The sequence below is a fragment of the Dromaius novaehollandiae genome, chromosome 2 (assembly GCF_036370855.1).
Source record: "Dromaius novaehollandiae isolate bDroNov1 chromosome 2, bDroNov1.hap1, whole genome shotgun sequence".
NCBI lineage: Eukaryota > Metazoa > Chordata > Aves > Casuariiformes > Dromaiidae > Dromaius > Dromaius novaehollandiae.
Window position 1 is genome coordinate 3,806,262 of NC_088099.1, and position 127,935 is coordinate 3,934,196.

The 127,935-nt window shown below is 46.5% G+C and overlaps 6 protein-coding genes and 1 long non-coding RNA gene across 9 annotated transcripts; 4 read left to right on the plus strand and 3 right to left on the minus strand.

The window, feature by feature from the left end:
- The first annotated feature begins 3,424 nt into the window (after window positions 1–3,424).
- Window positions 3,425–33,901, plus strand: LOC135327416 (obscurin-like). Its single transcript, XM_064505656.1, has 26 exons — window positions 3,425–3,592; window positions 5,607–5,730; window positions 6,035–6,168; window positions 6,516–6,628; window positions 8,771–8,939; window positions 9,436–9,517; window positions 10,334–10,534; window positions 11,126–11,186; window positions 12,251–12,328; window positions 12,472–12,644; window positions 13,456–13,482; window positions 13,997–14,149; window positions 14,905–14,950; window positions 15,548–15,625; window positions 17,509–21,193; window positions 21,885–22,007; window positions 23,321–23,431; window positions 23,569–23,736; window positions 24,471–24,593; window positions 26,563–26,733; window positions 27,628–27,748; window positions 28,495–28,734; window positions 29,179–29,402; window positions 30,233–30,308; window positions 30,773–30,922; window positions 31,059–33,901. Exons 1-26 carry the CDS (start codon window positions 3,505–3,507, stop codon window positions 31,234–31,236), a joined length of 6,897 nt encoding a protein of 2,298 aa, XP_064361726.1. The 5' UTR covers window positions 3,425–3,504; the 3' UTR covers window positions 31,237–33,901.
- Window positions 33,902–36,359: 2,458 nt separating this feature from the next.
- LOC112980758 (5-beta-cholestane-3-alpha,7-alpha-diol 12-alpha-hydroxylase) lies at window positions 36,360–38,043 on the minus strand. The gene has a single exon (XM_026095887.2). The coding sequence runs from the start codon at window positions 38,025–38,027 to the stop codon at window positions 36,495–36,497; it is 1,533 nt and encodes a 510-aa protein (XP_025951672.2). The 5' UTR covers window positions 38,028–38,043; the 3' UTR covers window positions 36,360–36,494.
- Window positions 38,044–42,921: 4,878 nt separating this feature from the next.
- Window positions 42,922–47,516, minus strand: ACKR2 (atypical chemokine receptor 2). The gene is made up of 3 exons (XM_026095935.2): window positions 47,099–47,516; window positions 46,493–46,550; window positions 42,922–44,089 (listed from the first exon to the last, which is right to left on the minus strand). Exons 1-3 carry the CDS (start codon window positions 47,129–47,131, stop codon window positions 42,963–42,965), a joined length of 1,218 nt encoding a protein of 405 aa, XP_025951720.2. The 5' UTR covers window positions 47,132–47,516; the 3' UTR covers window positions 42,922–42,962.
- A 5,230-nt stretch (window positions 47,517–52,746) lies between these two features.
- LOC135327417 (uncharacterized) lies at window positions 52,747–58,339 on the minus strand. 2 transcript variants are annotated; one of them, XR_010387523.1, is made up of 4 exons: window positions 58,069–58,339; window positions 56,764–57,107; window positions 56,083–56,133; window positions 52,747–55,549 (listed from the first exon to the last, which is right to left on the minus strand). It is a non-coding gene; the product is annotated as an uncharacterized LOC135327417 (long non-coding RNA). The 2 variants fall into 2 exon arrangements; XR_010387522.1 differs by having other exon boundaries at window positions 57,221–58,339.
- A 509-nt stretch (window positions 58,340–58,848) lies between these two features.
- On the plus strand, window positions 58,849–64,743 carry HIGD1A (HIG1 hypoxia inducible domain family member 1A). The gene is made up of 4 exons (XM_026097140.2): window positions 58,849–59,032; window positions 60,792–60,902; window positions 62,511–62,645; window positions 63,748–64,743. The coding sequence occupies exons 1-4, from the start codon at window positions 58,861–58,863 to the stop codon at window positions 63,795–63,797; spliced, it is 468 nt and encodes a 155-aa protein (XP_025952925.2). The 5' UTR covers window positions 58,849–58,860; the 3' UTR covers window positions 63,798–64,743.
- Window positions 64,744–65,389: 646 nt separating this feature from the next.
- On the plus strand, window positions 65,390–99,682 carry CCDC13 (coiled-coil domain containing 13). 2 transcript variants are annotated; one of them, XM_064505658.1, is made up of 16 exons: window positions 65,390–65,460; window positions 66,022–66,245; window positions 71,219–71,367; window positions 73,906–74,048; window positions 77,335–77,424; window positions 78,443–78,559; window positions 79,823–79,927; window positions 81,435–81,599; window positions 83,178–83,354; window positions 84,998–85,204; window positions 86,600–86,736; window positions 89,494–89,577; window positions 90,407–90,535; window positions 93,010–93,164; window positions 96,535–96,646; window positions 97,152–99,682. In XM_064505658.1, exons 2-16 carry the CDS (start codon window positions 66,025–66,027, stop codon window positions 97,309–97,311), a joined length of 2,151 nt encoding a protein of 716 aa, XP_064361728.1. In that variant the 5' UTR covers window positions 65,390–65,460; window positions 66,022–66,024; the 3' UTR covers window positions 97,312–99,682. The 2 variants fall into 2 exon arrangements, with proteins under 2 accessions (XP_064361728.1, XP_064361729.1); XM_064505659.1 differs by lacking the exons at window positions 96,535–96,646; window positions 97,152–99,682 and having other exon boundaries at window positions 92,834–93,114.
- A 5,367-nt stretch (window positions 99,683–105,049) lies between these two features.
- On the plus strand, window positions 105,050–120,914 carry HHATL (hedgehog acyltransferase like). Its single transcript, XM_064505660.1, has 12 exons — window positions 105,050–105,425; window positions 106,507–106,658; window positions 107,131–107,198; window positions 107,651–107,764; window positions 108,392–108,586; window positions 109,573–109,782; window positions 114,122–114,293; window positions 115,671–115,815; window positions 116,212–116,247; window positions 117,006–117,207; window positions 118,956–119,097; window positions 120,490–120,914. The coding sequence occupies exons 2-12, from the start codon at window positions 106,553–106,555 to the stop codon at window positions 120,609–120,611; spliced, it is 1,512 nt and encodes a 503-aa protein (XP_064361730.1). The 5' UTR covers window positions 105,050–105,425; window positions 106,507–106,552; the 3' UTR covers window positions 120,612–120,914.
- The last annotated feature ends 7,021 nt before the right edge of the window (window positions 120,915–127,935 follow it).

Here is a 127,935-nt window from a genome sequence, read left to right on the forward strand (position 1 = left end):
ATGTAAGACTGTTCAAAAACTGAAAGGTTTATGAAAAGTCTGTTACACTGATTTTCAGAATATTTTCCTAGAGGTTAATAATTATGCTTGTAAGTGATTAAACTGTATAGATAACTAATGAGATGTGTGGGGATTTATTCTGTGTAGATGAAAACATACAGTTGTATGAAAAATTTTAATACAAAGAATGTTTTACTATAATTCCTGCAGGTAAATTAAAGAAGTGGAAACCTGAGTTGGCTTGAGATGCAAAACAACAGGACAAAAAAGCCTGAATGAGAGATATATATTAGATGCTGAATTAATATCAATAAATCTCTTGCATCAGCTGTCAGTGAACTCACTGGGTTTCTGTGTTTTTGTTTATTTACGGCACTCAGTGCTCCACCAGCTAATCCACTTCTCTCATTGACTTCAGCAGGGGCTGGGTTACAGCCCAAGAATGTTCCTCTAGTTGGGCTCTAGCTGCAGTTTTTAGGGGCAGTTTCAGAAGTGTTGAAGCAAAAGAACCTATTTTTAGGGATACTTCCAACTCAGATTTCAGACTGGATAATTTTGAGCAATGCCCGTCCCCTCGCATGCTTCTTCAAGGTTGAACTGGAACTTCAAAATCTGTGTTGGTGTTGTGTTCCTGGCTTTTGGCCTGAGAGAGACAGGGGGCCAAAAGGTTCCCATATAACATTTTGGAACTGGGAAAATACCTGTCTGCCACAGCTGTGTCCTCATTGCAGCGTTAGTTTGACTTACCTCAGATAAAATTCAAGCTCCTCATTTTGGTAGCTTGATTCTGTGTACCACCGCTAAACAGGGAGGAAGGGGGTTGGATCAGCAGCACGGGGGAGCTCTGAATCCCCTGGTGGCTCGTAGGCCAGAAATGTTGGAAAACCTCTGCCTCAGCAGTCCTCTTAACCTGAGCTTAAAGCACCACTGGTTCGACCTGGAGGTGCACGCGTGTGACACACGTTGACTCTGAACGAAGCTGTGCTAGCCCCGCAGCCACCACACGTTAACAGCTGTCAGGGACATCCTGCAGGCTCACATGTATTTCATGTAAAACATCACTGCTCAGTTCTGATCGTGTTATACCTATTTGCTCAGGGGACGAAAGGGGAGTATCTTCATTTACAAAAATAGTGTTGCAAAAACAATGCCGACACTTATTGGCAGCTGCCCAGCTCATAGGACAGCTGGTGGTAATCGCAGCAGGACCATCAAGGAATCACAGGTTTTATCTAGAGAAATATGTAAGCATCTTCCATCTGGATCAGTGCTGGTGGACAATGATGGGTTGGTGGGACATGGAGCGAGCAAAACTTGCTTTTTCCATCAACAAACCTAGAACTGAAATCTTGCTCATGGGAAGGATATTGAAAACAAAAATCCAATGAGATGCCTTCAAAGGGGGCTGATGCAAATACAGGCTTCAACTTTTGCTTGCTGAGGTCTGTCATGAGAGTTTATTTTCTCAAGGATGGGAAAGGAGCAGAACCAAAACAGCTGCAGGACTTTCCTCTGTGTGAATGACATCAAACAAGTCAGGGCCAAACCTAAAATCAGGTGAAGGCTGAGGGAGTCAAGCCCATTTTTGAGGCAGGATTTCTTTAATTTTTCCATGTTGAGCTTTCCTTTGCTCTGGCAAATCCTGTCAAGGAAGACCATCTGATTTTTCGTCTTTTTTAAAAAATCTCAACTTCAGGGAAGATGACCAAGCTTCTCACAGGGTAAGCATGGGCAAACTTAGGAAAAGAAGAAAGCAAGGGGAAGCACATGTTTTCTGGGGTAGTTCTGTATATGTTTGGATTTGCAGTATAGTCATCATGGCTTATTTGCCACTAGTTACAACAGCTAGAACAGCTACAAACTCACTTTATGGGCATTTCAGAGGACATCTGCAAAGTGGGATTCATGTTTCCTCATTTGTATGCAAGTGCTCTTATTTTTTCTCTCAGCATGATCCTGATAGCTCTCCTTGCATATTGGCTCAAAAGGTTGCAGAGCTGGACCTTTGGCACATGCACAACCCTGGGGCAGGGTATTTTATAGACTGCCAAAAAAAACAGTCAGAATGCTTTTTCTGCTGCCCACAGGAAGTATTTTTGTCTTATTCCTATGGGAAACATTTTAAAAGTACTGAAGGTTTAGGCATCCAAACAGGGTGTTTTAAAATGGAGCTTTTTAGCCAGTTTTGTCGTGGCCCAAATTATGGTTTGAGCTGGCACTCTTCCGTTGCAAGCAACATCAGGGACATGATGATAAGTCTTAATCTGACACAGATTTAGTGCATCTTAGTGTGTAACTGAGGATACTGCTAGATATTGTCTGTCTCTTTGTTGTACCTCATGAAGGTTAGTGGAAGCAGTCTTGGGCAGGAGATGGGACTAGATTACCTCTTGAGGTCCCTTCCAACCTGAATTATCCTATGCTATCCTATCCTATCCATCTTCTTTTGCCAGCACTGACTGGGAATAAAACCATGGTATTTGTCTATGGGGTAGCTGTCCTGCAAAGACGTGAGCTGGAGATGCCATTTATATGTGTGAAAAGCTTTTGTCTTCTCTCTGCCCTCAAGACTCCGAGTTTCTTGAGGTCAGTGTTGCATCTTCCTCTGTGTAATGCTTCTCTGTGTTTCATCCGTACCCACTGGCTGACCTAGCATCTACCGTGCCTTGCAATGGCACAGTCCTGTACAAATATTTAAATTTCAGCTAGTTTCCAGTGCAGGACCCAGGAAATCTAATACTGCAAAGTAGGACAAATAGATTATTCTGCAAGCAGTAGCTTGACGGTCTCTTCTGCCATCCTCTCAGGTTTATAAGCTCATCGTCAGCTCTGTCATCTTTCCTCTCCCCTTCTCCAGAGCTGCTGGTCAGTCTGGTACCTGCTCACTCCTTCCCCTTCTCTGCAAGAGTTACGTCATCCTTGCACATAGGGCTCCATATCAGTGTAAGAGGGCACGGCTAGGTTCATCCCGCTGGTCTTAATAGTGGTACTTTTGTCAGATCAGCCCACGTAGGGTTGAGTTTGGAGCTGGCCTGCTTCGTTTGTTGTTACCACCCATGTTCTGCAGGTCGTCTGATGGGAGGCTGAGTGTGTGCAGTGCGGTGCAGTGACTGCGGCGTGGCGAGAAACATCTGCCAGCAGTTCGGTGTGCTGAGCTCCTTGCTGCGAGTCCTAGCTAGGGTCCCTCCTCTCCTGCTGGATTTCGGCATCAGCTCCCAGCTGTAGGGGTGGGGAGGACACAACTGCAAGTGTTCCCTCTGGTTGCGATGGATGGGGTGATACTGATACGTTCCTTTTACCTTGAAGAGAGAAAAGCTATTCTTCTTGTCTGTAGGAGAGACTTCCCCACAGTCAGAGACGGAGACTTCAGTCCAGGCCTCACTCGAACGCGCTGATAAGGAGATCAAGACGGCTCTAAGGAAACTTGTGGATTCAGCATCGCTGCTTGTGACTCTTCCGGCAGGCGCGAGAGGAGGAGCGGGTGGTCTCGGCCTTCTCGAGTCCATGCCTTCTGACTGCTCAGAAACAGGAACTGGGCCTCCTCTGATAGTTCACGAAGCCAGTACCCAAACCCAAATTACTGCAGGGCATGGTAGGTCTGGAATTAAGCGGGAAAATGTCCTATGGAAGTCAAGAGAGACAAAAATGCTGAACTCACCAATAGTGAATTTTCTTGATTTTTTTTTTGTTTGTTTCTTTGTATTCTGAACAGTTGCAGGTTAAGAGAGAACATTCAGAAACCGCAACACTTGGGGTGTGGACTGGGGTTAGGCTGGACACAAGCTTTGCTTCGTATCTAAGCAGAGTTTTTGGTCTGCCACCTGTCCAAAGTGGAGGGGTAGAGGATTTTTCCAATTCTGGGCTTTTTAACCTGGACTTGTTTCAATGTTTTGAGGGTATTTTTTTCCCATTGCATTTTCAGAAGTTATTTGGTTTGGGATTTGCTGAGGTTGGGGAAGGAAGGTTGCTTTTTTTTTTTTTTTCCTTTTCTCTCTTTTTTCTCCTCTCTTTCTTTCCTTTTTTTTTAACTGTTTGCCATGAGCAAGCTGGAAATTTGTTTAAAGCCCCCTTATCAGCTGCCATGGATTTTCTAGGCTCTTGGGCATGACAACTTCACTTGCATTTCCCTGGCACTAGAGATTTAATAGATTACCCAGCAGTTGGCTTGTGATTAAAACCAATGCTGTGCGTGATTATGTCTTACTGGGAGAATCTGTCTTTCATGTCTATGTTGTTTTTAAAAAATGTGAACGAGTTGCAGTCCTTCCGCTCTTCCTTGTGCTTGCTGCCATAACAACTTGCCTGAACGGTCACTGTTTGTGTCAAATCAGAATAACTCTCCTTAAACTAGTGGTACCTAGAAAGGACAATGTCAAGTAGCCTTCAGCCCACAGACTCCAGATGCTGTTTAAAAAATGGGATGTTTTTGTCTAAAACTTAACAGCTAGAGATGGATTTCATGGAGTCAGACCCAAAAATCGCACATGAAAAATGAATGGGCTTTAAAGTCTCTCTTCCTTTTTAATGGAAAGTTATCCATGAAAATAACTTTCTAGTTAAAGCAGGATGACTCAAAAATCACCAGAAGCAGCATGTCAATTAGGACAGATTGTTTACTTAGCTGTAACTAAAGAAACAACGGAGCAGTGACTAGCGAATGGAATAGTTTTTCGGTCCTTTCGCTTTAAGTCCTTTCACTTGAAGACGTTATTAACATGGGGAATTATTTTAATAAACCGGAGACTTGACAACTGTCCCTTTGATCACGTGTTTTGAATAAAAAGGAGGCAAATATTTTGACAGCGCTGGCTATAGAAAAGCGCAAGTACATTTCCCGTCCACCTGTGCTCTCTGATCCTGCAAGTAACGCTGTGAATAACCATGTTTTCCATCCTGGTGGAGCTGTCCTATGAGGTCTCCGGAAGCTGCTACTTTTCTGCAAAACCAGCCAGCATCACATTCCCAGAGTGCTCCACCAAAGGCCTTTCCTGCTGGGAAGATGGTGTCTCTCGATTTGACATTTTCTCCTCAGATGAAAAAGAGGATGATGCCCTTTATCCTAGGAAGGAGCTCAAATGGTCAATATCAAAGGACAATCGGTTGCTTTTGGAGTAGAAGATCAAACCAATTTTTGAGGATGCATCTGGTAAAATAATTAGTAATGAAAGAATAAGAGTATCTAAACTGCCATTGAGCACTGGGCGTTTCATCGTATCCACATGGTGGAAGTCAAACACACTTAAATTATCTAGTAAAATGGATGCATTGAATTGACATTTTTCTTTCAGTCATCTTGTTTCTTATTGTGTCCCTATTGGCTGCCTTTTCTGTTTGTGCCTGTGTGTGTTTCCTCAAAAACAAGTTAGTTTTGCCCAGTCAGTGGTGTTTCACCATTCAGTCTCCCAGATGTTATTCAATCCCTTTGCTGCATGTTGTCTTCTCAAAAGGGCCAAATCCTACTCTTAGCTTCAATGATTGCACTCGGCTGAGGTCGGATGGACTCTTTCAGACAGAAGGCAGAGTGGAGATGGTCTCCAAAGATTTGCTCTGGTTTCAGGTGTGCCTTCGTTGGTGACATGTCTAACTTGCCTTGTTTCTGCTGCCAGACAAAGCACAAAGCCAAATTCCAGCTGAAGAACCAAGCGCAACAAAACCCAGGCCTGGTGCTTCCCACAAAGAGACGGCTGCTGGAGCGGAAAGCGCTCAGGAACGCACAGTTCCCATCACCAGGTAAATGCAGATCCTGCACACAGATTTCTGAACATGGCAGACTTTGTTGTAAGAGAAACAAGTTCTAGCTAAGGAAGTAGGTGTGACTCAGTGTGATTCTTGTGGGTTTAGTAGAATCCTTAGAGTCCTATTAACTTGTGTGTTGTGCAAGAAGGGTGAAAAAGATTGGGGAGAAATTAATTCCCCAAACAAAATCTTCTTATATTAAGTTTAAGTAAATAATGATAAATTTGAGAGTCTAATGCTGTATTTCTGTAGTTGTGTGTGACTGTGTAATGATATTTACTCTTGGTCTTCATGAAAGAACATCACCAGCCGCAGGGGCAGGAGACTGGTATAGAAGAGAAGGAGATGTGGTCTGGGATGTGCACAGTGAAGTTTATATTGAGACCACGGAAAGAACTTGTGTGTATAAGACTGAGGAGAAGACCCCAACAAGTAAGGAACAACCTTGTTTCCCTCTCCCCGATCCCATGATTGTCCTGTTGTCTTCTCTTTTGGTGATACCTCTTGGTGTCTGTTTTCCGAAGTACTTGTATTTCTTGAGCAATTACTGTTTATTAAACAAAAAATAACACATAAGCCAGAAAACAGGAGGGCTAAAGGTAAGGCCAGTGAAAATAAACCCAAATATGATGCTGTGATATCTCTTCTTTGACATTAAACCGAAGTCACATCCTAAATGACCAGTCCTGGGAATCCCACATGAGTAACTCGGCTTTCATCAGCAGACCATGAACAAAGTTACGGTATTGTGATGGCCACAAACCCTTGTGTCTCACCAGGTGCACCCTACATGCAAGTGACAATAGAAGATGTGCAGGTGAATTCTGGGGAGTGTGCCAAATTTCAGGCAGTGATTGAAGGAAACCCTCAGCCTACTGTTTTGTGGTTTAAGGTAAGTGAAGATGTTTCCCTGACAGGGAATAAGGACCACAGAAAGGATTATAGAGCAGAATTCTTGTGGGGAATTTCTTTTATTCTTTTATCCTATGCCTCTTACACTGACTCGAGATTGTGTCTATAGACTGTGATACAGAGATTGTCAAATCAGCTGCAGTTATCTCTGGAACCAGCAAATGCCTGTTGAGTGTTGGAGATATTTTTTCTAGCTTCTGTTTCATGTTATCGCAGAATAGTTGAGGTTGGAAGGAACCTCTCGAGATTGTCTAGTCCAGCCCCACTGCTCAAGAGCTAGAGTGGGTTGCCCAGGACTCTATCCACTTGGGTTTTGAATCCATCCTCTTGAAGGCTGGAGAATCCAGAACTTCTCTGGATAATCTGTTCCAGTGTTCAACCACCCCCACAGTAAAAAAGTGGGTTTTTCTTGTGTTCAGACAGAATTTTCTGTGTTTCAGTTTGTGCCCGCAAGTGCCCTTTCATGAGAGGACAATGTAGGGAACAGCTGTACTGGTTCATCACAACCATGCATCTTCACCTGTGTTGTCTCCAATGTCACTGTAGCCCCTTCAGCAGGAAGGGACAACCAAGATGGTTTTGGAGACCGAGATGGGCAGGAAGTGGGAAAAGTGCCTGTCTGAGAGCCACCAAGATGTGTGCTGTAGTTTTGGGGTCAGAGACGGGCTCAAGAATGGTTTGTCAACATGACTTCCACACTTTGTGTCTTTTCTATAGCAAATTAGTAAAAGAACAGTGACTAATGACCTTGAATATCCCATGGGAAGGAAGGAGAAATCATTTGTTATTCCTCAGAATATTGATGTGCCCCTGAAGTAAGTCAGCACTTTTCAGTAATGATTACCTGTAACACTTCTGTCCAACAAACTGTTCTTGTACACATAAGTTTTATTCCATTTTTTTTCTGTCTTCTGTCTGGAAAGTGGAAGGATGAGCTACTCAGAGAAGTAAATAAAATACAAATAGCCTTAAAAAACAAACAACAAGCAAAGAACCTCCCACCACGCACACCCCCACACCTGGACAGCTAGGAGAGAATAGCAGAAGGCAAGAATATATGCTACAGCCTCTTAATAGTCTTCCAGTCTCTGACAATATCAGCTCAGAGATATGCTGAACTACCTGAATTTTAGCTATTTACTGACCCACAATGAAGCTCCCTTCCACATGTTTATTTAGACTCCACTTGGACCCATGTAAGCTTCTTGGCCCTTAGTTCTTCCACCAGAAGCAGTTAATCCCTGCGCACTCTCTCCAGGCTATTAATGAATTTGTAGAGCTCTATAATATTGTGTCAGATTGTAGAGCTCCCTTCCAGGCTGAAGAGTCCCACCTTGCTCCATCAATCCTCATATGGAAGCAATTACAGAAAGTGCATTGCCGCATCAAGACCTGTGGCAAACCAAGGATTTACAAGATGATGTTTTCAATCTTATTCTTCATTTCTTCCCTAATAATTCGTAACCTGAGGTATATTTTTGACTATCCCAGGCACTGAGCTGGTGTTGCCGTGGAGCTACTGTAACCCAAAGTTTTGCTCCACTGTGATAAGGATCAGCTCGGAGCTCAACATTTCATATGGGAAGATAACAGTGCTTTACATCTATCTGTATTAAATTTCATCAGGAATTTTATTGCCCAGTCAGGCAGTCTAATAGGATCCTTCTGCAAATCATCATAATCTACTCTGTGTAAATTGTTTTACTCCCCCCCCCACCCAACCCTCCTTTCAGATCACATATGACTATATTAAGCAGCACAAGTGTCAGCACAAGCTGGAGACCAGGCAGGAGTTAAGTAGATGTTCTTTGTGCTCCCCTGGGCCTCTTGCATGGTGCTCTGGGAGAACTGAAGGGTAAACCAGGTAGCCCTGGTGATCTCTCCCAAGCCTTTTTCCCTATGAATGGGATGTTAAACAAAAATGTTAATGAATAACCTTGAAGCTGAAAAACATTTAGCCGTGGGAGACTTCTTCAGCCAGCATTTTATTAGTGAGATTTGCTAGCCTAAATTCTTAAAAGGTTTGTGTTTTAGCCCTGCTGGTGTATCTCATTCTGTGAAGAGAAGGAACATCTATTTCTGTCTTGATTTTCTGTGCCAAAATGCCATTTCTTTCTTTCAGGGCACTTCCTTGTTGACAGACAGCCACAGGCTCCATCAAGTGAAGGAAGGAACAACATATTTCTTAGTCCTGGACAATGTTGTCTCAGAAGACGGTGGTGTTTATACCTGTGTTGCCAAAAATGCCGGAGGGGAGGTTTTGTGCAAAGCAGAGCTTGTTGTACATGAAGGTAACTTAATTCTTTCAGCTCCATGAGTTGCTTTCAGCGCCATTGCAAAATACATTCTGTTGCATCTTTTTCTGGTACCCATATGGTATCTACCCTGTATTCCTGCTTGGCATTTACATGCTACCAACATGGTAGGATCCAGTGAGGGTAAATGGTCTAATGAACTACATCTGTGAAGAAATAAGCTGGGTTTTTTTTTGAGACTAGATGATGAACTGATACAATGGACAACAGAAGTAAGTGGGGCCTTACGTCTGATGATGTTCTGCTCTTTAGCCTGGCTCTTCTGATTTATGTCAGATGAAGGAAGATACAGCCCCAGAGTCCATGTTGGCATGCTCTCTCATCAAACAGCTACACCTAATTGTGTGCAGAAGCTTAGAGAAGGACCCTGATAATTTTCCCTGCCTTAAGTTGTCCTGGGATAGTTTTGCCCATTATTTGCGAGACATTGTAATTTGAATATTAATCCTTACATTTTCTTTCCTTGCCAAAGCTAAGAAAGACCAAGCAGCAAAGAAAGTGGCCACCCGGAGAAAGCTCCATTCCCTCTACGAGGTTAAGCAGGAGATCGGAAGGTAAATTAATTTTCTGACTTTATAGCATCCTTGCAGGGGAATATCTAACTGCCTGTCTGAGCTGCTGCTTCGATACAAAGCAGGTTGCTGTCTAAAGAGTCTGAAAGTGAGGAGCACCCATCTCAGCTTTCCGAGCAGCTTGTGAAACAGTGCTGATGCTATCTAGGCAAAGTGATACCCAAAGGTACCCGGGGAAGGGTGCCCGAGACGTGGACCTTAAGCACTCCCACTGGGAAACCCAGCAGTCTCCTTGGAGTACCTGCATTTGCCTGGTGGGACAGCAGCACCCATCCCCCACCATGATACCTGGTGGCCTGCACAGATGGGGCCAGCATCTGACTCCTCCTCTAATTTCCAGCCTCAACTGGAAAAAACAGCAGCCAGAGCCTGGCAAGATACTCCTGTACTCGAGGACAGCCCTGTGACGAGCAGGCTGCCTCATCCTCTGGCACCAGACATGTGTTTCAGTGGGGCTGCGGGTTGTGGTGGACACACAGCTGCACCTTCAGGTGACAGTAGCATCACAGCCCCATTGCAATGTACATACCAGCCCCACGTCCATCCAAAGGATTCAGCAGCAAGCCTGCATCACCTGAAACAGCTTTTTGCTCCTTACAGGCTGGTTGTTTAGTTTTGGAGGCAGCCAGGAGAGGGCAATATCACCTCGCACACAGGAAAATCAGCTTGTCATGTTGGAGAGTTTAAGACCTGAGCAGTAGGGAGCCGTCAAAGGCTGGGACCTGGAAAGGTGTGCAGCTGCTGTGCAGAGGGCTTTGAACCAAGTCTGAGCAGGGCTTATCCTTTGATTTTACACAGGGGCTGCTTCAGCTTTGTGAAACGAGTTGTGCATAAAGGGAACAGAGTGTCCTGTGCTGCCAAGTTCATACCTCTGCGGAGCAAAACGAAGGCTCGAGCACATCAGGAGAGGGATATTCTTGCCCCTCTGTCCCATGATAGAATTACCAGGCTGCTGGATCAGTTTGAAACACGGAAAACCCTGATTTTGATCCTGGAGTTGTATCCTTTTCTGTGCTTCTTTTCTGAGGAGGCTGGGAAGTACGAGGCAGACCTCACTGATGGATAGCTGAACAAATATTTAGTTTTTACCCGAGCTGAAAAAGCACGCAGTCTTCCTGCACACCGCGGTATAGCATAGCTCTGTGAGCTCCTCAGACGTTATGGCCGCAGCAGTCACTGAAGTATCAGCAAAAGTCCTGGGCACTTGTGTGCACAGTGTGAGGGAGTTGTTAAGCTCCCAAGCTCTTTTCTGAAATGTCCAGGAGTGAAGGGCTCTGTCCCAGTAAGATCCAGTCTGGGCGAGCACTGGGGAAAAGCCCATAATCAACAGGTATGTTGTAGCACGTGTCTCATTCGTACCATGTCCTTCTCGTAGGGAGCACCAGGTTAGAGCAGGCCAATGCCATTATACTTGTGCGAGGACACTTCTGCAGTAGAGGCCTTCATGCATCACGTGCGTATCACACTGCCTGAGATACGTTGTGAATTCTGCCCACTCTTACTTAAAACTGTCTCGGTTGGGTGGAGATGGATACAAAACGGAAATGAGAATTTAACTGTAGTTGCATTTTCCCTTAACGCCCTTGCGAGATGCTCCAACGAAGAGCTCCTCGACCGTTTGTTCAAGAGGAGTGTTGTCACTGAAGCAGAGGTAATCTTTCTCTCTCATTTCAAAGTCCAAAATCAGTGGGTACCACCTTGCTTCTCCTTCAGCAAAGAGTAGCTTCCCGCTGCATTTTCAATATCAGGAATATTGTTATGAACCAGTGATAATCTGTCAAAACAGGGTCAATATTTAAAATGTGTCCCCAGCAGCTTTCATTACTAAGTAGAGTTTCTTCAGGGAGTGACTAGAAAGAGCCAGAGGTTTTGAACATAAGCACTGCATCCAGCCTAACATAGACTGTACTTGTGCTATTAACATTACCACTTCCTCGCCCTCTGTCAGCTGGAGCTCCTGTGTCTTGGCTTTTCTGTAATAATGCTCTGACCCTTTGTGACTTTACTTGTGCCTGGTCCCTTACAGTCTCCAAACCAAGGGCTGAGATGATCATTTCTAAAGTTTGTGAAGATCCTGTGTGCTCAAAGAGCAAAAGGCTTCACATCTCCCTAGGTCTGGTAGCCAGCTCTGCCATAGTTACTGCCAAAATTGATTTTTCTCAGAAATACTCTGAGAGAATGTCGGCTAACACTATAAAATGTCAAAGCTAGAGGAATGACAGAGTGGAAGCAAGCTCTGAATCCTCTCACCTTGTTCAGTTTTAGTCATATTTGATCTACATATGGTCAAGAAAAATGGGTTTACAACACAGTTTTAAAATTTATTTTCTTTTTAAATGTGTTTGCCTGATTCATATCAAGCCAGAGATGAGTCTGAGATCTAAAGATAAGGTTCATCAAAGCTGGGAATTTCTATATCTCTTTTTAGCATGTTTCTATTTCTTTAAGCAAGGACTTTCTCAAATATAAACGGCTGTGGCAGGATAATGTGATTGCATTCTAGGCACAGTTTCATTCAGCATGGTAATATTTAGTTCACATCTTATTTCACCTACAAGGGCTAATGCAAGAAGTTCGTTCCAATTCTAAAAATATTTCTAGTTTACCCTCTGCTTCCTCACACATATGAAGGATGTCCGGAATCAGGAACCTTCTTTAATTTTAATTATTTAATTATTTAATGATTAATTGTTGAATAATTGATTTATTTTTTAGGTTAAATTGTATATCAAGCAAATTTTGGAAGGAATCAAGTATCTTCATGACAACAACATCCTTCATTTGGACATTAAGGTAATGTGCAATGGCAGGTCTAGCTTATAGCAGCCACTCGTTGGTCAGGGAGCAAGTGTTCTTTATTTGAATTATTCTTATTTACAACATAAAATATTGCCCTCTTTCAAGAAAAAAAGTCTCCTTTTTGTTTTATTTAATAGCCTCTGAATATCCTCATGGTTTATCCTGAAAGGGAAGACCTCAAGATCTGTGACTTTGGATTTGCTCAGAAGATCACTCCATATGAGCCTCAGTTCAGCAAATATGGGTCTCCAGAGTTTGTTGCCCCAGAAATCGTCTCTCAGTCACCAGTCTCAAAAGCGACTGATATCTGGTAGCTGGCATCTTTTAAAATAAATTTTGCACTAAATAGCATGAATTTGGAGCCTCCAGGTTAAAAGAGATGTTTCCTTAGGAATATGTCATTGCATTGCATTGCATGTACCTTCATCCTTAGGGTAATTTACTGCAGTGTGGTACAGAGAGTCCGTTGTGCAGAAATATTTCTATTGATCATATCTGTAATGTTTGCAATACACCACATTCTTACAGGTATAAAAATGGCGTTAATGATTGAATTGTGCTCTGGGTTGATAAAGCTGGTGCAATTAATAAAGTAGTCTCCATTTATCATTTCATAGATAAATGGAATAGTGATAATAACAACAGGAAACTGAAAGTGAACATTGGGAATCCAAGACCCATCAGGGCTTTTTAAAACTTCCTCTGTCTGTGTTGGCCAGCCGTTATTGAACTCTGACAGCTGATTAATGCCAAGGAGCATCTTAGAGAAGGTGATCTTTGTTACAGAGGCGCCAGCTAGGGAGGATGTTCCTAAGAGGGTTTTTAAAAAAAATGCCAAACTCCAAAAATACATTTCAAGTCTCCTATGTATACTTTGAAAGCAGAGGCATACTCGAGACCAGTTTTTAAAAATGCTGTTCTGATCACAATGAAATGTTTAATGCTAGATAGCTGTGATTTCAGATAAAGGGAAAAAGACAAAGTCAGGGTTAAATCAATAGCTTTTGGGATTTTTTTTTCCTTTGAAAGTTGGGCAAGTAGCAGGAAAAGGGGGCTGTGTGTTTGCGAAGGAGGGAGAAGCTGTGACTGACATCTGATATTAGTGTTCCCTTTCTCCTCAGGGCTGTTGGAGTCATCACATACTTAAGGTAAATAAACCTGCTTGGAGAGACTCTTTTGACATCCCTTAGTCCCGCATCAGTCAGAGCCTCTGGCACCTTCAAGTGAGGGATTGGAGTGAGTGACGCGTGGAGTCCTTCCAGGACGAGGGCAATTTCTCCTGTCGTTTTCTCCTTTATTCTTTCCAGTTTGGCAAGGACTTCGGTGGTTGTCTCTGCTCAGAGACTTCACAGCCACTCTCATGGGTCAGCTTCAGTCTTCTCCTTGGCCATTCAAGCAACCATCCTCCTGTAGCTGTGCAAAATCAAGTCCTTAATTCCTTACGTGAGAAACAGGAGTAAATAATTTGGTCAAGAGTCTTGTAATGCTGGGCTGAAAGATGCTGGGGAGGTGAACGTGCTGTTCACCAGTATTGCGTGTCCCATGTGTGGAGTCCCTCAGGCACCTCAAAGCTCTGTATAAGCATTTGTGTTTCATTCAGTTCAACAGCAAATAAGAGTCTAAAGTCCATCTCTTTTTATTTTATGGTGTTCAATAAATAAGCCTAACGTGCAAGTCTCCGTTTGCTGGGGAGAACGACAGAGGAACCCTTCTAAATATCCAGAACGGTGAAATTTCGTGGACCCTTCCTGATTTCCTTCACTTGAGCGAAGACGCAAAGGATTTTATAAAACGGATCCTACAGCAGCGCCCCGAGTGAGTGCCTTTTTGTGTTTCCTATGGACAGGGTGCAAAGAAGGTGCTTGGCAGCCAGGACTGAGCTCAGCAGAGCTTTGATGATTTTAAAAATTGAAAAGTTGAGTGAGATGAGCTGCTTTATGCCCTGATTCCAACTCTTCTTTATTCGTTACTCAAAAAACAGTTGCCTGCAGTTTGCAGTACAAGTCTGCTTCTAGTATGGTGATCGCCTTACTCCCAAGGCCCTCCAGGCAGATGACTTTCTGAAATGATTTGGAAAAGTGGGGAGAGCATTAGCAAGTACCTGAGGTCAAGGGAGTTATGTAGGAATTAAATAATATGAGCCACATTCGTTAAGTGCTTTAAGTGCAGCAGGAGGCTTGAAGGCATGAATGCAGGCGCTTGCCATTTAATTTCATTTATATCCTTTTTGCCTGGTGCCAAAGCTCTTTTTGCTCTGGTCACCTGGGGAGTCAAACTCACTCCTAGGGCTGCTCTTGACTCCCTTAAACAGCCATGGGACCTTCCAGCGCAAGAAACCTTTCCAAGACTGAAAAAGAAGGGTTGTTCTACCTCATGGAAAGAAAACGCTGGATTGAAAGACTCTGGCTGGCTGTCTTCTCAGCTGCAAAACAGCAGCAAAAAGTCATACCCAGATGCGTGCGCATGTGTGTGTGTGCGTGCATCCACGCAATGCAGGCACTCTCTGGAGAATCTTGCCAAGGTGCTTTAAAGTGACTTGCTCCTAAAAGGGTCATCTTTTCTCTTACCAGAGCCAGGCCTAGCGCATTGGACTGTCTGTCGCACAAGTGGTTCATGGTAAGTTTGTCCTAGTTCTTTATTAGAATCATCAAATAATTGGGGTTGGAGGAGACCTCTGGAGGGGCAGCTCCCAAGACCATGCACCCTGGTTGTTAACCCTTTACTGTTTTTTCTCTTGATCTCCTACCTCTGTCCTACACAGAAGCTCAGGCCTGGCTCTCCAGAAGTAAAGGACACCTTGATGTTTTCTTGTTAGGGTGTCTTTGCTTTCAAAAGATAAAGATTCCTACTGATGTGAGCAGATATAACACATCTTGTGTTGAGAGGAAACTGTGGCCTTGCAGAGAAAATTTATAGTTTATGTTCAAATGCCTGGAATCTCTAATGAAGGGAAGGAGTTTGAAAAAGATGAACTGTATTCACATATGCATTTGACAAGGGCTTGCTTTTATCTCTGAAAAGCTGTTTGATGTTGTCTGCAGTTTAGCTATGAGGGCATTGTGGGATTGGTCTATTAGAATGAAACAACTGCGTACTTCCCTAAATTTAACAATTCCAGAGTGAGGGAATCCTAAAAACTTCTCAGGATATGAAGTCAGGATTTTTTAATCAGTGTTTCCTCACTCATTCTACTTTTGATTTCATTTTTGACAGCATAATCTCCCCCTCGAAGCAGCTCATTTCATTAACACCAAGCAGCTCAAATTCATTGTGGCTCGGAGCAAGTGGCAGGTGAGTAGGCCTAAACCTGTGTTGTTTGGTCCTTCTCATTGTATTTTTTTAATTACATTTACATCTTTTACAGCCTATTGGGCTAGGACAGGGAGTGCAGCAGAGATCTTCTCAGGTTGGCTCTGAAGGGGGAATAAGTCCAGAGCAAAGTGGTCAATGGATGTGGCAGAAGGAGATTATCCAGGCTCTCGCTAAAGTCATGAGTTGTGTACTGAGGTCTTCCAGCAGGTGCTGAAAGAGGACTAAGACACCGACATTTAGATGTGTACATGTAAGCTAGGTGTGTAAAGTCCTGCTGACATCAGTGAGACCAGTGTAGTCAGCAGAGCCTTGGAAGGGTTCAGCTCACCCAAAAGCAGATGCCTCCTGCCAAGGAGCTCAGTGCCTGTATTGACCACCTCTCCACTGACTATCCTGGAGGCTGCCTCACCTGTAGACAAGTCTGTGTAGACACAAACAAGTGCCTTCATGAGCAAGCTGGATCTCATGCCATGTTCAGCTGACTCACGATAACCATTTGGATGTCCCTTGGCTTAGCCCTCTTCCCCTGAATGGACTAGGAGTCCTCACTCTCCATTAGCAGCACACACCTGGACCCAGCGTGGCTGTGTCCCAGCTGACATGCACTAGCTTGTAAAGTCATGGTAATCTGATGGTGTGTCACAACTCTCAGTCCATGGGGCACAGGATCCTGTGCCAGTGATTTGAATCTTGGCATTTTAAAGTTTCTGTAAGTTTGGTGTGAGAGTAAGGCTGGAACTTGCAAATCCGTGCATGCAAATTCTTTCTCTCAGTCAGTATCTCATTATCTGAGTGCTTGACTCTCCTCAGTTATCAGATGTCCTCAGATAACACTAGTCCCTTTGTCTACTGTGGATAACTCTGGCAAGATCATTAGCTAGTGTTTATAAAAGTCCTCTTACATGGTAAGTGCTACCAGGATACTTGTTATTTATAGAAAGCACCCGTAAACTTGTCATTAAATTTTGGCTTTTCCTCTGTTTTTCATTAATTTTATGACATTCATGGATTGTGCCACTTATCTTTAAGCATTTTGTTTCCTTTATAATTCCTATTATAAGTACTCATATGAGAGCAGAGGGATTTCACAGAAATATGCCAGTATGGTATAAAGCAGGATTTTGAAATTAAAACGACTGAAGAACATACATGGAAGAAATCATCTGTCCTAATGGAAGTGCCTATAGGATACATAGTTGTGTCTGTGTTAGCTACCCTAGTCTGTCTTTGTAATCAGTAATGAATTATAGACAGGTCCTGAGAAGATTCCTCTTTTCCTGAAAGTTGTCTAAAATAACCAGGTTTATTGCCTTCTGAAGATGCTTGTTTCTCCCTGTTGGCTGTGAAGGAAGACCAGCTGCTCAATTTCAGCTGAGATGTCTCATACATCAGAAGTTAGAGCAGATGAATCCTACCTCCTACAGTGTGCCAGGTCTTCTGTTGGCCTAAGTCATTGTAGGTCATGCTGCAGTCAATGGAACTAAGGCCATTTACTCCAGCTAGGCTCTCATCTGATGTGTACAATTAAAACTCAGATAGTTATATCTCATCTTTTTCCATCTGCTTTGAATGGCTACATTTTCTCTGAAATTCTCAGGCAGGGTCCTGATTCTCCATTCACAACAGGAAGTATGTCTCCTAAAGATAATATGATATGTCCCCTTAAAGATAATACAGTTTCATCTTTGTGAATGAGAGAAGAGGTAGATTCAGAGAGCAAATAAGGTCTAAACCTACTATATGTGTTATTAAACTAGTGTGTGTGGTCTTTAAGAATGCAGAAGATAATTTTTGTGTTTGCTTTTACTATAGTCACACCATGCTTCTATCTGATTGTGCTGTATTTTGTTTTGCTTTTTCAGCGGTCTCTGATGTGCTATAAATCCATCCTGGTAATGCGATCCATTCCAGAAATCCTAGAAAGGACTCATGACAACACCTCCCTGGCCATCTCCCGACATCTTATTGAAGAAAGCACTTCCTCCAGTACGAGCGGTTCCTCTTCAGACAATGAGAACTCACACTTCCCCAAGAAGAGACACTTCGGCTCTACCCCTGAACTGCACTTGTCCATTTTTGATGCACCAAGCAGTCAGGAACCTCCAAAGCATGCAAGTGAAGAGAAGCACTCCAAAATCTCGATCCCTCCAGTAAAACCCACGAGGAGGAAATATGCTTCAGTGAAGAGTGAGGTGGGAGACAAATCACCTACAGAAAGCAAAGAGCTCATGGCAACTACCTTAGGGCAGAAAGAGGAGGAACTCCATCCCAAACTTCGAGATGAAAGAGCAGAGCAGTCCCAAAAAAGTGATGCAGCTGAACCTTCATCAAGGAAGATTTCCGTAGATGACACATCGGGTCTACATCAGAAAGAAAAAACAGACACACTTCAAACTGATAAGGACAAAATTGAAAAGGCTGGGGATGGGACAGAAAAACCACCTCTGTGTGTTCCTAGACAGAGTGTCATTAAAAGCACTTTCTACAGCCAAGCAGCTGAGCTTCCTGCAAGGGCCTCTTCCTCTCCAGGCAGAGAGCTGAGAAGGCACTTGGACAGAGCCAGAAGGACTTACCGGAAAGCTGGATATTCAAAGGTGCCCCTCAGTGGTCTCCGTGAACCCCTTCTAGAACAGTTTGAGCTAGAAGAAGAAGAAGAAAGAAAGTCTGATGATGGAGATGATGGAGGGCACAGGGAAGGTCTGCTTGGTCCCTTGACCAAATCAGCTTCATTTGATACTGCAAGGAAACCACCACATCCTGCCATTGCTGGTTCTAGCCGAAGCCGTTCACTGGATGATTACAGGCTGAGGGCCTCAAGATCAGTGAGGGAACAAGATATTTTGGAAGAAGACTATGATATAATGTCACAGGAAAGTTGTCCTGAAGGCAGTCGCCACTGCGACATTTCAGCTGAGCCGGGCAAGGAATGTTCTGTAGATACTTCGAAGCAGGAGGATGCTAGCAGAACCAGAAAGGATTGCTCAGAAGAACAGCTCTCTCCATCCACGAGGTGTGAGGGTAATGGATGCCCAGCTGTTACTGTGCAAAGGTTAGAGAGACTTCCAGTGTCACCTCACAGGAGTGAGAATAGGAAGCATTTACTTAAGAAGTCAAAAGCTACTCACATGGAGGAGGAAGCTGATGATTTAGAAGGCAAAAGCCCCATTCTGACTGCTCAGCAACCAGATATAACTGCACCATCAGTTCAAAAGCATGAAGGCATTCAGGCTAAATCTCTGTCTGGCAGTGCTTCCAAGACAGCTCTGCAGGAGGGCAGGCAGTCCATTTCAGCTCTTCCACAGTCAGACACCACCCCCAAGTCAGCCCCTACAAGTAAGAGAGGAGTGTATCTGCACCAGGAGTCAAAGCCCTCTGCTGACAGCACTGACAGCCGTCCTGAGCTAAAAGGTGAAAGCTTCCGTAGTAAAAGGACTGCTTCCATTCCACCCTGTAAAGACAAAAGCCAGGAGCATTCACTTCAGAAGCCCTCTGCTCACAGTGACACTAAGTCTGATCTCGTGGAGCACGACAGGCCTGCTGTTTTAACAAGCCCACAAACAGAAACAGATTCACCTCCAGTACATAAGGACAAAAGTCAGGAACTTTTTGATCAAGGCATTCCAGCGACTACTATCCTGGAGGTCAAAGAGCCAGGTTCCCAAACAGCTCTGCAAACAGCTGACGAAGATACTCACCAGAAGCTGAAGATCTATAAGGAGGTGAGATCTGCTGTCTTGGAGGACGAAGGACCAGGTATTGCAGGGGTTGCTCCAGTATCAGATGAAAATGGTGAAAGCCAAGTGCACAAGAGGCCCTCTGTTCATGCAGGCACAGCATCAGCAGCTCTGAAGGGAAAGAGTCCCGTGGCCCTGAAAGTCCCACCACCAAAACCAGTGCCAACTTCCATCTCCGACAGAGCACACCAAGCAGAAAGGGAACAGCCACCTTATAGCAAGGAGAGGCTTGCTGCTCTGAAGGATGAAGGTTCAGCCCTTGCAGAGACTGTTCCCATTTTGGTCCAGGAGGCTGAAATCGAGGGAGCTGAACACCGGAAGGCTTCTCAGTGCAGTGGCAGGGTGCCTGCTCTTCTGGAGGGCAGACCCCCAGCTGCAACTGTTCCACCACAAGATACTAGCCTCCCTTCAGTCTGTGAGAGTGAAAAGCAAGAACATCCACAGCTGTTACCTTGTAGTGAGGTGAGATCTGTTGTCTGGGGAAGTGGAAGCCCAGCTGCTGGGCAGCCTGTCCCTGCTTCCTTCTCCAAGACCAAAGGTCAGGCATATGAGCAGCACGAGGCTGCATATCCCAGTGGCAAAGTTTCTGCTGCTCTGGAGGGCGTGCATCCAGGTATTTTAACTGCTTCACAAGCAGAAGGTGCCCCAGCTTCAGTCTATGAGCTAGAACATGAGGAACGCACAAAGGTTTATGGTGAGGGAAGAGGTGCTGCCTCAGGGACTGGAAGCTCTGATGCTAGAAAAGCTGTCCCACCATTGCTCCATGAGGATCAAAGTCAGGAGCTCTCACACCAAAGGTCGTCTTTTTACAGTGATGAGGAGTCTGCTGCGCTGGAGGGCTTAGTGGATGAAATGGTTTTGCTCTCTGAAGAGATGAACGTTTGGGCAGAGTCGGTTTCTGCTCAGGAGGAATGCAGAAGGCACATCTCTTCTCCCACAGAGATGCTCTACAAAGAGCCTGGTGGCCAAGCACCCACGGAAAGTCCCTTTCCTTCTGGTCAAAGCAGCAGAGGAGGAGAAGTCTCCGAGCTGGATTATATCACAGAACCCTACCTTGCTGTGCATGAGGAGTCAGCTGTACTGAAAGGGCAGGAAACACAAATGGTTCCTCATGAATGTGAGCATCTGGAGGACTTGGCATTGGAAAGCTCCAGTTCTAGACAAGTAAGCATTTCCCAGACTGATAGCTTGGATTCTGGAAAAAAACCCAGTCAAGTGTCAGTGAGCAAGGACACTGGTAAACGCCCAGAAGTGTCGTTAGTGAAAATCAAAGATCTGTCAGATGAAGCACCCAGTGTTAGCAGCGGAACTCCAAAACTTGACATATCAGAGGTAGAGCCCGCCTATTTGAATTTCTCAGATTTGTATGACATTGTCTATTTTCCATTTGAATTTATGAACTTTAGGAAGCCTCCACCCAAACCAACTGGTAGACGATTTATACCTTTCAGTGAAAGGGCAGGGTCACCTCCTGCAGGGCATTTGCATAAGGATAAGAGACTGTGCATCAGAGAAGAGGCAGAAGAGAGGAACAAGCAAAACCGTTTGAAAGTACCTGAGAATTCAAAGGCAACTAACCTCTTAGCCATGGGGAAAGCGTCAGAGAGCCATAAGGAAATGTACGGCTCCCAAAAGGACGCAAGCGGTAAGCAGAAAAGCTCCTACAGCAAGCCAGGACTCTTTAAACCCTACGGAAGATCTCATTCAGTGGAGCAGTCAGAGCAGAGTCTGAAGAAGAAAGTTAAAGCTTCTGTTGCCCATATTTCAAGAATTCTGAAAGGAAAGACAGCTCCTGAGCAAGAGACAGAGGAAGGTAAATATTTCATTTTGTACCTTCACAGATCTGCTGGTGTAATTGGGCTCTGCTAAACCTGCTTTTTACATTTTCTGCAGCATATTTGATGCCATGGCTAGACAGTAACTGCAAAACTGGCAGTGGCAGGTTAGAAATCAGCTGTGCTCAGGCTTTAGCTCTCTGTTACTGCCCCTCTTCAGGGCAAAGTCAGCTGAGAGCTGATGGAAGTGGCTTGAATTCACCTGCCTTAATTCACTGAAAAGCAGAGCAGGGCTGGGTGACACAGTCCTCCAGCTTCTATCCCACTGACAGAACAGCAGCAACATGCAAAGGTTGGGAGATAAAACACTGCCGTTACTTCTGCAGTTGTCTTCTGACCGTGGCCTTAATGACAGATCTTTAAAGCTTAAGAGACTGGGTGAAGTCAGTGAAATAACCCCAGGATATATACCTAAGTTAATGGTATTCAGGTCAGGAGAATAGAATCTGTCCTTACTTCTCTGCCTCCCCTTGATGTGCCCTATTCTCCCATTACATCTTTCTGTTTGTAAAAGCTGTCACAACTTTTCAGATTGACTAAAGGCTCATTAACAAGGAGGCCTGTGACTGCCGAAGTATTTCTATGTGAACTGCAGAACTGTTTGCTGTAAGTGTATGCTGCAGGGAGAACAGTGGACTTGAATGCCTTCTTTTCCTTTCTTTGTAACAGAGATTGGTGTGCTGGGAGGTGAAGCAGTAGAAAAAGAACCATTAACAGGAGCTGAAGGATCTTTGAAGAGGAAATCGGGACTCTCTTCATTCAAGTTTTCAAGCCTCATGCCAAAGGAGAAAGGTATTCTTCATTGCTTAGGTCATCAGCTAAATTTATCATGCAGTATCACTAGGAATATAACTGCGCAGCTTGAGGCCAGTAGCTAAGGAAGGATCTGCATGGCTGTCTTGAGATAGTCCTGGACCAACCCGTATGAAGTAAGCCAGACTCCTCTGCTTATATCATTACTAGTGTCCCTGCTAAAACTGTCTTCTTGTGGGCTGGCTTGCAAATTGGAGCCGTTCTAGGAAGCCAATGCAGAGGACTAAACTTGAGTTGTAAGCTATAAAGAGAAGAAATTCAGTGTCCGAACACCAGACGGCAAAGGAGGGAATTGTGAAGTTGATACTGGGGAGTTTCCTAAGCTCCAGTCCCGTGTGCACGTGTAAGGGCCAAACAAGCTGCTGTAGGAGACAGAGCTGTGAAGTGAGCAGTGTGGGAGCAGCCCCCCTCAGATGTGGCTGCTCAGTGCTGGCTTTTCCTCCGAGGTCTCTCTCTTCAGCTAGTCAGGGATCGTGGACATTTCCAGCCACTGCCTTGACCTCATTCCTGCAGTCTCACTCGCGTTCCCTTTATTCAAGCAGTATTCGGGCAGAGACCCAACAAGCTCTGGGAAGGGTGGGTTTGTGAGGATGACAATTAATCCCGGGCCCTGTGGATTAACAGCCCCACAGAGATACAGAAGATACCCTGAGATCTCCCTTTGCCATGGAAACAGCAGCAAACCTGATGCTCTAGGGCTGTTTTCTCCTTCCACCTTCAGCTTGTCGCTCCTCCTCTCTCTTCCTGTGTTGTCTTGATCTGATCCCCTCATTCTCGGGATGTCATCATTCAATTTTGCCTGCATATTATAAGCTAGGCCAGTAGAAAACTCCTGCTGTGGCATACGCTTCATCTCCTCTGAGGGACTCTGCTGCCTTAGCTGTACCAGCAGGGCGGTGCAATGCAGATGTTCCTCAAGTCCCTTTCAAGGGTCAGATCTGCCCTACTGTCCAAAAACAGGTAAATACATAGTGAGCAATAAAATTCCCAAAGGAGGAGTGTGGTGCCTAGTGTCCGCAGGAAAGTTTGGGACATTAGAGAGAGCCGTCTTGGTCATAGTGTATAGGCAGTCATGCTGTGTACGTGGGACTGAAGGGGGCTTCTTTATTTCAGTGGAGCCCGTATGCTAAATGTCCAGGGGATTCTCAAGAAAACAGTGGTCAAATGAATGCCAGAGCATGAACAAAATGTCCTTAGACTGATCAAAAGTGTTTTTTGATGTTTTGCATGCAACTATTATCAACATAGCTCTGCTGGCCTCTCTGAATAGCTGCTCTTCCTCTTCTTTGCAGCACCTTCATTTGTCGAAGAGCTCATAGACCAGGCTACTGCTGTAGGACAGTGTGTAACTCTGTCGTGCCGGACGGCGGCTCACTCCTCCCTGCACATCAACTGGTTCAGAGGTGACACCGACACTCCTTTAGAGAGGCCCTAGCCTCCAGGACAGGCTGGGGCGAGGGAGGCTGAATGCAGGAAAACGTTTTAGACTCCTCAGGATAAATTTTCACGGTCCTTAGTTTTCATATCCTCTGCCTTTCAGATGGGATGCCCATCCACAGCAACAGTCGGATCCTCATCTCAGCCACACTCAAAAACTTCCAGCTGCTAACTATTCTCTCTGTTAATGCTGATGATTTTGGTATTTACACCTGCGTGGCCACCAACTCTCTGGGCTCAGCATCCACCTCTTGCATCATAAGAAAAGCTGGTAAGAGAGGAAGTAGCTAGGTTTTTTTTTGCTTGTGGTAAGTGGTGTATGCAGAATTGGTCAGCTCTTGAGGATTTGTTCTTTGGTTTTCCCCCTTGTGCTAGCTGTGAGAACCCAGCTGAAATTAGGAGACCTTGGAATCTGAGAGTTAGAAGCAGAGTGAATTTTAAACAGGAGGACCACTGTGATAGCTAATGCAGCTGGCATTCAGGGGCAGGGACAGCAAGACAGATGCTGAAGGTTAACAGAGTTAACAGGTCTAGTTCAGTCTGGCAAGCAGGTTTGGAAGCTGAAGATTGCCCCAGGTTTGGAAAACAACAGTACTTCTGGCCCTGGAAGAACGTGACTCCCTTCCATGGCCCCTCAATGCCCCTGGGAGTAGGGTATCTCACCTGAGCTCTCTGTAGATAGATTCAGGGGAAAGTTTGTCCTTTGCCTGCTCTAGTCCACATCCACAGCCCCTGCTGTTTGGTAGCAGGGCACATTTTGCCCTGTATTTGTTCCCTCTTTTTCACTTTTTAGTCTCTCTCCTAGATTCGGAGCCAGTCAAGTAACAGTGCAGTTAGAATCAAGTTTTAAAATCCTTGCTGTGCTTAAACTAGGCACAGTTAAGTTGCTGTTTCAGTAGGAATCATTTTTTAAAAATAGAGTATCTGTAACAAAAAATGCCGGGTGTACAGGTATGTCACAGCGGTGCTATAGATAACAGTTGTTTTGGTGCCTCCTCTTGACAGAAGTTCCTCCAAGCCCTCCACCCCCTGACATCGTGGAGGTCTACAAGGATGGGGTGCAGGTGGTCTGGAAACCTGTGGAAACCAGCACCCCCATCCTCTACACTGTGCAGTGCAAGAGCGAAGGTAAAGTAGAGCTTTGCCCTTGTGCCTTACAGAGAATGTCTAAGTCTGTATGATCTCTCCACCAGCTGGGTTTTTTTTTTATTGAGAAACAACTATTTCTCATTTTAGCATTCTAGTTTAGAGTTAGGAATGAAAATCACACCACCATGCTTTAGCCACGTAAAAGTTCGATGTTGTCCTGGCTAGCCCTGCATGCAATATGTATACTTATACAAAGGCTTTGCTAAGGTATGAATCAAAGTGAGTCTCAGGGAAACGGTGACCAGAAAGTGAACTGTCTGTGCAAGAATATGCATGGTTGCATAGGTGGTGCTAAATATGCAGTCCTGAGTAATTCTCTCAAATTACAGTTATGACAGCATTATACATAATAGCACCCAGCAGCAGTGATTAGCAGTCACTATCATCCTTTACCTAGGTTTTCTTTGCAGTCAGTGGAGAAAGGTGGCATCTCATCCTACATTAAATAGACATGCTTTCTTTCTCCATTGACTATGAAGAAAGTTTAGGGTGAACAGCCAGGATGAGATGACAAAAGTTTGGCAAGACTGCATGCCATCCTTTCGATGCTCTCTTCCAAGGCTTGATCGAGAATCTGCTGAAGTCAGTGGATGTTTTTGCATTTAATTCCGTGAACTCTGAATCAAATCCTTAAGCCTGTTCTCTCTCATGGGACCACTTTTGCAGTGCTTATTATGAATACCACTACTAACAGTCATTGCTATTGCAGTCCTGCATACACAGTCATTCGGATTGAGTGGTTCCATGTTCTTTCTTTTAATTCTCCAAACAGACATGCACTTCATTCTCGATTAACGTGAGCATGGGCAGAAGCTTTCTGCCTGTTTACTCTGTACTTGCTGTCAGACACTTGTCCTCCAACAGAGTCTTCTTTATTGTTACTTCTTTTGAAATAACTGTAGGCAAGACTTTGGGGAAGATGTTCCTATTAGGAAGAAAAAACAAGAAACAGCATCTGCTAGCTTCAATCACATTCTGTGTGTTTGGCAGGAATGTGCAAACTCGTGCTTTTCCATATGCAGGCGGATTAAGATAAACAGAAAACAGTTCCTTCTCTTGTCATTTATCTGACAGTGGCCTTTTATGCACTGCCTCTGCAGACACCTCTCTGATTCTGAGCCATGGCTGCTGCTCCTTACACATGCACACACCGTAATTCAATTAGTACCCAGCTAAGTCCTTGACACCTTTGTTGCGGGTGGTGAAATATTGCCTGTGTTATGGCTTGAAACACTGAAGAGCAGTGAAAATAACACTGTTGTTTTCAGTGTTTGTTCAAATGAAAGGATGGGCTTCATCTCAGGCATTCTCAGGCAGTTTGAGTTCGGCCTTGAGCACCATGCCAATGACAACATGTGGGACACAGCATCGAGTGAAATGTTTGCAGGGATTTTCCAGCTCACACCTTATATGGATACTGACTCCAGGGCAAACCATCAGTTTTATTTTCTTGAGAAATCACTTGAGCCTCTTAAAAGTTGAGTGAGTTTGGCCCCAGTTTCAAATATTGGGTTTGCTAAGAGGATGTTAATGGATGGTTCTTTTCTGAAATCCTGCACTTCATGGTTTCAGCAGGATTCAAGATAGGACCAAAGGGGAAATACAGTGTTTTTGTCAGGGTTTTGCCTGGAGTTCTTCATGTGTGGTTATACTTGAGATTGGTGGTATGAATTAGATAAACAGAAACTGTACAAGCAAGTTGCATCACTCCCCTGCAACAACATTGCCACACCTTGGACTGATTAAATGTAAAACAGCTGGCTTCAGAAGAGAGGAGGTTGCCACATGCACAGCTAGTTAAAACATCTACAAAAGTAGGCCATAAACACACTTTTTCCTTCATTTAGAGATCCCACAGCTGTTCCATATTTCTGGCACATGAATAAAGTTGATACAAAGAAAGAGCAGCATGACCATCCTAACCTCTTTCCCTCTTTCCTTGGCCAAGATGGGGAGTGGAAGACCCTTGCTACGGACATTTCAGACTGCTGCTACTATGCAAATAATCTCTCCAGGGGATTCGTTTACTGCTTCAGGATTGCCTGCATCAGTAAAGCAGGAATGGGCCCTTACAGCAACCCCTCTGACAAAGTGAAGATCAATGAGCAAGATGAAATGGGTAAGGTACTTAGTAATTGGAAAGCATTTTGCTTTTTCTGCATCAGAACAATTGTACCTTTTTAAATACAGCTTCAGAAGTCCAGACGGAGTGAATCAAGACCAATTTCACTTGGCTCGGGGTGTTTTGAGGCCTTGGCCTCTTTGGCTGTCTTATTCACAAGTGAATTCTTTCCTAATTCTGGACAGAATTAGAGGAATATCTATGCAAGGCATCTAGAAACTGTGGATCATGCACTGAAGATAACATGCTTGCTAGGCCTTTGAATACCACTCTGTTTTGAAGTGAGATCCTGAGGAAACAGGCCTGGGACAAGAAACTTGTTACTTGAGGCATTCATCTAATAATACATTTCTGCCTCCAAGGCCGCTATTGTCAAATTCCTTTATGCCAATGTGTCCAGCATTTCCAAACAGATGCTTTAACATGTCAGGGGATGTTTTACTATTTCCAGGGAGCACTCAAATAGAATTGTGTGTCAGGACCAGAGCAACTTGTTTCAGCTGATGCCCTGAAATACCCAGCTGAAACAAATTTCTGTTCCTTTAGCAGTGTCTTATCATGCACTGATGACTGGTTTTGTGAGAAGACAAGAACCAGTAACTGAATCAAAAGTCAGCAATTGCAATGAAAGGTTTGATATCGTAGTCATAGGACACAACATACAGTCAATCTCACATGGTCTTGAGTGATGACACCAGGTCATCCAGGATCTGTTTGCATTACAATACGACTTGGTGTCACAGGTACAAGGCAACATGGAAACTTGCCTGGAGAAAGTTCTGCTATTGCATTTATCTTTGTTCATAAAGAGGTAGTGGAGGATGGCTCAGAGAGGCTGTAGCTTCCACATAGAGGTGTTTTGCTGTGTAATCCCCATCACTTTGTCTGCAGAATTTCATGCTACGATGCAGAGCTTCCCATCAACTGCTACTGAAGAAGAGAGTGAAATAATAGCACCACCCGAACCCTTCCCAACCTACCAAACCTATGCCTTCCAAACAGAGATCAAAAGGTAGGTAGCTTAACTGAGTGCTCAGCTAGCTGGAGTGGAATGCTGCATGTAGCTAGGACTAAGAAAAGTGACTTTATAAAAGCCCTGCTCAGCTACTGGCATGGTATTTTGATGAAAGCACCTCCAGCAGCAAGGACATTGGACGTACAAACCTGAGAGCATTGGCTGAGCAGTCTTCATTGTGGTTTTCTAGGATTCAGATGCGGATTTTCAGGGAGAGAACGAAGGGCCTGTTCTGAGCACTGTATGCTGGGCAACAAGCCCCTTAACATATTTCTAAGTGAGCCTTCACTTAGTGACACCCTTCTAAGTGAGTCCCAGGCTAACAAAGGCCCCTCTCCTTGTCGCATCGTTCTTTGCAGCTATCGGTTTCAGGCGTGGTGTTGGGACTCAGCTTCCACTGCCTAGAAGGTAGGCACCTAGGCCCAGAAGGACCTGGGATCCTTCTGTCACCAGCAGAGGGAAGTCGCTGCCTCCAGGGAGTAGTTTTCTTGCTCTAGACAGGATGAGCCACATTCTCTCCCTCTCTCCCAAAGGATTTAGGATCTCGCTCCTGCAGCGTAAAGTGGCTGTACAATTTAGAGACAGAGGGAAGAAGTGCTGACTGTGACAATAGTTGCAATAACCCAGCATAGGGCATGGATGAAAAATATGCAGTGGGATCCTGTTGATTTTAAAATGCAGAAGCTCCTGGCTCTTCCAGAAGTAGCAGAAGTTTAACTTGCCTTTGTGTTCCTTTGTACCAGGGGGCGTTTCAGCATCGTCCGACAGTGCAGGGAAAAAGTAAGCGGCAAGACTTTGGCTGCTAAAATCATCCCTTACTGGCAAGAGGACAAACAGGCTGTGCTCCTGGAGTACCAAGTCCTGAGGAAGCTTCATCACACAAACATAGCTCAGCTGAAGGGAGCCTATGTCAGCCCACGACACTTGGTGTTGATCCAGGAGATGTGCGTGGGACCAGAACTACTCCATTCTTTGGCACTACGGTAATAAATGAAGGAACTCCTGGAGGGAAGGATTTCCGGTCGGGGCTGATGTCAGTAGTAAAGCAGCTGTTGTTTTCACTTGTCATACTTGATTATCTCTTTCCATCTGTTCCAGTGGGCTATCGTTGCTGGATTTGTAGTGCATTTGTTTTGTGACTTCTTGTGACACAAGAAGATGCTTCACTTCCCTACCTGGATGGGGTAGAGGACAATTCAGGGTCATCCAGTTTAGAGGTTGAAAGCATCATACAGTAGTTGATATGAAACTCTCTCTCCCATAACAAGGAGATTACTGTGACTCAGGAAGCCTTGTTTCCCCTCCAGATTGTTTCGCAAGGACCTCATGGGATTAGACTTCCAGGGGAGGATGACAGTGGGTGCAGACTGGAGCTCTTGGGCGTGCAAATAGAACACCTCTGGTTTCTCTCCGCTTTCCTCTACCAGGCCATCCTACTCAGAAGTGGAGATCCGAGATTACCTGTGGCAGATCCTGAGTGCAGTTGAGTACCTCCATGCACACAGCATCCTGCACTTGGATCTCAGGTCTGAAAACATGATCATCACTGAGCCCAACCTGCTGAAACTCCTGGACTTTGGCAATGCACAGTTCTACACGCAAGACAAAGTTATTACCATGGACAAGTGCATGGACTATGTTGAAACCATGGGTAAGTACAGAGTTGAGTCAGAGCAACCTTGGTCTTGCATGCAGTCCATGGTAAATAGGGTCAGACTGGGCCGTTGGGCAGTTTACAGCTGGTCCCAGCAAGCAAGGTCTCCCAGGTGCTGCCCTCTGAAAGTCTGAGTTTGCAGGGATGGCTGGCAGTGACAGCTTTGCCCCTTGCTGACCATGGGGAACACAGCCAGAGGTCATGGCCAACACCACCCTGGCTGGCATCCATGTGCCCTGAGTTCATTGGAGTAGTGCCACTGTCCTCGTTTTGCCTGGCTGCCCTATGTGGGGCTCGGGAGGAACCACAGACATGCAGTCCTGAGACTTGACTGGCAAACCACAGAGCTCATGTCAGGGATGTCCCTGACAGCCACAGAACCCCTTATGAACATATGCCATATCCATACCAATATTCATGCTCTAGCCCTCATATTCCCATTGGTGTCATGTGGTTGATAGGAGAGAAGAGACATCTGTTTTTTACCAGTGAGAAGGAGACCGGGCCTTCAGCATCCCCCATGGGAAATGTACATGATACATAAAATGGGAAGTAGTAAAACAGCCAGATCAGGAGGTGCAAGAAACCCAAAATACAAAGCCCCTTAGAAATGAGCTCAGACGTGCCCATTGGTTTTATGTTCTCAAAGTTCCATTGCATTTATGACCCATGGAGGTGTCCTACCTCAAGCATCTCCCTGTGCTAGATGGGTTTTTTCTTCATCCTTTGGGGAATGTAGCAAAGTATAAAAGTACCTACTGCTTTTGTGCTGGTCGTAGTGCTGTAGTGCAGAACGGAGCTCAGTTTACTCACATTTGCTTTTCTAGCTCCAGAACTGCTGACAGAGCAAGGAGCCCTGCCTCAGACTGACGTCTGGTCCATCGGCATCACAGCGTTCATCATGTAAGTCAATCTGCCACAGGAGCCACTTTAGAAGTGCGGTTGCAGAGTCCTCAACCAGGGGTGATGCATTGACTCAGATACTTCGACCTCAGTTATGTATTTTCTCCCCGGCAAGGCCACAGAAGGCTGTGATGAAGGGTGTGCAGCTGGCTGCCCCATGTGAGGATGCCCCGGGCCCAGAGATGTCTCCAGATGGAGCAACAAGCTGCCTGTATAGCTCCTTTCCTCTAAAAGTAGAGTAAGGAGGCTGTTTTGCAACACAGCAGCTGCTTGTGTTTCTCACTCAACTTCATTTCAAAAGCCCCAACTTCAACAGGAAAATTTGAATTACAGCAAATGGAAAAGCAGCCAAACTCATCAAACCCACTGACATGAACTTCCTCTCACTGCTGGGTGGGAATTCTGGGAAGCAGAAGCATCTCTAGAATGGCCTTTCATGCTGATGAGTTCTTCTTTTGGGTTAGGTTGAGTGCCAACTACCCTGTCAGCTCTGACGTAGCCTGTGAATTTCTGAGAATGACCAGGAAGGGGAAAGTGAAGCTCACGCGATGCTATGCCGGTCTCTCTGGAGGGGCAGTGTCATTTCTCCAGAGCACGCTGTGTGCAAATCCCTGGTAAGGCAGCGTCTCCCTTCCCAACAGGACAGTTTATGCAGCTCTTGGTTATTGCCCCTTCCTTCTCTCTGTTTCTTAGGAGCTTCCTCACCCAGCATGGCTCCTCGATTGATGTTCTCACATTTTTCTGTCCTAGGGGAAGACCGTCAGCCTCAGAGTGCCTTCAGAGCCCATGGCTCCAAGAGACAGGTTTGGATAACAGACAACAAGCACTGGTTACCTTTCCCACCACCAAACTGAGGAATTTCCTCATGGAACGGGAAAAGAAAAGGGGCCTGCTGTGCTCCAAGTACGGCCTGATGATTGCACAGTGAAGTGGATGAGAAGACGGCGGTGAATTGTCTCCCTCCCCGCTTCTGCATTTAGTGTTTGGTACCAGAGGATACTGTCAAGTTACTGTGCATCAGCTGAGTTAGGGTGACTGCCTGGAGTTGTGCATTTAGCTCTCTGAGCACGCAGTTTAGCATAACTGTGAGCAGATTAATTCTTGCATTTGCCACAGGGTAGGAACGAATGCACAGACCGTTAATGTGGCTCGTCTGACTGATGGTAACTTGACAGTATGTGTGTCACTCACTTGGCTCCAAGCTTCCTGGAGGAGGAGGAGGCAAGGAGGAGTTAGAGAAGGTGATAATTAGACTGTAGGATGGAATCAGAGTAAATATCAGAAAGATTCACCAAGGGGAAGTAGTACAAAGTGTAGCACCTGCCTCTTTTTGAGCTGATGGTGAATAGCAGTGTATCTAAGGGCTTTGGATGAAAAGGCCCGACTGGATAAAGCTCTGAGCAACACGGTCTGAGCTGATAGCTGACCCCGCTTTGAGCAAAAGATTGGACTGGAGGCCTCCTGAAGTCACTTCCAACCTGACTTATCCTGTGATCCTACATATTTGCCTAGTACCAGGCACAAGGCTGGAGTGGTGGGACTCTGCCAGCATCCATTGGCAGCTGAGCTCAGCATGTCGCTTGCCTGGCCGAGTACACAACTAGACAGCACCGTCCTCACAAGGCCTGACCCTGGCTTAAACAGGGCTTTGCCACCCAAGCTAGAGGAGAATCCTTCTAGCTGCGGAGAAGCTGCAAAGGGAGGTGCAATTATGCGTTATGTGCGTGACAGTGTTACTGTAGACGGGGCTTTCCAGTAACTGCTGAGTTGCATCTCTTCCTAATCTTGCAAGTGGCGATAGCTTGCTTGGCTTTGAGCAGAGTTACTGTTCTCCATGGGCACCCAACCTTTGTGGTTTGTAAAACCATGAAGCTTTGCTTTTCTTTGGACAGGTATTTCTTTTTGACAGGCATTTGTCACATGTGATCTTAAAGCAACTCCTCCTCTGTCTTATTTTATCTGCATCTGTTGTCTTAGCAATATGTTAAAGAGCAAATGTGCAAACCTGTGAAAAAACAGCTTTGCCAAGCTGTGACTTGGTGTATGGGCTCCTTTAGGAAAGAAGTTCCCAGGGGAGGCCTAGTTATGGTCATTTTGCTAAGTGCCTGTGTGTTAAAAGCCCCCCTCTACTAGGGTAATTTCCTAGTGCATTACAAATTTTCAGTGCAGCAACTGCGTTGTTGTTGAATGAAGATCTCCGGATAGAGGAAATCTGCTCTGAGCTGCCTAGTCCAGGTGGTTCATGCTGCTCGTCGCTCTGGCTGCATCTGGACAGAAGGTACGTGCTCTGCTATAGCATGTACAGCACCTCTTCTGCCAACAGGAGGAAAGAGAAATTGGGGCTGGGACTGACCAGCAATTGCACTCAACCACGTAGTAGTGCAGTTCTCACATTTGCAGGCCACAGACAGTAATGGGCCATGGATAACTGTATATTTCAGTCCTTGTCAGCCTCGGTTTTAGATGCTGAGATTCCCGGAGACTAGGGGGGGCATCAAAGATGCTCACAGGCTGTGTGAAGAGCGCATTGGAGGAAAGTGGGGTAGATGGTGCTTTCGCTTTAGGATGGCTTTAAACGTAATTGCACAGCGGTAAAAGCATCAAATGCAATAATGACTGTGACCTCATTATGCGCAGAAAATTTATTGCTAAGAGACATTGGCAGTTCAAGGCGCAGCTGCTATTTTCTGGGGACTGCGCAGACACAGCTATCAAGAGACGTGAAAGTGGTGCCGTTGGCAAATGCCGTATGTTTTGATTCTTTGGAAAAATCCAGACCATCCTGAAGTTTCATGTACCTCTGTGTTCTTCAGAAACTGCTGGGCGTTGCTTTCCTTTCCTGTGGGTAGTCAGCTGTGCAATTTCTTTGTACTTACAACCTCAGTGTGCCTTTGCGTTTCTGTGAAGTGGAAGCTGTATCTATTGGTTCTGCTGAGTTTCTTGAGTTTTCCGTATGAGCAGCATGTGGTAGGACGCTTTCTCAGCAGCATCTGGCTGTGTTGAGAGGGAGGAGAGTCCTTATTATGAGTCCTCTGGTACAGTATAGAAAGGGTAGCTGATAGCAGAGGAGCTTTCACTGTGCTGGGCAGAGCAGACATGGATTAGACTGTAAAGCTTTGAACGTCAAAGTTATCTTGTCTTCATGATGCATGAAAGAAGAGAAACCAAAGGTTTTAGGGCCAGACTCCATGCCCAGTTCTGTGGGGAGGGGGGCAGAGATGTTATGGGAGAAGGCACTGTTATGAGATCCAGCCCATTAAACTTCTCCTGACCCCAGATTGCTTCCAATTTAACCTATTTTAGAAATCCAAGGAGGTTTCTGTTGGCACAGCCTCGTTCTTTACTCTTGCTGGAGCACTTTGGGATGGAAAGCTCAGTGTTGGAGGACAACCTGTCTAAGCATAAAACTTCACTTGCAGATTAACTCACCTGGAGCTTTGACACTCCCCTTTCTCGTATGACTCAACTTAAGTGATTTTTGCTTCTCATGTTTGCATGTATTTGAGCATGTCTGAAGTCCTTTATAGACTCAATATTGTTTTGTTAACTAATGCTAAATAAACCATTCGGAGAAAGAAGTAAAGCCAGATTTTTCTGCAGACCTGTTGTCCTTGTTATTATTTTTATATCCTTGCACAGTATTGTTATACTATATGGCTCTGTATCACCCAGAGACTTTGGGGATGTGACATTGCACCCACCCCTGCACCCTCCTATAGTATAATGTAGCTTCTGAATGGCCCAGAAATAGCTCCTGCCTCATGAGAAAGAGAGACTAGCTCTGGATACTGCTGCCAAAGGTATCGGGGTGGTTCTCTTTACAGTGTTTAAACGGTTCTCTTTAAAGCGGCAGTCTAAAAGTTCCCACGTAGCCGTGGTGTTGGAGCTCCCTGAGTCCTTCAGGTCATCGCCCAGCTCTGGGTCACCTCTCCTGGCCTTACCCCAGGGAGCTGCCAGGAGGGGGAGGCTCCGTCGTGCACTGCTAATGCACCCTCACAGGCAATATGCCTAAGGAAAATGCATGTATTATGTATATATAAATGTAGGCATTTCCTAAACCCAGTCTAACTCACCCCGACCCAGGCAAAGAGACCCTATGCCATGCGAGTAATGCCAGCATATATACACTGGGCCTTAACCATAGGTGACCCTCATGCAAACCATCTACACAGAAAATCCGCTCACTAAAGTGTGCCTTGAGGCAGGGATGGCACTTGGCCTCCCTTGTGTAACCAGGACACAGATGGGGCTCCCACTTGTGTCTCCTGGTGGGTGAGAGGCTGGAGCAGTCACCGAAGGCTTCGATGCAGCCGGCGCTGGTGGCTGGGCGATGCGGAGTGGTGGGAGAGGTTGGTGAGCTGGCTCGGGCGCTTGGGGCATGTCACTGAACAGCACAACGGGCTCAGCTGGATGCCTGCGGTGGCTCGTCTGCCTGCTTCACCTGGGAGCAGGTGTACAGGAGCTCTGGGGATTTGAAGGACCCCCAGACAAGACCAGAAGGTGCTTCCACACTCCTCGGGGTTCTTGCTTTCACTCCTGTCTTACATGGGTGTGTTTTCCTACTCCCTATCTAATTTTCCTCTGTTTCCTCCACAACAGACTGAAGATAACGCCAAAGGAAGGGCATCCGCTAAGCCATGCTTGAAGACAGCGGTGGGACAGAAGGCATCGCGGCCAGCCATCTTCTCCACCAGTGCTGCCTCGCGAGCACGGCTCTGCTTTCTGCGCCCCGCTCGGCATAACCAGATGGGTGCCAGCTCATTGCTGTGAGAGCGTCAGGCCAGGTTTTTGGTAAGAGCATTAGCTTTGCGGTCTGACTCTACTGGGAAATGGGGCATTTTTATTTATCTTAGTGGTGCCCCAGGTGCTTGACAACTTCTCTCCAAATTTTCCAATGCTCTAAGGCCTGTAGTTTGCCCTCGAGATACAGTTACAACATAACTCTGGCCTCCAGAGAATAAAGCCAAATTTGGCTTTGATGTTTTGACACGTCTGAAAATGTTTGAGTTGGGCTCCTCGGTCATATGTAATCGCCAAAGTCCAAGGTTAGCATCGGGATAAAATCAATCTGCTGTCCCCTGGCAAGGCTGTGCTTTAACTCTCGTAAGGGTTGTTGTTGTCAGAGCTTTGACCGCTGAAGGGAAAAAGCAAAGCAAGGTTCACAGGGCGAAGTTTTATCTTTTATTGGACCGGCCGTCATAGGTGCATAAAGCAGGGATGTTTTGGGGCCCAGAGATAGCTGTGGCTGCAGCCCACGAGGGGTTGAGGTTGTTATGGTCCTCGCTCCTGCCCCAGTCCTGTCGTCTCCTCCACCACCCTTCCCACCACTCCCCGACTTCCACAGCCCCCCCGGGCCATTGCGGGCTGCTCCGCTGCCGGAGCATGCTGGGGGAGAGAGGGGCCAACGGGAAGCGGGGACGATGCGCGCTGGTGTCCCCAGCTGTCCACATCTTAAGCCATGTGGATGCATGGAAATGGTACCTTAGGTTATCACTGATGCTTTCAACTCCCTTTACCTCCCAGTAACATAGCAAACGAGACTGGCAAGCTCTCTCCTTTTCCTAGGTGGGAAGAGGGGGAGGGTTGTGTGTTGTGGGGGTGTCCATGGTCAGTAGGTCCTGCCTCTGCTCTGAAGGACGTCTGCCTGGGGACCTCAGGGGAATACATTTTAATCTGATGCCAAAAGGAGTTTACAGGCAAGACCATGCTAAGCCCACGATGAAACCCTCGCGTCCGCAGAGAGCGTATTTATTGTTCTCCGACCTTTCAGTGGCTTTCTGAATGCAGTCAGGCGTTTTGGATCGACAAGGGGAAAAGTGGGGAGGAGGGAGACAACTCCCAAGCGTGCAGGCTGATGCCATTCTCCACGGATGTGCTTTGTGCGGAAAATACGCTTGCTTCATTGCATTTCAATACATCGTTAAGAGTCTGATAACAAAATAACACAGTCCCAAGGTTAGTTGGAGTAAAAACAGTACAATAACCATAGACACAGAGCGGTGAAACATGCAATGGAAATAGAGAGAAAAGCTACAATAACTATTAAACAAGGGAGATCATACCAGCATCCGCTCTTACAAAAGAGCTCTGCACAGATCCGATACCCGCGTGAGGAGTTTTGTGCAGTTTATTTCACCGGCAGCTCCTAAACAAGCCAGGAGGCCAAACGTAATGAGGCTTTTCAAATTAAAAGCGCAGCCGGTATCTGAAGCGGACGTCACGAACAGGCTGCATCGTTCCAAATCCCCAGCGGCTGATGTCTATCGGCGGGATCTCCTCTTCTCCGTTAAGCAGCTCCAAGTCGTAGTAAGTCAGCAATAAGAACACAAATAGTTTCATTTCATTGGTCGCAAAGAACCGCCCGGGACAGATGGATATCCCTGCTCCCCAAGGCATGTTAAAGTATTTCAGCTTTTTCCCATTCTTGTAGAAAATTTTCTTGGTGCCATCTGGGTTTAGGAACCGGTCGTATTTAAATTGGTGAGGCTCGGGATGGATTTCTGGGTCCATCTGCACAGAGGCATGTGGGAACAAAGCCACCCTGTCTCCTTTGCGCAGGGTGTATTCGGTCCCGTTGCTCATCTTAAGGGTCATGTCCTGCAGGACGGCTCTGATAAGGATTGGGGCTGCAGCCAGCCGCAGGGTCTCCTCCAGAGCACTGTTCAGAACAGGCATCTGGTTTAACATGTCCCTAGTGATGTTAATCGGCGGGCTACCTTGCTTCACTTCCTGGCCGCTCTCCCTGGAGACTTTATCCACTTCTTCCTTCACAGCCTTCATAGCTTCTGGATGCTTCATTAGATAAAAGAGGAGCCAGAAGGCAGCTGGGCCAGTATTGCCTTGGGATGCCCAGAGGAGCACAAACATGAAACGATCCCGCATGTACTCAGGGACACCATTTTCTGCTAGGGACTGCTCTTGGTCACTTACCCACCCACTGATGTTGTCCTTCTGTCGGCTCTTCTTCACAGACAGCATGCTCCAGAAGAGCCTTTTGAGCCGCTCGGCTTCAATTTTGTCTTTGGGAGGCAACATGGCATAGGCCAGGCGAGGGAAGAGGCGGTCGTACTTCCGAAATTCATAGAACAGCTCATCAGAGTGGACACGATCGTGCTCATTAGCTTTCTCCTTGTTACATGCCCCTTGGTGTGACTCACTGCCGTACAAAGCCAGGTACCCAGCTCTGAAGATGATGTTGTAGCAGTAGTTGAAGAGACTGTCCTCTTGCCACGTTCGCTCCCCCTCTCCTGAGTTCATCTGATAAAGCATCAGCTTCTGCAAGTTCTCCATCATGGCTTGTGTCATGACAACGAGTCCATCTCCCATCAGATGCTTTGTGCTTGATAGCTGAATAATCTTGTGGCTTACTTCAATGGTCTTGTATCCAAAAACCCGGAGGACCAGTTCAGATGCAAACTTCTCAAAGTCTAGTTTGGATCGCGATTCCTTCATGATGGCACCAAAGCAAAAGGGGTCCATCACGAAGGTGAAGTAATAGCCTCCAATTAGCACTGTGAAAATATCCCCGTGTTTTCTCTGCATCCTTTTCAGAAACTCTGAACTGTCCTTTCTGAAATCCAGTGCGTAACCCAGCCATGGGATGAGACCCTTGTCCAGAGGGGGCTCGTTGGGTCTCCTTCTTCGAAACGCTCCCAGGAGGTAGAGCCCACCAAGCAGTGATGCTACCAGGGAGCAAAGAAGAGTTACGCAGAGAGCCATGGGAGCTCTGCACCCTTCCAGGGCTTTGACCTGGCCTGGGGCAGGAGAGGGCTCTTTATTCACATCTGGTTACTGATAAGCTGATGCACAGCTGACAACCTCAGTCCCTATTGGTGGCAAATATTTATCTTTCCCCTGCTGAGCTCTGCCGCTTATACCTCCCTTTCCTTTTGCTAAAGACAGATATTTTTGAGCACAGTAAGGGCAGGTACAGTCAGGTAAAAGGTACGTTACAATCATGTTGGAGTGACTGGAGTGGAGTGAGGTTGATGGGTTTCAGCCTGTGCTTTGCGGGAACTTAAATTACTTTTTCTAAGCTAAAAGCTGCATCTGCATTGAGCCTCGCTTTTTGGAAAAAAGGGGGGAGGGCAGAGAATTTCACTCTGTGATTCCTGCCCTTAATACCAGGCTATGGGCTGCTGGCTGAATAAGAGACCGAGAGGTTGGAAATGCTGCCATGAGTTCAGGGGAGAGGAAGAGGGATTTAGGCTGAACTGATTTGGTCTCAAAACCCAAGAGAAGGGAAGATCTCCAACATTTTGAGGTTCTCCAAAACCCAGTGCCCCATAAGTGCTCTCTCGGCTGTGCAAGCACTGCTAATCCGTACAAGGGCAAAACAGCTCAGGTTCACCTTCCCCAGGGTTCATGAGGGTTTAAATCAATCACAGACCCGGCTCTGCCCTCTCAGCCCCAGTCTCTCCCTTGCGTCCGTCCCCTCTCCTCCCAGCCGTCCTACTGCGTTTGCCTCGGCCCTCATCTGTTTTACCCCAAACTCTCAGTTCCCAACCCCTGCCTCTTTGTGCCTCCTGTGTTTTTACCCATTTGCCTTCTGTTTTTCTGTGTCTTCTGCCCACAGTGTCCTCCAGACTTTCCTGGGATCCTTCCCTTCTAGTTAGGATTTTAGCCACCACTGAACTTTAACCATGATTAATCTATAGTGTGTTAGACCTCACTTATAGCTCATCTCAGGGAGGCATAGAGCAGGTTATTTATCTGAGGAGTCCCTGCTAAGGCATAAATTGTGATTTTGGTAGAGGTAAGGCTTCTGGTTCACTTTAAAATACAATTCTACAGAGTGATCTTTTAGTTAGCTGGTGTATCACCATCAGGCTTCAAATTGTCTGGCCAAAAAAGAAACCTAATTTCTGCAGCAGGGGTAAATCACAGTGAATACCAGGCAGGTCAAGGTCTCTATGCAAGGCAGAGACAACAGAAGTTGACCAATAAACCAGATATCTCAGGCCAAAGTAGCACCATCACTTCAGTCAGGTGTTAATCTGGACTGCCACCAAGGACACTCCTGCCACCCGTCACCTTCCAGCTCCTTGTTTTTGCTGAGTCCCTCTGCCAGCATCAGCTTTTGTGAGCTGGGCCGGGGAGCCCTCCAGGCTGAAAACTAGTCCCCCTTCCCATTCCCTGCTCAAAATGGCAATTGGTGTGCTGTACCAATGCCGCAGATCCCTTCTGCCGTGCAGGACCATGCTGTGACCTGCTGCGCCGTGGGCAGGGTGTCTCCTAGGAGGTCTCCTTTGAATGCCCCATGGCCCAGCCGTCCCAGAGTGCTCTTTCCCTCCCCTGTAGACAACGTGCCTGAGCTGTCTCCCATCAGTTTAGCAGCATGGGCAGCTCTGCAGCCACTCGCCTACCTAGAAATGTATTTTGTGGGCACTTTGTGTGGTGTAACGGGCTCATGCAGAGCCTCCCACCACCCCGCACGGCGTGCATGGTGTGGCTGTTGCTGCTCTCATTTGTGGGCCTGGCCAAGAGTGTGTGTCCCAGAGAGGTGCACACACACACACACGGCACTAACATGACCAGCCACACAGATTGCCATGGACAGTGCTGCACCCACATATAACACTAGCAGAGCTCCCATAACACGCAAGTATAGATAGCCAAAGCCCATCCCTGCTCTCCAGGAGGATCAGGATTGAAGTTCATCAGTGAAGACACACACACGCCCTCACTCTCTTGAATCACAAGCACACCCACATTCACCGATCCCTCCACTGTCAGCAAGGCCTGCAAGTCCCCGTAATGTCCATGCCCAGACTGTGGGACCCCTCACTGGTATGCAGGTCTCCCACTCACCAGCCAGCCCAGCTTGATGCTTGCTGGCAAAGAGATGCATGCCATCACCCTCTTGTCTCACAGACACCCACACACTTGCAGGTCCCTCGAATATCAGCACAGGCCCCCACCCCATCTCATATCCACATCTGGCCCCTGGGCTCCCTTCCCAACCTCTGGCTCGGACATTGAGTCTTTCCAGATGCTAGTTTCCTCCTACTCGCCGGTCAGTCTGGCTTGAAGTTTGCTAACAAATTACACATGTGCACACACTCACACAGGACTGAAGTCACTGGAGAGGAATGAGCATGCCTCAGTCTTTCCAGCTGATGGGATTTAGACCGCTCACATATATGCACATGCCATGGTCCTTCCAAGTGCTGACCCCCAGCCCCACTCTGGTTGCTGCCACTTAGACCTTGCAGCACACATGTAGGAGAGAGAGTGACGTTACACAGAGAGATGGTTAAGAGAAAGGATTTAATAAGGAGACAGTGGTGATCGGGAGCAGGGCTCAGACAAGCGTGCTGACTGGCAGCTGCTTATACATGATTGGTTCCTTTTTCTTGCTTCCTCCTCTCTATTTTCCCACACTGGCTCTTCCCTGATACCCCCTTCCCACTTTCCCCTCCTTTGGTCCTTCCTCTAAGCATCCCATAATAAGTCTTGCACAGTCCCACAGGTCACTCTCAGATACCGCGTAATACTCATGTTAGTCCTGTTTCCTGCCTCCTATGAGCTCAGGCTGGCCCTGGTGGTGCCTGGGTTGTTCCTTAATGGTCCATCAGTCAGTGCCTGAAGAGACTTGGTCTTCATTGCCATCTCCGTTATCACCTGCTCCTTAATGTTTATGTATTTGTGTGTTTAATTTAGCAATTTCCTTGTTAGTTGCTATTTCCTTTATGCTGAATAGTCCTGAGAGTTACTGAGATAACAAAATGAAGCAGATACCCTTTCCTCATTCCCTCATGATCGGATCCATTGAGTGACATCCATATCAGATCACTGGCTGAATATTTATTCTCTTTTTTTTTTAAACAAAGAAGTTGCAGCCTCATCATTTTGAAAACACACCTTAGGAATGCTGACAAGAAAAATAACTGCAGCAAAACCAAATCCATTCCAGATCAACTCAAAACCCCTCTCTGTCCTACCAGCATCTCTCCTACCAGTAGCTCAGTTCAGCAATAAAACTAAAAGGGTGATGAGGGTTTTCTTTCTAATTATTAATTTTGTTTTGCACATTTCTAGTCAAAGTTTGATTGGTTTCTAATACCTTGACTAACTACTTAACTAATAACCTTGAACTTTAAAGCTACACTGGTTAATCAGAATTGGCTAATAGCTAACAGAGCTGTTCTATTCAAGGCCATGCTCTCACTCTGTGATGATACAAAGCCAATATTTGCAGTATCCACAGCTCTTTTTTATCTTGTCAAAATGTGTCCATAGGAACACAAAATACCTCCACTACTGTTCTGCTGAGAACATGTTTTTATTTTTCTCTCTGCCTCACTGGTTGTAACTGGTTTGACCTCTATTGCTTTGAGGATCAAACTGATCTTGAAACAAGTTCTGCCTCTCCAGAGGTCATCATTTGGTTTCAAAATGCGACCCTCTGGTTACCGACATCCAGGGTGGAACCGAGCTCACGGAGGAGGACATTTACTTTTCCATGGCTCCGGGTGAGCTGGGTGTCTGAGATCTTCCTATAGTTAACAGAGAGTGGTGGGATCCCTGGAGCTGCTGGGCTCACCCAACAGCGAACACCTACGTTTAGCCATCTGACTTGCTTCCTCAGCTCCACTGACTGCATTGACTAGATCCACAGTGTAACAGGAGCTTGGACCCAGCTCACAAGGAGATACCTAGAGACAAATGTCTCAGGCTGCAAGCTTAAACCTGCTGCTGAAATTTCGGGGTAGCAGATAATTGTTCCTGTTGTGAATCACTTCACATCTTTTGCATGAGTTGTGTCGAAGGAATATTTTATGCAGCGTTGCAAGGCTGAACTTCTGCTTGTACTGGCCAGGCTGTGTCCCCATCAAAGTTGCACCCCGTTTCTCTCCCCAAAAGTTCTCTGTGTGGCTTCCTGTTCTCCTCTTCTGTTTCCAAGATCCAGTCTCCTTCCTTCCCTCCTAGTTAAATCCTCCCCTTGCCAAAGATGCCGAGGGTTTAATTTACTACCCCTCAGACACACAATGTGCTGCTCAATAGATTTGAGTGTGGCGCAGCTCATCCTAATGGAGAAACCATTGGATGACTCAGAACTTAAAAGTGCCTATTTCCTCCCAAGGTGTCTATTGGTAAAGGGATCAGCTCAGTTGAACACGTCTACCTGGCAGATGTCAAAAGCCAGGGGAAAACCCCCTAGGTTGAGCTTCTGACCACCTGTGTCTGGCCTGATGGATGGCCACCAGGAAATCCTTTCTCCTCACCTGTACCACAAGCAGTGGGGATCATGAAATTGCTCTCCTTGATCAGTCACTTTGGGATCTATGAGTGAAAATTTCTGCACAAGGTCTCAGGTCTGCAGGTTTCGGTGCACATGAGCTACATAAAATATTCCTTCATCCACTACTGTCTCACCTTTTACATACCCCTGGCAGAAACTGGGCTTCTTCCATGACCATAAATGCTGGACAATCCTTTTATAATAACTCTGGTTACAACAAAAAAATCCCACACTTAGTTTTCCATCCTGAGTGTGGGCAATCCTCATCCTGATGCTGGCTCTAGGATGAGGTTTCTGGTTACCCAGTGCTGTGGGCTCACACCAACTCCATCTGATGGCTAGGCCCAGTAAAATACATCAGAGAGGACGTACATGTTCATGCATTTATTTCAGTGTAATGTAAACATTTATCATGCATTTGTGATACTCAACATCTCTATCTGAGCAGCATATCTGCTACAAGACTGACTTGTTTCTGAAAGCTGGATGTCGAGGAAACCACTTCTTGTCATAATGGCCCTAGGGATCTTCCATAAATACAACCGAAATCGTTTCTTCACAAAAGCATAGAGCAAGGGGTTGAGACAGCAATGGACCAAGGACAAACTCTCTGTGATCTGCATGGCATAGTCCAATTGCCTACTCCTTTCACAGTTCCTGATCACACCAACATCTTGCAGGGAGTGAAGGATGAGGACAACATTGTAAGGGGACCACAGAAGAAAGAAAACACCCACCAGAGTAAAGACTAAGCAGAGTGCTCGCCTTGACCCAGGGATGGGAGAAGTGGTGAGGACACAAGCTATGCGGGAATAGCAGAACACCATGAAGAGGAACGGAACAAGGAAGCCCAGGATGTTTCGAATGGCCTGAAAAACAACTTTCCAAAATAAGTGTTTCTGACCGTAATCATGAGTGCACGTGAGAGTTTTGTTGTGGATTGGCTTGATGTTTGTGAAGATGCCATCAGGAACAGAGAGAAGTATGGAAAGGATCCAAACCACCGACAAGATAAGGATGGACTTCCTCTGCTTCATTGAGTTGCGAGGAGAGCAAGCATGGACTGTCTGCAAGTACATGTCCAGACTCATGCAGCCCACAAAAAGGACACCACTGTAGAAATTCACAGTGTACATAGTGTTTAAGAGCGGGCACAACAGGGCCCAGGTCACCCACTGAGAAATGTATAGGGCCAAAAAAGGGAGGGTTATTAGGAGAAGGAAGTCTGAAACCACCAGGTTCAGCAGATACACCTCAGTCATCTTCTTCTTCTTCTTGATGTGCATAATCAGGACCATAAACAGGAGGGCATTCCCAGCCAACCCGACCAGGAAAATCAAAGTGTAAAATGCTGGCAAGAATACTCTGCTAAATGAGAGTACGTCCTCCTTTGTGCAAAGACCATACAGCATGTAATCTGCCTCATCCAAGTACTCGTAAGAGTATTCGGTAGAATTGGCAGGATAATCTGTGGTATCCAGCAAGGTTGCCATGGGTGTTGTTGCCACCTTTGAAGCCACCTTTGACAAGTGGCTGCCTGGGAACAAAAAGCAAACAAAAGGGGTCACTGAGGCACTTCAAAATGTCATTTCAATCCACTTGTGAAAAGCAAGCTTCATATGTTAACTATTTGTCATGGAGGCTTTTCCTCTAGTCGTTAGGTATGAATCTCTTTGAGCTTGACAGTCAATAAACTCTGTCACCCTCTGATAACTATCTCACGTCCTGCACTCCTTGGGCTTTGTCTACACCCTGGGCATAGCTGTCTACATTTAAAAAAAAAACAAAAAACAAAAACAAAAACAAAAAAACCCACTGCTGGCTAGTCTCTGAACAAGAGGTTTAGTGTTCGATAGCCCTGATGAAAGAGATCTCTCTTGACTAAGCCCAGGTAGCCTGAGATCTTGTGGGAAAGTCTCCTGCTTTACATGCTCTGCTGGAAAAGCACTTGAGACCTGAGCATGGTCCTTTGGCTGAGTGCTGTAATCATCCGACCACAGGGGTAAGTGGTATATGGTATATTCTCTCCAGGCTCAGACGCACAGAGTTGGTGTGGAGATAATAAATTCTTGTACGATAGCTGATCCGCCAGTGGATGCAAGCTACCGTCATCAGAAAACCCAAACTCATGGGCAGGCCTGAGATTTCTAGTCATCGACTGTGTCTGCAGAGCTGGAGATTTTTTTTGAATTTACCCCTATTGCAAATGGCTCTGTGTCCAGGAAAACAATCTCAAAAACACGTGGGCTTTCCGGGTTCCTCAAATTAAAACTCGAAAGTAAATTTTCGTGGTCTCATCTGACTTAACCCTAAATTTCTTCATCAAGGCATTACTTCCTCCTTACACCCTAGCAAGCTTTTGAGAAAATTTTCTGTCCTAAATTATAAGAAATCCACCACCATACCCTGCTGTGAGCTGTTCTAGATTCACCAGAGCCACTACTGAAAAAGCTGCATTTCGCTCCTTGGTGAAGCAGAACCTGCCACCAGCATCTTTATGTCTGTGGCCCTGCTCCCAGAGGCAAAATACAAAATAACTGCTCCCAATAGGGCATCAGCCCTCCAGGATCTCCGGGGCAGACTGCTCTTTGCCAGATCAACTCTGGGTCAAAATCCATGGATTCTTACAAAAGATATTGGTAAGTGGAAAACACTAGTGGTAAGGCCATTTAGGCACCAGAATTAGCCTCCTGAGTCAAGGTTAGAGGCAGAGGTTAGTTAGATTCAGCTGGAATAATTTTCTTAGAGTTAGTTGGTCATGCCTGAGATAAGAGTTATCGGTTCAGATCTTCTGAAAGTGACCTAAACTGGGCAACTGCCATTGCTGAAGAGCCCTAGCCAAAAATCTCCCATGATGGGAGATGGGCTCTGCCAGAGCCACCTCACAAAGACTTTGCTCATATTAGTACCATGAAGGTTAATGTGAGTTTTAAAGATCAGGAATAATCTCCAGGGTCTGACAGCAAACCAGGGCTGTCATGGGGAGAGGGGACACTGGCCATCCTAAACTTAAAAACAGTCCAGATACTCCTCCACCCTTACAACACACAGGTTTTCAGCCACTGCCAGACCTGCCCACCTTTCCCTCCAGGACTTGTTTTGCTGGCAGTCCCAACCAGAAGCGTGTTGTGTAGCTCGGGAAGCCTTGCCTTGCTCTCCTCGAGGTCCTCCGTTCTTCTTGCCCAGCAGACCCACAGCCCCTTTGCAGGAACCGCAGCCACCACCACCAAGCTGTGCTGCCTCCTCAGTGTTTGGATACGGCCCTGGCTGGTGTGAGACCAGGGCCACCTCCCGCTGCTCTGCCCCATTGCACCTCCTTTTGCAGCGTTCAGGAGAGCTAAAGCCTTGCTCTCGGGTGGCAAAAGGAACGTGAACACGAAGCTGATGGTCCCAGCGTAGGCTGTGCTATGCAGCCTAAGGAAGGACATACCCCATGGTGGCTCTGCGTCTTGCAGCTCCCTCCCCGTGAACCTCCCAGCAAAGGGGTGACAGAAACCCATCAGGGTGGTTGCGCATGGGAGTACCCATGCAAGGCGTTGGACGTCCTGAAAAGCAAAGCGTGCCTGGAAGTCTGGCTCTTGCACCACCCGCACATCTGTCTCACAGCTGCATGCAGGCGCTTCTGAGCACGGAGCCTGTACCCGTCGCCTGGCTGCAGAGAAACCAGCCTCTGTGCCAAAGGCGGAGAGAGGTCCTGGCTCGCCCCACAGCTAGGTGAGATAGCACCCTCCTGGGTCAAGATTGCTGCAGCTGAGTCTCCCTTTCAGATGCAAATGTTTTAGGCTAAAACGGGTTAGCAGCACCCCCACGCTCCCATTTCCCCCCCCCACCCCGATGCTGTCAGTCCCGAGCAGGTTAAGCGAAGCACCCACGGCACTGACATGGGCTCCTGGGCAGCGCTGCAGATGCGGAGCCATACGGGGGGGAGATGTGGAAATACCTGCTCCGTCCGCACGGCTGAGCCGGCTTAGATATTTGTCCCACGCAATTCCATGCAGCTGAAAAGAAAGAAAAATTGGATTTGAGTTGAAATCAAATATTTTCTTGCTTTCTCACAGTCACTTGGAGAGCACAGCGGGGTGGCTACGCCAGAACAGCGGTGCAGCACAGAGATCTGTAATTTGCGAGATCAGGAAAAGATTTTTCTGGTGGTGAGTACTTTATTTTTCCTGTTTTACACTCTAAAGAAAATCCAGCATTAGCCATATGTAGTATCAACTGCACCCTTTAGTGAGCAAATGTGCAACCAAAGCTGCCTGCCATCTCTGTGGCTAAATCCAGAGGGACTTCGAAACATCTTCCCCACCTTCTCTGCACCCACATAAGGACAAGACAACCCCATCGCTGCCCTCTGGCTGCAGCAGCCCTGAGGCTGCCGTTTGATTCAACCTGCTGCCAAGCGCTATGTGCACTCCAGCTCAGAAATTCATCTGAAGCTCGCTGCAGCATTGAGGCTTACAAACTGGCAAGCCTTCAAGAGGAGAAGGAAACCTCTCCAGGCTCGCGTGCAGGTTTTCTGCAAGAATTAAAAAGAAAATGCACTTACGACAGCTTCTTCTCCACCATTGCCTGTTCCCATTTCGTCAGATGACCGCTGGGATGTCAAATGGCTGAATCAGACTTCTAGGAACCTCTTTTACTTGTGTAAGAACATGGGCGGGTAACAAGAAGTTATTTTGACCTCCCTGGCGGCGTTTTTGCTTTCCTGGCTTTGCAGCACTGGAGGAATCCTCTCCATGCTGTGTACGAGCGTGTCTCCCTCCTTCCCCTCCCTTGACCATCTATAACCATTTCCTACAGCCAAAGCCAGCCTTTCCCATCTTCATTTCATTGTTGTCCAAACCATTTCCTACAGCCAAAGCCAGCCTTTCCCATCTTCATTTCATGGTTGTCCATCAGGACTGCGATGCCTTCTGCTATCGGTGCCTTTGAGGACCTAGGTCCCCTCCTAAAGAAATGCAGCCTCAGGTCACGCACTACTCTAGGGCAAGCCCCCCCCCCCCCCCCCGCCATCCCCCTCAGAGCCCAGAGGAACTTGAAAATCAAGATTTTGGAGTCCGGGAGGGTTGTTTCATGCAGTTCCCTTGCCATGGGCACCTGCACTCCTGGAAACACCCCTTCGGGCAAGGATTTTGCAAGTCCTTCGGCCGGGCAAGGGCCTTTTCTGCACCGTGCAGCCAATTACTGCAGCGGGGTTTACCCTTTTCTCCCACCACAAACCACCTTCGCAGGCTGGCACCTGCGGTTTGCACCCCCCAACCCGGAGGAACTGAAATGCCACCAAGAAGCAAATGTTGCTGCCTGCTCTTGCGCCACCGTCCCAGGTGGTTTGGGGAATTTCCCGAAGTCAGATGAATCCAAAAAAGGGAGAGGCCGGAGCTGGGAGCGGCAGAGGAGGACGCCGGAGCAGAGGCGGCAGGACCGGCAGGGTTAACCAGGCAGAGGGAGCTGACAGTCCTGGACGCGGAGGTGCTGGGGGATGCAGCTGGTGTCCGGAGCGCTCACAGGAAATCCGGAGGAGGCTGCGGCTGTCACAGCTTTATTTGTGCTTTTGGGAAGCAGCAGTTAGGTACTGCATGATGACATGTCTGTTGTCCTTTCCTTGCCTTCCTTGGAAGTTGTTTAAGCCCTCCTGGCTTAAACATGTCTGCAAAGAGACAGGACTTCAATGTGTGCTGGAGAAAATGGTGTAGAATGGAAAAGTTTGCCTCCATACAGGAACAATAAATCAAAATGGAACCAAGCCATTGTCACTTAAGATAAATAAAAAAGTCAGTAAAGAGCTTTAGCGGGAGGAGAGGAGGGGAGTTGATGGCATGGGGGCATGTGCAGTGTGGATGAGCACATTGTTGTGGTCAGTTCACGGTTTCTAGGAAAAAAGAGATACGCTGGGAGTTGCTGAGATGCATCTCTGAAGTTAAGCAGGACCAGTCCCAGCTGCGAGACCCCCTAGATGATCAGAGAGCCAAACGTATAAGTGTCCCCAGTCCGAAGCTGGAAGGGGGGGCCTTGGGGAAGGATGTGGGAAAGCTGCCAGTGAGCAGCCTGAAAACACGCCTGAAGGACGTGGGACACGTTAACACCAGGGTAAAAGGACTTGTGCAGGAAGCAGAGCTGGTCACACCAACGAGAAAATGCTGCTTTCAACGAAAGCTGATATAAAACCAAGCGAAGTAAATAGGTTTTCAGCAAGAATCATGCAATCCCTATGGAGAGCAGGTCTGTGCCCTGAAAGGAGCCACAACATACTGAGGGAGTCTGGAGCAGTGGGACGTGTAGAAAAAAATATAATGGGAGACATTAGCTGCACTCATTTACCCTGGAGAAATGCCCCATGTGCATGTGTTGCAAATACAGTGTTTTTAGGTGTTAAAAGTGACTGTCCCTTGGAACAGCTGCTCAGCAAAGCAGTGAAGTGATTTCAGAAGTGATTCTTGGCGGAACTGCAAGAAGGGCTGGGGCTGACGGGAGGTACCAGGGGGTCGCTCCGTGATGATGGCCACGTGTCTTCACAGTATACGGCATAGCCTTGCAGGTTTTACCAGAATAAGGAGCTTGTTGCCATGACATAAACACACGCAAGGAAGACACAGCCTTGGCTGAGGAGGTCCACCAAGCTTCCACGACCATCGTGGAGATGTTCTGGGGACAGATCTATGGTGAGTCCTTGCTGGATTGTCAAAACGGTCTCTGATTGAAGTCTCTTAGGACAAATCACTACCATGCACAGTAGCAAGGTGCCAGGCCTCGATGGTTTTTTCTCCAAGAGCCTGGAGGGAGCCTGGACGTGGAGCTGCTGGACTTCCAGCCGTGGCATGTAGCCTCCCTCTCCAAGCTGCTGTGATGTTGGAGGGATGGGAAGGGATTGCTGTGCCACCAGGGTGTTTTTAATGATTTACAGGGCTGCTCCAGGGCATTGTTGAGAAGCAGGTTAGACTTCCACCCTGGACAACCTGGTAGAACGAGGCTAAAGAGCAGAATAAGAGGTTATATTAGTGTCTGGAAAGAATCAGCTTTTCGGGAGGGAAATCTCAGAAATCTGTCAAGGCCTCACAAATCTGTAAGCGCTGTTAGAGAAGAGACAGCAAGCACCTGATCTGGTCAACATTTTGTGCCTTTTTGGACTTTCAGAAACTTTTCAGTAATACTCCTTATCAGTTTCTTAGAGAAATGAAGCTCCAATGGGACAGTAGCAAAGGCCTAGGAATGGATTGACAATGCCCAGTAAATCAATCATAAAAGATCGACTGCAAAGGACAGGAATAAGCGATCACTTTTGGCAATGCTGGTGATGTGAAGCTGCGCTGCTGATGCGAAGCTGTGCTGCTCAGCATCTCTGTGAATGACGGAGCTGTGCCGTCGCCTGGGAGCAAGCTCACGGCAAGCAAAAGGCAGCACTTCCCTGGGCAGTGCTGGTAAATGGTGCAACTCAGCACCACGACATACCATGAAGATGAAAATTTAAGTAGGCGAGGAGAAGGGATGAGCTAAGTCCCAGGACCACAGGGCTGTCTCAGGCTGCTGAACACGGTGCAGCTGGTGGACGTGGGAGAGATGCACCAGGGAGCGATTGCTCAAGTCTTGCCTTGTTTCCACGGGTGGTTTCACATTAGCTGAGGCAATGGGGGGTGCCACCACCTTCCCCAGCCCTGTATTTTCCTTGCGCTGGCTCTGGCACTCATCTGACTTGCCCTAGAGCTAATTCGGGGCAAGCCCGCTTGCGCAGCCCTCCCTCGGCTGCCAGCTTGGCTCAGCAGTACTTTGAACTCACAGCTTTTTCCCATCTGCTCATGGACATTGCTGGAGAGGCATCCTGGGTGAAGCAGGCCTTCAGGCCACGATAGGACATCACTTGCCCCCCTCACTTTGCACCCAAGGCCATGCACGTGCCAAGACGCCTGGCACGGTTTCCCTGCTCGGCTGCATTTGCACAGTCCCACACCGGCAGCCTGGAGCGCATCGGCCTCCCTGCAGCCCCGAACCAGGATGTCTTTGGGATGGTCTGGTCCTCCCGAAGCTCAGCGGTCCAGAGGAGAAACCGGCCAAGATAATGGCTAAACGCTGCATTCAACGACTCGGGCTGGCAGATCTTTGCCCTGGGTTTTCTAACCTGAAGTTACCTCCCGTTAAAGCAGCAAGAGAAGACGTATGATGTTGTTGCATGCACCTCCATCTGCCGGGCAGAGGCAGAATCGCTCACGACTTGGAGAATTTCTGGCTTTCAGGCACTAGGACGAATCTGACCCAAAATCCCCTGTATACCTATAGTATATTTTTGTTTTCTTCCTTGTTTGCCCTTCCTAGACTTTTTCTTTTTTTGCACCAAAAAATAAGCTGCTTTTTTTTTTTTACTTAGGACATTTTTCTGCTTAGTACAATCTATGTATGTATACACACACTGATATATATATAAAAAGATTCGAATCTTTTTTCAGGCAGGGATACAACTCACCCTCTGCACCTGCTTCTCTTCATTTTGCAAAGGGGACCAGCCTACGGCTGGTTTTATCCAGCTAAAGTTGCAATAGCTAAATTTAGGCAGGTCTGGCTAATGTTCACTCTTCTCAGGGCTCGCTCTAGAGCAGATGGCCCACACTTGGCTTTTGGTATCCTATGGGTTCCCTGCAATGCTCCTGCGGCTCTGAAACAAAATTATTACACGTCTTTTTGGAGGGGAGGGAAGTCTCATCCTTCCTGCTTAGTGGGAATACCCGTGGAGTGAATTTTCCCCAAAATCATGCCCGTGCCTTGGCCTGGGGTGGCTGGAGCTACCCCTTTCCTGACACAACCAGCGAGCGAGCAAGTAGTTAAGCTGCATGGGTGAGTGGGAGCGCAGGGCTGGAGTTTGCTGCAGGGCTCTTATTTAGCTGTATGGACACATCTGCATGCTGGCACCTGGAACCACAGGGCCAGAGAGACCAGCCGAAAAGGAAGCAGGATCAGCCTCGCAGTTAAAGCACTCAGCAGGTGAGAGGCAGGCAGGGCCACTTCTCTTCTTTGTGCAGGGGCGTGTTGGGAAATTTCTGGCCAACAGTGACTTTGGGGTGTCTAGAAGATCAGGCATCGATGACTCATAGATGAGTCCATATGCAAAGCAAATCAAACAGCCAGGTACACCTCTTCTGAGAAGGGGCCTTTCACTTGAAATTGGAGGCTGATATTGAGGTATATTGCAGCAAGGGAAAGGTGAGTCCAATCTGGAAAGCAAACATTTGCTGATTGACGCTGAGGAGGAAGTCCCAGCCTGTGGATTACATCGGCTAGTCTTTGACTCTTGCCCTTCTAGAAATCTAGTTTGATGAACACAAGTTTATCACGCTGGGGTGGATTTAGCTTCTGCCACAGTCACCCACAGCTGGTGTCCAGATCTGGACCAGGCTGCTGGTCCGACGTCCCAGCGCCTCGCAGGCTTTGGGAGGACTCCATGCTCCTTGTGCTCTGGGTCTCATGGTGGCCGCAGTGCAGAGCTCGGGTGGCTGGACCTCTGCATTGATGAGGCTCGGTCACTGTGGCAGATGCACTGCAGAAATGCTGGGCAAATCTCAACCCCAAAGGCTGAGAGATGGGCTGACCAGGGAAAAGGAGCCCCAGGGTAACAAGCACTGCAGGACAAGAAGTTTGAGCGCTAGGTGTCATCTCACCACATCTTTATGGGTGCAGGAGCTCAGCGAGGCAATCACAGAGACCACACAAGGCCATCCACCAAAGCCCCGATGCCAGGGTCACCTAGACCACGGCAGGCTGATGCTCACCTGCTCTTAACAGCCTTAAAGTAAATTCTCCCTTTGCCAGCTGGTTTCCCTCTTTGGTTATCCCAGATGTGCAAGGCTTTTTCCTAGCATCCCATCAATGCTGTCTGTGCTTATAATTCAGCAGAGTTGTTCTTGCTCTTCCTCTCATGGAGACCTATGGGCTGTGCCCCATGGGGACATGTCAAATCCTCACTGACTATTCGCGTCTCCCTCAGCTTCATCTAAATCCACGGCTTCCCACACTCAGCCATCTGCTGTGCCCATGCACTGTCCCTGCCACCTCTGGAATGGGGACGCCAAATGTGAGCCAGCTGGAGACCCAACGGGTCCACCCACCCCACCGCAACACAGACAAGGAAACGGGCTGAAATCCTGGCCATTCTGAACTCACACTCAAAATAGTGTTCATGGCCAAAGAGGAAGCATACCTTCTTACATAGAAAGCCAAGAATTTGTTGTTAGTATAACTGAAATCATCTAAACAGCCTAATCCAAGCATCATTACTAGACCAGATATAATTATTATAGAAAAAGAAATAATGTCTATGTAGAAAATGTTTCAATAATAATAATAAATATAATAATAATATATAATAATATAGTTGGTGGTTTCACTCTGGTGTTGGTGGGGTTGTTGCGGCAAGTTGTTGGCATCTGGAGTCCTTCACCGGGAGCAACAATGTCCACGTTGATGGTTTCTTCTTTCTCTCTCCAGGATCCACTTGGGGTCATTTTTGTATGGTGTTTGCTAACACACTTCTACACCTTGCTTTTTCTTCATTTGTCTACAGCTCCAGGCTACATCCAAATTTACTATATATGCTGGCTTTTACGTATGTTAGATATTACTTCCTTGTTCTCCTTGTTACCCTGACAAACAGCTTTGTCCAGCTCCAGGGCTGCATTTCTTTAACTGACCACTAACGAGGTGTCTATAGCTGTGGGGTCTCACCTGGTCAGTTAGATTGCTGTCACAGCTAAACAAGGTAAAACCAAGCTGCAGGCAGGTCAGGACAGAGCAGGCCCGACCAGCCTCAGGCCTGAGGCCTTGCAAATTCAGCACAAAGCTTATGGCCTGTTACTAGCCACCGCGGGACTGTATTATGGGGCTACACCCAGCATAAAGCACCACCACGGCTCCAGCAGAGTCAGTGTTCATCCTCACCTTTATTTCCTTGTTCTTATCACCTAGCAGGGCCCGGGCTCCAGATGGATACACTCCAATGTGTGACAAGGTCATTCCCTCTAGCAGCTCCAGGAACTCAACTGTATAAGCCACAAATTGCCCTTATAAAATAGGAAATCAGGTCTAGCCAGCCTCAGGGCCCTGGCGGATTGGGAGCTGAAGGCACCTCTGGTCCACATCTCTGTAACCTGCCCTTTGGCCAATGTAGCTGCCTTTGTGCAACTGCTCAGCAGGACTGTTGTAACTGTTTTCTCCAAGAAAAAGAAGAGTTATTTGTACCAATTTCCTTATTCACCATTGCTGGTGGGAGCTGTGGGCACATATGTGTGCACACATTCTCCACTCGTGTATATCGTCCATATGTGTTCATTCAAACGTGTAAGTATATATGGATGACACAAGCAGTGAACAGAAACTGAGCACAAATTAGAAGGTCTAGACGTGCACATGGGGATGCTACAGGTGATGGCAGTTTCATTAATCTAGCAATTAAAATGAAATAGGTCTTTTTTTAATTGAGTTTCTCCCCTGAAGCACATATAGCTTGGAGCTGCAGAGAATTAAATGTATCTCTGATAGTCATGGCACAAAGTAGCCTTCTCTGTAATTTATTATAAGATTTTAACTCAATTTGGGAACCGATAATTGCATAGACTTTTTTTTTCTTTCATACTCTGCAGAGCCTTAATGGCTTTGGCAATTAAAGTAAATAGATTACTGGTAATGGGTAGCACGTTTAAAGAGAGATAGCAGTACTAACAAAGGTTATTGGAGCTACTGTCTTGAATGCACGCTGCATATAGCTGTTTGTTTTGATGAAAAAGCTGCATGTCTCCTAAGAAGTGACTCTGCAGATTGCTGGAGCAGCAGCTCTCCATTTACTGGGTGCTCTCCACATCCATGGACACCACTCACGTCACAGTCAAACAGAGCAACTAGAAAGCTGCAGAAACAGGACAAGACTTTCCAAAAAAAGGACCTCTCTCTGCTGTTTCACACTGACAAGTTTCCCTCTGGCTCTAGGGAAGGATTTTAGGCATTCTAAGATCCCAGGGGATTTTCTTTCCTGCTCCAGAATCCATTTCACTGCTGTTAAAGGCAGGGCCAATTCCTATGCTGAGTTTGGGCTCCAAAATCTACCGCCTGAAATACAGTGGGGGCAAACCAAGTTATGCCAGAAAGCTCAAATTTAGGACAAAAACTTGTCAGGAAGACAATTCTCTCATATGAAAAGGTAAAGCAAATTGAGGAAAAGCAGGGCTTTCTCTTAGCCCCTGTTAAAGAACTTCCACTTGACGTTAAACTGTGTGGTTATACTGAAAATTTTTTGAAGCAAAAAGTTAACAAGTTCCACACAGAAAAAGTTGCAGTAAATTGCTTTCCATCCCATAAATGAGCAACAGCTTAAAAACCTCACTCTTTCAGATGAAAGAATTTGCCAAATTCAACACAAAGTTGCAGCTTGTTTCACTTCCTTCCTTTTGCAAAACAGAAAACAGAACTGTTAATTAACACTTTTCAACCTCCTGCTGGGGCATCAAATGTTGGGGGGGAAAAAAAAAAAGGAAAAACATCTTCAGCTGGACAAAAGCATTGACTCTTCTGCTCCGTGTTGCATCAAAGCCCTTCTGGTGTATGAGACTGTTGCTGGAGGTCACTGAACGTCATTGTCACAGCAGGTCTCTCATTTCCAAGGATGCTGGATGTCCACCCTGGTGGTGCACACACGGGGCTGTGCCAACGCAGCGGGGTCCTTTCCTGATGCTCCTGAGCACAACACTAACACAAATGATATAACAATGCTCTTAGAGTGTAGATTGCTTTTTCTGACATCACATTTTGATGCAAGGCCTCCAGTCCTCTTGCGTGGACCCAACAATAGAAACAGCCGGGCCAATTCAGGTTTGATTTCAGTTGCTGTCATGGTTTCAAACGATGTCCGGGGTCCCATGCCCTGCTGCTGTGAGGGGGTAAAAAAAAAAATCTCAAAATCCTGCTCTGTGGACTTATGTGATCTCAGGAGGTTTTCAGCTTGCTTGTTTGTTCGCTTGTTTTTTTCCTAGAAAAGTTTTAAAAAAATGTCAGAAAAAGTTCCAGAGCTCAAAAAGCAGAGAGTAAAGGTCAGGAAAGCAACTTCTTCTCAGTAGTTTCATTGGGTTCCTGGGTCTGGGCTTGATTCATGCTCAGGGAGGTTAATGCTGAACATAAAGACAGTGCATACCCTTTGCAAACTCCTATAGAAACAGATACATCTGAGACCTTGGGTTACAAATACTGCTGAGGAGAGTTTTAAATGAATATAAGTATGAACATGTCAAGCTATTCTCAGCTGCTGCTCTCCCAGTTCCTCCTCATCTCAGTTCCTGCTCCTCCCAAAAGATGTAAAATGGATCACGATCCCTCAGAAGGAAAATAACCCCTCCAGTACCCACTCAGGTTTAATTCAAGCCTTTCAGCTTTTCAGTGACCTGGCTTACACACAAGCACATCAGTACTCCTGTGACACCTCTACAAACGATGTCTTGCATCACTCACCAGTGACTGATTTGCCCAGAGAGCCAAGTCACCTGCAGCAGAGGCTATAAGACTCACCTTCACCACCGAGTCCTGGATACGCAAAGCAGAAGCCTCTCTGCACCTTTGCTTATGAAAATTATTAAGAAGAAGGCCTGAGTTTCAACTGAAAAGAAAAAAAAAACAATACCAAGCAAAAAGAAACAAACACATAAGTGGTCCCCAAGGAGCAACAGTTTCCTGCCGTGCTCTGGAAAGATGGAGATATATATGGAAATATACTTAATTTTGGAAATGAAATGATTGGATCAAGCTGCTTGTTAAGCAGTTCCAGCTGTGCAAACACTTCCAGTCAATTCCTCTGTGACCACTTTGGACATACGAGAGCCACGAAGACAGACTCTTGTAAGACTTTAACAAATAACGACGCTGGCCTTACTACCTGGGTGTTTCTGGGGCCAGAGGAGCAAGCAGAGCAGTGCCTGTCCTCGGGGAGTTCAGCATCAGGCCACCGGTCCCGCAGCTCTTCGACGGCTGCAGTTCACATGCTCTGCACCTTCAGGTTTTGCAAGAGGATGAGCTTGTAAAAACAAACAGGCAAACCCCACTCCTCCCCAGAGTAACTCATATAAAGGCTCTTTTTTCCTTAAAGTGGCATAAAACTTCTGGACTACCTTGCTTCTCCCTGAAGTCCACTTTCCTACCTGTGGTAGGTTTAATGCTCCTCATCACCAAAGATGCATCGAATGCAAAGGATACAGAGCGATTTGGCTGTCTGTCCCCGTTTCCCTGGGTCGCGGCGCAGGCACAGGGCTTCACTCATGTGAGGTTTCCGGGGAAGGTTTCCCACGCGCCTCGCTCTGCCCCGAACACAACAGTTCCCAGGACCGCTGAATCCTGCTGCCTCCAGCTGCGCTGTCCTCTCTGCAGGGCGCAGAGGTTTCCTCATCGAATCGTTGAAGATAACATGTTTGGCCACATCTATAAAGACGCGCATGTTACCTATTAATGTCACAAGGTTTTCACAGACGGTCGTCTGGCTTTAAATCCACCTTGGATGCAGCCCCTTCATCAGGCTCAGGAGTAAGGCCAGGATGCAGCGTCTAAATAGAAAGCAACCAGGGTATCACAATTTGATTAATGCAGTAGGTCAGGGGTGTGATCTGTGCAGCCAAGGATCAAAAGGACCATGCACCAGTACAGGCGGGAGGCTGACCTGCTGGAAGGCAGCTCTGCGGAGAAGGACCTGGGGGTCCTGGTGGACAAGTTGACCATGAGCCAGCAATGTGCTCTTGTGGCCAAGGCCAGTGGTATCCTGGGATGCATTAGGAAGAGCATTGCCAGCAGGTCGAGGGAGGTGATCCTGCCCCTCTACTCAGCCCTGGTGAGGCCACATCTGGAGTGCTGTGTCCAGTGCTGGGCTCCCCAGGACAAGAGAGAAATGGACCTGCTGGAGCGAGTCCAGCGTAGGGCTATGAAGATGATGAAGGGACTGGAGCATCTCTCCTATGAGGAAAGGCTGAGAGACCTGGGCGTGTTTAGCCTGGAGAAGAGAATGAGAGGGGATCTACATGTCTACAAATATCTAAAGGGAGAGTGTAAAGAGGCCAGGGCCAGACTCTTTTCAGTGGTGCCCAGCAACAGGATGAGAGGCAACGGGCACAAACTGAAACACAGGAAGTTCCATCTGAATATGAGGAAAAACTTCTTTACTGTGAGGGTAACAGAGCACTGGAACAAGCTGCCCAGAGAGGTTGTGGAATCTCTTTCTCTGGAGGTATTCAAAATCTGCCTGGATGTGATCTTGTGCAACATGCTCTAGGTGACCCTGTTTGTGCAGGGTGGACTAGGTGATCTCCAGAGGTCCCTTCCAACTTCAACCCTTCTGTGATTCTGTGAATCTGTGAAAAGACTAGATACCGCTCATCCCAGACTACGGGAGATTTGCTTTTTCAGAGAACAAGCACAGGAGAAAAAGTCCCAGCGACAGCTCGTATGAATGCAAACAAAATGGGGTTTCACCCGGGTTTCTCTCATGGTCAGAAAAAAGACAGAATTTCTTACATTAAGGCCAAAGCCCCCAGGAGGGGTGCTGAGAAGACACTCTCGGTCAGCGAGCATGGCAGACCTGTGGCAGGGAGCAGCAGCCGCCACAGGCATTTGACTTGGGTGTGGATGCGGCGCTGAGGCTTGGACCCTGCTCGCCCAGCGCCGGAGGAGGGATGGGCACGGTGTGGGGTGGCCGTGCCATCGCTGGAGGAGGGATGGGCACGGCACGGGGCAGCCGTGCTGTCACCAGCATTAGGGTCCGTGGGGCAACAGATGCTGTGGACCCTGCTGTGGGGCTCCTGAGAGACACCAAGAGGCAGGGCCCCCCAGCTTCGTGGCATCACCTTCAGCCCCCCGGCAGCCCTCAGCCCCATGGCAGCCCCCAGCCCCACAGGACCCCCCTTTCCCAGCAGCCCCCAGTCTCATAGCACCCCTCCCAGGCCCCTGGCAGTCCCCAGCCCCACACTGACCCTTAGCAGCTGCCTGGCAGCCCCCAGCCCCATGGCAGCCACAGCCCCCAGCAGCCCCCCAGCCCCATGGCGGCCCCCAGCCCCATGGCGGCCCCCAGCCGCGGCACGGACGCGCCCGGCCCGGCCCGGCCCCGCCCCGCCCATGACTCAGCACCCGCCGCAATGCGGCGAGCCCCCCCGCAGTGACGTCACTCCCGCCTCCTCGGCAGGCCTCCGCGGGAGGCCGGATGTGCCCCTCCCCGGAAGACTGTAAAATGGAGGCCGGCGGAACTTCCCGCGCCGGACGTCATCGGCCGCGCTCTCCATTGGCCGGTGGCAGGACGGTCTCCCCCGCGGCATGCTGGGAGTTGTAGTTTTCAGGCGAGCCGGTAGGCTCAGTCTCGGGCGGGGGACAAAGGCGAAGGGGCGGGGCGAGCCCTCGGCCAATAAGAGCGAGGGGCGGGGCGAATCGCCGCAGAAGCCGGCCGGTGTCGCGGTTCAGTGTGTGCGGCGGCGCGGCCATTTGCGTGGTGAGCGGGGCCGGGGTCACGTGGGGAGGGGGGAGCTGCTGGGGTCGGGGGAAGTCACGTGGGGAGGGGCGCTGGGCTCGGGGGAGGTCACGTATGGGGGCCCGCTGGGGTCAGGGGAGGTCACGTGGGGGGGGCTTGGGGCACGTACGGGGCAGGGACCTCTGTGGGTTGGGGGCCCCCGGGGCAGGTTTAGGGGGGGATAGGGGCTCCCCATGGTTTGGGGACCCCGGGGCAGGTTTGGGGGCAGGGCCCCACACGATTTGGGGACCCCGGGACAGGTTTAGTGCAGGGCCCCACACGGTTTGGGGACCCTTGGGGCAGGTTGGGGGGACAGGGCCCCACACGGTTTGGGACCCCCGGGTCAGGCCCCACGCGGTTGGGGCCTCCCCGCTTCCTAGGAAATGCTGCAGGTGTCAGGCAAGGTCAGGGCTAGCGGGGACACGTGTGTTGCCCCGCTTCCCTCACCCCCAACCCCCCCCCCCCGACCTCTGTGTGAGCTGAAGGTCACAGGCACCTCTTTGACTGGGTGCATGGACTGACTTTTTGTTCCCAATTTCTTGTTTAAACCTCACCTCTGGCTCTCTCCACCCCTCCTGAGTGAGGGGAGTGCTGTCATGTCTCCTCCTCATCAGTCAGCCTAAGCTATAACTTGTATTTGCAAATACTGCTTCAGCATGGAATAGGCCACACTTGCCATGTATTTCTTGCATTTTTACCAACCAATGCTTAAATTAAATTCCAGTTAGCAACTTATTTGAAGAGTGTGGCGTAATTATTTGCAAGGCCAAGGTGTATTTTAGTACTGAGCGCATTGATGGCAGATCTGGAACAAGAGCAGAAACCTCTCTAGCAGAAAGCGTTGTGAGGGTGCTGAGCTAATTGTGCTAACATCAGTAGTCACTAACTGAAGAACGATACTTATGCCAGAGACTGAAGGAGGAACAGGTCTTGGTGTAATCTGTGACAGGGCCCGCACTAAAAACAGGCAGGTTTCTTGAGGCGTTCTGGTTGATTTTTTCACTGGTTAGGTGATTGCTCTGTGAGTAGAGCGCTCGTCCTCGCGATGCTGAATGTGTCCCCGCACAAATTTGTCTACTGAGGTCTTAAAAACTTGCTCCCATTTCTCAGTGATTGCCGTGTTGCACTCTGTTACCCAGCAGGCGTCTGAAGCGATGTTGAAGTGCCGCACGAAGCAGGATAAGCTGTAGTAGTGGCTGAACAGCTGCCAAAAGCAGGGCTGACCTTCCATAGCGGCTTTTGCTTTCCATCCAAAGTGCTTCGGCTGCCGTCCTTGGCACGGAGTGAAAGGGGAGAAGTGAACTTTCCTGAGGTCAGAGCAGCCATTAAGGAATAGCCTGTAAAAAGCAAAAGGGTGTGATGGAGGCTGGAAGTGCTGGAAGGAAACACAGCCAGCGACTCAGGCTTTCGGTGGTCTGTAGCTGCCTGTGAGCTAGCGTGGGAGCGCTGGGGTTTGTAACAGTGCAAAAAGGGAGGGCAGAAACTTGTTACTTCACTGCTTTTTTTGCTGTCATTAGCTGTTCTAGTACACAATGATCTTGCTTCCCAAGATTTAACTTAAATTAAATTGTCTGTATGTAGCTCATCAGCTGAAGTCAAGCCTTGCTAGCTCTTGTGTTTGTATTTGACTACATGGAGCTTCGTTACCTGTAGAATAGGGAAGAGATTGTCTCTTTTTTAAAAAAAAAATCTCTTAACTTGGTATTTCTGACATCTGAAGGAAGACTCTTTCTCTTTGCAGCCACCATCATGTCGTCCAGTCAGGAATCTGTTTTTTCTGAGTATGAGACTGAAACCAGCCAGACATCAAAACTGTTAAGAAAATTTAAAGAGACGCCATTTGTACCCATTGGTAAGTTTGAATATGCAGAAACACTTACATAGATTTTTTTTTTTCCTTCTCATGAACAATCAATATGGTAAACAGTCACATACTGTGAACAGGAAATTACTTTGAAATGACTTCCTCCTTCAGGCGTGTTCTCCAGTGACAGCAATACAGTGTCTACCTGAAGTGGTATTTTACCAGAAACAGTGTAATTAATAAGTGTCCTATTATGTTAAATAGAAAACACAGAACCCACATTAAAAAAAATCCTAAAAAAATTTAGGTCAGTGACAGATCCAGTATGTGGTAAGGAGTGTATCTTGCCTGTTTTAGAGCGTGGCCACTGGGAACTGCGTGATCACTAGGAAGTGTCTTTCAAGCTAACGAAATACAAAACAAAAGTGTCTGAAATACAGTCCGTCTGGAGAAGATCTGACCTTTCTCTGCTGCCATCCTTTAGTCTAAAATGCATTTTCTTACTAGGTTTTGGGGTACCCCAACTAGAGGAAGTGGTTAAAGTTCTTAACTTCTCTGCTGGGAGCCTGAAAAAGCCGAATCCGGCCTCCAAGGAGAGCTCAGCTGTACGTGTCCTGAGAAACTCCCTCTGATCAAGAACTGCCTCTTATCTGTGCAACCTGCAGGAGATAGGTTTCAATTTATAGCCACCTTAAACGGGTCCCTCGGGTGAAGTGTTCTAAGCTTTTGCCAATAGATATATGTCACCGGTTTCTGTGGCTGCAGGACTTTGCTCCCTGCGCTCGCTAGAGCATACTATGGACTTCTTGTGTGAGTTCAGGTTGTTCCAAATAGATTAGCAAAATTTACTTTAAACCTATGTCAGAGCCAATTTACAGACCCCAAAAGTCTACTTTTTTTTTTAAAAAAAAAAGTGGAACTGGTAGTAATCCTATTCAGGGAGCCAAGATGTCTCAGCACTTGGCAGTAAAATATAGGCAACACTTAAAACTTGGCAGCCTTCTTTGAACTAGAGAAAAAGTGGCTGGAATTGGTAAACTTTGTGCACTGCTGTTCTGTATTTTGCAAGAGTATTGACATACGTAGGCTGGAGCTTGCACAGTCTGGGCTGTGTTGGGTCTGTAGAAATTAAAGGTATTCCCTGTGAAAGAGATTTTACTGAACCTCTCTCCTGGCAGCACAGGGCAGATAACATATGGCTTGTCCTGTTCCAGTGAAAGCAGGTCAAACGTGAAACACCCAAAACAGCGACTTTGGCAAACGGGTGGATGCGTCAAGGTGCTGAATGTCAGAGCTGAAGCTCAGAGAAGTTAAGAACTTTAAGAAGTGAGCTTTCTTCCAAGAAAGAGTGTGCAAATTGTGCTTTCTGAAATATATCAAACTCTGATACATTGAGGATGTCCTGTGACTTACTGTCTTTTCATTCTGACCTGGTTCCTTAATGGAAATTTGTCACTGTTCTCCGTACTGACTTGTGCATTAAATGAAACAGCGCTAGAGTGAAAATGGTAGAAAGGCAGGGTTTTGCCCTCTATACAAATGTGGTGATTAGGCAAAAATGTGCTTATTCTCAGGATTTCTTGTTTAAGTAGAATCACTTTTCGTAACTTGATGGCTTTGTCCTTCACTCTTAAGGTTATTTTCTTTGCTTTACAGGAATGGCTGGCTTTGCCATGGTGGTGGGCTATGGGCTGTACAGACTGAAGCACAGGGGTGACATGAAAATGTCACTTCACCTGATTCACATGCGAGTGGCAGCCCAGGGCTTTGTAGTGGGAGCAATAACATGTGGTACGTATGAAATGGGAGGTTGCTCTTAAGCGCTGGCAAACTGAATCTTGGAGACCCTCTCAAATCTCTGTTCTTGGGGATAACACCAGTGTGTGTGAAATAACCTTGGGGTGGAAGCATTCAGGCTATTGTATTCAAACATGTTTACACCTGCTGCTGTTTATGAACACTTGGTTTTTGGCTGATTATTTGCTCAGCCTTTCTAGAGTAATGTGGTGTTTGAGAACACACGTTCCAATACTAAACTACACTCTGAGAGTGCAAGTTTTGATTACTTTTAGACATCGAGAGCATGTGAGGTTCTTCATCTCCTCAAACATTTGGAAAATCTAAGTATAAAGTATAATTTTACTTGGAATAGGAAAGGTGGGTGATTTAGAGGGGGAAGGTCACAGCTATTAGCAGCAGAAAAAAATGAAGAGCTAGTGGGATCAATACACAAACCTTGCAGTGATTCAGTGTTTCAGAGATAATACTGTTTGGCAAGCTCATAAATGGTTTGTGCTGAAAGTGAAATAAATGCTTTGAAACAGGAGGGAATTTAAATGCAGGTTACTCTCATGCAAAATTAATGTTGAAGTGTTGCAATTAGAGGCAAAAAGAAAAAAGACTATCCGCTGTTAATATTTTTCCATTGCAAATGGAAAAATTGCTGTTCCTGAGTTTATTGCTTTGGAAAGCAGCTTGTGTAGACAGTGGTATTTTCAGGACTGGAATTGTGTTCTTGAATGTATTCAGTGCATCCCAGGTCTCATCTGAGTATTTTTGCAGCATATGTGTGTAAACTGCCTATCTTATGAAACCCTGTTTGCCTATATGTATTCTCAGAAGGTACAACAGAAAAGCTTGTCTTTGGCAGCAAAGCAAACTGGAGTTTGCTGGTGACCTGTATACCACTACAATAGGAAAAATTTCTCTGTAGATGAAGTATTTTTGTAGTGTTCTTCCTGGCTATTAAAAATGCAGACAACAGAAGAGGAAGGGAATTGTGAATTTCTGTTGCCCAGAATCTCACTTCTTACTGTTTAGCTGTGTTGAGTTTTTGTAACCATGCATTTTATATTAAAAAATTTCTAATTTTGCTTGTATTTCTGTCTCCTAGGTGTGCTGTATTCAATGTTGCGGGAATATATGGTAAAACCCAAGGAGTAATGGGAAGATGATTGAAAACTATGTCCTGGTGGTGGCCTGTGTACTGCAGCTATAAACCTCATATCGAGGGGTCCTTGGAAAAAAAAAATACATGGTATTAGAGAATTGCCCTATATCTGTCTTGTGTATGGTACCCTGTCTTGAGGCTGTCAGTCTCAATGATTGCACATGGGGGTGGTGGGTATCAGGGACTGGTTCTTTTTGATTGACGCTGCCCTATCCCAGTTCTTCGGGGATATAGTAGAGTTTGATCCCTTTATCTTCCCCTTGAGTGTTAACTCGCTCATAAAATTGGTGACTTCTTTTGCTGCCACTGCCCAAAATGACAAAATCTGAACTATTTTCTCTTGAGCTTCAGCCAGGACATGGAGAGGCCGTGTCTACAAGATCTTGTGGATGTTTTACTATCTGTCATTTTGTATCCTGTATATGTCAGTCTCCAGCCTTGTAATTTAGAAGCTTCCAGTAGCACTAAATGGTTTATAAAATATCAAAAGTTCTATAAACATCTATTTTTTTTATTTAAGGCGTGAGATAAGTATTTGGTATGTTGCAGCTATTTAAATGTTGTATTTATTCACTGTTAATGACTCAAGGCACAGACTCCCTATTTCTACTAGATTATAGATCCTGAGATCCTTGGATTGCTAAATCTTGTAACTATTTTCACTGTTCTTTTGGGTAACATTTAAAGGTAACATATAAAATATATGTTGTGAAAACTAAATCTTGATTTGGTGTTCTAATGCCTTTAAAGTATAGGCACTAGCTCTTGATTTTGCAGTATCAAAACTTTAAAACGCTTAAATCTGAAAAGTCCCCATCCTCCTTGGTGAGGTGTAAAATACTGCTCTGTAAATTGCTGGTGTTAATTTAAGTGGGAACCCCTTGTATTTCAAACGGCAGTCACAAGAATAAATGCGATAAGGCGAATTTGTAAAAACAATCTTTTCTCTGACTTGCTTGCGTCGCACGGTGTCAGCACGGCATTTCTGTGTAATGAATACATCAAGGTAGGTACCTACATGCGCTGCACCGTGAATAAAAGCGCGAGCAGTGGCGATAACCAGCGTTTGGCTACGGATCTGTCTTTTTGGGGGGTGGCCGCAGTCCCTGTGCACAGTCTCTGGTGGGGGGACGTGGTGAGCCGGGATAGCTGCCTAAAAATCAGGCTGGAGGGTGACACGGAAGGAAGGGCCCCTGCCAGCAGTGGCGGGTGTTGGGCTCCATCCTCACAGCAGCCGTGTGAGGGGGGAGGGCGCGGGGAGGTAACGACGCCATCGCTCCTCACAGGAGCCGTGTGAGGGGGAAGGGGAGATAATGTCGCCATCCCACAGCGCGGCCTCTTCCCGTGACCGCCCTCCTCTTCTCCCCATCAAGCGGGGGAGGAAATCAGCGCCGGCTGCTTGTGGCTGCCCTCCTCTCCCCACCGAGGTGGGCAGGAAAGCAGCGAGGGCGCCTGAGCGGAGACGCCATGGCGGCGGCGCTAAGGAGAAGGCGGGAGCGCCGCCCCCCCCCCCCCCCCCCGGCGGTGGCGTCACGCGCTGCCCTTGCCCTGCCCTTGGCGCCAGGGGCGGGGAGGGGCGGGGCGCGCGGCGGGGGCGGGGCCGCCGTTGCTATGGGAACCGCGTGGGGCGCGGGCGCTGCGCGGGCGGCCGTTACGGTAGGGCCCGGCGGGGCGGGGGAGGGAGGGGCGGCCCCAGGGCGGGCGGCCGGACGGCTGCGGGGGGCTTAAAAATTTTGGGGAAAAAAGATGCTAAACCGCGCCGCTGGTGTCTAGTGACCGAAAGGAGCACTAGAGTAAACGGAGATGGTTCTTGTTTGTCCCAGGTCAAGTGAAAAGTGAGGGGGGTCGCACGGTTCTTGGAGGCCCTAGGGAGGCTGTATGGGCTGGGGTCAGGTGCGGTGCGATGCTGTTTCCATGTTTGCTTGGCTGTCACGCTAACTTGCTCCTCTCTAAAGGCATTTTTTTTTACTCGGATCCTTTTAAAAAACACTTTAAAACACCGCTGCCAGAATGCTGAGAGCCGAAAGACCGTGTTTGAAGGCTGTCGATGGACAGAGGCATTTAAAGCAAGACGGAGGGGCTGCAGAAGGCAGTGGGTGGAGGAGATCGAGCAGAGAAGGTCGATGAGAAAAGCTACCGAGCATCTGTGGGAAGAGGATGTTTGGAAAGTGATGCTGATCTCTGCTGCTTTCTCTTTTCTTCTCCTTACGCTTTTAGTAAATGATGGAGATGGATGTGGAAGTGAACGAGCATTTTAAAAGCCAGTTTAAGGCCCTTCAGGAGCACCAGCAAAGGAGGCTGCAAAATCTGATGGAGAGGAAGAAGGGAAAGCAAAACAGCCAGAAGGGTAATAATGGCAATGCAGAGGGGACTTTTGGAAGCCAGAATGACCTAAACCTGTTTGAAACCAGACAGCCTGAAAATGACGATGTCAGCAAAAGGTAAAGGTGTAGCAGCACTGTTCCTTCAGGAAGTCAAAAAACCCACATTTTGCATCTGATCTTAGGAACGCACATGAAGTTGATAGAGCACTCAGTGTCTGTTGTCGTGTACTGGGCTTTCACTGTCACAAGGAAAGTCTCACCGTCTTTAATATATTTATCCTTAGAGCATTGTCACATGCTCTTTATCATCGGTGTTTCACTAGTGGGGAACTGAAAGACAGGGAGTCTAAGGGAGATATGCTAGGGGCAGCTAGCTGCCATCGGAACAAGTCCTGTCACTCAGGATCACTAACATCTGCTGAGCTCTTGGTGATTCCCTGCCTAGCTTTGTAAAAGGCATCCCGACGTGGATAAGTTTCCATTGACAGGTCTGTTCAAAGCATCACACAGCTAATGGGTGTGAGCCAAAGCCCTGCAGCCCGGGAAAGTGTTCGCCTGCCTGTGTTTGCAACGTGACCTGATTTAGTAGGTCAAAAGACAGCCAGCTATATAGGAGCATCTGGTAGAGAGGGTTGCCTGGTGGTTAAGATATTTAACAGGGTTATACAAGGTAAGGTTTTAAATTTCTCTGGGGGCAGGCATCTGGATCTCATCTCCCCTACTGCGGGGAGTATTTTAACTATGAGGACACTGGGTATTCTGGAGTGGATCTCTTAATCTCACTTGTGGAGCTGTGTGCATAATTCAGCTTCCTGCAGCAGAGGTTTGAACCCACATCTCAGATCACTCATCTACCTCCTAGGATATAGTCAGTCTCTCTCTCTGACCCAATTAATAAGTATATATGCAAACTAGGACAGGTCTGAAGTTGAAGACATCCCAAGGGTGTCTGCAGTTACCACTGTGTTGGGCAGGGTTTGCTCCTTTTCAGTAGTGAAGCCGGCTTAAGAAATTCCTGCTGCTGCTTCCTGTTCTACCCTTCCATGGTGGTGCTGATACAGCTGTTGCAGAGCTGTGCTGGAAACTGGATGCACTTTCTGAGGCAAAGGTATTTTTAGCTCAATTTAGCTCATTTCAGTGATACAGTTTACAGCTTTAGCCCCACGGATTGTTTTATTGGCACTACGATGGGGTGGTGAACTGTGATACAGCAGCAGAAAGGGCTGGCATATCTGCCAAAACCAGCAGGAAGCAATAGGTAAAAAGCCATGAGGTGGAAAACCAGAGTAGGGAAGGGCACCTCTACCAAGGTTTAGCACTGTAGGCCCTAAACGCTGATTTTCCCTCAGTGTTACTAGAGGCAACTCCCTGCAAGCCTGAAGATTGCTTCCTTAAATGACTAATAGTCTCCATGCACTGTGAGGAAAAGCTGAGCACAAACTGCAGTGGAGCTTCTGCAATGAGGCAGGGAACCCAGGAGTTAATCACTGCAACGTTCAGGTACCTCCGGGAATCAGGTGCTCATCACACAAAGGAAGTCTGTGTAGAAACAGAGCACTAAGTTTCTAGAGAGAAACTCATGGTTTTACCCTTGCACTGTACTTTCTGTTCACACACAGGTTCCTCACCACGGCTGATTTGCCAATGAGTGCTTCTTCTCGGACCCCTACCAGCTGTCCTGTTCCCTTAAAAATTCTTTCTGATAGTACATACAGATTACTCTGGAGATCTGAGTTTGCTTGTTTTTAAATGGAGAGGGAGGCTGATCCCCGTGTGTGATATGTGGATTTGTCTGGTGGAAGAGAAGGGCTTCTGCGCTCCCGCAGCACCTGCTGGTGCAGAGTGTGTGCCGTGAGGTGCAGAATACAGGAGAGTCCCAGCAGTTCTGGGAGTGCTTCTCTCCCTGTTTGCCGTTTGGTAGTTTAGGTCTGAGTAATTCAAGAGCTATTACCCACCTTAATTTTCAGTGGGATTTACTGTAAAAAAAGTTCCCATTTGACATGGCAGGAGTAAGAGCTTGCTGATTCATCTGGATCATCCTTTGCCTGTGGCATCCTTTGCCTATTTGTGAAATACCTGCATTCAGCAAAAGAGTGGTACGAGTGTCTCAAATCCAGGCAGACTCAACTGCTTCTGGAAGGGACTCACTGTTATGTCCTGATACTATTTTACAGTATTCCCATGACAACAAGTTAGAAACTTGTTCCAGAATAACAGGACTCCATATGGTTTGCAATTGCAGTGATTTCAGCATGTCAAGTTTGTTTATAAAAGCACTTCGAAAACATTCTCCTCTCAGAAGTCTCCCTTCTTCTGAGCTTTGGGAGTTCATTTTTCCATCCTTCTGTTCTACTCCCAGATTTTGTTTAGGCAAGTGGTTAGCTGACCTTGCTGTCCTTCTGTTTTGTTCCTTCTGTAACTTTATCCTCCCTGGTTGTTTGGTGCACCTCAAGATTAAATGATTCTCCCCATCACGTGGAGAACCTGTGGCAGAGCTGGGAAAGGTACTTGCCTGAATTTCAGTCATAGGCCTTGCTCACAGGCTTCCGTTGGCTTTATTTCCTAAACAAGAGTGAAAAAGGTTAGCTTTCTACAGCCTCTTTCTTTTGGCTGGCTTTCCATAGCTGGGCCACTTGGGCGGAACCAGCTATCTCCTTTATGCCTTTGTAACATGTAAAGTAACATGATACGATGTGATGGAGAGGAGACTCCAGCTGTATGCAGTTAGGATTTCCATTCATCCTAATAAAAGCAATGTTCATCAAGTTTTGGAAGCCAGATCTGAAGAGGACATCACTGGTCAGATGTGTTAAGAACTTAGAACTTTTTTTTGTTAATTCCAATTTTTTGTTAATTTGTTAATAACTATTGAAAATGATTTTATGCATGTGATTGTGTCCTAATTAAATTTGAACAGTTTTGTTTCCCACTTCTACGAGTGGCAGAGTGGCACGTGGGGGAGTAACTTAATTTTGTCTTTTTTCTGCCCAGATTGCTGCTTTCTTTGGTTATTGTCTTTGTAAACAGCTGCCTTTGATCTCCCTTTGATATGCAGCTTTGAAACAGAAGTGCCTTGCTTAATTATGGATTGTGAAGTGTCTTGTAAATTGAGTTTGCTAGCTGTTTTTTCTAGCAGTGCTTTAAGGGGTCATTTATTCTGACATGCACATACAGAGTGCGCATTTAAAAGCTAAACTCCAGTTTGAGCAAAAAACTTGCTTTTTGAATGGAAATGATTTAGGTGGCTATTTTGACAGCTAACTTAGCTGGCTGTGGGTGTGTTTATAACCACAGGTATATACTGTAACAACTCTGCACATCAGCCAAATCTCTGTGATTATCCAACCTATCTACTTCCTCCTCCTGTTGTAGGCTGGAGCAATCCGGCCTGTAGGCAAAGGCGGTGGGATGCTATTCTGGATTAAGTCACCAAAATGTAGATATCCAAGCTGCCACTGTAGATAATGAAAATCCAGGGTTCAGCTCAGTTACCCACACACAGGTGGCCAGTGACATCTGAGAAGCCATAGGGTATCAGGAGTATCTGCATGGAAGGGACAGAAGACCTGCACCCTTCAGGAGCAGCTGGAGGCTGGGTGGGCAGCTGAAATGGCTCTAGACACCTGTGTGTGGGTAAATGAGCTGAGTCCGTCATCAATGCGCTTAGTGGTGTTTAGAGAGCGTTTCGGGTCACCCTGCAGTAGCAGCTAGTCTGTAGGCTGCACCAGTTGCTTTGGCTAGATCTCCTTTGCCTCTTGTGCGTGTTTTGGCATGCTGCTCACAGCAAGACACCCATGTCTTGATGTGGAGGAGGACCCCACCCAAAAACTCAGACAGGAGGAGACTGGCTCAAACTCAAGCTCTGCTCCTGCAGGCAGGATGGGTATCTCTGGCTTGAGCCCGCAGTGTCTCTACCACAAACGTGTTTACCAAAGGCAGTATCAGCACGGCTTTTCTTAGCCCTCTTGACTCCCTTTCTGGGGAATGGAGACAGGTTCCTTTCTACTCTGAAATGTGGCTGTCTGGAAGAGTCTGGCCAGATTGTATGTCTAAAGTTGGATCATGTCGGTAATTCTTGGGCTTGATTCATTTGCCCATACGTGGGTGGCTGGTGCTCTCTGAGAGGCTCTTGGGTCTCTGCCGAGGCCCCACAAGTTTTCCCAAGGATCCTGCATCATGGCTGGTAGTCTCATGTAGATGGCTTAGATTCCCGGGGCATCTCAAATTGAAGTCTGTGTGTCAGCAACTGAATTGAGCCCCTCAGGCCTTAACTTCTAGATTTTATGTTTGGAGGAGTTGTCATGTAAGGCCAGCAAAGAGATTAAAGTTACTCATTCTCTGGATGTCTTAGAGAGATGAAACCCGTAAATTTTACTAAATGTCCTGAAGAATAGGAGAAGCAAGGCTATGTCCTCCCTTTCAGAGGGCTTTCTGGTATTCATTGTTTCTAAATGAATTCCAAAAAGTAACATTAACAATACAAATTGATGTCAGTCTATCCTGGTGGGAATCCAAGAAAATCAGACGAGGACACAGGGAACTGGTCTTTTGTGAATTGCCATGAAGCATTCATTTTTAAAGAAAGAACCTCAGTAGTAGCTTTTGTAGTTTATAGTGAGGATTTCATTCAAAGAGTTTAAGGCTAAATGTAGAAAAGGAATGGGAGCTTCTATTGGCTTGGTAAGTATAGAAAGTAAAGTTTGAATGTCACAGATGCTGAAGGGGGGCCTGCCTGGTTTCCTCTGTAGAACCAGATCAGTAAGAGTGACTGAAATGAGACTATTCAGTAACTTCAGGAGCTCTGAAAAGATATTTGTTCTATGATGTTTCACCCCAAACAACACAAGGAAATGCAGAATTTTTGAAGAAGAAAGAAGCTAACTGAATAGATCAGATATTATTAGATCATCAGCTTGTGATCTGAGCTGAAGTTCAAGATGTTCTGCTCACTGCAGTAAAGTCATTCCTGGTGCGCTCCACTTGAGCTCTGTGTACATCCAGCATAGAATCATTTCATTATTTTATTTCTGCAAGCATCTACTTGAAGCACATTATAGTGATATTTGCCATTATGTCTTATGTTTTTCCAGGTTGCTTGAGGCTGAGAATGAGCAGCTCCAGGATCAGCTTCGAGAAGTCCGAGATGAGAACGGCAGACTGTACAAACTGGTGAGAGAGAAGGATTTTGAAATAAAACAACTCCAGAAAAAAATACAGGAGGACAAACTGGCTCTGTCAGGTAAACACAATAACTATATTCACATTACACTGGTTCCAGTGTTTGCTTGATGCTGATGACAGTAGAGCTAGGATAATGGACTCATAGTGAACTAAATAAAGCTTCTACAGTGAAATATTCGTGTAACATCTCCTTACCTATTTTATACAAAAAAAGAATTTCAGTCATATAGTGGTTGCCTCCATTTCCACTCTCTGAATAAGCTTCTGAGAGGAGGAAACAAGTTCAGCTCTCTTAGCTGAGAAAAAATTGTCCTCTAAGATTTATTGTTGAGCTTGTACTAATTTGCCGTAGTACTGAAATCACTTGGGTCTGAACTTTGAAAATACTCAGACACTTAAGTATTCATTTAGTCAACACTTGAGTTGCTATCGAAACTTGCAAGAACCTAAGCTGACACTGTTTGGCATTTGCAGAGTTTTCTGAAGACTGATGTTTCCCTTTTGCAGGGGTCTTGCTGCTTTATTTGCAGTGGGAAGTACCTCACAGTGATTTGATTTGACATGATAGCACTGACAACGTGTAATGGCACATGTGCTTAAAGATCTGCGTCTTACTCTCTTTTTCAGTTTTATAAGCCTCAAAATACTGATACTGCTACTCCCCATCTTAGAAATAGTTATTGGGAGGACCAAAAGGTGTCTGAGATTGTCAGATAGGAGATGACCTAAGGCACAAAATATTACTAGTGATAATTATAGGCCCCCTAAAAGAAATGCAGTGCTCCTTTGGGCTTCACAGTGATGTGTTCCTCACAGGTCTTTTGTGAACTTGCTATTACTGGCACAAAAAAGATGATGACTCATGGAAATCACATTTTAGAAAACTCTCTATTAATGCTGATGGGCAGCGTTACAGCCTTCTCTGCTATACACTGTTACATTCCTTATTCAGACCCCTTTTGTTGAAAAGCCTGAATAGGGCACATGCAGGATGCTGGCTGAAAACAAAGTCCGTGTTCAGCTTTTAAAGTGACTTGCATGTACTCTGAAAACTGAGCTGTGTAGTCTGAACCTCTTCCACTGGGTGCCACTGTTGTTCAGCATAGCAGCGATAACTGGGCTAGCAGAGAAGGGGAAATAACACCAATAAGCAAAACTAAATAACGCATAAATTACACCTTCATTCTATGTAATTACCTATAGTTTGCATTTAGGAGAGATGATGGGCCATTTTCGGGTCAGGACCAAGAGCCAGAAGTGCTGTTTTAGCTTCTTTATATGACTTGGGTGCTGGCCTGTGGCAGTTTGCTCCATGCCTGTGTCTTCCCTCTCTGCACTGTGGCGAAACCTCGCCCAGTTTTCAGGGGAATTAGAAGCTTTAATTAAATGTGTGCAAGATTGTCACATGGAAGCACCAGCCTGGTTTTGTTTAGTACTTACTGTGATCCTTAGTAGCCATTAATTATGAAAAGTAAGGAAAAAGTAGCTTCCAGATGAGGAGGAAAACACATATCAAATAAAGGAGTAAGAACAGTGGAGACACCTTTAAAAAATAATGAATTCATTATTTTCTTTATAAGATTTTTAAATAGTGACATGTGGCCCTATTCTGTTCTCAAATGTACTCTGCATAGCCCCTTTAATATCTCTAGGCTTTTGTGGGACTCAGTATTCACTTAGGAATGATGTGTCATCCTTGCATCTCACTCCAGTTCTTGAATACAGTCCTCACAGATGTCAGTGGAAATGTCATTACTTGGGAGTACTGAAGGAGAATGAAAGGGTTAAAGAGAATGGCAACAGCCCAGTTCAATCTTCATATACTTCCAAGGATCTGTTATTGCAGGATGGTATTCATTGTGAGCTAGCGGTTTCTTTGGACATCGAATGCAGTTATATTGAATGTACACTTACGTAAGAATTTTTCTTCACCTATGCGATGTTACGAAAACCAGGTGGCACACAAATCAGTCTTGGGGATTACTTTATCTGTGACACTAATCAGACCCTCTCTGTTGAGGAGTTGAATAAAGAGTCTGTTTAAAAGAGCACAATAATGCAGGAAGACTCCATGTGTAATTGCAAGGAACATATAAATAGGCACAATGAAATTTCCTGGACTTTATCCACGACCCAACTAAAATAATATGTCTGACGTTTTAGGACAGAGATCTAGAAAAGTTTCTGTTTCAGCAGCTCCTCCAACAGTAAGCAACCAGCGCAAAATAGAGCATTGTCTTTTTCACTAATGTGCCACAAAAACCTGTTCATAACAGTCCTTCACAGTGATAGTCAGAAAACACCTCTGCCGTTTCTGCATAGTAATGTCGCTACCACCATTGTCACGGCCTTCTGACATGCTAACGTGTGAAATGTGGCTTTGCTAGCCACAATGCTGACTCAGTGCACCAAGCAATCCAGCTGGAATCAGTGATGCCTCTTTCCTCTTAGTTGTTCATATAAGTGCTTGGCATGGCTCTGGGACTAATGAGTTTGACAACAGAAGTATGCTGTGCACTGGGCAGAGGACAGAAGCATCATCTATTCTGAAACTTGCCTGTAAGATATATAGTTTGCTTTTATGTATACTTTTCAGGGACATCTGGTTTAGCTGGGGATATAGCAGCTGCTAAAATAGTTGAATTGGCCAAAAAGAATCGGGAGATGACTGCTGAGACCGAGAGTGAAAAAGCCAAAGTGAAGCAACTGAATAACAAAGTCAAAGAACTGGAGAGAGAAGTGAGTTTCTTGTTCTCTTTTATCATGCTAGAATATAGAAATCCAGCTTTTGGGGCAGAGAAGCGTTAGAAACTGTGGGTTTGATTTTTGTTGCCAGTCTGAATTTGCTTCTGCATCCATGCCTGCTCTGAGGTTTTGTCTTTTCTGTCTATGCTAGGAGAGAGGGATGTGTGCCCTTAGCTGTTCCACCTTTGCTAAAAGGAGGAACTAAGGAAAGATATCAGTAAGTTATAATGAGCCAAAGGTTTGTGAAATGCCAGTTATGATTGTTCACTTGTATCTGAAGCACAGAGGCTTTTCACTATGGCAATGATATTTTCTAAATTTTTTTTTTTGGGGGGGGGGGGAGGAGAAGGGGCAAATTTCATACCATTAAGTCTTACATCCCCACCATATTAATCCCTGTCATGAATTCGTACCCTATTCTTCTAAGTTTTATTCATCCACATAATGAAATCTGTTTTCTGGCATGAGTATTTATGAAACCAAAACAGTAACAAACGATATCACTTAAGATGGCAAAATTTCACTCAGGCAGATTTATTTTCATGCTTTAGTACAGCTTTTTTATATGTGCTAACCTTTCGCAGGACTGATTTTATTCAGGTGACTGCTGAAATGAAAACTAGATGCCCCGATGTCAGTGTTTAATTTGGTCATTGGCTATGACTGCTCTTCCTTACACAATACTGGTCAATTTTTGTATCATTTTAATGTGTTTTTCTGCACTTTGCCCACTTAGAAGACCTCATTTCAATGTATCAATAGTATTTATGATGCTGACAAATGCATTTTGACTCAGTCTTTTACAGTCACTTATTTTCATGAATCATGCATCTATCTGAATTGTACCCCAATTGCCTGAAAGATAAGGAAATGGTAGATGAAATGTTTGAGAACTCCTGCATAAATCCAGAATGTTCTTGTCAAAGGGGCCTTGTCGAAGAATTTATGGACTGACTAAGAAGTGTCATGTGTAGCTGAGGACATGCTGAAGTCACGAAAGCAGGGGAGCCAGCTGTGAAAAATTTCAAGAAAAATCAACTTGATAATAATCCTCTGTTGCAGAAATGTAATGATCAGTATTCAAGCAGAAACTTAAAATAATGCCAGATATTGACAGGAAAAAAAGGAGCCATAGCCATTTCAGGGAAGGAAGTCATACTCAAAGCAATTAGAGTTTACAAGTAACAGTCATTGCTGGTCAAAGCAGAGCTATAAATATTAGATATGTTTTAGTCTGTTTCCTGGACACTAACACCATCAAAATCAAAAACAAACGAAGTAACCTGAGACAGCAATGAAACACAGTGTGAAATCTGAAATCATGCCCAGGCAAACGGTCTGTATTTTCTCACAGCCTCATTTGGGACAACTCTTGTCCAAACTAAGAGCTGCTGTCTGAGTTTGTGGAATGTGCTTGTTCAGAGGAACGATAGAAAGATGTAAGAAAATGGTAGAATTAAAGCAGTGTTTGACCCTGGGAACTATCTGTACTGATGTATCTATGTTGAGTGATGCAACAGAAGAGCTATCACAGACAGGAACCAGCAGAGATTCACATCTCTTAAGTAACTATCTTAAACTCGTTTGGATCACCTTCTAGAGGTGCCCATCTTTCTCAACTGATTGTAGAAAGAACCAAGACAACTGAAGTGCAATTCAGTTGCCCATGTATAGACAAAAAAGTACCATCAGAGATGTCAGTTCGCCTCACAAACATCCACAGTGGGCTGTCAGACATGATATAGGACTTGCAGGAGACTTGCAGTCTCCTGGTGCAGTAGCTGAAGGCCCACTGGGATGCTCTAGGACACCTCAAACAGGACTTGAAATCTGCGTGTGGGCAACAAAACTGAGTCTGTAGTCAATACATCCAGCTGACCTAACGTAGTTGTCTACTGTAGAGAGAGTTGAAGATTGGACCTCCCTGACTGTATTGACTTGACTCTGTTGATTATGAACAGAGGAACCCACATTGAATATGGGGAATGTGTTAATTTGTGAGGTGAATCTCATCCTGTATCCCTACTTCTAGATGACTTAAACTGAATGAAGTGAATCGTGCTGATGGGATCTTACAAATGCATTGCAATATGTTCTTTCACCACGATGAAACACATGCTGTGTTATTTTATATAATTGTTAGCTCTTTGCTTGTATTGAAACTGAAAAATATTTAAATCCTAAGTATTTTAACATCAGCGTGTTCCCACAAACAAAATGGAAGGTGTGGTCATTGAGCAATCACTTAGCAGAGGCTGGCATGTGTAAATGAAGTCTGCAAATGGATGTTTGCAGAAAGCATCATTAGAATTTGACCTGGCAGGTGCCATCAGTAGCTGAAATTTCTGACTCTGTCAATTGACTGTAAGAGCTTATGAACTAGATAAAAGGGGTAACCAAAGCAGTGGTTTAGCTGCAAAGCAGGGGTAATACCATTAGAGCTGGCTCTGAGTTGCACTCTCTGTTTCCCCAAATGTCTCTTTAAAGAAGAAAACATTCCTTAGAGCCTTCTTTTATTCAGGCAAATAATCAAGATTTTCTGCTCTCCTCAAAGAATGAAATCTCAGCCATTTAAAGAAATGCTTCCTAAGCTTTCAATCCCCAAATTCACTGCACTCCAGTCCCATAAGTCTTTTCACCTCAACATAGTAATGATTTGGTGGGAGCGTGCGTGTGTGTGCCTTCCTATTCTGTAGCAAACAATAGGAGACACATTCTTCCCAGCTTGAGAAACGCTACTTTAGAGTTATCCCAGCTGAGATACAGAACTTTAATATCATTTACTAAATCTCAGCTACAGGGCTTTAGTAGTCATTTTTATCTTTAAATTCCTTTGGTGAATAGAGTTATGTGCCTTTCTTTTTAAATATCCTGTGATTTTTCTTGTAAAGTGAGTAAGCTGGCATCCAGAATCCAGATCCCATGTCCTAACCTCTCCTGTACTTAATCTGTATTTATTAATATAAATACCTATTCTATGAATCTAGGATGAGAAAATCCCTCAGAAGTATCCATACTTGATAACTGATCCCACCTCAGCAAGTTGGAAACTTTTTTGCTGAAGTTCTTCCACAGTAAAATAACATAGCCTTCCTTGGGAAAGATCTCAGGAAAAATGGTATGCTTTCCTGCTGATTGCATTTAAAAAACAAGGGGAAATGAAGTCTTTTTTGCTAGCATGAATAAACATTCAGAATCATCAAAATTGCTGTTGTGCTTTTTTGCTAATTAGTCTTCATTGGAGATATTATGCTATAATTAATAGTGCATTTTTTTCCAGCTACAGACAGCCGTGGGAAAAATACATTCTCTTGGTGGTGGTGACTCAGGAATCAAACCATCCACTCTGAAGATGGTAGAAGAAAACTTGGTATGAATTGTAATTGTAGAGAAGAAAGAAAAAGTGACAGCTGATACTGATTCTTTCCTATTGTGCAATCTCTTTCTTCAGTGTAAGGATGAATCATTGTCATTAGTTTTGTAACCAAATTGCTCTGTTTCTAATTCCTCTGTACCCCTCCAAAAACAGGGAATACATTTGCATGAGTCTGAAAAAAAGATTCAGGGATGCTGATGGATCCGTGCTTCCTCTCTTGACTGCTGCACCTTCCCATCACTCAAACAGGCTCACAATATATTGCAGCTTCAAGTTTTGGAAAATCAGGCCTGATCTGCTACTTCTCTTTCAAGCTCTGGAATCCAGCGGAGGGTTGAGTCTGTCTTTCTCAGGCATTTTATATTTACAAGAAAGAGTAATTTTAATTCTTTTTTTCTGAGGTGTCAGAGTGCTGGGTCTTTTCTCTTTTGTCAGCATCACCCAGTTAAGAGGTGGTAGATGCTGCCCAGCTAGACCCTGTTTAAGGAAGTGTAGTGGTAACAGTGACTATGAAAGCCTGGCTGCTTTAGAAGCTAAGTTCAAGATCAGAAAGTGCAGCTCAGGCAGATCCAGGTCCTGTTTCCAGCTCTGCCATATGCTGCTTTGGGAATGTAGAACAAGCCACCAAATTCCTTAGTCTCTTTAACTCCTGAGTGTTTGCCAAAGTGTTTGGGGCTCCTTTGGAAGTGGAGAGTATCATTCACGTCCACTGCTATGCAGGCAGCATGAACAGTCTGCCAGAACCCGGAGCACTACTGTGAAAGTGTTATGCTTAGTCCACAGAGCAAGGGATAACTCTAAATTTCTATGTTTTGAGAGGAGCTGCTTTTTAGTCTGAAATTTCCTTTGTTGAGAGGTCTCTGTATCTCTCTGAATGCACGTGCACTCTTCTGTTCTGTATCCACAGATCCTGGAGCCCTAGATTTCCTTACCGCTATTTGTTCATGTTTTAATTAATCACAGTTTTTCACTGAGGATTCTGTCCTTACCAAATCCATTCTTGTGTTCAAAGGCTGAAAGTCCAGAGATGAAAGCGTTGCAAGAAAAACTAACCACAGCTAACTTTAAAGTGATGGAGTATCGTAATCAGCTCCAGTCCACAAAACAAGAACTGAAGATGACTCAGAAGGTACTGTTCCAAGATGCACTCTGTGGCTGGGATCATGTGCAAGAGATACACTTTTGTTAAATCCAGAGGGGGCTTCTTTTCCTTTGGGCTTTCAAGAAGTATTCCAGTGGACTTGTACAGAGGAAACAGAAGACATGGGAGTAGTGGTTGCACTGAAAAAATATGCATATGGACGCAAACAGATTTCATGCTCTGCAGTCATAACTGGATGACTATTTCTGTTATTTCTACTGCTATGATGAGTACGGATTCTTTAAGATTCAAAAGTCGCAGTCCAGCAAAATAGGCTTGTCATTAACTTGAAGCATACATTCAATCCATTCCTCTTTGCCAAAACTTTTAATTACGCATTTACTTTAAATGTAGGCTTCAGTCCCATTGAAGTCGATGGGATTTAAGACCATGCATGAAGTAAAACACATTTAAACAGTTTGTTGGAGTGACATCCAGAATAACATTTTCCTCTTTGATTCAGAATGGATTTTAATGCATTATTCTGCACTATGCTTCCTTTAGTTTCATCACTTTGCATGAGACCTGCAATGCAGATCAGAGTAGAGAATATGGTCCTAAAAATAGAACTCTGCTGACCTTTTTATAAATAATTTAAATGCTCTTCATACTAACTTTGGCTCTCCTTTATGTGTCAGTTTCACAACTGTGCAAGAGACTGGCTCTGTGCCTTATTACAAGGATATGCATTAGTCAGTATCTCTACTCTGTTCCTGTTTAGTTCTGGCTATGTATTCATGGTATCAAAAAATAATGGTGTATATTGAAAACTGTTAGTAATGCTTAGGAAACCTTGATGATGAATTTGAAACCCTCTCTTTACACAAGTAGTGCAGTTTGACACCCAGCTATATTGCTAGATAATAGAATTTGACACTCTCCAAAAGCAGGCAGCAAAGTACAGATTTGTATTTTGCTAAAAGGATAGCTAAAGCTTTTTTATGATTCCTTTTAAAAGAAACATAGAATAAAATTCAAACTTCAAAATACTGAAATATTTGCCTACCCACTTCAACAAGTGAAATGATTCATGTTAGCCAACCCCCCCCCCCCAGCAGTAATAATGCATAATAAGGATCTGAAAGAGCTTACATCACATGGGATACTGTATATTAGCTACAGGTGTTAAAGGCTACTATGTACAGATACAGTGCTTTGTGTTTGCTTCTAAAGAGAACAGATTTCCTGTCACCATCCCGAACACGTGTTTTAGCCTAGCCTTGTTGTTGATGTTAATCCCCCCCCTCACAGCTTTTAGCAAATGAAGTTGGTGAAGATGTGAATATTCAGAATCTCCTGACCACTTCTGGCAGCTGGCGTGGACGAGCCCAGCAAATTCTTGTTCTCCAAGGCAAGGTGAGTTAAGTCACTGTGGTGCGCTGTGTGAACTGGGTGCCAGGGTGCTTCTCTCTAACTACATATGTTTACCTCAGTTTGAGGTAAACATACTGCTAATTCTTCATTAAGTAATGCTTAGCATCTCTACCTGCATATAAGACATGGCCCAGTACAGAGTTTGCTGTAAATACGTGACAAATCTTTTCTGTGCTGAGGAATTAAATCCCAGTATGTTTTGAATGTGCCTCTCTTCTCTGAGAGTAGGAGGAGCCCCTACAGTATCTGCTCCCTGACTTAAGCACCTTTAAATGCCTGAAGTCAGGTGGGTAGAACTGAGACCTGATGAATTTGTTCCCCCAGGAACTTCAGTAAAATCTTTACTCTTGAGTCTGAAGGACATAGTCTAACTGAAATGTAAGGTCAGGTCAGGGGCACAGTTTGTCTGCATCTTAAATAATACTGCTTTCAAGTAGTTTGATACATAATATTCCTCTTTTGCTGCTGTTGAAGTATATTGCAATGAACTGTGATTTTTGCACTCTTATTGTTAACATCTGCTTTTTTCATGGGAAAAATACATTTTTCCTCCATTAGGATCCCTGGTTGGCATTCATCTGAAGTTTTTAGGTACTGTACTGTAGAAATTTCTCTCTGAGCTAGTCTCCGTAGGCTCCTTTCATAGTCAATGGGAATCTAGTCAATACTGTCACTGGAGGCCAAGCAAGGTCAGTACATCTCATCTTTGAAGTCTCCCTGGAACAGTGCAGAAAAACTGTGCTTTAGCAGTGCCAATTTCCCTCCATTGACTATAAAAGAAGTCTGTAGTGAATAGCTAAGATTTAGGGACTCAGTTCAGTTGCCCACACATAGGTGTCTAATGCTGGCTGAGATACTGTAGGGTATCCCAATGCTGGCTGAGATACTGTAGGGTATCCCACTGGCTCCAGGTTATTGCTTCAGAAGGCTATGGATGCCCTGTACGTCCTGTGTCGTATATGTCAGATGTCTCCAGTATCCCAGAGCATCTAAAACAGCAGCACTTATATTCAGGCTAATGCTTTGTGCCGTAGATGTCTGCATTGTGGACAGCCTGGGTAGTGATTCTTCTAAAGATTGAGATACTTAAATGTGCAGGAGGGAATGTGTCCTAGCCCTGTTAGAGGAGATCTAAAGTACAGTTCTGTTGCCCACACGTGTCTAGTGCCATTTGAGATGCTTTGGGATATGTCCTGGGTATAAGCAGCTCCGGAAAAGTGCTGGTCTCCCATGTGTTCTGGGTCTCCTGTAGGTCTTGTCTCCTGTCTTCTCCCTGTACAGGTGCCTTGGATGCCCTAGGCATCTGTGTGTTTGTTTGCAGCTAAATTTAAGTTTGAAAGAACAGGCACTGTGTTAGTTTAGCGTGATAATGTCAAGAAGTAAATGACAAGATGCTGCACACTGAGCTCCCTTTGGCTATGTGTACTTTGATGCTGGACCAGTGTATTCCTGATAAAGGTCCTGGATGAGTCTTCATATTGTCCCCTAGGTTCGAGAGCTGGAGAATCGTCTGGGTCAAAACAAAAGCAGAATGTCATCAACTGAAATTGATGAAGAATTTCTTGCACTTACTGATCCGAGGAAGTTGTCAGCCCAAGAGAAGAACTTGTTGAAGATTCGTAGCTTGGAAAAAGAAAAGAAAGAAGCCTTGGAGGTAAAACTTGTGAGCTGACAGAGTCCTACATGGAATATTTAGTGTGTAATAACTTGGCTGTCTTCAGAGTATGTTTTTTACCCTACCCTTCCAAAATAGAGGCCATTTTGGAAACCCACACCCTCTGCTGGAGGAAATTTTGCCATATTTCACAGCAAAAGAGTTCCACGCTTCTTTTATATGTTGCACTCCTGCATAGCCAGGCATATATTCACAGTACAACATCAAGTCTTCCCCCTTGCTTTGCGATTGATGTGTTGGATGCATCTAGTTGGCCTGAAATTTGGCCACCTGACAGCTGTATCAGATATATGATGTTAGAATGAAGGAGAGAAGGAAGCCCTGAGTTGCACTACTGCTGGCCCTGGCTTTATGTTGAGGTCCCATGTGGAAAGAAGCCCTGCTACAGCTGCATCTAAGCTCAGTAGCATGCCCCCCTACCCCATGACAAAGTGTGCACCTTTCATACAGTCTTAAATACAAGCATCACCCTCACACCTCATATATCTAGCTGCATGGTTATGAGCTCCTACATTCAAACAGAATGAAGTCGAGAAGTCTTTTGCAGGCCGTTTTGCATTCATCTCAAACACCCTCTCTAAGAGGTGTTCTGAAAAGGGGTCTTACCCTCCATCTATCACGCGCAGTTATTACAAAATATAAACAGGCATCCAGTGTTTAGGGGTTGAGAGGGGCTATCACTGGTGGTACATGTAGTAACTCCAGAGCTGGAAAGGATGCATAGGCCTATATCCACAGAAAAAAGAGAGCCAACTATATATATATTCAGGTTAGCAAAGCACATTTCCCCATGCTCCTTTCCTATATTCACTTCTGTAAAGGCCACCTGGCACCAGCCCAGAGGTTGATTAGCTGCTGCTTTTCTCATCACAATTTAACCATGTGACAGAATGAGCAGTGGGGTGATACACACCTTTCACTCTTGGCAGTGAGAGTGAAAGAGACAATTTATAGCCACAAAAGTGCACAGTACAGGAAAGATTTTTCCTTGATAACTGTAAATCTGCATAGGTTGAATTCTCACTTTGTGTTTCAGGCTCCACTCACAATAACTTTCCCTGTACTTGTCTGTGCTAAACTGCTAGCAGACTCCCTGGCCAGTTTAATTTGGGCCAGGACATGGCTCAGGGGACAACATATGCCAGGGATGGTTTCTAGTAGGCAGTGAGGACATGGCCACCGTGTATCTGGAAGTAAAAGAGTTTCCCCATGGAGAAAGTTTATCAGAGCTATATTCATTTGAATGGTGAGGTAAATGAAAGGGCAGGAACATACTGAATTAGCTTTTTACACAGAATTAGAATTTGCTTCCACTGATGTACTGGATCAACATAATTCACTTCTATTTCTAAAACAGATAGACCTTTTCTAATGCTGGCACACAGGCGGTGAATAGTAGTATGTGTAATTTCTGCTGAGACAGGGATGAGATGATATTCCTGTTCCATGGTCTGGATTCTGCCAGGCAATGTGTGATCCCTTGAACTTGCCAAAGCACGTAGGGCTTGGTGATAAGCTATAACTGTCATTTCTTGCGATGTGTTTGCATCACTGCAGAAACTCACTGGGGAATATGATGCCCTCCAAAAAGATCATGAGGAAATGAAAAAAAAACTTGACGCATCAAAAGCCAGGAACAAAGTGCTGGGGAGCGAAGTGAAAACTCTGAAGGGGCAGATCGTAACCCTGCTGGAGAAAGGAAAACACGACGATGAGCTCATAGATGCCTTACTGGTACAGTCTGACTATTACTGTTGTTCCCAGGCCCTGCAGATCAGCACTTCCTATAACTGGTGAAACATGGCATCATTTTATGACACAGTGACACAAACAGCCTTAGGATATACGGTGGCCTGATGAATCAAACTGTGGCAGCCAGAGGTTTCGCAGTCAGCTAAAGACTTTCTGCACTTTGTATGACATTGAGTAAGGGCTGCAGGACAGCACCAGGGGTGAGTCAGTTGGAGTCAAGTGGCTCTAAACTGTGAGTGTTGTAAGAAACATTTTGCAGAAGGATAGAAACAAGATTGTCTAGTAGGTAAAGGATTAATACCTGACTCATGAAGCTGGACTGTTCTGCTTTCAACCCTGTCAGTAGTTCTTTTTTTCTGAGAATGTCTGCAGTTTTGCACTTTAATTTGTTGTGTTACACAGCCCAAAACACATAAGGCCTGAACCATTAGTACTAAGCCTTGTGCACATCCACCTGCAGTAGCTGGAGCTGAGAGGACTCAGCCCTTCCAAAGTTAACAATATTAGCGAGGATTTAAGGTGCAGTTCTGTTGATATAAACAGCTGCTGTCATGTTCTTGCAGGCTCAGTTTGTTCTTCCATGATTCCAAATGGTTTTGCCCGGTTACACTAATGAGAAAAAAATAATAGAAAATATGCCATTTTTTCAGTTGTATTAATTCTGCACTTCCTGCTACAGCTCCTCACAAGCTTAAAGCACTTACATTTGCTTGTTTCTGTACATAGGTTTTAGCTAACACATGCTAGTGACTAAGCTGGCATTTTTCTTTCTGCGCACCAGGCAGAGAGAAATATTGGTACTGATCAGCAGATTAGATAGATTACAGAGGAGCCAAATAACAGTTGTCACTTTTCCTAAGTCTGAGCATTCTCACTAAAGTTATTACAGAAAGTCACAGGTTTATTTGGGAAATAATGATTAACCTGTTTTACCTCTTACATCAAAGAAGCACCTTACTTGCAGTTTGTTGTCATGACAGAACAAACTGTCCAACGAGTATTAGATACGTCAGTGTGAGGAAAAACTCCGAAACCCACTGGTGAAACAGCCTAGTCACATAGCTACCCTCATCTCTTAATGTCACCATCACACAATCTGTTCATGTTCCAATTTCACTAAAAGCCAATTGAAATCTTTACTGTCTGTTACCCAGTTTACAAAAAAAGTTACCTTCTTTGTCAAAGGCCAGCCTTTCTTGCTGTCTTTTCTGCCACACTCTATAGCAAAGCTCCCATCAACCTGCATCTCTCAGTGGCCCAGGTCCTTGCCCCATCCAGTTACTAAAGTCTTGATAGGACCAGCAGAGGCCAGGGAGGACAAACTGTCCTTACCCGGCAGGAGGTGTCTGGGTGTTAGAAGTGGGTGTTCTGCACACTCCTTACAATGGATGGATGGTGAGAGCAGGACAAGGTGATCTCATGCTTAAAACATAATGGACCAAATTAATCCTTGCAGTGGCACTAGTGACATCAAATTGCTGAGACCAGGAAATGGGTTTGGCAGGGCAGTGGATTGTCCTAGCATTCATAAATATGTGTTTGTCTTGGATGGTGTGCAATACCCATGTATTCTTAATTCCTATGTACAAAAGTGAACATATCACTCATTGTTTCTATTTTATCAGAGCCAGCAGAAGCAAATGCAGGAGATTTTAATGCACCTGAGCCAGCAGGATGAGAAGAACAAGGAGTCCCAGCAGATGCTAGGGCAGCACTTGAACAGTGAGGCTCAGAAACAAAACTGCCTTATAGAGCAGCTCAAACAGATGGTGGCTGAACGAGAAGCAAAGGTTAAAGAGCTGGAAGAAGAGGTTGGGCAGCTCTCACTTCAGGTAGACAAAAGAAATGAACTGGAAGAGCACACCTTGTGATTATTTTAGATCTGCTCTTCCACTTTCTTCTCCCATGTTGTCTGAGGTTGTTGCTGGCCCGAGACGGCAGTATCTGCCCTACTGACAGACTCTTCCGTTGGAATGATAAAGGAGTTCTTATAACTCGGAGTTTCTTTCCCATTTGTACCTAATTTTTCCTCAAGCCATTTAAGCTGCAGAAAACAAAGGGTTATCAGTCACATCAACATGTGGCTCTATGCCAAGACGATGTCATATGACTGACAACAAGAGTTGGACTGCAGTGAGGACTCCTCAGTATTTAGCATCCTTGGCTGCTGACTGCAGCAAGCAGGCAAACACTGCTGAGGCCAACATTGCCAAGTTGCCATGGTAACCAGCTGCATCCCATCATGGGAGCAGTGGGACCTCTAAAAGTTATTCTCTTCTCCCACCTGTAAACCCCTTCAAAAAAATTCCTCTCCCTCAGATCTCCAAGCTGTTGATATGAGTGTGATGGATCTCAGCCATATGGAAATTTTATTGTGCAAATGAAAGACTCAGGAAGGTTGGCCCCTTATGGACCAGTACGTTAAAAACATTTCCAACCTTTATGGTCTGGTGTTACAAGCTGGCAGAAGCAAGATGGTACTCTCCTTGGAGCACAGGTGTAGGGATAGAGAGTTAGTCCACAAACCTGCCAGAGGCTTCTTTTGTGGTCTGGTTACTTACAGTCAGATTTTGTTAGCGTATTTAGGCATCCAACTGTCAATGATATAAAACAAATCAAAACTCAAATGTTAAATAAGAATGAAGAAATCGAAATGTGAGAAATGGAAAATTATGCCTTACAAGAGGTGTTGGGGCTTTTGTTCTTTAACCTTTTATTTTTTAACCTTTGTTTAACCTTTGTTTTAACCTTTTGTTTTTTAAACCTTTGTTTAACCTGTTTTTTAACCTAAGACCAGACTTGTACTGGTCTTCATTTTTTTTCCTCTGATTCAGCTCCAAGTTGTAGCACTTCTGCTCCTCATGGCGTTATGGTGAGATTGTGAACCTGTCAGTAGTGGGGCCAGAGAGCTGAACCCAAGATAAAATTTGGGGTAGGAATGCAAACCAACCATACTGGCAGTGGTGGTGCTGTGCTGTGGGTTCTCTAACAGCATGGTGTGCACCCTATAATTTCATATAAAACTGCACATTTTAGTGACTTTTGCTTTTGTTTGTGGCTTTGTTTCCATCTTGTAAGGGATAGAAACTGAAGAAAAGCAGGAAGTCCTGTAAATCAAAAGTTATGATAGCATGTAGCAATAATACTAAGCAGCTGATCAGGTATTGATGCAGCCCTTTTCCTTTGAACTGTATAACTCCTTTAATACCCTGCTCCAACATTAACAGAATAAATCTGCCCATCAAGGAGACAGTTCAGGAGCTGCTGGTATACCACCCTTTGAGCACTCAGAAGATACAAGTTTTAGTCTGCTCCGGACCCTGGCGTCAGGCAGTGATCAGGTTGGAAGGACTGGATCTGCTCGGTAAGAAGACCCGAGTCTCAATGTCTAAAATTGTTATGAGTTGGTCAGAAGCATGGTTTTCCCAGCCAGTTGTATCAAATCACAAGTGCGGTTTACAAATGGCTGTGGCAGCCTGTTTACAGTATATAGGAATCTCTAATCACGTTCTCTCTTGGACGTTTATCCTGGGACAGAGAAAGATATGTGCACTTGCAGACATTACTACGTTTAGCATGACGGTAGTGCAGCTAATTCTTTCTCCAACTCAGATAGGGTTTATGTGGTTGGCTTAAGTGCCTTTGGTTCTTGTCTGTTATGAGAAACAGGGCTTCTAATGAGGAGGCTTCTGAAAGCAGGGTGGGAAATTAATACAAAACTCTGTTTTAGGTAAGCAGTAAATCACTGGTGCATTATTTAAATCAATAAAGATGCTTTGAGTAGGATTTCCTTGCAGAAATGTTGAAAGCATGCCACAGTAGTTGTTCTTCACACATACGCTTTTTCAAGCCTTACTAAGGACTATTAACTTACATTAATCTTAAAACAGTCATAGGTCTGATTTTTGTTCACACTAATGCTACTGTGGTACACTCTTGCTGTGTAAAGGGACCAGAGGTGCCAGAGGAAATTATATCCTTTCCTAGAAAAAAGTGCTGTTTTCATTGCTAAAGTGTTCATGGTCTAATTGAGAATGGGGTCTTGAGACTTATGTTAGGAGGAAAGAGAGAATTTTCACAAAGATAAAATTGCAACTAATTTCTCTTATATAATCTTTTTTAAACTCCCTTACCAAGTTACTTTCAACATTGAGTTTGGCCTGAAAAGTGACAAGTGTATCCCTAAGAAGAACATTGCTATAAAATTTGAAAAAAAAAAATCATCCAAGTGTTTTGGAGTTAAAGTTAAAACATTACCCTTATTTGAAAGTTTCCTTTCTTTCCTGTTTTTTTTTCCTTGTAGCCCCAAGCAGCTTCTTTTTTATTTCTTGCTGAGTCTTCATAGCATAGAATCCCCTTGAAAATGCACATTCCCATTTTATTTCAAGCCTGCAGATTTTATTTCTACAAGCTGATAATTTTTGTTTTGATGAGGTACACTAGTGGTCTTGTTAGTAGCTGTGAAAGGGTTTTGCCACTGGCTATAGTGGAAGAAAGATTACTGGCAGTGACCGTCATGAAAATAATGCTCTGTATGGGCTCCACGTTGTTCAGAAGAACCATACATATCTTTCTATAATAAGACATTTCCCCTCTGCTAGTCTCTGTCTTGCCTTTAATGCCACTGCTTTTTCTAGAGTGGTAGCACCTCCCTTGTTATACCTTTCTGATTGACTTAATTCTCTCCCTTCTAATGCTGCAGAAGTTGTGTAGCAGGGGACAAATCTATATTTTATTCACAGTTTTTTCTGTTACCGATGACTTCAAATTTCTGCTGATAGTAGGCAGGAGAGCAAGGAGAAAAACTGGGCTGGGAAATGGCTTTGTAGAAGCCTGTAAGTGCAATGCAGAAATTATTGCTGCCTCACGTGGCTGACATAGTTCTGTCATGAAAATAGCTGATATGTCAGGTGGGCAATGAATGAGTCTGAGAATTGCAAGAGCCATTAATAATTTGGTCAGCAGAGCTCACTCCATTAACTTTAATATGCTGATGAACCCTCTATTCCGTTTTACTTTACTGAGTCGTCCTTTCCTTTCAGGAAAGATGAAGTGAAATATGCTATAAATAGGAGCAAAAATCCCCTTGGAGATGTCAAAGTAAAAATCTGCATTTGTAGATTGGACCACTTTTGTCATTACCAACCTTAACTTGGGTTTGGGATGGATTAACCAGACACAGCCCAGAAGGCAGCTGTGCCTGTTCCATAATATTAAGGCTTATATCCTCTGTTGGTTGCAGCTTTTAAACACGGAAACATGGGCTTAATCTACAGGGACTTGCCTTTAGGCAACTGAGTTCAAGATCTGAAGTCAAAGACCAGAATTTTATGTCCCAGGCACATACATCATTAAGCATAAAACTCATCTAGACTGGAAGTAATATTCTAATGTTACCAGTTGAGTTCTCTTTCCACAGTAAATGCCTGACAAATATTCCTGAGGTTCTTCATGAAGTAGAATTAAACAAAATGCCAATATCTAGGTGAATATATTAGATAAAGTATTTTTTTAAGAGACATTTGGAAACAAAAATTCTGCGCCTTGCCGCAGAGCAGGGCTTCACCTGGTGCAAATGCATGCAATATGCAGACTCCATCATACTAGTACTATAAATTATGCTTGTTTCATGTGCTAGTGAGTGAGGGTGTGAGATTGGAGTGCTTCGTACAAGGTCCAAGACACGGCCTGTGGGAAAACAGACCAGCAGTGACTGTTGGTGTGGCTGTTTGTGTGGCCAGCTTGAACAAAGCAGAATTAAGAGCTATTACTGCTCATGAGTTGCTTCAAGGCTACTCTTGACATCCACGTGCTATGACATGGAGCTCCGGGATGCTGGCCTGGAGGGCTAGCAAAATGTCCCCGGAAGCGCAGAGATCAAACATTGATCAAAGACAGGTTTTGTACGCTGGAGACGCGAGGTGTTTTTGCAGCACGTTTCAGAGTCTGCGAGCAAGCTAAGCTATTGTGTATGCACAGCCTGTATGATATGTACTTAGGTGGCTCTGAGAGTCTCTCCCCTGCAAGGGAGCAATAAACACAAGCACTGGAAAATAATAGGAGTTCCTGGAGGACTGCCCTCTGAAGAGCCCAGTGGTTAACAAAGCTGTTTTCCTCTTAGCACTGTGTCCAAGATGGGCCATACGCTTGTACAGTCGGCAGCTACTAAGCCTTCCCTTTCCTGCAATAACATCACACCTGGAAGGTATGTATATAATGTTCGTCATAAACAAGAGAGATTGCCTGCCACGCTCTGCAAGCTGCTGGCAACCTTTAGCCTGTTCTGCCTTGTTTCTGTAACTGACAGGTTCTTTCCCGTCCTTCCTGCCTGACACTGGCAAAGGGCTCTGACACAATCTCCACTGCCTTTTTGCTCTCTTAATTGTTTTAATCGATTGCTAGTTTTATGCCCCCATATATCCTATTTCTCCTTTTCTACCCCTACCCCCCCCCCATATTTCTATGCTTTTTGGTCTAAAGGAGCTATTCCTGAATACTTCCATGCAGAGAGGCAGGGGAAGAAATGAATGAAGTAAATAATGATGGGATAGATGGAAAAACTGCCCTATTCTGTTCATTGCATTATTAGACAAGAGAATGGCCATTGTACTAATGCTGCCTGAAGCCTTTTAGTTAGGGAAAATCAATAGCATGCTATTTAATAGCTTAGTGTAGCGCTTTGGAGAATACACCTGTAGGCTTCTCTTGCTTTGGCAGTAGCAATAGGAGGAGAGTCAGCATTTGTGAATTGATCCATGGTGGAAGTTTGTTTTCAAGGGTGATGGGAAGGGGGAGCATAGTTGCAAGGGAAAAGGCCTTTTTCACTGAAACCCACAGTTGCTTTATTTCCTCATATTTCTTTTCCACATATTGCAGTATAGAGATTGGTGCTGGGGGGAGGTAGTGAGCTTGGATCTGCAGCCTAGCTTAGTCTTTGGACAAGTGTATTTTGATACATTTTTCAAAAGCTCTCCTTGTTTCATTTCTTTCATTTGTGAAATGGGAAACATACTCTATGCTTCTGCTGGTTTTAGGCTTGCTGGGACTGACAGCCCGGATTTGAAAGTGCTACAGACACAGATCACAGAGCACAAGGCTCTCTGCCAGGCTGCTGAAGTGGAAAAAGACAGGCTCCTGGAGCTGGTCACTGTGCTGCAGAAAAGGTAGCGGCTGCTTGTCAGTGTCCTTTGTGGGATGCTGTAATTAAGGAGCTGTTGAACAGACAGGCATGTGATATAGCATGCAGTACAGTATGCCATACGCTGCCAGTATGATACTTCCTTAAATAGGGGCTTTAAAACATTTTCTGCTCAATTTCACTGATCAGTTGATGATTCATTTTTATCCTTTTAGAACAAAGGGCAGAAAAAATGGAGTCATCTGCAAGCATGCTACACCTATATACATCTAGAAGTGTTGTATTTATGTACGTGTGGTATTATTTAGGCAGCAATATTATTCATCAGTAGTAAACACTGTAATTATCGTTATAATCTGACTTCTGTTCCAGAAGCTTTTCACATTCTTAGAAGTTTCATTGTATCCTTTTTTCAATGAATTTCTTCTGGTTTAACTGAAGTATAGCAGTGTGGGGTTTTTTTTCTATTATTCAATTCAATTTAATACAATGTTGAAATCCAGCTACGTTTTAGGAGGACAAAGTAAGCAAAGTCTTTTCTCTTTAGACACCTTTCAGCTATTGATTTTTTCCCAGTTACAGAGTCTATATTATTTGATTCCCAAGTCTGTATTCACACTTCTAGGAAGATACATTTTTGTCATTGTGCTTTTGAAGACAATACATACTATTTGCTTGCTTGCTTTATTTTACGCCAGTTACTGTTTTTCACTTGTCTATCTTTTGTCCTGTACAACTGATCAGTCAGAGAAATGTATTTCTTTATAACGGATGAAAAGATATTGTCCCCTGTTGGTTTTAAGGGCTAAATCATGGAAATACACACTGGGAGAATTCTATTCATGTAACTCTATGTGCCTTTAATAGCGCTATGCAATTAGATAAGGACAGAGATGTGAGTGATTGCTGAATTGGGGCCATAGTGAATATGGGATAATGAAGAACACAGAGTCAATGAAATGCACAGTTAAGAATAAAATGTACCATAGACTGATGATTCAGCAACTCCACCATTATCATTTATCAAGAGCTCCTGCAGGTAAAGTAAATTTTGTAAGATTGTGTGCAATTACTCTTGGAATACCTCAGGATAATATACTACCCAGTCATATCTCAACATGAATATATGTAAAAAAAATCAGGCCTTCCTCCTCTTCCCTTCTCTGTTGGAGCGTAGGTCAACAAAACTCACATAACATATATGATATTTCAGTTAAGGGAAGTTCATTGGAAGTGGTTATATGAGTGGGATTTGTCTACAGCAAGAGGATGTAACAGTTGCCAGAATTTAGGATTGCCTTTCGCAATCAGTTACTGCAGAGCAGAATACTTTCAGAAGAATGCTCCATAGTAAACAGCTTGTAGGATCAGTCCCTCCTGGGGGAAGGAGAAGAGCTAGAGGAACATTTCAGTATAAGTTACTTGTATTGATAGAAGCTTTCGTAAGAAATGACTAGTCACGTCATTTCTCCTCCACTGTTTGTTTAATGTGGATGATAGGGGACCAACCTGGTCAAATGTAAGTTTAGTGAATTCTTAACCACTGAAGAGAAATATGATTTCACATAGCATGTCACTAGCCATGTAATTCACTGCTACAGGAGGTCAGAGTCTTGCCTGTAGCTAGATTTTAAAGACAGTGATATATTTTTATTATGGTTAAAATATTTTTCGGTTATGCCAGCTAGGAGGGAAATAAGACTAATCAAATCGCTTGATTCAGGGAGTAAGCAGCTATCACCTGTGGGATCAAGAAGGAAATTCTTTTATTCCCAAAGACAGTGAGTCAATTCAGGATTCTCTCTAGCTTTAAATTCCTTTAAATCATTTGGTATCAGGCACTACCCAAAACAAGATGCACTATTGGCTACATTTGTGGGTGTGCAGCAAATGTTTGTAGTTTATTGTCTAAGCTGTTACATGAGGTAAACAGAGAAGGAGTTTGCTCTTCCATATGAAATTCCAGGGTGGTTCATTGCTTTCTCTTCCACTCAGTTTCCTCTGTGGTAGTTTCTAATGGCCAAGTTTATTAAAAACAATATTCAGCTTCTTTTTTTACTTTCAGATAAGTGATGTAGAACAGCTAAATGCTAGATAGTGTTTTTAGAAACTACTTTCCTTCCAGATTTTCCCAATGTGTTAAAAAATGCAGTTTATTATTCCTCTAATTAATGATCTCCCCTCACCTATCTGCAGCTTGCCTGCTTATCTGAGTGGGAAGTTTACACAAGCAGCCAGTGTTAAGGGATCTAAGCAATCTCCATTAATGGACCAATTATTTATAACTGTACTCATTAGTTAATTCTGTTTTTCAAATTTGGAGGATGTCATCTGGAAGAATTGCACTGGGATTTCTGCCGTTGGATGCATGGAAAATTCTCCTATTCCCTCTTTGGGGAGCTATGCAGCATGGAGGAGAATTCACTACTAAAACTGACTAGTACTAGGCTCCTTACAGTCATGACATGAAGAGGCTGAACTACCTTTTTTGCATATCAGGGTGGAGGAAAGCAGTGATAAAGTTTTGGAAGCTGAGAAGAAGCTTCAGGAAGAGCGGCGGCGATGTGTAATTTTGGAGCAGCAGCTTGAAAAACTAAAAATGGATCCAGGGAAGAACACAAGCGCACAGAAACCTCCCCTGAGGAGCAAGGCAGGTGAGGTGCAGCGCTTAGCAAGGGGAGTGTCCCCCAGGCCATCTCCATGGCTAATAGATAGCAGTGATATTTGGACTCTCATCTCTGAAACCTACACAAGTGCTTGACCTTGCACACTGTAATTTAGACCTACTCAGAACAGTGGACTGAAATCCTGGCCCTATGTAATTCAAGGGCCTTTGCCACAGATTTAAGTGGGACCAGGACTTTTGCAATATGATGTTTTCATGGGATGAGGGTCTACAGGAAGAGCTTGATGCTGCTTTGTGTCGACACCAGGCCCATTGCTGTGTTCCCTTTACTCTTCTGCCTGAGGGATTCATCTGAAGGTTAAGTTAAGAGCAGAATTGAAGGATGCATCCCAATTTAAGGCCTGTCAGTGCCTATGAAAAACTATTGCTGGTGATGAAGTAATTAGATCTGGTGTAATTTATTATCCCGTGAACATGATAATCTCCTGCTATAAATATGAAAGCCTTGCTAGCATAGTTAAAGAAAAAGAATTCATGGCGAGATGTAAAATTTTTATTTCCCTGATCAGGTCCTTTTATTGCTTAAGGACTCTGATTCTGTAAAATGCCTAAACCAATAAAATGGCACATATTCTTAAGGAAACTTTTACAGTGGCTTCCCTTTTTATATGTATTTTTATAAAGTAGAAAGACTTTAAATGCCAAGAGATGAACCTTAGCAATAGGAACTTCAGTTTGGCAAATACTAGTATGGACGTTAAACTGAGTTACGGTGACTGGACAGGTTGAAAGCCCCGTAATGGACCATGTGCGCGCTCTTGGCCTGCCCCAAGGTGAAGCACATGATCTTGGGCCATAGGGAGAGTCTGCCCTGCAGCTTGGCAGATGCGTGCTGTGACTTTCCATCATGACTCCGTCGAGCAGTACTGTGTGTACTAATCCTGTTCTCATCAACTTCTTGCCTAGCTGATATGTATTGAGCACTATGTCCTGTACACATAGTCACCTCCCTTTCCACCTGCACAGTGGTCTTGTTCCTCCTTAGGCTTGGGTCAGAAAGAGGTAGGAAATACTACTTTAGCTGTATTGCTTTTCTTTGCATCTCCTATCCTAGTGCATTTGGTCACATCCACATTTAGCAGTGAGATCTCTCAGGAACAGCGTGATGATGCAAAATAGTGTGTGTTGTTCACACTGGGAGCTAGGCTGTCCTGTGTAAGATTTTCATAGTGTTCAGGACCTCAAGTGAAACGCTGCCATTCCCCCATCTAGTGTATAGAGACAAATTAGGTACACAGGAACAGGATTCAGAGGAGCCTTTATCCTGAACGGGGACTAAGAGCACATGGATGCTTAAAACTTACTCCTGTCTATAAAATACTGATCTGTTCCTTAGAGCAGAACTTTTGTGTGCTTAACAAGGTCCCCAGCCAGTACCAGCTCATTCTCATGGGTTTTTTTCTGTGAGCGCTGCTTTTTAGAACTGTCCTACCTATATAAACAGAGAGCCTGGCAACAGGAAAAGTAATGCAGAAGAACTTAGAGCCTAGTAGAAAGACTTTGCCCTGTGAAACAGAAGATTGCAGTTCAGTGACCAGCTTCACGTTAGACAGAAGAACATTTAGGAACTGAGTGCTCCAGTCTTTGGGTTTTTGGATATCGGACATTCATCTTGAGAGGCAGGCAGTGCTCACAGAAGCGATATAATAGAATATCATTTGTGATTCCCAGTAGGGCTTGGAGGTGGGAAGCACTGGATCCCTTCTGTAGTTCAGCAGGTGCCCAGAGGAAGAAATCGGGTTATGTTCAGGGACAGATAGTGGCCAAGTGAGAGTTTTGGGCATACAGTCTCAGTGGCAGGTGTTTTCCTCTGGCTCTGTGCCTTAAATAGTAGGAGGGCATTTTGGTGCTGTCTTCTAAAGGAGGATTTAACTGATTTTTTTTGAGTTTTATAAGAACCTGATAGCATAAACTGTTAATGTGTTATTCTGTTATCCTACATGTACATTTCCTTTGCAATCTCAAAGAGATAACAGTGTTCAGCTCTTCAGGTCCTGAGCCGTTTTGTTCAGGTTGTGCTGTAGTAATGGTTTGGTAGATCACCTCTGAGAAATTGCCATTTCACAGCTGAAGGAAGCAGGCTGCTTTTACCAGCCCGCACAGCACTCTGGTGTGACAGGTTCCTTCTTACTAAATAATTAGTTCATTATCTTTGTCTGCCTAATGACCAAAAGAAAATGTAGTAAAGATTAACAGTAGAACTAGTAAGAAGAAATTGTCTGTACCCTTCTTTGAAAAGAGCTGTAGCACCTAGTGACTTGGCAAAACACTCTGGAGTCTGCACAAGAAGCAAGTCTACAAGTCTGTAATTTACCTTTTTAGTGGAGCATGTACGTTATCTACATGCTTTCATGCCAGATAGTTGAGGAAATAAGAGATGAAAAACTTGAGTATGTAATAGAGACTAGAGAACCCACTAATTTACATAATGTTCCCTTTTCTTTCTGAAAGTGCAAAATTGGAGAGAGCTGATCTAATTACTAATCTAATGTTTCTAGTCTCTTCAATTTGAGGAAAGTAGATAAGGATGCTGAGCAGCTAGAAACAACTCAGTTGCGTTTTAAATTTTTTTTTGATTTGGGGTTTTTTTTTTGTCTTATCCGAATTTCTGATTTGCAAAGAAGAATCCCAAAGGATAATGGATAATTAACAGCAGGATTTCCTCAATCCTATAAAATACTGCCTCAGGATCAAAGGCATCTTCTTGCTTACACAACATAACCATTTCTTCTCATATGTTTTGCTTCTCCAAAGCCAGTAGGCAGGTTCAGAAACCAACATCTTTCTGTTCTGACAGACTCTTAATTAGGAAAGCATTCCTGATTTGGAACGCTTGATTTTAATTACATTTATACATGCTTTACTGAGTTGAACCTATACTGTGTTTATGCTGAGGATCACAGAGTGCTTCACAAAAGCTGTTTCAGTGTGTGCCACACAAATATTATCACAGGCATTCAGAAAGCAGCAGTTGTCACACGCTTAAATGAAATACAATGACAAGATAAATATCAAGATAATGCCATTCAACTGTTTCTATCACCTATTGTTTTGGCCACTTTAATATTTTACATCATTTTTTTCCTCTCTAAGTAGGTAAACACACATATTACTGCATTTAGCCCTGAAATGCAAACTCATGATGTTTTACTTTTGCTGAAAGGAGATTAAAACAACACTCTCTCCTATATATTTGCAATATGTTCATGGATATATGAAAAATTGAACAAACTCCTTCGTACTTATCCACTACTTCCTGAGATTTACTTGGTGTGCCACCAGTGAAAAAGATCACTTTTCTGTTTTATTAAAACTTCATTTTGTGATTAAATCTACAGGTCAGTCTGCTAATCAGTCTAGACTCACCTGGAATGTAAGTGATAAAGAGCTCTCTGCAGCCCAGCTCTCCAAGTTGCCTTTAGAATCGCAGATTCAAGAGCTAAGCACAAGGTATGGTTTCCCTTCCCCCATGCTGTGGTACTGTCAGCTTCTTCAAAAGCTCAATAGCTAAGATTGATTGTTGTCCTCTTAACAGTGATATTACCTGGCCCAGATCCTCAGATGATGAAACCCAGCAAACTCTGTAGAAATTACAGGAAGATTGTGAGCTCTTCCTTATCCGTGTCACTCTTACACAAACTTCCTAATAATTATATGATACCACTTGCGAAAAAGACAACTTTTCTTTTTTCTCAACTGTTGATAGCAAGCTTACTAATGAAACTAAAATTTTCACCTTTAGCAAAACAGATCTGAAAAGGATCTTGACTTTCTAATATTCTCTGTCTCAAAGAGAAAAGGAACAAGTGTTTTTATGTCTGCTCTTTCTCATGCCTGTCATAAAATTACCAGAGAGCATGTGTTTCAATGTTTTCTTTTCTGGAGCTGAAGCACTGTTCTCATTTGCTTTGAAGCTCCACAGCTCACATGAAAGTTTCCTTTTGTTTTCTCATAGGCTTGTGATCCAGCTGGATGAGAATGAAGCTCTGAAGGCTGCTTTGGAAACTGCTGTGAGAATGAAAGAGGAAGACTTTAAACTGTACCAAGACACAATGGACCAAGTGAAGGAGATCTTTCTACAGGCCCTTCGGCAGCAGAAACAAGAGAAGAATTAAGCAAGATATTCAGAATCCTTTGGACTGCCAAGCAGGGGGAGAGCCCAGGCATTATGCCCATGAATTGAAATGCAGTGGAAGTGTAGTTTTGCAGAATTGGATCATGTCATCTCTTTAGCATTTGTAGGAGATGATGAGAAACGGCACTGAGCAGAAGTACAAAATCAGTGAAGATTTTGCATTTCAGCAAGTTCTATCTGTAAGAGTTAGCAAGCAGCTGGCTCTCAGACTGCACATGCTGTAGTTTGGTGGAGTTTTTGGAAGCTGCAGTTCTGCAGTGTGAGGTTGGGCAAAACCTCCCCTAGTTCGAGCAGAATTTTCCTAGAGAGTGTTCGGTGTCTAATATGCTGCTGCCTTTATCTGCACTTGTAGGAATTTGCCATACAAAACTTATGCCAGCCCCTTTCCAAAGCCATGCCAGGAACAAGTTCAGTTGAATTTTTATCAGCATACTGATACCTGTCTGTCTATGGCTTTTCTGCAGCACTTAAGTGCTGAAGGAGTGGATTAGCCTGGCCTGTGAATATCTGCAAGTGAACTTTGTGGAGACTCCACTGAGCATCCCAGCCTGTTTCTTTGCTTGAACGTAAGACAGTGATAAGAGCTTTCACTGCAGAGGTAGGCAGACTGTGCAGGTTACCCCTACAATCAGGCAGACTTACTTGAAATTCAGCTCCTGTAATAGCTCATTCTATATGAAACTTGCCTTCCAGGATACAAATGCCCAATTTCTTGGTCTCTGCATTCATCCATCCGTCATGTCTTGTTCTCGCTAGAAAGAAATGCTAGCAAAATACAGGCAAGTTCTTGCCACGCTTTTGGTGATGCTGAAAACCTTGCATCTCTGTCATTTTCTCTTACAGCGTGGTGCAAACACTGGGCGCAAGCTAATCAGGCATTAACATGCAGCTTGCCAGCAGAGAGCTAGTCTTAGGGATTATGAGCAAATGGAGAGCTCGTCATTTTTGTATAGTGCTGCTTTGTTTCTCAGTTGAAAGTCTTTTCAAAGCTCCTCTTTTTCTGCTTCGCTTTGTTAGCCTCTTTCTGCAAGTGCGAAGTTTGCCAGGCATTAACCCCAACCATCAACAAAAAGCGGATTTATAGACAGGCAAGCCACCACTGCCTTCCCCAACAGTGTGAGCAGGTTCCAATTCTTGCTGGTGCTGAGATAAGGCAGAGTGAAGGAGAGCAGAGTTGGAGTCACTCCAGATGCAGTGAGAGCGGTGTGGTCCCTGTCTTCTTCCTGCTTAGACTAAACGATGTCGCTTCAAATAGTTTGCGGAGTCCCTGATGGGGGAGGCCATGGAACCAAGAAGCTAAACGCCTGAGAATTAGCCCTCTCTGTACTTAAGAAGAGCTCAGCCCTGCTTCTCCAACACCGGCCTTTAGCTGAGCAGACCTGTGAGGCGTCTGTCACAAACAGCAGGACCAGAACTGCTCTTTGCCAGATTCCTCTTGCTCTCCCTGGCAATAGCATCAGAAGAAGAGGCATCTTTCAACCCTCAGCCCCCTCTCCAGCTTCTGACAATTCGAGGAATCATAAATCCTGGATCCCCTGTGACTGTGATGGAGGGACAGACACAGTCTCATCCAAGTAAGCCACAGTTTGCCTCTGTTCAGCTCCATCCTGATGGAGATTATGCAGCTTGGGGTTGACTGAGCAGACCAGACAGTAGAAATCAATCCACCTCAGACATATTTTAAGGATCTGCAGTAGCGAGGAGAAGATGCCGAAAAGTTTGCTACGCTGTGGCAAGACGTGTGAATACTTTGCTATGTGTTGGCTGCTAAATTCAGGCTAATAGCTTGCAGCTGGAGATTATAATTTCGCTTACACAGAAGTGTGAATCAAAATATTTTTCATGTAAGTCAGTGTACATGAGAGTCAGTGTGCCGTCCTTTCTAGTGTGTGGTCAGCATTTGTCTCCTGTCCTCATGATGAAGCAGTGGAGATCATACTGCTCTCTAGCAAAATTCTCCCTGGGATGCCTATGAGTTATCCCATGGAACTAAAATAAGGAACTTGGAGGGCTGTATGCTACAGAACACATGGGACTTGGTAATACGCGGTGCAAACCTCAAGGGCTGCAACACTCATTTCTTTAAACATATGTTTGGGGTTGCACAAAAGCATTCTCTTCTTTTTATGCACACGCGCGCACACATACACGCTCTATAACAGGATACCTTGAAGAAGGAGGAAGTCGCTATAAAAAGTCCTGTTTGGAGAGCCCTTACCAGTAACTGTTCTCATGGAAACATGCAAACCTACTACCTCCTATCACAGAAAAGTGGAGGGTCTGAACACAGGCATGGCTGCCCAATTCTTCTCAATTTTCACCTTAGTTTTGAAATAAATTCCCTCTGCATTTCCAACAGAGTGACTTTGCTTTGGTTTCTCCTGGTGCTGACATTGCATGGATCTCTTGCAGTGACTGATTACCATTTACTATATGTTTTCAAGGTATGATATTCCCACTACGCATATGTTCTTATGACTGAATATAAGAAATCTGGTCAGGTGTTTGAAGCAGCAGTCCTAGTTCAGCTGGCTTCAGCAGCCCCATATCTCCCAGCCCTTCACCCTGTTTTGGCTACGAGCGCCTGTCCCCATGCCACCCTTTCTCCTCTTCTGGTACAGATGTCTGTGCAGGTGTGGTGCAGCTGGTTCAGTGGTGGTCTGGCTGAGAAAAACTCATAACTAAACTAGGGCAGAGTTGCTTTTCGGCTGAATCAGTTCCCTTTACCAGTCCATCATTTGACCACTCACATGCCTCTCCAGCATGAGAGGGCATTTGCTTTAGCCAGCCTTTCTATGAAAATATCAGTCATCAAACTACAGGCTAGATGTGCACTGTGCTGATATGAGAGAAGGGCAGTAGAGAAGCTGACAAATACATGTCTGTTCAAGTCCTGATATAGTCTCACAACTTTTCTTTTCTATTACTATTCCCTCAAAAGCTCTCTTACATGATGTGACTTTAGGACCTACTCTTACCTAGCTGAGGTATTAATCAGTTCAGATTTTTTTTTTATTCAACTCTCTGAAGGAGTGTCTGAGTGGAGAATAAGTATGAAACTCCATGAATGCAACAGAGGAGAAAAAACACCATGAAAATGTTTGTCTCACTGCCTGCTACTGGTCCTCAGCCCCAAAATCTCTCCATCAAACTTGATGTGCTCTTTGAGCAACAACATTTTTTATGGATCTGGCTGGGCTTGATCTGAAAACTTCAAAATCCCCTACTTTCCATGGAAATTTGTCCTAGTGGATAAACATCAGCCTGTTAAAATGCTGTGCTTTAACTGATTTGAACTACTCTGGCTTCAGTTTGCAGCCAGTCATCATTATGCCTTTCTTTGATAGATTTAAGAGATTTGAGTACTCAGCATTTCCTCCCTGGAGCAGCCTTCATCTAGTGCAAAGTGATGCCACAGGCCTCTTTTTGATATGCTAAACAAACGGAGGTTTTTTCAAGCTCTCATTGTAGCAAATAGGTGGTGACACCCTAGTGGTGACACCACTCTGTACCTCTGACACAGGTTCGTGGCTAGAGTTAAGCTTTAAAGAACAGTGTGAGGTTTAATTCTGCTGCTTCTAGGTATTTGAGGCTGCAGACACCTTTGGATTAGCCGGTAGGATTCAGCCAGCTTTTAGCCAATATATGCTAAGAATAAGCAAGGCTGAAACACTTGGAGTGAGTCAAAGGCTTTCTTGTGCTCTGGAGTTGGATAGAGCAGTTCCACCAAAGAGACAGACAGTGCCTGATGGATGCATCCAATTTTAAAAGTACGACCGAAGCACTAGGAATAAAGTCTGTTGCAGCTTACCCAACTGATTGGCCACAAGGAGAATTAAGTTGTGTTAGCGCTGTTAAATATAGACAGTATCTGCACGCACGAGCCCTCCGTGCCCTGGGCTCTGCTGAGCCAAGTGGCAGAGGCTCAGCTGCTAGGTCAATGCCAGTCGCACTGTAACCTCCTCAAATCTATAGACATAAACTGGGTCTGTGGGTGGCTCATGCCCTCCCCATGCGTTAAATCCTCAGGGAGTTTTGATTTTTGGGACACTAGAGGAGGCAGTCACCTTTCCCTGCAAATTTCACCCCAAGGCTGTGGTCACCTTGCTCTTTAGGAGCTTGGCAGCAAGTGCACTCATCAGGTCTCAACTAAAGCACGGTGGAGGTGTGAGGAGACAATTTCAGTCATTGAAACGGAAGATTTTCCCAAGTCCTTCCCATGGGGAAACCAGAGAGAAAGCCCATGGGAAAGGGGTGCTGTGTGGATGGTAGATGGAAAGCTGCTTCAACAAACCCTCCGGCAGCTTCAGCCGACAGCTGCTACTGCCCTGCAAGCAGCAGGGCCATTGCCCGGTGCATGACAAAAGGAACGAAGTTAGGCTTTAAATGGAAAAACACTGTAACAGAGCCACTGTGCTCTAAATTAAGCTACAGCCAAGCCAACAGGAGTATTGGGTTTCTCCCCTCATCCTCTTCGCTCTGAAACCAGCTCACAAGCCTCCTGCTCCCACAGGACAGGACAGCCTCACTCGACAAATACCAGATAAATCCCCACGCTTCTCTGGTTACAGACCAAAGGCTCCGAAACCGATCTGCAGGCAGAGGGTTAAGTCCTGGATTTTAAAGCAGCTCATTTGTCAGTGAGAATAGTTATCTCCATTACTAAAAACCAGGGGAACGTTGACTGTGAGGCGCAGCATGCCAGCGAGAAAGAGGGGTATAATCCCTTCATCATTTATCTTTCCCAGTAATGAGAGGGGATCGTTACCTCCCTGCTGCTCAGGAGTGTTGCAAAGGAGGAATACTAGGAGGCTACAAGGTACATGGAGTCACATAATGCTGGAAAGAGCTGAGTTTCCTCCACCCTGACCCTCTCATCACTCCCTGGAAATCAAAATCCAGCTCCAAGCAGGAGCTTGGAACCACCCTTCCAGCAGGGAAGGTGCCGTGGTGCAGTTGGCATGTCTCTGGCAGGGCGTTTCTGCTCCCACACAGCTTCCCAAGAGCAAGTCTGGCTGCTCTGGGAGGCTGGGACTCATCCTGGAGCCCAGACACCTTCTCCTCTACCAACGTCTGATGTTTGATGCTGCCTAGTCTCCAAGAGGCCGGAGACATTGCTTTCTTAGGCATATATATTGGGATTGGTGGCCTTCTGGAGGCGTCTGTCTCCTGGCATCTTATCTCTGATAATATATCCAAGCTGCAGATGCCTAAATGAAACCCATAAATCCCGGGTTTTATTCCTGGCTGGATACATAATCCAAGTTTCACCAAGGTGCAGCACGAACACAGTGTTCCCACCAAACATCTCCAGTTCCTGCAGCGCCTCATTGAGCTGGGCCTTTTCATTAAACCCCACTGCTCTTCCCACCCAGTTTGTCTGCCACTAGAGAGGGGGGTCTGGCCTCAGCTGGTGTGCCACAACTTTTGGTAACCTGCCAGATGGTTGACAAAAATATCATTAAAACCAGCACAAAGCCATAAAAACGGCCCTTAATCATAAAGCAACAGCACCGGGGCAATAAAGCACAGAGGCATCCCCCGTGCCAAGGAAGGCACGCTGGTCACATTTAAAATAAATCTTATTATATTAGAAATCAAGAGTTTTTTTTTCTAACTTTTTTTTTAATAATATCTATAAATTAAAGCTAAATGATTTTTATTGCCACGATTCCCACAGCCTCATGAAAAACTATCCCAGAACCCTCTATCTATATCAGACTTTTCATCCACAAAGCTCACGATTTACTCCACACAAAATAATAACAATAATACGACAAAGCAATAACAAACAGTCTATTCCAGGCCCCAACGGCGAGATCTGTATCGCCTCCGGCCCCAGCGGCGCCGGGCCGCACAATGGAGCCTATTGTGCCTCCGAGCCCCAGCGCGGCAAGCAGAGCTGCCGTCTCGGCCCGAGGGAAGCGGAGGAGCTCCACCACGGATGGTGCTCGGAGAGAAGGTTTTTTGGGGATGGAGTGGGCAGGAAAGGGGCTGGATTCTCACTGGGGAGCGAAGTGCTGTGCTGCGGGAGATGGGCTTGAGCGTCTGCTCTAAGCCAGGAGGACCGCGGACAGGGGTGGTGGCAAGCACCAAGGTTTCAAGGTCTTGGTCCCCTCTCAGTGCTGGTGGCATCGCTCCACGATGAGGCCCCCACACTGGATGGGCAGGAAGGCTTGGAAATGGAGAACTCTTCCCCAAACATCAAAAATTTGCAATTTTCATTGAAAAAGTCCCAGTGATGTGGCAGTGGCAGCTCAGCGGCCCTCATGCCCCCAGGTCTGCCTGTGCCCCCCTCGCCGGGACACGGGGACAATTTTCTCTCCTGCTAAGGCTGCTTGATGTATTGCTGCGGCTGGCCATAAACCGAGCAGCCGTCGATAAACCACACTCTCTACAGGCCCTCGGAGCATGACAAATTGTGTTTCTGGGCTTATCAGTGCCAATCTCTTAATTACTTTTCCTCTAAGCGCACAGTAAATTGTGCCAAGGTCTGACGAGCCAGGTTCCTCCAGGCAGGGACTGAGCGCAGAGCAGCGACACGAGGACGCAGACTCCCGGCGCGGCAATGCCCGTCAGGGCTGCCGGCTCCTGCCTGCCCTCCACCAGGGACTGCACCAGCAGCAGGTTTTCCCCGACCGTCATCCTACCCCACGTGAGAGGGGATGGATCCAGCTGCATCAAAAGACCTTTAGCTGGGCGGTTCCCGCGGGGTCCAGATTGGCTCTCTGGAGCTCAGGATATTGGATCCTCCTAAAGCAGATGACCCACACAGGTATTTCTAAAAACTGGGGTTGCTTGCCTGATTTCTCTCCTCTGACCATACAGGGAGCCCAGAAGATGCTTGAGGAGGTCCGTCCCAGCACGATGTCTCCCTGATCTTGGCAAAAGAGTTTGGCCCAAGGCAAGTAGAAGAATCACAGGGAGCGTTAAACCGCCCCGTTTAACAACCCCAATTAGCTCATTCCCATCCCTCTTACAGAGAGTCATGGATTGGGAAAGCTCAGCGAGCTGGTCTGGGCGCAGGAGGCCTCTGAGGAGATGGGATGGGAGAAGGCCCTCGGCGGGGCACTGCCTGGGGGCTCAGGTTCGAGCCTGTGTTTTTGCCGTAGGTGTCAAGCTCATCTCCCAAATATCAGCTGCTGGCCATCGGCATCTGAGCTACTCCCTGCACGCCGGCTCTGAGCAGTGGGGAGAGGCAGGGGATCCCCGAGCTGGCTGTTAGGAAACGGGCAGAGGTTTCTAGAGGTGTTGCAGCCTCTGGAGGAGCCCAGAGTGCCTCGCTCTGATTTAATCATTATTTGGTGATGCTTAAGGAAGGGAGGAACCTCACCTTGCTGCTCGCCTCCCCCCTTCGTGGGGGTGATGGGGGCTACACCTTCGGCAAGGCTGGCGAGGTTCAAACGGGGGTACCGAAGCCGTGAAAATGCACCAGGAGAACAGGAAAGGAGCAGCTTTCCCCGGGCTCTGGGTGACTGCTGCCCTCAACGTCCCCGAATCCCAGGCCGTGGACCCAGGGCCGTGGGAAACTTCCCCTCGGCGGTCACTAGAAGAGGGGCCCCAGCGAGCTCGGCCCCCCAGACCCGGGAGAGGCCGGACCAGATCGCCTGGTTTCACGGGGGACATTTTTCGGTCCCTAAAGCAGAGGCCTGGGGCGCTGGCTGCGTCCTGTACAGAAGCCCCCGCTGCCCCCGGGCCGCGACTCCCAGCCCCGACGGTAAATTTGGCTGCTGCCCCGGGTCCGCTCCGGCAGCTGCCGTGACAGACAGCTCCTGAACCAGCCCCCCTCCGCAGCGCTGCTCTAAAATAAAAATATCTCCTGCCCGCTCCGCTCCACTCCCTGCTAAACTTACTCCAGGGGCAAGGTGGGGGGCCGCGCACCCGGAGCCAAGCCGGCCCCCAGACGGCCGCCGGACGGACAGACGGATGCAATAGGGAGGCCGGGGGCCACTCCACCACCCTCCCTGGCTTTCCCCCCCCCTTTCCCCCCCGTCTTGACACCCCACTTAGCAGTGCCGGCCGCTGGATCCCGACAGGGTCTCCCGGTCGCTCGGCTCCGGGGGGGCTGCTGCGCTCGGCTGCCCGCCGCTCAAGGTCAGTCGTGGGGACCGGCGTGGGGACGGGGGGGGGGGGACACCGGCGGGTGGGGATGGAGGGCTGCACCTGAGCCCGCCTGCAGCCGCAGAGGCAACCCCGCGCTCCGGCACGCCGCCGCGGCTGGAGAGCGATTACGGAGCTAAAATTGGAGCGGGCTGCGCGCTCTGCAGCAGCTGCGGCAGCCCCCGGCCGCCGGGGCCCCCGGGAGCAGCCTCGCGCTGTTAACCATCTCCTCGCCCCCCTACCCCACCGTGCCACAGCGGGGAAAAGTCTTGCTGAGCCCGGAAAGGAGGTCGAAGCCCTGTAAAGCAGCACCCTTGCCAGCCCCCAGCACCCCGCAACGGGCAGCGGCGCTGCAAAGCGGTGGCAGCTTGCCCGTAAGCAGCAACGTTGCGCTAGAGCCTGTCCAGCCCAGCGGGTGCTGCGACGGGAGATTTAGGCAGGACCGAACGGGGATGTGGTTGCAAGGAGAGGCCAAGCCCGGACTGAAAGGCACTGCCAGCACCCCATTCCCATGTTAGCCACAAAATGAGGCGCCGCGGGCATCGCTGTGCATCGACACAGCTCCGGGCTTTGCAGATGCACCGGCATGTGCAGGTGCATCGATACCTGCCCGCATGTCCCCACGGCTGGCACACCCCGTCCCAGCACCCTGGGGTGGCCGCGATGCAGCAGGGCGGCGAGCGCCCGGGCCGCCCCCGGAGCATCATGTCCCCGCATTTCGGGATGCGGTGGGTAAAGGCAGGACTGCTGGGCTACGGGGAGGGGGAAAGGAGCACTTGGCTAAAGGGTGGATTTTGCCCCAGTTGTGGGCCCTGGAAAGGGGGGGATGTATCTGGATGGCCACAAAGCCTCTCACCAGCAGCCCCAGGAGGGCTCAGCTCAGCTGAGCCCAAAGCCAGGCTCCTTGCTGGGATTTTCAGCTTGTTTTAGCAGCAGCGTTGTTCCCTGCACCTGGGTTGTCATTGCAGTGATCAGCTCCAGGTGAAACCACTTTCTTTTAAGGGGCTCACCAAGGCCAGGAAAACACTGCTTTCTCACTTTTTTTTTCTCTCCCTGTCCCCCTCCCCACTCCCAGGTCAAGATTTGCTTCCCCCCGGCCACGGGACCGGTGAGCCGCCGCGATGGGGGTTAAAGCAATGCTCCCCAGCTACGAGCTGGGGTTTTACGCTCTCACCTTGACGTGCGCCGTGGTGTACAGTGGCAGCGGGATCTTCGAGGCCTCGAGAGGTGACTTCCCTCATCCCCCGGGGCGTGAGAGCTGGGGAGGCCGTGGGAGAGGGACCGCACGCGTGAGCCAAGGTGACCTTCAGGTGGGCACCTGTAGATAACAGCGTGGCCAACCCAGCTTTAATTTTTGCAGACAGTATCTTGGGAAGCCCTTGCATCTGACCCTGAAAGGGTTAAATATCTGCCTCCCTTCATAAATACCCCCTCAGCCCCCATTTCCATGGGTCAGAGCAACAGGGCTGTGCATGGGTCTGCTCTCCAGCCAGCATCCTAACAAGGCCCAGGGACCACTTCCCAAACTTGATTTTTTTTAATCTGGGAGGCGGAAAAACGCAGACCTGCAACCCTCTGCACAGGATCTGCTAGGGATCCCTGGGAGGATGCGATGCACAACGGCTTTGCTGGAAATTGGTGCGGAAAGCATTGAGGTTGCTGATCCCTGTGGTTTTCCATGGGAATTCTTCTTTTGCAGACAGCATGAACAGAAAGGCCTTTCGGGATGGCATAAAACCGGGCTGGCATTACTTCGGCAGGAAGATGGTAAGCGGAGTAAGGAGCGGAGTAAGGATTTCCTAGGGCGACATGGTTAGTGCTGACTGCTGGAGAAGCAGAGATGGTTTTTCTGCTGCTGACACACATTTGCAAAGTCCATGTGACCTTTTTTCCCCCCCTCTTTTCAGTGTGGCCTTTAAAGGACCTTTAAAGAAGTCAGGGAAACATTAGCCCTGCAGCACAGCAGATGTGCTTCCTTGCATGCACCTAGAGAGACCAGCAATCTCTGCAAATCTTTCCCTGGGTTTTATGACCGAGCTGAAGTGCTTGTCAGCCCTCGGGTGGAAAATGGGAAAAACGGGCTTGGAAAGCAGTGTGACGATGAGGTGCCCTCACAACGTAAATGCCCGTTCAGCCCTCGGTGAGACAGGCACCCGAGGGCCAAGGCTGGCAGGGGGTGAAGGCTCCGGGCAGTAAGGCACCCTGCTCTGCTCCTGCAGGACGTGGCAGATTTCGAGTGGGTGATGTGGTTCACCTCGTTCAGGAACTTCATCATCTTCGCCCTGTCAGGGCACGTCCTGTTTGCCAAGATCTGCTCCATGATCATGCCGCAGGTGAGCGGGGGACCGGGGTGGTGGATTTAGGAGTGCAAGGATGATGCAGAAGAAGAGGGTCCTTGAAGGTGGTGGGGGGAATCTCTGCATCCGTCTGTCTGTGGGATGCTCAGGATTCATCCACTGTTGATGGATATTTGTTTCTTGCACTCCATGTGGGCATCATCCACAGACCTGCCTTCTTGCACTCAACATGGCATTGGGGTTGCAAGAACATCTGGATTTGATCAGCCACTGGGAGACCAAGAGGCAAAAACTCACCAAGCCTCTGCAAATCCAGGCCAGGATGGAGGCTAAATACGTGATCTGCTGGGGAGCAGCAAAGGTGGTTTGTGAATGTGAGGGAGTGGGACCAAATGGCAGTGGTGGGAGTCAGATCCAGTGCAGGCTCCCTGTGGGGGGGAACTATCACCCCCATGCAGCAACCCAAGATGGAGCTGGACTGCAAGAGATTTTAGTTTGTGATTTTAGAAACGTAGTGGTTCTTCCAGTCCCATTTCCTGGGTAGTTTCTCACGGGATCCATGGATGCCAGCAGCTACATTAAATAGCTTCATTAGCTGTGATCTGAGAGAGGGTTGGGACTTTCACGGAGCTGATCTTGGAGGGGACCTCTCTCCCCTCGCAGCACCGGGCCGTGGTGTACATGCTGTATGGGCTCCTGGCCGTGCTGGGCAGCATGGGGCTCGTCTACCTCATGATCGTCCTCTCCCACTGCGTCATCCTCTACTCCGTCTCGCTGGCGAAGCAGAAATGGCTCTGCTATGTGGCCGGGCTCTGCTGCCTCGCATCCTTCAAGATGGAGCCCTTCAGCTCTTGGCAGGTAGGTGCTGTCTCAAGCCATGTGTCTGCCTTGTTTCCAAGCCAGTCGTGTCCCTCTCCTTGGATTTACCTCCAAGGAGGTCTCCCATGAGCCCTGAGCAGTTCTGGCTCTGTCACAGTCTCCGTGGGGTTCAGAGTACCACGCACTTAGGAATAATCTCGCGGGGGCTGTGCCCTGCTTTGGAGGCTTCATGACTGGAGCCCAAGACACCTGGGTCCTCCTCGCTGCTTGGACAACAGCCTGCCAAGTGGACCCAGGCAAGATATGTGGCTGCCCTGTGCCTCAGTTTCCCTACCTGTAACACAGTACCGGGGGTGGGTTCAGTGACATCCATACCTATCTCATATGCCTCTGCCTAGTTAAAGACTTCTGCCCTGCTGGCAGGCAGAGGACCAGGAAGGGCCTTATGAGGCCGTATGGTCCCTTTTTCCACCCAAGGACGGACAGTGTTACCTGCCCTTGCCCATCACCCACCCCCTGCACGGTGCTTTCCCACTGCATCAGGCTTGTGCTGCCTTTTCTTGGACCCCAGGGAGGGCTCCATCCTACCCCTCCCCAGGACACGGGCTGCGGTGAAATTCCTGTCCTGGAGCAAAGCCTACGTGTCCCTGCAAGACAGCACACCTGGGCCCGGCGGGCAGCTGCCACCAGGCTCTGCCCTCCCTCTAAGCCAGCTGGGAGCCAGGTAACGCAGCTCGGGGCTGGGTCCGAGGCTGAAAACCCCACTGGCCCCAGCGCCGTAGCTGCTGCAAGCCCAGCTTGGTGAAGACGCGGCTGAGAGGATCCACCACCTCCCGGCTCCTCTGGGATGCAAAAGCATCAAGCTCCAGTTTTATCATTCTAACAGCTAAGGCTAATTAGCCATGGGAGCAATTTGTGTCAGAGTAATTGGAGACTTTAAACCATTTCCCCGTGAGCGGATGCCTTTGGAAAAGTGAGGATGTGCAGAGGTGCTGCATGGTGGTAACGCTTCATTTCTCACCTAGAGCGGATTTGTAACGGAAGCTTTTGATCTTCAAGATGTCCTCTTCTACGGGGGAAGTGGCTTCACCATCATGCGCTGCATCAGCTTCGCACTAGAGAGCTGTGAGAGGAAGGAGGGCATCTACTCCGTCTTCGACCTCCTCAAATATAACTTCTACCTTCCCTTCTTTTTCTTTGGGCCCGTCATGACATTCGACCGGTTCCATGCTCAGGTGAGTGTCCCAGGCATCTCCCAGGGCCGGGCCACAAGGGGACCATTCCCCTCGGTGCTGTGTTTAGTTGCTTGGTTTTAACGCCTACCAAAAGAGATCGTTTACCACAGTGGAGGTGCAAATAACTGCAGACCCTGCTGCATTCGTGTAGGCTGTGGATGTGGTCCAGGCTCCACAATGGTGCCCTGATTTAGGGGAGGGGCACAAACTAATGGCACTAAACTAAAGAATTTCTCAGCAATTTGCGCCTCGTGGGCATCTAGCCATTTCCTACAGTAAGACAGATATTGTTGTGATGAAAACGCCACGCTGAGTTTGAGCAGGGATGGATTTAGTGCTTGTCCGTGCTCACTAGGCAGCTTTGCATTCCACCACTCAGTGCCTCAGTTTCCCCTCTGACAACTGAAAATACACCTGCCTCCATGGAGGGTTGTACAAGCATGAAGATTAGCCTGGTAATCTTCTCTGGGTTCAGGAAACACAAGCTGTGCTTGCAGCCAAGAGCAGATGGTTCACTGTCTGCACGAGTTGCCTGCAGAAATTTCCCACCACGTGCTACTACCCCAACAGCTCTGTGTTCCCCTTCCCTGCAGTGCCCGGGAACCGTGGTGTGAGCTAGATGTCTGATACCTGTTGGCATCTATCCGTGGGGACCTTTGCATGGTGACAGCTGTGAGCACACCTGTGTGACAGCATGGGTATCCTCATGTCCTGTGTTTTCACTCGGAGGCATTCTCATCTAGCTGGTTTACGCTAGGAGCAAGAATTTCTAGAGCTGGTCTGTGTGTCTTAAGATCAAGGTGTTTCTCTAGAAATGAGCAAGTCTGGGTGGAAGGAGTTTTATAGCAGGTTGTTTTTCAGCTACCTTATGGGGCTGCTTCTGCTCCCCATGAAAGGCTCAGGTGGCCAGAGCCCCTGTCCGTATTGCAGAAGACCAAGAAGGCTTTTGAAAGGCAGGTCCCAATAGCACTGGAGATCTTATCGGAGGAAGCCCAGCCTGGGACCAGCTGACCTCTGAGGCTGTTTCATACTGAAGGATCAAACTAAATGGCAGCTCTCTCTCCTTTCTCACTCTTCTCATCTCAGCATCCTTTTACATCATTGATGGATCTCCACCAGCAAAGCAAAACTTTACTGACTCTAAAGAGAAGACCCTCTTGCCTGGTCAGCAACGGTGCTGGGAAGCCCATCTACCAATTACCATGTCCCTTCTGTTTCCTTTTAAAGAATAATAGTTAAATAGAATTTATGGACCACAGCTAACATCTAGACACAAGAGCGTTTTAGAATTCATGTATTCGGAAGAATAGCTAGCCAGTGCCCAGGGCAGGTGAGAGCAGCCAGGGCATCCCTGGTGCAGAGGCAGGAAGACTCAAGTCTGACCAAAGGCTCACCCAGTCCAGCACCTTGTCTGAAAAGCTGGCCTAACGTGGTTGTCAGTGTGGTGGACAATGTAAGAAAGGGTCTGCACTGGTCTTGTTCCCTGCAGCAAGCCTGGGGAGCCTTCCTGTACTGGAGTTTGCACTGGACTGTCATGTTTAATTGCCTGGCTGAAGCCATCCTCCAAACTTGTCTCTCTCCCTCCCAGCCTCCACAACTCCCCATGGCTCTGAGTCCCGCCACTCCTGCATGACCTGTATGGTTATGCACCATCTTCTGATTTGCTTTTCAAACTTGCTGCTGGAAGGGTTCTCCATTTGAAAATGCCTGGAGAGGAACTGATAACCCAGGCAAGGATCTGGTGATCCAGAAGGTTGTATTGTGGTGGCATCACTTGAATGGGGATCAGCGCAGATCAACTCTGATTAGCTTGTAGGTGAGGAGCTGGGTATCTTATCTGCTAGCCATGCAGCTGCTGTTACTGCAGGACAAGAGCTGATCTGAGTCCTGCTGATGCAGGACACAACTGCCTTGTGCTGCCTGTTGCAAGGATGGGACCACATCCCTGGCTGTGACTGGGGACAGGATCAAGATCCCTTGGATTTCCCAGATCCATTTAGAAGGAAGTTTGACCCTGAGGATACTAAGGACCTGCTCCAAGTCAGCTCCAGTGTCCCCTGGAAAGGATGCTCGTGGTGCACAGAGCCCATCAGCAGCTGGTTCTCAGCAGAGAAGCAACAGGGACTGCTGGGCTCTGGCCAGGCTCTTCCCCCCCGGCCCCGGCCCCACACTCTTTTACAGCCACCAGCGGAAATGCTGAGGGCACCTCCTGTCTTATCCTGAAGTTCGATCTTTCCGGCTGTGATTTATCTGTCAGGACAAAGTCCCAGTGAATGTGGCTCCGGCAGCCCCGCTGTCCAAGCACTCCCAGAGGGGCTGCAATGCCCAGAGGTACCCTTCTCACCCCGTACTATCTTTCTTTCCTCAGTTCCCATCAGTCTCTCCTGCGAGACAGTCGCAGCCTCCAGCGCAGGCAGCCCTGGCTTCTCCTAACACCACTGTGAGCTGTCTATAAATCGTGGCATTAAACTCGTGGCGCCTGCAAGACCTGAACTTCTATTGCCCTGCAAGATTTAATCTGTTCTTCTTTCCTGCTCCTTTTTGCAGAGCCATAAACCAGGGTGTTTATCACCACTTAATGTGCAATTCTCCCTCTTCTTTTTACAACACCTCCCTTAAAGGCAGAGGGAGCAAGTCCCCAAGTATTTTCCCCCTCCAGCCAGTGGCCCTGTCTTGGCCTGGCCACCACTGCCATCTCCTGGCTAGATCCCCCCTGCACTGCTGGAGCTGCAGCTAATTGCAGAGGCTATACAAACTGCCCAGCAGAAATTATGGGGTAGAAAGATCGAGTCCCTTCTCCACCATGGGGTGTGGGTGACCCAGTTAGGGGACAGCTCTGTCTCTTTGGCTCCTCATGGTGCTACCCTTTGGTGGACCCTTTGCTAACCATGCATCCCTCCCATACACAGTGGGACCTTGTCTATAGGAGGACTGGGTGGTCCCAGTTGGGCTGAAGAGATGCCAGTGAGCAGCACTGGTCTTGGTGGGGGGGTCCCTGGCTCATCCCCTAAGCCAAACACCCAGTAACACCACGTGCCATGGGCTGAACCCATGTAGTGCCACAAAGTCGGTCATTGGCCATGTGCATTCAGGCTCCACGGGAGCCAAGCTGAAGCTGGATCTTCCTTATTGGGATCTGGGGAACAAATTCACCTCTGAAGGGCTGGAAGTGGGTGTGTGGGAACAGCCCCAATCTCAATGAGATGGTGGCAGGGTGCTGTGGCCACGCACAGAAATAAGGACAGGAGCTGATGGGAGCAGGGGGGTCATGCCCTGTGATACAAGTGGGAAACCATCACCGGTGGGAAACTGAGGCCCCACGTCCACTCGTGTGTGTCTGTGCCAGAGCCCAGCCTCCCTTGGCAGATCCTTGGTTGCTCTTCACCTTGCTGGAGCCCTCCCTGGCATTCCTGGGGCGGTGTCGGCTGCAGGGATAGCTGCCTGCCGCAGCTCGCCCCGGCCAGATTGACCGCTTGCTTCAGCTCAGGGTTTAGAGGCCTCTTCATTTCCTTAAAGCAGGAGGGTCTTAGGTGCACTCTGCATATAACAGAAACGAGCAAATCTGGCAAAGGCTTTAATTCCCGGGAATCATCTGGTTTCAACGATTGGGCTATTGCGGCAGCTTGCAGATTACTTTCTGAGAACTCCACCTCTCACGAGGAATAAAAAGAGTAATAAACATAAGAGGATTTTGGATACAGCAGCGATTTTTATGGCAATGCAGGGAAGCGAGGCCATCAATCTGCCCAGTGTAATCCGAAAAGCTTACTCTGACGATTTTCATATTACAACGTCCAGAGACATGACAGCTCCTGGAAGCAAAGCCTGGCCCATGCTTGCACAGGGCACGGCAGAGAGAAAAGCCCCTTCAATCAGGTCTCAACTGACTCCGGATGGCCCCTTGAGCAGGCTTCCCTTTCATTTACAAGACAGCTCCCTGCAGCAGAAGCTCCGGAGACCATCAGACATCCTCTTCCTCCTCCTCCGAAATGACTGATCTCTACCTAGCCTAAAGTAATGGGCAGTGTGTGCCCACCTCACCCAGGCAAGGGTCTCCAATGGGACTCCAGCCCCTGCTTCCAGCTGCTCCCAAGGCTCATGGATGTCTTTTCCAGGATGCAGCTGCAGCATCCTGTAGATGAGATAGGTATGGGTGCTTGCTCCCGCTTTGTGACCTCTGCAAAGGGCCACCCTCAAGCTAAGCTGGCTTTCTGAGCACGTACCTGTGGATAAATCCTAAACCCCAGATCCCTGATGGGTCTGATTTTCTCCAGATGAAGGAACTTTCTGCCCAGTTTCTCCTTCAGTTCAGCCCTTTCTTGGTTTGCTGTCCTGACAGGTGAGCACGCGAGAGCTGCGGCGCAAAGATGACGAGATGAGGAACATCCAAGTCCATGCCCTCCTCCATGTGGGGGCCATCATTGCTGTGGACATCTTCTTCCACTTCTTTTACATCCTCACCCTCCCCTCCGATCTGAAGTTTGTCAACCGCCTCTCGGACTGGTCCTTAGGTGAGTGGCTGTGCAGAGACATGCTCACACGTGTAGCTGGCTTCAAGGCAGCAGTGAGTGGTTCAGATCTTCTGCCCTCTCTGTTGAGACACCTTGTCAGTGCCTGCGTTAGGCAGGTTTGAGTAGCTCCTCTTCTTCCAGTTGGTGATACACAGAGACAGATTCTTCTTGCAGGTTGACAGTGAAAGAGCACAAGAAAAAGGATGCAAGTTGCAGCAAGAGAAAGTTTGATTGCATATAAGGATCTTTTTTTATAAAAAGAATGTTTAAACACTGGAACAGGGGCTCTGAGAGGTTATGGAGTCCCCAGAAATGGCAATATTCAAAACTCATACAGACAAGCTCCTGAGAAACCTGATCTAGGTTCAGATTTGGCCCTGCTCTGAGCGGGGTGGACTAGGGACCTCCAGAATCCAAATTCTCAGGATGAAAAGCGGTAGCTGTGCTAGCATTCAGCTGGCAGATGGGTAGTGGATTTCAGCTGCTCAAACACGTGCCTGTTGGCAGCATTTGAGATGCAGTAGGGTGTCTGACTGCCGTGCAGGGCTGGCAGAGGGGAAGTCAGAGCTGGAGGAAACCTGTGCCTCTCTGGAGTGGTAGCTGGAAGCCAGGCAGGAAATCCTAGTGCATCTAGAACAGCAGTAGACATTTATTTAGGCTGTCCTAAGAGATCTGGATGGACTGACTGACTGAATATACGTGTCACTTCAGAAGCTGAGTGGCTCCACAGGCTCCACTGACTCTATCAGCCGGATCTTCATTATCCATAGTGGAAGCTCAGGCTCACGGCTCACATTGAGACATCATGTGGCTATTAGTCTGTGAGCTGAATTCCACCAAGATTCTTTTTTTAGCCTCTGTTTGTAGAGAAATTTGAAATCTTTGGTGCACAGGGATCACTTTTCCATCGTCAGACACCTCTCCAAGACAGATGTTCTGGCCCCTGCACTGCTGCAGGATCACTGTTGTATCTATGGCCACAAGGAACTTGGGGAACATTTCCATGGAGGTGTCAATAAAATCTCAGAGGTCAGAGTTGAAAACTGTGATGAGTTTGTCATTGTTTAACAAGCCACAGAGGAGAAGAAAGAGCTTGTGAGGGAGGAAATGAGATCTGTGTGACTCTCTCAGACTGCTAATACCAACAAACAGTTCCCTCCAAAATCTCAAGCAGGTATTATCCTTTGATTTAAGCTTCTTAACGGGCTACTTAGTTTTAAAAGCTCTGTTGGTCCCAGACAGCATTAAACTCTTCCCTTGCTGCCACGTTTGTTGCAATAGACTACACTATCCCATGGCACCCCAGATCCCCCAGAGTCCCGAAGGTGATACATCCCGTGCTCCTCTTCACCTGCTTGACTCCTATTTTTGCTCCAGCTGGCCTGGCCTACTCCAATTTGGTGTATGACTGGGTGAAAGCTGCTGTCATGTTTGGAGTTATCAACACTATCGCCCGACTGGACCACTTGGATCCACCACAGCCCCCCAAATGCATCACCATGCTCTACGTCTTTGCAGAAACGTGAGTAGTCCTCGTAAAAGCGTGAACAAAGGCAGCACATTCAATCCAAAAGAAATGTGCATGGAGGGGAGGAGGTCTTGGCTGTGCTTCGGAGCAGCTGGCATACATGTTAGAAATTGGCTAGGTTGAATAGTCTATTCTGAACGTACAGCCTAGACCTGGCCACAGCCCAGGGAAAATCTTCTTGGGTGAGGAGCAAAGGATAACAAGGGAGATTGCAACCAACAGCAGCCCATAGAACATGTGCAGGGAAGGACTAGTCCTATCAAAAATGCTGAAAATGAGGTTTTAGGTGTACCTCTCCAGGTGACTGCATGCCTTCTCTGGATGACTGTTGAGTAAAAGGCAGCCATTAACCCTTGTATTTTAACATGTTTTTTATGGTCTGTATTTTAGGCACTTTGACAGAGGGATTAATGACTGGCTATGCAAGTAAGTCTCTAATGAATCATCTCCAAGGTGGTTTGGAGCCTTCTTTCACACAGCAATGAAGCATTAAACATTGTTCATCCCAAAGTCTAGGCATCCTTTCTTCTAGGTACATCCCACTTGGGTATGGAGAAAGATCTGGTCTGTTTATCCCAAAGAATATTGAATTAATCAACACAAAGTGCAACAGCCTTCACAGGGAGGAATAACAGAACCCTGTCTCAAAATACCCTCTAAGCTTGGGAGGTTTAGTGTTCCCTAGAAAGCGGAAGCGTCAAGTTTATATTCCCTCAGGAAGAAAAGGGAATTGAGCCCAGGTGTCCCATATCCTGAATAATAAGGGTGGTTTGAGCTGCATCTACAACTCCCTCAGCCTTTCAGCTCTCTTCAGCCATGAGGGCATGCCAGCAAACCTGTACTGCAAGTGATGGCTGCTCTGTGCTGAAATACTGTGTACCAGGAGGTCTAAGATAACCTGCGATTCTATGGATCCCTGTGTTTTATCAACGAAGGAGGGAAAGGGTGGTATTTTGTCCTCAGAGGAGCTATTGGTTTGCAAGGAACGTAAGCAATGAATAGCGGGACTGTAGTCAAAATCAGTTTATTGCTAGAACTTGTCACCCAAAACTTACTTGCTCTCTCACTATGGCAGTCTAGAGCCACCCGTCTGTGAGGAGCTTGTGGTGGATCAGTGCGGGAAGAGGGACTCCTGAGGGTTGCCCTCCACTGCAGGGAGGACCAACTGCTTTCTTTTGCATTAGGTACGTGTACGATCACATCGGGGAGAACCATGATAACGTTGTGAAGGAGCTCATGGCCACTATCTCCACCTTTGCCATCACCACCCTGTGGCTGGGGCCCTGTGAGATCGTTTACATCTGGTCTATCTTCAACTGCTTCGGCCTCAACTTTGAGCTATGGGTGCAGAAGTTCTTCCAGCGGGAACCCTTTGCCAAAATGGAGGTGAGGAGCTCGGCTGCAAGGGGATGGGAAGATCAGGGGGTCTGGGGTCAAATTTTGGTCCCGGAAAACATCCCTGTCTCTAGGGAGCTTGAACTTGTTTATACAAATGGGATCCATTTTCAGCTGAGACCCCAGCAGCAACATCCCTGATGTTGTACAGCTGCCATGTCCAGGTCACCTGCCTGGAGATGTGCAGCTCTCTCCATCCTGCTCTGCAGAGTCCCACAGCCTTTAGCACCCTTGCGATCAGCCTGCCAGCTGTGCAAGGGAAGGACAGTCCTGGTTCTGTGCATCCCATCGTTTTATGCATGGTGTCACCCACCTAGATCAAGCTCCCGCCCGGCCCTGTGATGCTTCACAGGGAACATAGGCTGGATGTGGAGCTTTCAAAGGGAAAACAGATGCCCATGAGAACCAGGACTGCAGCCCCAGTGAGGCATCAAAGTAGCACAGATGGGCTCAAAGTCTAAGGTGTGTTCACAGGAGAATGTTTATGCATTTCCATATGGAAATTATTTTTTTCTTGTTCTCTAAACATTTTGGCAGTCTGAGTATTTTTGGTCTGATTCGTGATAAAAACAAATGTTCAGTTACTACAATTAATTCTTTTCCAAACTCTCTAAAGCTCAGTGTCCAATCTTTGTTTGGGACCAAGATGCTTTGGAGACAGGTTGGAAGAAAAACTCGGGAAGCCCGATCCTGGGTATAATTCTATCGTTTGTTTTTTGCCCAGCGTAAACGGTCTAGAGGGCCTAAGCTGATCCAGTAAAGACAACTTTTGAATAAAAACTTCATAGAAAAATCCTCCAATTTGTTCTCCCTGTTGAACTTTTAATCAGATTATAGCACTCTCAGCCAGTGAAATCTTCCTCCCTGGGGCACCACAATTCTCAGCACTAAGTGGCCTGGGGATTCACCGTGCTCTTTAAAGACTGCTATAAACCACTTCCCTTCTCCACTCGCAGCAGCTGCTCCTGAGGATTATGTGCTGGTGACAGTTTCACTCTGCTGCTGTCACTAGTTTACAGCTCTTTTTTTTAATCCCTAAGAAACAGTTTCTACCAGAAGCTTCGAGTGATTTGCACATAGGGCTGATAATAATCCTAGCAAACAACAGCGTTCATCTGCCTTGAGGGACATCTTACCCAAGGCAACAGATCAAGAAAGGAGTTACCAGCCACTACTACTAATACGAAACGATTTCTAACAACTTGGCCCTACATGTGGGACCTCAAAATGCCAGCCCAGAGTCCCAAATGCATTTGAATTGCCCTCAGCCCAGGAGCACAGCAGAAGTTTTACATCAACCTTATGCTGCTTGATCCCACAGACACTAAAGGCTGCTCTAATTTATGCCCACCCATCTGGGATCCCAGCTGGAGTTTGGCTGCTATGAACCAGTGGATCAGCGCATCTCCTTTCCTTACCCCTTCTCCAGAAGGCTGGGAAAGATCTTGGTCACATTTAGCCAGCCCTCGCAGAGCCTGGGGTGCTGGAGAGCACTGTGCTGAGGTCTCCAAAGAACTCAGCGTGGACCTAACTTGAGCCTTGAGGAGCTGTGCTATGTAGGAGCTGGCTCTGTATGGAGCTGCCGGGGTGTCTCAGGACCCATGGCTCACCAGATAAGCTGTCCAGGGATAACTGGATGTGATTACACAGGCTCTGAGAAAGAAAAAAAAAAAAGCAATTCCACCCCTGTAAAAACCAGCCCCATTTTTCTTGATTCTCTGCTCCTCTCCCCTGAACAGGCCAAAATGTCAGAGGCCATGTCTCGGCGGATTAGGGCAGTGTTTGGGGCAGCAAATTTCTGGGCCATTGTCCTCTACAACATCCTGGCCCTCAACAGCCTGGAATTCGCGTTGCTGGTCACCAAGAGACTCCTCCTGACGGGTAAGGTGCTACCAGCCTCCCCAGCGAGGGACCTCGTCTTAATGTGGGACACGTGGGAGTGGAGCTGGGAACTGAGACTTGCAAGTTCTCTTGGGGCAGAGTGGCCTGGCTATTGACTTGGTATGTGACCATCCCAAGCTACCTTGATTCTCATGGGTGGCACCTTCCTCATCTGCAAAATGTGCAGAAAGTGGTTTCTTTCCTCCCACCCTTCTCATGCAAGCTCTGTGGGGCACAAGCTGTCTTTGAGGTGTGTTTTCATAGCTCCTAGGGCAGCAGGGCTCTCTGATTAGGACTTTTTGTGGCAATGGAGAAGTTGCTGTCAACCTGCCAAGGCAGGCTGAGTCCAGTTCTCCCTGGCTGGGAAATTGTCCCCTTGATGGAGAAAGGGATTTGCTTAGCCTACCTCACCTCCCTTTGCTTTAGCAGTTATCCCCGTGTCAGCCTGAAGGTGACAGGTACAAATCTTCCCTCCTAACCCCTCTGCTTCCTAACCATCTGTACTCGATCTCCTCCATCATTAAATATAGCAGTTCATGCTAGGCTCCTATTAAACAATCTTATCTATATGTTTCTTATCAGTAGATGGCGACACTATTTTGAAGTCTGTTCAAAGAGTGCAGGGTATAAATAGCCACCTGGGATCCATGCCCTCCCAGCCCTTCTCTGGGCCAGAAGCTGGCATAGGAAACAGATAATGTGACGCTTTGGGTTCAGTATGCCAGAAGTTCCTGCCAGTTGAGCTAGCTGGCTTTTCCTGGTCGCATTATTCATTTCAGAGGTCCTGTTTTAGCGGGTACAAAGCCTGCGTCTCTCCTCTGCCATGGATAACAGACTTAGGGTTACAAAAGCCGTCACACTCTTCCTAAGTGGAAGGAGAGGTCTCTGGCCTTGGGTTGCTCACCTAGGTGACAAACAGGTGTGTTTCCTTGAATGCACACTATGTCCACGTTAGGTGCAGGACATGGATCAGGTGAGATCTTCAGCATCAACTGGACCCAAAGCTTTGAGAAAGTCGCAACACTGAACAGCAAGGGGTTTTGGCAGGTTGACTGAGCAGAAAGTCAATCACCCAGCCTGAATTTAGGGAGAAGAAAGAGGTTTGTCTGTGGGGAAGGGAATGCTCAAAGCCACTCCAGTGTTTTCCAGCTTTGACTGCAGTCCATGATGCTCTGGTGGATACAGGTACCATTTCATCTAAAATCTGCCCCTGGGGATTTCTCTCCTCTGTCAGTGAAGTTGTAGGGCTGGATCCAGAGTGGAAAATGATGTTGGCCACTGTGAGCTTGTGGGACCTCCCAGCCTGCCTGAGGGGAAGTGGTGCTGGAGAAGAACTGGCCCCATTAAGCAAGCCACCACATGAAGATGACCATGTATCCCTCCATCTTCCAGGTTTCCCTGTCAGCACCTTGTCCATCTGGTTCATCACGTACTGTGGAGTGCAGCTGATCAAAGAACGTGAGCGCGTCCTGGCCATCGAGGAGGAGAAGCACGACAAAGCAAAGCAAGAGTAGAGGAAAGCATCAGCGGGCCTGCCTCCAAACCTCAGCTCCCCTCTGACAACCTCTGTCAGGCCAGCCGCTGACAGGGGCTCTCCGAGCACTCCCGGCGATCAAACTGCTGTCGCTCACCCATGTGTAAGTCATCTGGAAGGTGCACACTCTTGCTGCAGTAAGGATTTTCTGCAAGACATCCACGGGCGTTATGCAGGCTATCCATGTGTGGCAGACTGCTGAGGTGGGCTCCTGACTGATTTCTTTAAGGCCAGAAAGAGCTGTCCTCATTTATCTGACCCTCTGACATATTACAGGCCTAGAGATTTGGTTTCCATAACATCTGGTCCACCAGAGCATTCGGCTCTCCCACAAGACTATGTCTCCCAGAGACTACTCAAGTCCCACTCCTGGAGGTTTTAGGGTGGGCTGAGCACGTAGCTATGAGAAAGGGATTAGTTAGTGCTAAGCCTGCTCTGAGCAGACCCTCTCCAGGTCATTTCCTGCCCAAGCATCACACATTTCTTTCACTACAAGAAATAGTCAACATCCACTGTCAAGTGTTCAACATCTATATTGTGTAGTAAGGATTGTAAAATGGCTCAGTACAATACATACCTACCATGAGGCTAATAAATAAATAAAACAGTCTTTATAGCAAAGGAAGAGAGGTCTAGAAATTGGACATTGAAGAGTAATTATCTCCCCTCTGTTGTCAGCCATGCAGAGTGATGTCTGCTATAATCTCAAACCCTCTGCAGAACCAGTGTTTTCAGTTCTACGTGTCTTGAAAAACTGATTTAATGCCATTCTCAGGTCTAGTTAATGAAAGCGTGGGAGACATACCTGCCTCACAGCCAGGGAACGTCATGTACCAGTCGCCTGTGGAATGGGCACCCTGAAGAAACACAACGTGAGACTCTCACATAACCACTGCTCAGTTCCCAGGCCCAGACTCACACCCAAATGGCACTTCACTGAGGGATGTGAGACCGATGTGGCCACCACAACCATCTTGCTGTGATTTATTCCCTGGGAGTCAAACCAAATCTCACTCCTGTTTCCTCCATGCCGCGGAAGAAAGTTTAAGCTTGCATTCCTACCCATGGCTGAGAAACAGAGGACTTTGTACCCAACTCTTGCTTACTTCCAGCCATCCAACCCTTTGCTCAACTGACTTTGGTGAACGCAACCTAAGCCCATGACTATGTGACTGAATGAGCACATATGCCTATACAACCAAAGGAGAAAGACCCTGGATGAAGGGCAACGGTTTGTGGCTTGGTGGGGGAGGGAAATTGTTTGCTAGTGTACTTTGAGAAGTAGACTTTGGGACACTGCATATGGAGTGCATTGAATAAATGTACCCATGTGAGACACAGGGTCTCATGGGAAAGATAACCGAAATATCCCTGGGTTTCATGTAACTTTGGAGTAACAGAAGTGGCCTTATTTCTGAATCATGTCAGTGCTTGGTGAGGGCAGGATCTGGACCACCTTGCAACCTGAGTGGAGATGCTTGGTGTTGGTGTGTTCTGGTTTCCCTGTGGACAAAACAGGAATTGTTGTTAGCCAGCCTTCAGCTCTGCCAAAGTACTTTATGAAGTCCCTTATATATGTCATTTATTTATGTAGTAAATAAATGTTGGACATCTATAGGGCCTGCTGCCAGTCTCTATCTAGCTGCTGTAATGCAGATGGTAACATGGGCAATGCACTGCCATGCAAGATGAGAGACAGGAAGATCTGTTCACAGGTCTGCACGTCCCACCTCCAATTTTTATGCAAGATAGGATATGGCTGACTTTACCAGAGACACATCTGAATGGCATTTCGCTGCAGCTCGATTTGTATTCACCTTTATTGTGACTCCACTTTCATGCTATTGCAATCTCACTAACCTGCTGCCATCATGGAGCTTTTGAGGTAGAAGCCATAATGGTTTTTTTTCTTTGTCAGCCTTCTAAAATTTTGGAAGTTAGCAGCTGCTGTGCCTTGGTGGCATCTCCAGTCACATCCCCAAAACCCCTTCAGCTGCCATGCACATCCCTTTTCAACACAGGCTCTGCTGCTGGACCCTACCAAATTTCTTGCTAGTTTCTTGGCCTCCCCATCATCTCAAATTTACCCTGTGCCATCAACACAGCTAAGATGATGTGTTTACTCCCAGTGTAAAATTCAACTCTTCTCCAGAATATGTGTGTCCTTGCACAGCTGAAGACATGCTGAGCTGCAGCAGGCTGTGACCGAGGGCTCTGTGTCTCTAGGTGGCACAGCTCAGGTCTCCGGCTGCTCGGAAGGAGAAACAGAGTCACCTACCTCCTAATGTCAAAGTCAATGACTCACACAGCAAAGCCCAGTGACTCTGCAGTGCCCTCCTGACTTGGATGCTCTTGGAGAGAAAATAATCCATTCACTAAGAATCTAAATTTACCCAGCAGCTGCATGTCTTGGAGCTGCCAGAAGGAGCTAATCTTAGACACCATCTGAGCGAGTAATTTGTTATAGAGCCACTGCATGGGAGAACTCAGGCTTTCCCCCACTTTGCATGAAGTTAACCCTATGCTGCTGTGCTCAGCTATTGCTGCTGTTAGAAGCCAAAAGGGGCTGGTAGGCCAGTGGCCAAAGTGGTGCTATTGTGATGGTGTTTCCCACTGCTCAGCCCTGAACAAGAGACTCAGCCTCAGTGTAGGTCTTTGTGGAACAGGAATTATCAAATGCTCGTCTCCCTCTTGGAGTATATCTCGTCTGATCTGGTTATTGCCTGGCTGTGATAGCAAGAATCACTTGAGACGCTAAGAAAAGCAAATCTTTGTCACAGCTACAAACCCAAATTAACAGCCCTACCCTGGACATCTTCCTATCCAGCCCAACATGGCAGTGACTCTTGCACTCACCTTTCTTGTCCTTCGAGTTTGTATGCCAGCAGAAAACCATCTGGTGAGGAGGATGCTGCTACATTACCTGCCTTTAGTGATGCTTTCCATGCATCCTCACTCACTGTCATGGAGATACACGTAGTAACTGATCTTAGTCTTAGTTTCCTAAGGCTTTCCATTGGAAATCATTAGCTGTAGTCCCATTAGACCTGGGATGAGTTAGCTGAGAGCTACCTCAGAATAGCCTGCCTCCATCCAGGGTCTACGTTATCGACTGAACAGCGGTCAGCACGGTCAGGAGTGTACCCCCAGGACGCTGAATCGATTCACCCATTAACATTTGCACAGAGGTATCTGAATGGTGAGTACACTCACTGACCACTGTTGGCATCCACATGTGCCATCTCATCTGCTCGTAGACGTTAAACCCCTCTAGTTTTGGCTGGTACTTGCTTGGAGACCAGCTTACGTTCATGGTGACACATTAGACACAGCAGCTGGAAGACGGATGGGAAAAGTCTACTGTGATCAAAACTTCCACAAAAGATAGCAGTTGTCAGAGGCTCAAAATTCATGATTTCCTCAGCTTCGACTGCTATCATCAGAAAGAAAAATGTGGCCTCGGCTCCCCAGTGCGGCAGGGCTCAGCCCAAGCCCCGAGAAATCCTATTGACTTGCCTGTGCACAAACACGGATTGTAAATAGCAACAACCACCTAGCGTGAGCAAATAAAAACCAGGAACGAAGCGAGAGTAAACACACAAGTGAGAAAAGAATGCAACGCCTGAGATCCAGCCTGGAAATGTGTAACCTGATATGTAAGTAGGAAAAAAAAAAAAAATTCCAAACTTCCACTGCTTGGTGGCTGAGATGAGCTGAAGCTTGTGGCTGAGCTGCAACTAAAGCAATGCTGGCTTTTTCCTCCCAGTCCTAGGAGGGTTCACAAGAGGTGCACAGCAGCTCCGCGAGCACCCTTGGGTCTCCCCGCTGGCCCTGTGTGGCTGTGTGAGCCACCCCAGGGCACAGAGCTGCTCAGAGGGTTTTGGGGCCACCAGCTTGACCCTCTGTCCCACCAGGCCATAGCAAAAAATTGCTTGGGGAAGGTCCACCTTTAGCTGAGCTGAATGTGCCTGTGCTCAGGAGCCAGGGAGGTCTGTTTTACAGAGGGGGTGTCTTGGGGTGGCCGGTCTGGGCTATGTGTGCTGGCTACATCCGTCCCGACGGCAGGGCTTGGGATGGCTGCAGCTGTACTGAGCAGATAGTAGAAAATAGTGTTGGCAGGAAACAAAAGGCTGGGGATTACACGTGTGAATGTTGCCACAAGCTGTCGCGAAGACAGTGTCCCAATTCTGCTGTGATTAGGAGGCTCTGGGAATAGCTAAGGCTGTCTAGTCTGAATTCATTATTTAAGCTCTCTCGAGAGTGAATGGAGAGACAGAGACGTCACCAGAGTCCTCTCATCTAAGGAAAGTGTCTAATTCAGGTGTGCTGAATCAATTCCCAGAGATGCCCGTCTCCCTCTGTGCTCCTAGGGAGCCTAAACTGCTCCCCTGCCCCTGAGAGAGCCAAGACCAGGTGGGTGATAACCTGCATTTCTCTGACGCATTTCAGACCACTAATGGCTGTTTCGGATTTTTTTCGGTCAGGCTCTAGAATGGCCTGGTTTCACTTCACAGAGCAAAACGAAGCCTGGGAGTCCCGTCTCTGCCAGCGGCTTCCCATATAGTCCTGGATGAGTCAGCTTCACTCACAGACCGCTCAGAAATAAGGGCTGCTCCCTGCCTGGACGGGGGAGTCCGAGTCTGGTTTTCCTGCCAAAGCAAGGCACGATGGTGAAGGAACTAAAATCCAGCTGCTGGTTTCACAGATGATGGCAGAGCTCATCCAAAAGTTGTGTGCTCTGTGGGGACTTCCACCTCCCGAAAGGGCGGAAAGCTCCAGTGAGTTCTGCTCTTCTGGAGAAATCTTCACCAGAGTGAAAGCTGGAGGGGAGGAAAAAGCCCTTTTACAGGCAACAGCTCTCAGACCCTGTTTTCCTGGAAATAGCATTGATTTCTGTAAATTTGTCTCTGAAGTGATGAGTCTGACACATGCAAGTGGACCAGTGGTTCCCTCCTCACCAGGGAGCTGCTGCTCGTGGAGGGGTTGAACCCAGTGCCCAGCTCCTACCACCTACTCACTTCAGCCAGAGCTGCTCCTCGTTTCCAACCAGCTGGGCTGGCCAAAAGCAGATGTGTGTCCTAGGCCTTTGTATTTCCTATGGGAGCTGCGACCAAGGATTGGTCCCACTGCATTTAGTGGTGTCACGTTATGATGGGAAATGTGCGGAGAGAGCACTCTGGAACAGCTGGGTTTCTTCCCAAGCTTTGGGGCCAGCTCAGCAGCCGTGACAAGTCACTAAAGCTGATGGAGACTCAAGGGTAGGGTGGGACATGAACCGAGGAGAAGCCACAGACCCACCAATTGGTCGGGATCTTCTCTGGAAAGGGATCAGCTGCAGCTGTGTTTTAGCAGCAGCACCTCGTGATGTGGGGAATGCAGAAGTAAACCTTGAAGGGCAGCACACACTGATCAGCACAGAGAAAAGGAAAAGGAGCCAGGGCTCAAGGGATATTAAAGCCAGGGGAGAGAAATCCCAACCAATAGCAAGACCGCACAGGGTTAATCTTGGAAAAGTGCAAAAACTAGTACACAGGGAAGGGAGAGAGGACAGGGGCTGTCCAGCCCCAGACATTTGGGAGCAGAGGAACATTTCTGAAGTATGACCCAACTCAAAGAGCAGCACTTGTCCTCTGATTCCCTGTAACAGATGAGCAGCACAGCAGAAAAGCTTGTTAGCTGAGCTCTGAGAACAGCCTGTGATTACGTCTCTACTATATTGGTACACCCCCAGATGCTGCTGGAACCTCACCAGTATAAAAATGCTTCATACCAGTATAGCTCTCCCCCCCTGCTTCCCATTTACATGGATAACCATCATGTCACAAACTACTTTTATAAAGACATCCAAGCAAGGGCAAGGGGTTATGTGGCTTTAAATACACTGAAAAGAGTGGCTAATATCCTTACATAGACTTAATTAAATCGTTAATTAAATGTGTGCCATATCTGAGTGTCAGCCAGCCCACAGGGTCCATAATAATGGAGATAAAATAAAACAGACTCATATAGAAGTTTTACAATAGGTAAAAATAATTATAGTTGCTCCGTTCACCTGTGTCTGTCAAAACTAATTTTCTTCTTCAAGAGCTCCATGGAAAGAGCTGTTTTCTATTCTCTGCCTCGTGCTGTGTGCCCATTGCAAGACCCAGCCGCCAGCTCTGTGGGCAGTACTGATGGAAACCCCGTTTCAAGCAGGAAATCTCCTCTGTGGCATCTCCAATGGCTAAAAGAGGATGAGTTGTTGTTTTTTTCCTGAGTATCAGGAGTGTGTATCAAAAGAGAGGCTCTAAGAAGGTCTCTTTTCAGCTCTATATTCACAAAACACAGAGGAATTTACTACCTCTGGGAGTGCTGCATTTCTAAGGCTTAGAAGGAACTGCTGGACCTGAACCCACCATTTGAGGCCCTATGGGGCTTTTTGGGCATCCACAGGCCTGCAAGCAGGACACAGGACATGCCAGAGACCTCAGCCTTTCTGGAGCATCATCTGGGAGCCAGACAGGTCCTAATGCGGCCGTAAACTCCAACATGTGGGTGTTTGATCAAGTCTATATCTCAGCTGACCTTAGCAGGAGACTCATTACTCACCAGGAGATACCTGTGTTTAGAAAGCCTAATCTGTGAGTTGAAGCCCATCTTTGAGGTCCCTTTACTTCAGTTCCACCTCAGACCTTCCATCTGTCACCAAGATACAGAACAGATGGATATATTAATGATGAGGCATCCAGAGATCACGCTGCTGTGGACCGTGCACACACTGCAGACAAAACACAGCCCTCCTGCTCCCAGACTCCTGGACCCTCCATCTTTATTGGGACTTTTTCAGTAACTTCCAGCATAGGTCTCATCTCACACACACGTGTGGAAAAAGCTCGCTCTCCATTTCCCACCCCCTTCCAGATCCCTTCTCCCTGAAAAGTGATTTCAGAGAGAATGAAGGACAAACCTATGCAAAAAAAACAGCCCTGGGAAACAGACTCAGGGATGCCACAAAGCTCACATAAGATGCTCCCTTATTGCATCCCTCCAGCTTTGACTTCATAGTCTGTTTTCAGCATAGTGAAAGATTTAGCGGTGTTGGAGCACTAGGTTTAGCTGTTTAGGGAGAAGGACCTACCTAGCCCTGCCATGCATGACCCAGAAGGTAGATTCAGATCTTTGATTCATCCGGAGGGGAAGTTGTTTCCCAAACGCGATGGTTGAGCCAATCGGTCACACACGTCTTCCCTCATGGGACGGCAGGAAAGCTCATGTTCCCTCTGCGGTGACTCATAAGCTGACAGACCATTCCTGAAGCATCAAGG

Coding starts and splice junctions, on each gene's coding strand:
- LOC135327416 (XM_064505656.1), top strand. CDS start 3,505: ATGCCTTCTGACTGCTCAGAAACAGGAACTGGGCCTCCTCTGATAGTT. Junction 15,626..17,508: donor TGGCTCGGAGCAAGTGGCAG/GTGAGTAGGCCT, acceptor TTGCTTTTTCAG/CGGTCTCTGATGTGCTATAA. Junction 26,734..27,627: donor CAATGAGCAAGATGAAATGG/GTAAGGTACTTA, acceptor CTTTGTCTGCAG/AATTTCATGCTACGATGCAG.
- LOC112980758 (XM_026095887.2), bottom strand. CDS start 38,027: ATGGCTCTCTGCGTAACTCTTCTTTGCTCCCTGGTAGCATCACTGCTT.
- ACKR2 (XM_026095935.2), bottom strand. CDS start 47,131: ATGGGAACAGGCAATGGTGGAGAAGAAGCTGTC. Junction 46,551..47,098: donor ATGGTGGAGAAGAAGCTGTC/GTAAGTGCATTT, acceptor CTTTCTTTTCAG/CTGCATGGAATTGCGTGGGA. Junction 44,090..46,492: donor CAGCCGTGCGGACGGAGCAG/GTATTTCCACAT, acceptor TTTTGTTCCCAG/GCAGCCACTTGTCAAAGGTG.
- HIGD1A (XM_026097140.2), top strand. CDS start 58,861: ATGCTGGGAGTTGTAGTTTTCAGGCGAGCCGGTAGGCTCAGTCTCGGG. Junction 60,903..62,510: donor GACGCCATTTGTACCCATTG/GTAAGTTTGAAT, acceptor TTTGCTTTACAG/GAATGGCTGGCTTTGCCATG. Junction 62,646..63,747: donor AGTGGGAGCAATAACATGTG/GTACGTATGAAA, acceptor TCTGTCTCCTAG/GTGTGCTGTATTCAATGTTG.
- CCDC13 (XM_064505658.1), top strand. CDS start 66,025: ATGATGGAGATGGATGTGGAAGTGAACGAGCATTTTAAAAGCCAGTTT. Junction 71,368..73,905: donor GGACAAACTGGCTCTGTCAG/GTAAACACAATA, acceptor TATACTTTTCAG/GGACATCTGGTTTAGCTGGG. Junction 93,165..96,534: donor TCCCCTGAGGAGCAAGGCAG/GTGAGGTGCAGC, acceptor TTAAATCTACAG/GTCAGTCTGCTAATCAGTCT.
- HHATL (XM_064505660.1), top strand. CDS start 106,553: ATGGGGGTTAAAGCAATGCTCCCCAGCTACGAGCTGGGGTTTTACGCT. Junction 108,587..109,572: donor AGCCCTTCAGCTCTTGGCAG/GTAGGTGCTGTC, acceptor TTTCTCACCTAG/AGCGGATTTGTAACGGAAGC. Junction 114,294..115,670: donor CCTCTCGGACTGGTCCTTAG/GTGAGTGGCTGT, acceptor TTTTTGCTCCAG/CTGGCCTGGCCTACTCCAAT.